General features: G+C 35.7%; 2 protein-coding genes across 2 annotated transcripts; one reads left to right on the top strand and one right to left on the bottom strand.

Moving 5' to 3' along the window:
- Nucleotides 1–763: 763 nt before the first annotated feature.
- Nucleotides 764–1987, bottom strand: LOC139556850 (nerve growth factor-like). The gene has a single exon (XM_071370957.1). The coding sequence runs from the start codon at nt 1978–1980 to the stop codon at nt 1081–1083; it is 900 nt and encodes a 299-aa protein (XP_071227058.1). The 5' UTR covers nt 1981–1987; the 3' UTR covers nt 764–1080.
- Nucleotides 1988–54673: 52686 nt separating this feature from the next.
- On the top strand, nt 54674–119526 carry LOC139556899 (enolase-phosphatase E1-like). The gene is made up of 3 exons (XM_071370995.1): nt 54674–54694; nt 117207–118141; nt 119511–119526. Exons 1-3 carry the CDS (start codon nt 54674–54676, stop codon nt 119524–119526), a joined length of 972 nt encoding a protein of 323 aa, XP_071227096.1.
- Nucleotides 119527–144179: the final 24653 nt, after the last annotated feature.

The following is a 144179-nucleotide window of genomic DNA, read 5'->3' as shown; positions in this document are numbered from 1 at the left end:
GGAACGTCCCTCCAGTGATAGCTCTAACATCACATAGTTCTCAACACCATCGGCCTTGTTTACACCAGCACTCCAAGGTGACAGGAGTACCAACGTTCCAGGATCAGGTTGGTCCCAGACAGTGTGTGTATTCTTGTACTCTGCCTGGTGAACCAGTGAGGGCCAACACGGCCAGGGTGAGGTTCTCCGACACGTCCACAGGCACCATGCAAACGCACACCGGCATACACACACATACACACACGTTCGTTATACTATCCTTGTGGGGACCAAAACAATTTATTCCCATTCAAATCCTATTTTCCCTAAACCGTTAAACCTGACCCTAAACTTAACCCTTAAACCTAACCCTCATTTGAACCCTAAACTTAACCCTTACGCCTAAAATAGCCTTTTTCCTCGTAGGTGAAATGTCCCCACTTGTTTGAATTGTCCTTGTGAGGACTTCTGGTACCCATAAGGAGAGTGAAACCAAACACACACACACCATGTCTCTCTGCATGGTGTAAAACAGAGAACGCATCTCTGAAAACCTCCAACAGCGATGTGGCAGAGAGAAAGGAACCAGGCATATACTGAAGAGTTTAATAAATAACAGCATCAATAACAACACAATAATGAAAGCTTGATTTCATGATGTGTGTGTATATATATACACTTATTTAATATATAGATTCATATTTGACTGTTTAAAATATAAATATGACTTACAGTCCTCATAACTTAGAAGAACCAGGACTCTGACTGAGGTAGGGGGGGGGGGGGGTGATTCAAGGGTGTGTGTGTGAGACCCACCAGGAGAACAATCATACTCGACCCCTAGTGATGACCGATGATGGTGTGTGCACTGTGTGTGGTTCAGGGTTCATGGTCCATATTCCCAGGGGTTAAAGGTCAGTGATGATGGTGTGTGCACTGTGTGTGGTTCAGGGTTCATGGTCCATATTCCCAGGGGTTAAAGGTCAGTGATGATGGCGTGTGCACTGTGTGTGGTTCAGGGTTCATGGTCCATATTCCCAGGGGTTAGAGGTCATTGATGATAATGTGTGGTTAAGGGTCCATAGTCCCAGGGGTTAAAGGTCAGTGCCTCCATGACTTGCGGCTGAGGACACACACACATGCTGCGTTGATGCGTATCAGCCTCCACGCCATCTGCTCCTTGGACTTGGTGAGCGCCAGCACGTACGTGTGTGAGTTGGTGCAGTACGAGTTCCAGTGACGGCCGTCGATGCCGCGACACCCTGATTTGGCCCCCGCCTTGGGCCCGCCTCCCATAACTCCTCCCCCAGCTCCGCCCCCCGGGGGTGTGGCCACGCGGCAGGTGGTCTCGTAGAAGAACTGTTTCTTGCGGACGTTGTCTATCTTCACCTCTGGTAGAACCTCCACCTCGTTGCCGGCGATGTCCGTGGCCTTGGTCAGGTTCCCCAACCACACGCTGACGCTGTCGCACACCGAGTATTCCCCCCGGTGCATGGGCTGCCCCCCCGCTCTCCGCCTCACCCTCACTCCCCCACCCATCACCCTCCCCACTTCCTCCTCTCCCTCCACTTCCCTCGTCTCCCCCCCCAGGCCGTGGTGAGACGGGGGTACGTCACTGAAGACGACGCGCGGTGAGGAGTGGTAGCGTCGCTTGCTGAACAGTTTGGGGTCCACCTCCGGGATGGAGGGTGTAGAGGGGGAGCCTATCTCAGAGTGGCCCAGGGAAGAGCTCCTGTCCTGGGGTAGAGAGGCTGGCCTGTGGGCCTGTCTGGTCCGGCTGGGTCTCTGCTGAGTCTGCTGCTCCTGCTGAGGTGACACTGAGAGGCGAGCCGCCCGCTGCTGTTCTGCTCTGCCATTGGCTACTGTGTGGTGTTCTGCTCTGCCATTGGCTACTGTGTGGTGTTCTGCGCTGTGGTTGGCTGCCACCGGGCCTAGGACACCTCCCATGTTCAGTACAGCCTGGACGCCAATCAGCAGAAGCAGCAACAGCAACGACCTCATGGGCACACGTCCTGTCAACAACAACAACAACATCAACACACGTCCTGTCAACAACAACAACACATTGCATGTCAACAACAACAACAACAACAACACACGTCCTGTCAACAACAACAACATCAACACACGTCCTGTCAACAACAACAACAACATCAACACACGTCCTGTCAACAACAACAACATCAACACACGTCCTGTCAACAACAACAACATCAACACACGCCCTGTCAACAACAACAACACATTGCATGTCAACAACAACAACAACAACAACACACGTCCTGTCAACAACAACAACAACAACAACACACGTCCTGTCAACAACAACAACACATTGCATGTCAACAACAACAACAACAACAACACACGTCCTGTCAACAACAACAACAACATCAACACACGTCCTGTCAACAACAACAACATCAACACACGCCCTGTCAACAACAACAACACATTGCATGTCAACAACAACAACAACAACAACAACACACGTCCTGTCAACAACAACAACAACAACAACACACGTCCTGTCAACAACAACAACAATATCAACACACGTCCTGTCAACAACAACAACATCAACACACGTCCTGTCAACAACAACAACATCAACACACGCCCTGTCAACAACAACAACACATTGCATGTCAACAACAACAACAACAACAACACACGTCCTGTCAACAACAACAACAACAACAACACACGTCCTGTCAACAACAACAACACATTGCATGTCAACAACAACAACAACAACAACACACGTCCTGTCAACAACAACAACAACAACAACACACGTCCTGTCAACAACAACAACAACATCAACACACGTCCTGTCAACAACAACAACATCAACACACGCCCTGTCAACAACAACAACAACATCAACACACGTCCTGTCAACAACAACAACAACAACAACACACGTCCTGTCAACAACAACAACAACATCAACACACGTCCTGTCAACAACAACAACATCAACACACGCCCTGTCAACAACAACAACAACATCAACACACGTCCTGTCAACAACAACAACAACATCAACACATGTCCTGTCAACAACAACAACAACACATTGCATGTCAACAACAACAACAACAACATCATGCCATAGCCACGTGGACCTCATGGACACACGCCCTGAAACACAGACAGTTACTACGGATACCCTACAGAGATAAAGATGACCTGTTTTGGCATGGACACATTGAGGACTTAGGGAACTGGGTGGGACTTCCTGTGGGTTAAAGAAGAATCAAACAATTCCATCCAGGTTATCAGGAAGAATCAGCCAATGAATTATCCTCGTGAGCAAACATTCCATAACTGTAGATGACAGTAAATCACCAGTAAAACCCTCTAGGTGGCAGTACGCACACTACTCATAGAAGCAGTGGAAGAAATGGACTACTTAAATATGGAAATGGCCTTAGTGGCGCTGCCCATGTGTCATAATGGGACAGATACAACAATGTGTCTTCTAGCAAAGTCTATGGGATAAGTTTAACATCCGGTGTGTGTGTGTGTGTGTGTGTGTGTGTGTGTGTGTGTGTGTGTGTGTGTGTGTGTGTGTGTGTGTGTGTGCGTTCGTGCGTGCGTGCGTGCGTGTGTGCACTGGACTGAAAGAAGAACCCACCAACCCTCCAACCCTCCATCCCTCCATCCCTCCAACCCTCCAACCCTCCAACCCTCTATCCCTCCATCCCTCCTTCCCTCCATCCCTCCATCCCTCCAACCCTCCATCCCTCCATCCCTCCATCCCTCCAACCCTCCATCCCTCCAACCCTCCAACCCTCCATCCCTCCAACCCTCCAACCCTCCATCCCTCCATCCCTCCAACCCTCCATCCCTCCATCCCTCCAACCCTCCAACCCTCCATCCTTCCATCCCTCCATCCCTCCATCCCTCCAACCCTTAATCTCTCCAACCCTTTGTGCGCTCCTGTGTGTGTTAAGGCCTACCTGTGGAAGGTGTCCAGGTAAAGTGTTCTGTGACGCACACTAAAGCCAGACTCCCCTACAGACTCCCCTCACACCTGCCATCGGGACCACCCTGAACCAGCTCTCTCTCTGAAACGCACAGTGAGATATCACACACACACACACACACACACACACACACACACACACACACACACACACACACACACACACACACACACACACACACACACACACACACACACACACACACACACACACACACACACACACACACACACACACACACACACACACACACACACACACACACACACTATGATAGGTGTTGTTTTACAGGGTCAGTCATAGTAGTATAATAGGTGTTGTTGTACAGGGTCAGTCATAGTAGTATGATAGGTGTTGTTTTACAGGGTCAGTCATAGTAGTATGATAGGTGTTGTTTTACAGGGTCAGGCATAGTAGTATGATAGGTGTCGTTATACAGGGTCAGCCATAGTAGTATGATAGGTGTTGTTTTACAGGGTCAGTCATAGTAGTATGATAGGTGTTGTTTTACAGGGTCAGTCATAGTAGTATGATAGGTGTTGTTTTACAGGGTCAGTCATAGTAGTATGATAGGTGTTGTTGTACAGGGTCAGTCATAGTAGTATGATAGGTGTTGTTTTACAGGGTCAGCCATAGTAGTATGATAGGTGTTGTTTTACAGGGTCAGTCATAGTAGTATGATAGGTGTTGTTTTACAGGGTCAGTCATAGTAGTATGATAGGTGTTGTTTTACAGGGTCAGTCATAGTAGTATGATAGGTGTTGTTTTACAGGGTCAGTCATAGTAGTATGATAGGTGTTGTTTTACAGGGTCAGTCATAGTAGTATGATAGGTGTCGTTATACAGGGTCAGCCATAGTAGTATGATAGGTGTCGTTATACAGGGTCAGTCATAGTAGTATGATAGGTGTTGTTTTACAGGGTCAGTCATAGTAGTATGACAACAATAGAGGTACAAGTGCCTCAAGGACACATCGACTGATACATTTTTTATTTGTAAGGCCTACTTATATTAATTTACTATTACTTAATATAAGTAGTTTTGTATTAATTAGTTAATTCATTAGTATAATTAATTGTTATTTAGTTACTTATATACATTGTTTGAAGAACAATAGACCAACATAGCTACTGTAGTAGGTCAAAGCTGTGTGCTGTAAAACCTTGGTGGATCATGGGTGGAATAGAAATTGTGGTGCTGTAAAACCTTGGTAGAGCATGGGTGGAGTAGGCATTGTGGTGCTGTAAAACCTTGGTAGAGCATGGGTGGAGTAGGCATTGTGGTGCTGTAAAACCTTGGTAGAGCATGGGTGGAGTAGGCATTGTGGTGCTGTAAAACCTTGGTAGAGCATGGGTGGAGTAGGCATTGTGGTGCTGTAAAACCTTGGTAGAGCATGGGTGGAGTAGGCATTGTGGTAATGTAAAACCTTGGTAGAGCATGGGTGGAGTAGGCATTGTGGTAATGTAAAACCTTGGTAGAGCATGGGTGGAGTAGGCATTGTGGTGCTGTAAAACCTTGGTAGAGCATGGGTGGAGTAGGCATTGTGGTGCGCATGTGAATTTCCTTTCTTTTTCAGCTTCAGACCAATACCTACTTCTTAATTAAAACATAGTTTTTTTGTTTTTAATTTCCATGGTTTTTACACCGGAAGGTGACTGTACCAAATGATACAACATTTCCACATGTAAAAGGTGTCTTTCGAAAATGTAATCTATTTTTTTTGGTCTCACATAATATATTGTCCAGAACCGTTTCCCCAAAACATCCAAAAGGCTAAGATCATGGTTAGAATCTCCATAGGCACATCATTAAATCTCTGAGCAGTTTCCAAAAATTATAGTTACTAAAGTTGCTCTTGAAAACGTTCATTATTTAGCGACTTCCTCAAACCACTAAATGGGTTGTTAGATGCTTTATTGCCTGAGCACTTTATACACCGAAAAATCATGGTAATAAAATCAATAAAATGGTAATAAAATCATAAAATCAAGCTGTCTCTCTGTGACCATCCGATAACTTCAGTACGAAGTCGACTACAATATAAAGTCGCCAATGTCTTATAAACAAGAAAAGGGTAAAAAGATACTTCGAATGAAACCGGAGATAACTGCATCAAAAGATAAATACAGTTGGCTACATAGGCCTATACCTATACATCATATTGAAATCATTTTCATGTTCAATCAATTTGTTCTATTTTACTCGTTCTAGGGTAATGTCTGTACATTTTGCCTTAATTTCATGATGTGTAGGTCTAACAACATGTGCGCAATGATGTGCCAAATATTCAATTTACTGCATATCCTAAGCAGTAGAATAAGCCGACTCAATATTTGCAGCAATAGGTGATCATTTATTTCTAGGACCTGATCCTTCGTCAGTATCTAAGCTTAATAAGACAAAATTTGAATGGAGAACGCTCATCCGAGAGCAGATTTGAACGGAGAACGCTCATCCGAGAGCAGATTTGAACGGAGAACGCTCATTCGAGAGCAGATTTGAACGGAGAACGCTCATCCGAGAGCAGATTTGAACGGAGAACGCTCATCCGAGAGCAGATTTGAACGGAGAACGCTCATCCGAGAGCAGATTTGAACGGAGAACGCTCATCCGAAACCAAGGCTGCCTTTCTTTCGATCCGATTAGTATTGACACATGTTCTAACTGCTGCATCGTTATGGGAAACGCGTGTGTGTTCTTTGGCCGTTATAGAAACTACGCATCGTTAAAACACCCTTAAGCTGAAGTTCCATTGCTATCGGGAAATCATGTCCTGGCTATTACATTTATGCAAAACATATGGTTTCGCCTTTAAAAGAGGGGAGGGGGAGGGGGGGGGGGGGTTAAAAATCAACAGCTGCTTTACATTAAGCACGTACCAGTTCCTGTAAGTGACTGAAAGTACTGAATTAGTTGGCTGAGTGAGCATTTGGAAAAAGACCCCCCCCCCCTAAATCCGGGGGACTTCCCTCAGACCCCCATCCAGTTGTTTACTTGTTGACGTCTACTTCCCACTAAGGGTACCTACGCCAATGTCTTTTGGACGTCTTTTTTTGGTCCTGTTAGAATCAGCCATTTTTATTATTTTATTTGAGATATTTATACATTTTGACCCCCTTTTTTTCTCCCCAATACAATTGCGATCCAATTACGATCGCCTCATTGCTGCAACTCCCCAACGGGCGCGGGAGAGGCGAAGGTCGAGTCATGAGTCCTCCGAAACATGAGCCGCCAAGCCGCGCTTTTTCAACACCCGCTCACTTAACCCGGAAGCCAGCTGCACCAATGTGTCAGAGGAAATACCGTTCATCAAGCCGGTCCGCCACAAGGAGTCACTACAGCGCGCTGAGCCAACTAAAGGCCGCCCCGGCCAAACTTTCCCCTAACCCGGACAACACTGGGCCAATTGTGCACCGCCCTATGGGACTCCCGGTCCAGGCCGGTCCAGGCCGGTCCAGGCCGGATCAAATCCCAGGCTGTACTGATGCCACAACACTGCAATTCAGTACCTTAGAGCGCTGCGCCACTCGGGAGGCCCCCGGCCGTCTTTTGATCCGGCCTTGGTTTCAACATCCACGGACTCCCCAAAAACACAGTGACTTTTCTTAGCAGGTTAGGAGAGAATCTTTGCTAACCCTTTTCCTAACCTTAACCCAATTCTCCTAACCTGGTACGATAATTCTCCTAACCTGGTACGTTAATTCTCCTAACCTGGTACGTTAATTCTCCTAACCTGGTACGTTAATTCTCCTAACCTGGTACGTTAATTATCCTAACCTGGTATGTTAATTCTCCTAACCTGGTATGTTAATTCTCCTAACCTGGTACGTTAATTCTCCTAACCTGGTATGTTAATTCTCCTAATCTGGTATGTTAATTCTCCTAACCTGGTATGTTAATTCTCCTAACCTGGTACGTTAATTCTCCTAACCTGGTATGTTAATTCTCCTAATCTGCTGCGTAAGTTCTAACCTGCTACAAAAAAGTTGTAGCTGTATCGAAGTGTGATATTTTTGGTCTGTTCCGGACCAAATCTGAACTAATCATAGCAAAATACACCTAGGTATACTCCAAATATACTCATCTGACTGGTGCTAGCTGCTGCTGCTAGCCTGCTGCTGCTGCTAGCCTGCTGCTGCTGCTAGCCTGCTGCTGCTAGCCTGCTGCTGCTGCTGCTAGCCTGCTGCTGCTAGCCTGCTGCTCTGCTGCTAGCCTGCTGCTCTGCTGCTAGCCTGCTGCTGCTGCTAGCCTGCTGCTGCTGCTAGCCTGCTGCTGCTGCTAGCCTGCTGCTGCTGCTAGCTGGACGGCTCATGATGAGAGGCGGTTAGTGTGTTGTGTACCTCCAAGTTGATTTGTGATTTTTTTTAATCAACATTGGTGTCATATTGGTTTACATATGATGGTAGGGAGATTTTAATTTAACACTGAGCTTCAAACAATACGTACTATAGGCTGACCGGCGCAGCTAAAATATTTTGACTTTCTCTCTGTGGACAATTTTTCCTTTTGATTAGTGGTACGAAGACTACAGATACACATAATTGGTCAGATCTTATTTCATCTTCAAGGCTGGATTAATTCGATTTCTTGCTGGATTGTGGGACTGAACTGAATAGAACATTTACTTTAATTGGAGGAAAGGACATTGAAGAAAAGGACTATGGTGGACTGTAAACTATGTTCAGGACTGTTGATGCCACCATGGACTGTAAACTAGGTTCAGGACTGTTGATGCCACCATGGACTGTAAACTAGGTTCAGGACTGTTGATGCCACCATGGACTGTAAACTAGGTTCAGGACTGTTGATGCCACCATGGACTGTAAACTAGGTTCAGGACTGTTGATGCCACCATGGACTGTAAACTAGGTTCAGGACTGTTGATGCCACCATGGACTGTAAACTAGGTTCAGGACTGTTACTGCCACCATGGACTGTAAACTAGGTTCAGGACTGTTACTGCCACCATGGACTGTAAACTAGGTTCAGGACTGTTGATGCCACCATGGACTGTAAACTAGGTTCAGGACTGTTACTGCCACCATGGACTGTAAACTAGGTTCAGGACTGTTACTGCCACCATGGACTGTAAACTAGGTTCAGGACTGTTGATGCCACCATGGACTGTAAACTAGGTTCAGGACTGTTGATACCACCATGGACTGTAAACTAGGTTCAGGGCTGTTACTGCCACCATGGACTGTAAACTAGGTTCAGGACTGTTACTGCCACCATGGACTGTAAACTAGGTTCAGGACTGTTGCTGCCACCATGGACTGAAAGCTAGGTTCAGGACTGTTACTGCCACCATGGACTGTAAACTAGGTTCAGGACTGTTACTGCCACCATGGACTGTAAACTAGTTTCAGGACTGTTACTGCCACCATGGACTGTAAACTAGGTTCAGGACTGTTGATGCCACCATGGACTGTAAACTAGGTTCAGGACTGTTGATGCCACCGTGGACTGTAAACTAGGTTCAGGACTGTTACTGCCACCATGGACTGTAAACTAGGTTCAGGGCTGTTGATGCCACCATGGACTGTAAACTAGGTTCAGGGCTGTTGATGCCACCATGGACTGTAAACTAGGTTCAGGACTGTTGATGCCACCATGGACTGTAAACTAGGTTCAGGACTGTTGATGCCACCATGGACTGTAAACTAGGTTCAGGACTGTTACTGCCACCATGGACTGTAAACTAGGTTCAGGACTGTTGATGCCACCATGGACTGTAAACTAGGTTCAGGACTGTTGATGCCACCATGGACTGTAAACTAGGTTCAGGACTGTTACTGCCACCATGGACTGTAAACTAGGTTCAGGACTGTTGATGCCACCATGGACTGTAAACTAGGTTCAGGACTGTTGATGCCACCATGGACTGTAAACTAGGTTCAGGACTGTTACTGCCACCATGGACTGTAAACTAGGTTCAGGACTGTTACTGCCACCATGGACTGTAAACTAGGTTCAGGACTGTTACTGCCACCATGGACTGTTAACTAGGTTCAGGACTGTTACTGCCACCATGGACTGTTAACAAGGTTCAGGACTGTTACTGCCACCATGGACTGTAAACTTTGTTCAGGACTGTTACTGCCACCATGGACTGTAAACTAGGTTCAGGACTGTTGATGCCACCATGGACTGTAAACTATGTTCAGGACTGTTGCTGCCACCATGGACTGTAAACTAGGTTCAGGACTGTTGATGCCACCATGGACTGTAAACTAGGTTCAGGACTGTTGATGCCACCATGGACTGTAAACTTTGTTCAGGACTGTTACTGCCACCATGGACTGTAAACTAGGTTCAGGACTGTTGATGCCACCATGGACTGTAAACTAGGTTCAGGACTGTTGATGCCACCATGGACTGTAAACTAGGTTCAGGACTGTTGATGCCACCATGGACTGTAAACTAGGTTCAGGACTGTTGATGCCACCATGGACTGTAAACTAGGTTCAGGACTGTTGATGCCACCATGGACTGTAAACTAGGTTCAGGACTGTTGATGCCACCATGGACTGTAAACTAGGTTCAGGACTGTTGATGCCACCATGGACTGTAAACTAGGTTCAGGACTGTTGATGCCACCATGGACTGTAAACTAGGTTCAGGACTGTTGATGCCACCATGGACTGTAAACTAGGTTCAGGACTGTTGATGCCACCATGGACTGTAAACTAGGTTCAGGACTGTTACTGCCACCATGGACTGTAAACTAGGTTCAGGACTGTTACTGCCACCATGGACTGTAAACTAGGTTCAGGACTGTTGATGCCACCATGGACTGTAAACTAGGTTCAGGACTGTTACTGCCACCATGGACTGTAAACTAGGTTCAGGACTGTTACTGCCACCATGGACTGTAAACTAGGTTCAGGACTGTTGATGCCACCATGGACTGTAAACTAGGTTCAGGACTGTTGATACCACCATGGACTGTAAACTAGGTTCAGGGCTGTTACTGCCACCATGGACTGTAAACTAGGTTCAGGACTGTTACTGCCACCATGGACTGTAAACTAGGTTCAGGACTGTTGCTGCCACCATGGACTGAAAGCTAGGTTCAGGACTGTTACTGCCACCATGGACTGTAAACTAGGTTCAGGACTGTTACTGCCACCATGGACTGTAAACTAGTTTCAGGACTGTTACTGCCACCATGGACTGTAAACTAGGTTCAGGACTGTTGATGCCACCATGGACTGTAAACTAGGTTCAGGACTGTTGATGCCACCGTGGACTGTAAACTAGGTTCAGGACTGTTACTGCCACCATGGACTGTAAACTAGGTTCAGGGCTGTTGATGCCACCATGGACTGTAAACTAGGTTCAGGGCTGTTGATGCCACCATGGACTGTAAACTAGGTTCAGGACTGTTGATGCCACCATGGACTGTAAACTAGGTTCAGGACTGTTGATGCCACCATGGACTGTAAACTAGGTTCAGGACTGTTACTGCCACCATGGACTGTAAACTAGGTTCAGGACTGTTGATGCCACCATGGACTGTAAACTAGGTTCAGGACTGTTGATGCCACCATGGACTGTAAACTAGGTTCAGGACTGTTACTGCCACCATGGACTGTAAACTAGGTTCAGGACTGTTGATGCCACCATGGACTGTAAACTAGGTTCAGGACTGTTGATGCCACCATGGACTGTAAACTAGGTTCAGGACTGTTACTGCCACCATGGACTGTAAACTAGGTTCAGGACTGTTACTGCCACCATGGACTGTAAACTAGGTTCAGGACTGTTACTGCCACCATGGACTGTTAACTAGGTTCAGGACTGTTACTGCCACCATGGACTGTTAACAAGGTTCAGGACTGTTACTGCCACCATGGACTGTAAACTTTGTTCAGGACTGTTACTGCCACCATGGACTGTAAACTAGGTTCAGGACTGTTGATGCCACCATGGACTGTAAACTATGTTCAGGACTGTTGCTGCCACCATGGACTGTAAACTAGGTTCAGGACTGTTGATGCCACCATGGACTGTAAACTAGGTTCAGGACTGTTGATGCCACCATGGACTGTAAACTTTGTTCAGGACTGTTACTGCCACCATGGACTGTAAACTAGGTTCAGGACTGTTGATGCCACCGTGGGCTGTAAACTATGTTCAGGACTGTTACTGCCACCATGGACTGTAAACTAGGTTCAGGACTGTTGATGCCACCATGGACTGTAAACTAGGTTCAGGACTGTTACTGCCACCATGGACTGTAAACTAGGTTCAGGACTGTTACTGCCACCATGGACTGTAAACTAGGTTCAGGACTGTTGCTGCCACCATGGACTGTAAACTAGGTTCAGGACTGTTACTGTCACCATGGACTGTAATGGAGGTTCAGGACTGTTACTGCCACCATGGACTGTAAACTAGGTTCAGGACTGTTGCTGCCACCATGGACTGTAAACTAGGTTCAGGACTGTTGCTGCCACCATGGACTGTAAACTAGGTTCAGGACTGTTACTGCCACCATGGACTGTAAACTAGGTTCAGGACTGTTGCTGCCACCATGGACTGTAAACTAGGTTCAGGACTGTTACTGCCACCATGGACTGTAAACTATGTTCAGGACTGTTACTTCCACCATGGACTGTAAACTAGGTTCAGGACTGTTACTGCCACCATGGGCTGTAAACTAGGTTCAGGACTGTTGCTGCCACCATGGGCTGTAAACTAGGCTCAGGACTGTTGCTGCCACCATGGACTGTAAACTAGGTTCAGGACTGTTACTGCCACCATGGACTGTAAACTAGGTTCAGGACTGTTACTGCCACCATGGACTGTAAACTAGGTTCAGGACTGTTGATGCCACCGTGGACTGTAAGCTAGGTTCAGGACTGTTGATGCCACCATGGACTGTAAACTAGGTTCAGGACTGTTGATGCCACCATGGACTGTAAACTAGGTTCAGGACTGTTACTGCCACCATGGACTGTAAACTAGGTTCAGGACTGTTGATGCCACCATGGACTGTAAACTAGGTTCAGGACTGTTACTGCCACCATGAACTGTAAACTAGGTTCAGGACTGTTACTGCCACCATGGACTGTAAACTTTGTTCAGGACTGTTACTGCCACCATGGACTGTAAACTAGGTTCAGGACTGTTGATGCCACCATGGACTGTAAACTATGTTCAGGACTGTTGCTGCCACCATGGACTGTAAACTAGGTTCAGGACTGTTGATGCCACCATGGACTGTAAACTAGGTTCAGGACTGTTGATGCCACCATGGACTGTAAACTAGGTTCAGGACTGTTGATGCCACCGTGGACTGTAAACTAGGTTCAGGACTGTTACTGCCACCATGGACTGTAAACTAGGTTCAGGGCTGTTGATGCCACCATGGACTGTAAACTAGGTTCAGGACTGTTGATGCCACCATGGACTGTAAACTAGGTTCAGGACTGTTGATGCCACCATGGACTGTAAACTAGGTTCAGGACTGTTACTGCCACCATGGACTGTAAACTAGGTTCAGGACTGTTGATGCCACCATGGACTGTAAACTAGGTTCAGGACTGTTGCTGCCACCATGGACTGTAAACTAGGTTCAGGACTGTTGATGCCACCATGGACTGTAAACTAGGTTCAGGACTGTTGATGCCACCATGGACTGTAAACTAGGTTCAGGACTGTTGATGCCACCATGGACTGTAAACTAGGTTCAGGACTGTTGATGCCACCATGGACTGTAAACTAGGTTCAGGACTGTTACTGCCACCATGGACTGTAAACTAGGTTCAGGACTGTTACTGCCACCATGGACTGTAAACTAGGTTCAGGACTGTTGATGCCACCATGGACTGTAAACTAGGTTCAGGACTGTTACTGCCACCATGGACTGTAAACTAGGTTCAGGACTGTTACTGCCACCATGGACTGTAAACTAGGTTCAGGACTGTTGATGCCACCATGGACTGTAAACTAGGTTCAGGACTGTTGATACCACCATGGACTGTAAACTAGGTTCAGGGCTGTTACTGCCACCATGGACTGTAAACTAGGTTCAGGACTGTTACTGCCACCATGGACTGTAAACTAGGTTCAGGACTGTTGCTGCCACCATGGACTGAAAGCTAGGTTCAGGACTGTTACTGCCACCATGGACTGTAAACTAGGTTCAGGACTGTTACTGCCACCATGGACTGTAAACTAGTTTCAGGAATTTTACTGCCACCATGGACTGTAAACTAGGTTCAGGACTGTTGATGCCACCATGGACTGTAAACTAGATTCAGGACTGTTGATGCCACCGTGGACTGTAAACTAGGTTCAGGACTGTTACTGCCACCATGGACTGTAAACTAGGTTCAGGGCTGTTGATGCCACCATGGACTGTAAACTAGGTTCAGGGCTGTTGATGCCACCATGGACTGTAAACTAGGTTCAGGACTGTTGATGCCACCATGGACTGTAAACTAGGTTCAGGACTGTTGATGCCACCATGGACTGTAAACTAGGTTCAGGACTGTTACTGCCACCATGGACTGTAAACTAGGTTCAGGACTGTTGATGCCACCATGGACTGTAAACTAGGTTCAGGACTGTTGATGCCACCATGGACTGTAAACTAGGTTCAGGACTGTTACTGCCACCATGGACTGTAAACTAGGTTCAGGACTGTTGATGCCACCATGGACTGTAAACTAGGTTCAGGACTGTTGATGCCACCATGGACTGTAAACTAGGTTCAGGACTGTTACTGCCACCATGGACTGTAAACTAGGTTCAGGACTGTTACTGCCACCATGGACTGTAAACTAGTTTCAGGACTATTACTGCCACCATGGACTGTTAACTAGGTTCAGGACTGTTACTGCCACCATGGACTGTTAACAAGGTTCAGGACTGTTGATGCCACCATGGACTGTAAACTATGTTCAGGACTGTTGCTGCCACCATGGACTGTAAACTAGGTTCAGGACTGTTGATGCCACCATGGACTGTAAACTAGGTTCAGGACTGTTGATGCCACCATGGACTGTAAACTTTGTTCAGGACTGTTACTGCCACCATGGACTGTAAACTAGGTTCAGGACTGTTGATGCCACCGTGGGCTGTAAACTATGTTCAGGACTGTTACTGCCACCATGGACTGTAAACTAGGTTCAGGACTGTTGATGCCACCATGGACTGTAAACTAGGTTCAGGACTGTTACTGCCACCATGGACTGTAAACTAGGTTCAGGACTGTTACTGCCACCATGGACTGTAAACTAGGTTCAGGACTGTTGCTGCCACCATGGACTGTAAACTAGGTTCAGGACTGTTACTGTCACCATGGACTGTAATGGAGGTTCAGGACTGTTACTGCCACCATGGACTGTAAACTAGGTTCAGGACTGTTGCTGCCACCATGGACTGTAAACTAGGTTCAGGACTGTTACTGCCACCATGGACTGTAAACTAGGTTCAGGACTGTTGCTGCCACCATGGACTGTAAACTAGGTTCAGGACTGTTACTGCCACCATGGACTGTAAACTATGTTCAGGACTGTTACTTCCACCATGGACTGTAAACTAGGTTCAGGACTGTTACTGCCACCATGGGCTGTAAACTAGGTTCAGGACTGTTGCTGCCACCATGGGCTGTAAACTAGGCTCAGGACTGTTGCTGCCACCATGGACTGTAAACTAGGTTCAGGACTGTTACTGCCACCATGGACTGTAAACTAGGTTCAGGACTGTTACTGCCACCATGGACTGTAAACTAGGTTCAGGACTGTTGATGCCACCGTGGACTGTAAGCTAGGTTCAGGACTGTTGATGCCACCATGGACTGTAAACTAGGTTCAGGACTGTTGATGCCACCATGGACTGTAAACTAGGTTCAGGACTGTTACTGCCACCATGGACTGTAAACTAGGTTCAGGACTGTTGATGCCACCATGGACTGTAAACTAGGTTCAGGACTGTTACTGCCACCATGAACTGTAAACTAGGTTCAGGACTGTTACTGCCACCATGGACTGTAAACTTTGTTCAGGACTGTTACTGCCACCATGGACTGTAAACTAGGTTCAGGACTGTTGATGCCACCATGGACTGTAAACTATGTTCAGGACTGTTGCTGCCACCATGGACTGTAAACTAGGTTCAGGACTGTTGATGCCACCATGGACTGTAAACTAGGTTCAGGACTGTTGATGCCACCATGGACTGTAAACTAGGTTCAGGACTGTTGATGCCACCGTGGACTGTAAACTAGGTTCAGGACTGTTACTGCCACCATGGACTGTAAACTAGGTTCAGGGCTGTTGATGCCACCATGGACTGTAAACTAGGTTCAGGACTGTTGATGCCACCATGGACTGTAAACTAGGTTCAGGACTGTTGATGCCACCATGGACTGTAAACTAGGTTCAGGACTGTTACTGCCACCATGGACTGTAAACTAGGTTCAGGACTGTTGATGCCACCATGGACTGTAAACTAGGTTCAGGACTGTTGCTGCCACCATGGACTGTAAACTAGGTTCAGGACTGTTGATGCCACCATGGACTGTAAACTAGGTTCAGGACTGTTGATGCCACCGTGGACTGTAAACTAGGTTCAGGACTGTTACTGCCACCATGGACTGTAAACTAGGTTCAGGACTGTTGATGCCACCATGGACTGTAAACTAGGTTCAGGACTGTTACTGCCACCATGGACTGTAAACTAGGTTCAGGACTGTTACTGCCACCATGGACTGTAAACTAGGTTCAGGACTGTTACTGCCACCATGGACTGTTAACTAGGTTCAGGACTGTTACTGCCACCATGGACTGTTAACAAGGTTCAGGACTGTTACTGCCACCATGGACTGTAAACTTTGTTCAGGACTGTTACTGCCACCATGGACTGTAAACTAGGTTCAGGACTGTTGATGCCACCATGGACTGTAAACTATGTTCAGGACTGTTGCTGCCACCATGGACTGTAAACTAGGTTCAGGACTGTTGATGCCACCATGGACTGTAAACTAGGTTCAGGACTGTTGATGCCACCATGGACTGTAAACTTTGTTCAGGACTGTTACTGCCACCATGGACTGTAAACTAGGTTCAGGACTGTTGATGCCACCGTGGGCTGTAAACTATGTTCAGGACTGTTACTGCCACCATGGACTGTAAACTAGGTTCAGGACTGTTGATGCCACCATGGACTGTAAACTAGGTTCAGGACTGTTACTGCCACCATGGACTGTAAACTAGGTTCAGGACTGTTACTGCCACCATGGACTGTAAACTAGGTTCAGGACTGTTGCTGCCACCATGGACTGTAAACTAGGTTCAGGACTGTTACTGTCACCATGGACTGTAATGGAGGTTCAGGACTGTTACTGCCACCATGGACTGTAAACTAGGTTCAGGACTGTTGCTGCCACCATGGACTGTAAACTAGGTTCAGGACTGTTACTGCCACCATGGACTGTAAACTAGGTTCAGGACTGTTGCTGCCACCATGGACTGTAAACTAGGTTCAGGACTGTTACTGCCACCATGGACTGTAAACTATGTTCAGGACTGTTACTTCCACCATGGACTGTAAACTAGGTTCAGGACTGTTACTGCCACCATGGGCTGTAAACTAGGTTCAGGACTGTTGCTGCCACCATGGGCTGTAAACTAGGGTCAGGACTGTTGCTGCCACCATGGACTGTAAACTAGGTTCAGGACTGTTACTGCCACCATGGACTGTAAACTAGGTTCAGGACTGTTACTGCCACCATGGACTGTAAACTAGGTTCAGGACTGTTGATGCCACCGTGGACTGTAAGCTAGGTTCAGGACTGTTGATGCCACCATGGACTGTAAACTAGGTTCAGGACTGTTGATGCCACCATGGACTGTAAACTAGGTTCAGGACTGTTACTGCCACCATGGACTGTAAACTAGGTTCAGGACTGTTGATGCCACCATGGACTGTAAACTAGGTTCAGGACTGTTACTGCCACCATGAACTGTAAACTAGGTTCAGGACTGTTACTGCCACCATGGACTGTAAACTTTGTTCAGGACTGTTACTGCCACCATGGACTGTAAACTAGGTTCAGGACTGTTGATGCCACCATGGACTGTAAACTATGTTCAGGACTGTTGCTGCCACCATGGACTGTAAACTAGGTTCAGGACTGTTGATGCCACCATGGACTGTAAACTAGGTTCAGGACTGTTGATGCCACCATGGACTGTAAACTAGGTTCAGGACTGTTGATGCCACCGTGGACTGTAAACTAGGTTCAGGACTGTTACTGCCACCATGGACTGTAAACTAGGTTCAGGGCTGTTGATGCCACCATGGACTGTAAACTAGGTTCAGGACTGTTGATGCCACCATGGACTGTAAACTAGGTTCAGGACTGTTGATGCCACCATGGACTGTAAACTAGGTTCAGGACTGTTACTGCCACCATGGACTGTAAACTAGGTTCAGGACTGTTGATGCCACCATGGACTGTAAACTAGGTTCAGGACTGTTGCTGCCACCATGGACTGTAAACTAGGTTCAGGACTGTTGATGCCACCATGGACTGTAAACTAGGTTCAGGACTGTTGATGCCACCATGGACTGTAAACTAGGTTCAGGACTGTTGATGCCATCGTGGACTGTAAACTAGGTTCAGGACTGTTACTGCCACCATGGACTGTAAACTAGGTTCAGGGCTGTTGATGCCACCATGGACTGTAAACTAGGTTCAGGACTGTTGATGCCACCATGGACTGTAAACTAGGTTCAGGACTGTTGATGCCACCATGGACTGTAAACTAGGTTCAGGACTGTTACTGCCACCATGGACTGTAAACTAGGTTCAGGACTGTTGATGCCACCATGGACTGTAAACTAGGTTCAGGACTGTTAATGCCACCATGGACTGTAAACTAGGTTCAGGACTGTTACTGCCACCATGGACTGTAAACTAGGTTCAGCACTGTTGATGCCACCATGGACTGTAAACTAGGTTCAGGACTGTTACTGCCACCATGGACTGTTAACTAGGTTCAGGACTGTTACTGCCACCATGGACTGTAAACTAGGTTCAGGACTGTTGATGCCACCATGGACTGTAAACTAGGTTCAGGACTGTTGATGCCACCATGGACTGTAAACTAGGTTCAGGACTGTTACTGCCACCATGGACTGTAAACTAGGTTCAGCACTGTTGATGCCACCATGGACTGTAAACTAGGTTCAGGACTGTTACTGCCACCATGGACTGTAAACTTTGTTCAGGACTGTTACTGCCACCATGGACTGTAAACTAGGTTCAGGACTGTTGATGCCACCATGGACTGTAAACTAGGTTCAGGACTGTTGATGCCACCATGGACTGTAAACTAGGTTCAGGACTGTTACTGCCACCATGGACTGTAAACTAGGTTCAGCACTGTTGATGCCACCATGGACTGTAAACTAGGTTCAGGACTGTTACTGCCACCATGGACTGTAAACTTTGTTCAGGACTGTTACTGCCACCATGGACTGTAAACTAGGTTCAGGACTGTTGATGCCACCATGGACTGTAAACTATGTTCAGGACTGTTGCTGCCACCATGGACTGTAAACTAGGTTCAGGACTGTTGATGCCACCATGGACTGTAAACTAGGTTCAGGACTGTTGATGCCACCATGGACTGTAAACTTTTTTCAGGACTGTTACTGCCACCATGGACTGTAAACTAGGTTCAGGACTGTTGATGCCACCGTGGGCTGTAAACTATGTTCAGGACTGTTACTGCCACCATGGACTGTAAACTAAGTTCAGGACTGTTGATGCCACCATGGACTGTAAACTAGGTTCAGGACTGTTACTGCCACCATGGACTGTAAACTAGGTTCAGGACTGTTACTGCCACCATGGACTGTAAACTAGGTTCAGGACTGTTGCTGCCACCATGGACTGTAAACTAGGTTCAGGACTGTTACTGTCACCATGGACTGTAATGGAGGTTCAGGACTGTTACTGCCACCATGGACTGTAAACTAGGTTCAGGACTGTTGCTGCCACCATGGACTGTAAACTAGGTTCAGGACTGTTACTGCCACCATGGACTGTAAACTAGGTTCAGGACTGTTGCTGCCACCATGGACTGTAAACTAGGTTCAGGACTGTTACTAACACCATGGACTGTAAACTAGGTTCAGGACTGTTACTGCCACCATGGACTGTAAACTAGGTTCAGGACTGTTACTGCCACCATGGGCTGTAAACTAGGTTCAGGACTGTTGATGCCACCATGGACTGTAAACTAGGTTCAGGACTGTTGATGCCACCGTGGACTGTAAACTAGGTTCAGGACTGTTACTGCCACCATGGACTGTAAACTAGGTTCAGGGCTGTTGATGCCACCATGGACTGTAAACTAGGTTCAGAACTGTTGATGCCACCATGGACTGTAAACTAGGTTCAGGACTGTTGATGCCACCATGGACTGTAAACTAGGTTCAGGACTGTTACTGCCACCATGGACTGTAATCTAGGTTCAGGACTGTTGATGCCACCATGGACTGTAAACTAGGTTCAGGACTGTTGATGCCACCATGGACTGTAAACTAGGTTCAGGACTGTTACTGCCTACATGGACTGTAAACTAGGTTCAGGACTGTTGATGCCACCATGGACTGTAAACTAGGTTCAGGACTGTTACTGCCACCATGGACTGTTAACTAGGTTCAGGACTGTTACTGCCACCATGGACTGTTAACTAGGTTCAGGACTGTTACTGCCACCATGGACTGTAAACTTTGTTCAGGACTGTTACTGCCACCATGGACTGTAAACTAGGTTCAGGTCTGTTGATGCCACCATGGACTGTAAACTATGTTCAGGACTGTTGCTGCCACCATGGACTGTAAACTAGGTTCAGGACTGTTGATGCCACCATGGACTGTAAACTAGGTTCAGGACTGTTGATGCCACCATGGACTGTAAACTTTGTTCAGGACTGTTACTGCCACCATGGACTGTAAACTAGGTTCAGGACTGTTGATGCCACCGTGGGCTGTAAACTATGTTCAGGACTGTTACTGCCACCATGGACTGTAAACTAGGTTCTTGACTGTTGATGCCACCATGGACTGTAAACTAGGTTCAGGACTGTTACTGCCACCATGGACTGTAAACTAGGTTCAGGACTGTTGCTGCCACCATGGACTGTCAACTAGGTTCAGGACTGTTACTGTCACCATGGACTGTAATGGAGGTTCAGGACTGTTACTGCCACCATGGACTGTAGACTAGGTTCAGGACTGTTGCTGCCACCATGGACTGTAAACTAGGTTCAGGACTGTTACTGCCACCATGGACTGTAAACTAGGTTCAGGACTGTTGCTGCCACCATGGACTGTAAACTAGGTTCAGGACTGTTACTGCCACCATGGACTGTAAACTATGTTCAGGACTGTTACTGCCACCATGGACTGTAAACTAGGTTCAGGACTGTTACTGCCACCATGGGCTGTAAACTAGGTTCAGGACTGTTGCTGCCACCATGGGCTGTAAACTAGGCTCAGGACTGTTGCTGCCACCATGGACTGTAAACTAGGTTCAGGACTGTTACTGCCACCATGGACTGTAAACTAGGTTCAGGACTGAACCTGCCACCATGGACTGTAAACTAGGTTCAGGACTGTTGATGCCACCGTGGACTGTAAGCTAGGTTCAGGACTGTTGATGCCACCATGGACTGTAAACTAGGTTCAGGACCGTTGATGCCACCATGGACTGTAAACTAGGTTCAGGACTGTTACTGCCACCATGGACTGTAAACTAGGTTCAGGACTGTTGATGCCACCATGGACTGTAAACTAGGTTCAGGACTGTTACTGCCACCATGGACTGTAAACTAGGTTCAGGACTGTTACTGCCACCATGGACTGTAAACTAGGTTCAGGACTGTTACTGCCACCATGGACTGTAAACTAGGTTCAGGACTGTTACTGCCACCATGGACTGTTAACTAGGTTCAGGACTGTTACTGCCACCATGGACTGTAAACTTTGTTCAGGACTGTTACTGCCACCATGGACTGTAAACTAGGTTCAGGACTGTTGACGCCACCATGGACTGTAAACTATGTTCAGGACTGTTGCTGCCACCATGGACTGTAAACTAGGTTCAGGACTGTTGATGCCACCATGGACTGTAAACTAGGTTCAGGACTGTTGATGCCACCATGGACTGTAAACTACGTTCAGGACTGTTGATGCCACCGTGGACTGTAAACTAGGTTCAGGACTGTTACTGCCACCATGGACTGTAAACTAGGTTCAGGGCTGTTGATGCCACCATGGACTGTAAACTAGGTTCAGGACTGTTGATGCCACCATGGACTGTAAACTAGGTTCAGGACTGTTGATGCCACCATGGACTGTAAACTAGGTTCAGGACTGTTACTGCCACCATGGACTGTAAACTAGGTTCAGGACTGTTGATGCCACCATGGACTGTAAACTAGGTTCAGGACTGTTGATGCCACCATGGACTGTAAACTAGGTTCAGGACTGTTACTGCCACCATGGACTGTAAACTAGGTTCAGGACTGTTGATGCCACCATGGACTGTAAACTAGGTTCAGGACTGTTGATGCCACCATGGACTGTAAACTATGTTCAGGACTGTTGCTGCCACCATGGGCTGTAAACTAGGTTCAGGACTGTTGATGCCACCATGGACTGTAAACTAGGTTCAGGACTGTTGATGCCACCATGGACTGTAAACTTTGTTCAGGACTGTTACTGCCACCATGGACTGTAAACTAGGTTCAGGACTGTTGATGCCATCGTGGGCTGTAAACTATGTTCAGGACTGTTACTGCCACCATGGACTGTAAACTAGGTTCAGGACTGTTGATGCCACCATGGACTGTAAACTAGGTTCATGACTGTTACTGCCACCATGGACTGTAAACTAGGTTCAGGACTGTTACTGTCACCATGGACTGTAATGGAGGTTCAGGACTGTTACTGCCACCATGGACTGTAAACTAGGTTCAGGACTGTTGCTGCCACCATGGACTGTAAACTAGGTTCAGGACTGTTACTGCCACCATGGACTGTAAACTAGGTTCAGGACTGTTGCTGCCACCATGGGCTGTAAACTAGGTTCAGGACTGTTACTGCCACCATGGACTGTAAACTAGGTTCAGGACTGTTGCTGCCACCATGGACTGTAAACTAGGTTCAGGACTGTTACTGCCACCATGGACTGTAAACTAGGTTCAGGACTGTTGCTGCCACCATGGGCTGTAAACTAGGTTCAGGACTGTTACTGCCACCATGGACTGTAAACTAGGTTCAGGACTGTTACTGCCACCGTGGACTGTAAGCTAGGTTCAGGACTGTTGATGCCACCATGGACTGTAAACTAGGTTCAGGACTGTTGATGCCACCATGGACTGTAAACTAGGTTCAGGACTGTTACTGCCACCATGGACTGTAAACTAGGTTCAGGACTGTTGATGCCACCATGGACTGTAAACTAGGTTCAGGACTGTTACTGCCACCATGGACTGTAAACTAGGTTCAGGACTGCTACTGCCACCATGGACTGTAAACTAGGTTCAGGACTGTTACTGCCACCATGGACTGTTAACTAGGTTCAGGACTGTTACTGCCACCATGGACTGTTAACTAGGTTCAGGACTGTTACTGCCACCATGGACTGTAAACTTTGTTCAGGACTGTTACTGCCACCATGGACTGTAAACTAGGTTCAGGACTGTTGATGCCACCATGGACTGTAAACTATGTTCAGGACTGTTGCTGCCACCATGGACTGTAAACTAGGTTCAGGACTGTTGATGCCACCATGGACTGTAAACTAGGTTCAGGACTGTTGATGCCACCGTGGGCTGTAAACTATGTTCAGGACTGTTACTGCCACCATGGACTGTAAACTAGGTTCAGGACTGTTGATGCCACCATGGACTGTAAACTAGGTTCAGGACTGTTACTGCCACCATGGACTGTAAACTAGGTTCAGGACTGTTACTGCCACCATGGACTGTAAACTAGGTTCAGGACTGTTGCTGCCACCATGGACTGTAAACTAGGTTCAGGACTGTTACTGTCACCATGGACTGTAATGGAGGTTCAGGACTGTTACTGCCACCATGGACTGTAAACTAGGTTCAGGACTGTTGCTGCCACCATGGACTGTAAACTAGGTTCAGGACTGTTACTGCCACCATGGACTGTAAACTAGGTTCAGGACTGTTGCTGCCACCATGGACTGTAAACTAGGTTCAGGACTGTTACTGCCACCATGGACTGTAAACTAGGTTCAGGACTGTTACTGCCACCATGGGCTGTAAACTAGGTTCAGGACTGTTGCTGCCACCATGGGCTGTAAACTAGGCTCAGGACTGTTGCTGCCACCATGGGCTGTAAACTAGGTTCAGGACTGTTACTGCCACCATGGACTGTAAACTAGGTTCAGGACTGTTACTGCCACCGTGGACTGTAAACTATGTTCAGGACTGTTACTGCCACCATGGACTGTAAACTAGGTTCAGGACTGTTGATGCCACCATGGACTGTAAACTAGGTTCAGGACTGTTACTGCCACCATGGACTGTAAACTAGGTTCAGGACTGTTACTGCCACCATGGATTGTAAACTAGGTTCAGGACTGTTGCTGCCACCATGGACTGTAAACTAGGTTCAGGACTGTTACTGTCACCATGGACTGTAATGGAGGTTCAGGACTGTTACTGCCACCATGGACTGTAAACTAGGTTCAGGACTGTTGCTGCCACCATGGACTGTAAACTAGGTTCAGGACTGTTACTGCCACCATGGACTGTAAACTAGGTTCAGGACTGTTGCTGCCACCATGGACTGTAAACTAGGTTCAGGACTGTTACTGCCACCATGGACTGTAAACTAGGTTCAGGACTGTTACTGCCACCATGGGCTGTAAACTAGGTTCAGGACTGTTGCTGCCACCATGGGCTGTAAACTAGGCTCAGGACTGTTGCTGCCACCATGGGCTGTAAACTAGGTTCAGGACTGTTACTGCCACCATGGACTGTAAACTAGGTTCAGGACTGTTACTGCCACCGTGGGCTGTAAACTATGTTCAGGACTGTTACTGCCACCATGGACTGTAAACTAGGTTCAGGACTGTTGATGCCACCATGGACTGTAAACTAGGTTCAGGACTGTTACTGCCACCATGGACTGTAAACTAGGTTCAGGACTGTTACTGCCACCATGGATTGTAAACTAGGTTCAGGACTGTTGCTGCCACCATGGACTGTAAACTAGGTTCAGGACTGTTACTGTCACCATGGACTGTAATGGAGGTTCGGGACTGTTACTGCCACCATGGACTGTAAACTAGGTTCAGGACTGTTGCTGCCACCATGGACTGTAAACTAGGTTCAGGACTGTTACTGCCACCATGGACTGTAAACTAGGTTCAGGACTGTTGCTGCCACCATGGACTGTAAACTAGGTTCAGGACTGTTACTGCCACCATGGACTGTAAACTATGTTCAGGACTGTTACTGCCACCATGGACTGTAAACTAGGTTCAGGACTGTTACTGCCACCGTGGGCTGTAAACTATGTTCAGGACTGTTACTGCCACCATGGACTGTAAACTAGGTTCAGGACTGTTGATGCCACCATGGACTGTAAACTAGGTTCAGGACTGTTACTGCCACCATGGACTGTAAACTAGGTTCAGGACTGTTACTGCCACCATGGATTGTAAACTAGGTTCAGGACTGTTGCTGCCACCATGGACTGTAAACTAGGTTCAGGACTGTTACTGTCACCATGGACTGTAATGGAGGTTCGGGACTGTTACTGCCACCATGGACTGTAAACTAGGTTCAGGACTGTTGCTGCCACCATGGACTGTAAACTAGGTTCAGGACTGTTACTGCCACCATGGACTGTAAACTAGGTTCAGGACTGTTGCTGCCACCATGGACTGTAAACTAGGTTCAGGACTGTTACTGCCACCATGGGCTGTAAACTAGGTTCAGGACTGTTGCTGCCACCATGGGCTGTAAACTAGGCTCAGGACTGTTGCTGCCACCATGGACTGTAAACTAGGTTCAGGACTGTTACTGCCACCATGGACTGTAAACTAGGTTCAGGACTGTTACTGCCACCATGGACTGTAAACTAGGTTCAGGACTGTTGATGCCACCGTGGACTGTAAGCTAGGTTCAGGACTGTTGATGCCACCATGGACTGTAAACTAGGTTCAGGACTGTTGATGCCACCATGGACTGTAAACTAGGTTCAGGACTGTTACTGCCACCATGGACTGTAAACTAGGTTCAGGACTGTTGATGCCACCATGGACTGTAAACTAGTTTCAGGACTGTTACTGCCACCATGGACTGTAAACTAGGTTCAGGACTGTTACTGCCACCATGGACTGTAAACTTTGTTCAGGACTGTTACTGCCACCATGGACTGTAAACTAGGTTCAGGACTGTTGATGCCACCATGGACTGTAAACTATGTTCAGGACTGTTGCTGCCACCATGGACTGTAAACTAGGTTCAGGACGGTTGATGCCACCATGGACTGTAAACTAGGTTCAGGACTGTTGATGCCACCATGGACTGTAAACTAGGTTCAGGACTGTTGATGCCACCGTGGACTGTAAACTAGGTTCAGGACTGTTACTGCCACCATGGACTGTAAACTAGGTTCAGGGCTGTTGATGCCACCATGGACTGTAAACTAGGTTCAGGACTGTTGATGCCACCATGGACTGTAAACTAGGTTCAGGACTGTTGATGCCACCATGGACTGTAAACTAGGTTCAGGACTGTTACTGCCACCATGGACTGTAAACTAGGTTCAGGACTGTTGATGCCACCATGGACTGTAAACTAGGTTCAGGACTGTTGCTGCCACCATGGACTGTTAACTAGGTTCAGGACTGTTACTGCCACCATGGACTGTTAACTAGGTTCAGGACTGTTACTGCCACCATGGACTGTAAACTTTGTTCAGGACTGTTACTGCCACCATGGACTGTAAACTAGGTTCAGGACTGTTGATGCCACCATGGACTGTAAACTAGGTTCAGGACTGTTGATGCCACCATGGATTGTAAACTTTGTTCAGGACTGTTACTGCCACCATGGACTGTAAACTAGGTTCAGGACTGTTGATGCCACCGTGGGCTGTAAACTATGTTCAGGACTGTTACTGCCACCATGGACTGTAAACTAGGTTCAGGACTGTTGATGCCACCATGGACTGTAAACTAGGTTCAGGACTGTTTCTGCCACCATGGACTCTAAACTAGGTTCAGGACTGTTACTGCCACCATGGACTGTAAACTAGGTTCAGGACTGTTGCTGCCACCATGGACTTTAAACTAGGTTCAGGACTGTTACTGTCACCATGGACTGTAATGGAGGTTCAGGACTGTTACTGCCACCATGGACTGTAAACTAGGTTCAGGACTGTTGCTGCCACCATGGACTGTAAACTAGGTTCAGGACTGTTACTGCCACCATGGACTGTAAACTAGGTTCAGGACTGTTGATGCCACCATGGACTGTAAACTAGGTTCAGGACTGTTGATGCCACCATGGACTGTAAACTTTGTTCAGGACTGTTACTGCCACCATGGACTGTAAACTAGGTTCTTGACTGTTGATGCCACCATGGACTGTAAACTAGGTTCAGGACTGTTACTGCCACCATGGACTGTAAACTAGGTTCAGGACTGTTGCTGCCACCATGGACTGTAAACTAGGTTCAGGACTGTTACTGTCACCATGGACTGTAATGGAGGTTCAGGACTGTTACTGCCACCATGGACTGTAAACTAGGTTCAGGACTGTTGCTGCCACCATGGACTGTAAACTAGGTTCAGGACTGTTACTGCCACCATGGACTGTAAACTAGGTTCAGGACTGTTGCTGCCACCATGGACTGTAAACTAGGTTCAGGACTGTTACTGCCACCATGGACTGTAAACTATGTTCAGGACTGTTACTGCCACCATGGACTGTAAACTAGGTTCAGGACTGTTACTGCCACCATGGGCTGTAAACTAGGTTCAGGACTGTTGCTGCCACCATGGGCTGTAAACTAGGCTCAGGACTGTTGCTGCCACCATGGACTGTAAACTAGGTTCAGGACTGTTACTGCCACCATGGACTGTAAACTAGGTTCAGGACTGAACCTGCCACCATGGACTGTAAACTAGGTTCAGGACTGTTGATGCCACCGTGGACTGTAAGCTAGGTTCAGGACTGTTGATGCCACCATGGACTGTAAACTAGGTTCAGGACCGTTGATGCCACCATGGACTGTAAACTAGGTTCAGGACTGTTACTGCCACCATGGACTGTAAACTAGGTTCAGGACTGTTGATGCCACCATGGACTGTAAACTAGGTTCAGGACTGTTACTGCCACCATGGACTGTAAACTAGGTTCAGGACTGTTACTGCCACCATGGACTGTAAACTAGGTTCAGGACTGTTACTGCCACCATGGACTGTAAACTAGGTTCAGGACTGTTACTGCCACCATGGACTGTTAACTAGGTTCAGGACTGTTACTGCCACCATGGACTGTAAACTTTGTTCAGGACTGTTACTGCCACCATGGACTGTAAACTAGGTTCAGGACTGTTGACGCCACCATGGACTGTAAACTATGTTCAGGACTGTTGCTGCCACCATGGACTGTAAACTAGGTTCAGGACTGTTGATGCCACCATGGACTGTAAACTAGGTTCAGGACTGTTGATGCCACCATGGACTGTAAACTACGTTCAGGACTGTTTATGCCACCGTGGACTGTAAACTAGGTTCAGGACTGTTACTGCCACCATGGACTGTAAACTAGGTTCAGGGCTGTTGATGCCACCATGGACTGTAAACTAGGTTCAGGACTGTTGATGCCACCATGGACTGTAAACTAGGTTCAGGACTGTTGATGCCACCATGGACTGTAAACTAGGTTCAGGACTGTTACTGCCACCATGGACTGTAAACTAGGTTCAGGACTGTTGATGCCACCATGGACTGTAAACTAGGTTCAGGACTGTTGATGCCACCATGGACTGTAAACTAGGTTCAGGACTGTTACTGCCACCATGGACTGTAAACTAGGTTCAGGACTGTTGATGCCACCATGGACTGTAAACTAGGTTCTGGACTGTTGATGCCACCATGGACTGTAAACTATGTTCAGGACTGTTGCTGCCACCATGGGCTGTAAACTAGGTTCAGGACTGTTGATGCCACCATGGACTGTAAACTAGGTTCAGGACTGTTGATGCCACCATGGACTGTAAACTTTGTTCAGGACTGTTACTGCCACCATGGACTGTAAACTAGGTTCAGGACTGTTGATGCCATCGTGGGCTGTAAACTATGTTCAGGACTGTTACTGCCACCATGGACTGTAAACTAGGTTCAGGACTGTTGATGCCACCATGGACTGTAAACTAGGTTCAGGACTGTTACTGCCACCATGGACTGTAAACTAGGTTCAGGACTGTTACTGTCACCATGGACTGTAATGGAGGTTCAGGACTGTTACTGCCACCATGGACTGTAAACTAGGTTCAGGACTGTTGCTGCCACCATGGACTGTAAACTAGGTTCAGGACTGTTACTGCCACCATGGACTGTAAACTAGGTTCAGGACTGTTGCTGCCACCATGGGCTGTAAACTAGGTTCAGGACTGTTACTGCCACCATGGACTGTAAACTAGGTTCAGGACTGTTACTGCCACCGTGGACTGTAAGCTAGGTTCAGGACTGTTGATGCCACCATGGACTGTAAACTAGGTTCAGGACTGTTGATGCCACCATGGACTGTAAACTAGGTTCAGGACTGTTACTGCCACCATGGACTGTAAACTAGGTTCAGGACTGTTGATGCCACCATGGACTGTAAACTAGGTTCAGGACTGTTACTGCCACCATGGACTGTAAACTAGGTTCAGGACTGCTACTGCCACCATGGACTGTAAACTAGGTTCAGGACTGTTACTGCCACCATGGACTGTTAACTAGGTTCAGGACTGTTACTGCCACCATGGACTGTTAACTAGGTTCAGGACTGTTACTGCCACCATGGACTGTAAACTTTGTTCAGGACTGTTACTGCCACCATGGACTGTAAACTAGGTTCAGGACTGTTGATGCCACCATGGACTGTAAACTATGTTCAGGACTGTTGCTGCCACCATGGACTGTAAACTAGGTTCAGGACTGTTGATGCCACCATGGACTGTAAACTAGGTTCAGGACTGTTGATGCCACCGTGGGCTGTAAACTATGTTCAGGACTGTTACTGCCACCATGGACTGTAAACTAGGTTCAGGACTGTTGATGCCACCATGGACTGTAAACTAGGTTCAGGACTGTTACTGCCACCATGGACTGTAAACTAGGTTCAGGACTGTTACTGCCACCATGGACTGTAAACTAGGTTCAGGACTGTTGCTGCCACCATGGACTGTAAACTAGGTTCAGGACTGTTACTGTCACCATGGACTGTAATGGAGGTTCAGGACTGTTACTGCCACCATGGACTGTAAACTAGGTTCAGGACTGTTGCTGCCACCATGGACTGTAAACTAGGTTCAGGACTGTTACTGCCACCATGGACTGTAAACTAGGTTCAGGACTGTTGCTGCCACCATGGACTGTAAACTAGGTTCAGGACTGTTACTGCCACCATGGACTGTAAACTAGGTTCAGGACTGTTACTGCCACCATGGGCTGTAAACTAGGTTCAGGACTGTTTCTGCCACCATGGGCTGTAAACTAGGCTCAGGACTGTTGCTGCCACCATGGGCTGTAAACTAGGTTCAGGACTGTTACTGCCACCATGGACTGTAAACTAGGTTCAGCACTGTTGATGCCACCATGGACTGTAAACTAGGTTCAGGACTGTTACTGCCACCATGGACTGTAAACTTTGTTCAGGACTGTTACTGCCACCATGGACTGTAAACTAGGTTCAGGACTGTTGATGCCACCATGGACTGTAAACTATGTTCAGGACTGTTGCTGCCACCATGGACTGTACACTAGGTTCAGGACTGTTGATGCCACCATGGACTGTAAACTAGGTTCAGGACTGTTGATGCCACCATGGACTGTAAACTTTTTTCAGGACTGTTACTGCCACCATGGACTGTAAACTAGGTTCAGGACTGTTGATGCCACCGTGGGCTGTAAACTATGTTCAGGACTGTTACTGCCACCATGGACTGTAAACTAAGTTCAGGACTGTTGATGCCACCATGGACTGTAAACTAGGTTCAGGACTGTTACTGCCACCATGGACTGTAAACTAGGTTCAGGACTGTTACTGCCACCATGGACTGTAAACTAGGTTCAGGACTGTTGCTGCCACCATGGACTGTAAACTAGGTTCAGGACTGTTACTGTCACCATGGACTGTAATGGAGGTTCAGGACTGTTACTGCCACCATGGACTGTAAACTAGGTTCAGGACTGTTGCTGCCACCATGGACTGTAAACTAGGTTCAGGACTGTTACTGCCACCATGGACTGTAAACTAGGTTCAGGACTGTTGCTGCCACCATGGACTGTAAACTAGGTTCAGGACTGTTACTAACACCATGGACTGTAAACTAGGTTCAGGACTGTTACTGCCACCATGGACTGTAAACTAGGTTCAGGACTGTTACTGCCACCATGGGCTGTAAACTAGGTTCAGGACTGTTGATGCCACCATGGACTGTAAACTAGGTTCAGGACTGTTGATGCCACCGTGGACTGTAAACTAGGTTCAGGACTGTTACTGCCACCATGGACTGTAAACTAGGTTCAGGGCTGTTGATGCCACCATGGACTGTAAACTAGGTTCAGAACTGTTGATGCCACCATGGACTGTAAACTAGGTTCAGGACTGTTGATGCCACCATGGACTGTAAACTAGGTTCAGGACTGTTACTGCCACCATGGACTGTAATCTAGGTTCAGGACTGTTGATGCCACCATGGACTGTAAACTAGGTTCAGGACTGTTGATGCCACCATGGACTGTAAACTAGGTTCAGGACTGTTACTGCCTACATGGACTGTAAACTAGGTTCAGGACTGTTGATGCCACCATGGACTGTAAACTAGGTTCAGGACTGTTACTGCCACCATGGACTGTTAACTAGGTTCAGGACTGTTACTGCCACCATGGACTGTTAACTAGGTTCAGGACTGTTACTGCCACCATGGACTGTAAACTTTGTTCAGGACTGTTACTGCCACCATGGACTGTAAACTAGGTTCAGGTCTGTTGATGCCACCATGGACTGTAAACTATGTTCAGGACTGTTGCTGCCACCATGGACTGTAAACTAGGTTCAGGACTGTTGATGCCACCATGGACTGTAAACTAGGTTCAGGACTGTTGATGCCACCATGGACTGTAAACTTTGTTCAGGACTGTTACTGCCACCATGGACTGTAAACTAGGTTCAGGACTGTTGATGCCACCGTGGGCTGTAAACTATGTTCAGGACTGTTACTGCCACCATGGACTGTAAACTAGGTTCTTGACTGTTGATGCCACCATGGACTGTAAACTAGGTTCAGGACTGTTACTGCCACCATGGACTGTAAACTAGGTTCAGGACTGTTGCTGCCACCATGGACTGTCAACTAGGTTCAGGACTGTTACTGTCACCATGGACTGTAATGGAGGTTCAGGACTGTTACTGCCACCATGGACTGTAAACTAGGTTCAGGACTGTTGCTGCCACCATGGACTGTAAACTAGGTTCAGGACTGTTACTGCCACCATGGACTGTAAACTAGGTTCAGGACTGTTGCTGCCACCATGGACTGTAAACTAGGTTCAGGACTGTTACTGCCACCATGGACTGTAAACTATGTTCAGGACTGTTACTGCCACCATGGACTGTAAACTAGGTTCAGGACTGTTACTGCCACCATGGGCTGTAAACTAGGTTCAGGACTGTTGCTGCCACCATGGGCTGTAAACTAGGCTCAGGACTGTTGCTGCCACCATGGACTGTAAACTAGGTTCAGGACTGTTACTGCCACCATGGACTGTAAACTAGGTTCAGGACTGAACCTGCCACCATGGACTGTAAACTAGGTTCAGGACTGTTGATGCCACCGTGGACTGTAAGCTAGGTTCAGGACTGTTGATGCCACCATGGACTGTAAACTAGGTTCAGGACCGTTGATGCCACCATGGACTGTAAACTAGGTTCAGGACTGTTACTGCCACCATGGACTGTAAACTAGGTTCAGGACTGTTGATGCCACCATGGACTGTAAACTAGGTTCAGGACTGTTACTGCCACCATGGACTGTAAACTAGGTTCAGGACTGTTACTGCCACCATGGACTGTAAACTAGGTTCAGGACTGTTACTGCCACCATGGACTGTAAACTAGGTTCAGGACTGTTACTGCCACCATGGACTGTTAACTAGGTTCAGGACTGTTACTGCCACCATGGACTGTAAACTTTGTTCAGGACTGTTACTGCCACCATGGACTGTAAACTAGGTTCAGGACTGTTGACGCCACCATGGACTGTAAACTATGTTCAGGACTGTTGCTGCCACCATGGACTGTAAACTAGGTTCAGGACTGTTGATGCCACCATGGACTGTAAACTAGGTTCAGGACTGTTGATGCCACCATGGACTGTAAACTACGTTCAGGACTGTTGATGCCACCGTGGACTGTAAACTAGGTTCAGGACTGTTACTGCCACCATGGACTGTAAACTAGGTTCAGGGCTGTTGATGCCACCATGGACTGTAAACTAGGTTCAGGACTGTTGATGCCACCATGGACTGTAAACTAGGTTCAGGACTGTTGATGCCACCATGGACTGTAAACTAGGTTCAGGACTGTTACTGCCACCATGGACTGTAAACTAGGTTCAGGACTGTTGATGCCACCATGGACTGTAAACTAGGTTCAGGACTGTTGATGCCACCATGGACTGTAAACTAGGTTCAGGACTGTTACTGCCACCATGGACTGTAAACTAGGTTCAGGACTGTTGATGCCACCATGGACTGTAAACTAGGTTCAGGACTGTTGATGCCACCGTGGACTGTAAACTATGTTCAGGACTGTTGCTGCCACCATGGGCTGTAAACTAGGTTCAGGACTGTTGATGCCACCATGGACTGTAAACTAGGTTCAGGACTGTTGATGCCACCATGGACTGTAAACTTTGTTCAGGACTGTTACTGCCACCATGGACTGTAAACTAGGTTCAGGACTGTTGATGCCATCGTGGGCTGTAAACTATGTTCAGGACTGTTACTGCCACCATGGACTGTAAACTAGGTTCAGGACTGTTGATGCCACCATGGACTGTAAACTAGGTTCATGACTGTTACTGCCACCATGGACTGTAAACTAGGTTCAGGACTGTTACTGTCACCATGGACTGTAATGGAGGTTCAGGACTGTTACTGCCACCATGGACTGTAAACTAGGTTCAGGACTGTTGCTGCCACCATGGACTGTAAACTAGGTTCAGGACTGTTACTGCCACCATGGACTGTAAACTAGGTTCAGGACTGTTGCTGCCACCATGGGCTGTAAACTAGGTTCAGGACTGTTACTGCCACCATGGACTGTAAACTAGGTTCAGGACTGTTACTGCCACCGTGGACTGTAAGCTAGGTTCAGGACTGTTGATGCCACCATGGACTGTAAACTAGGTTCAGGACTGTTGATGCCACCATGGACTGTAAACTAGGTTCAGGACTGTTACTGCCACCATGGACTGTAAACTAGGTTCAGGACTGTTGATGCCACCATGGACTGTAAACTAGGTTCAGGACTGTTACTGCCACCATGGACTGTAAACTAGGTTCAGGACTGCTACTGCCACCATGGACTGTAAACTAGGTTCAGGACTGTTACTGCCACCATGGACTGTTAACTAGGTTCAGGACTGTTACTGCCACCATGGACTGTTAACTAGGTTCAGGACTGTTACTGCCACCATGGACTGTAAACTTTGTTCAGGACTGTTACTGCCACCATGGACTGTAAACTAGGTTCAGGACTGTTGATGCCACCATGGACTGTAAACTATGTTCAGGACTGTTGCTGCCACCATGGACTGTAAACTAGGTTCAGGACTGTTGATGCCACCATGGACTGTAAACTAGGTTCAGGACTGTTGATGCCACCGTGGGCTGTAAACTATGTTCAGGACTGTTACTGCCACCATGGACTGTAAACTAGGTTCAGGACTGTTGATGCCACCATGGACTGTAAACTAGGTTCAGGACTGTTACTGCCACCATGGACTGTAAACTAGGTTCAGGACTGTTACTGCCACCATGGACTGTAAACTAGGTTCAGGACTGTTGCTGCCACCATGGACTGTAAACTAGGTTCAGGACTGTTACTGTCACCATGGACTGTAATGGAGGTTCAGGACTGTTACTGCCACCATGGACTGTAAACTAGGTTCAGGACTGTTGCTGCCACCATGGACTGTAAACTAGGTTCAGGACTGTTACTGCCACCATGGACTGTAAACTAGGTTCAGGACTGTTGCTGCCACCATGGACTGTAAACTAGGTTCAGGACTGTTACTGCCACCATGGACTGTAAACTAGGTTCAGGACTGTTACTGCCACCATGGGCTGTAAACTAGGTTCAGGACTGTTGCTGCCACCATGGGCTGTAAACTAGGCTCAGGACTGTTGCTGCCACCATGGGCTTTAAACTAGGTTCAGGACTGTTACTGCCACCATGGACTGTAAACTAGGTTCAGGACTGTTACTGCCACCGTGGGCTGTAAACTATGTTCAGGACTGTTACTGCCACCATGGACTGTAAACTAGGTTCAGGACTGTTGATGCCACCATGGACTGTAAACTAGGTTCAGGACTGTTACTGCCACCATGGACTGTAAACTAGGTTCAGGACTGTTACTGCCACCATGGATTGTAAACTAGGTTCAGGACTGTTGCTGCCACCATGGACTGTAAACTAGGTTCAGGACTGTTACTGTCACCATGGACTGTAATGGAGGTTCGGGACTGTTACTGCCACCATGGACTGTAAACTAGGTTCAGGACTGTTGCTGCCACCATGGACTGTAAACTAGGTTCAGGACTGTTACTGCCACCATGGACTGTAAACTAGGTTCAGGACTGTTGCTGCCACCATGGACTGTAAACTAGGTTCAGGACTGTTACTGCCACCATGGACTGTAAACTATGTTCAGGACTGTTACTGCCACCATGGACTGTAAACTAGGTTCAGGACTGTTACTGCCACCATGGGCTGTAAACTAGGTTCAGGACTGTTGCTGCCACCATGGGCTGTAAACTAGGCTCAGGACTGTTGCTGCCACCATGGACTGTAAACTAGGTTCAGGACTGTTACTGCCACCATGGACTGTAAACTAGGTTCAGGACTGTTACTGCCACCATGGACTGTAAACTAGGTTCAGGACTGTTGATGCCACCGTGGACTGTAAGCTAGGTTCAGGACTGTTGATGCCACCATGGACTGTAAACTAGGTTCAGGACTGTTGATGCCACCATGGACTGTAAACTAGGTTCAGGACTGTTACTGCCACCATGGACTGTAAACTAGGTTCAGGACTGTTGATGCCACCATGGACTGTAAACTAGTTTCAGGACTGTTACTGCCACCATGGACTGTAAACTAGGTTCAGGACTGTTACTGCCACCATGGACTGTAAACTTTGTTCAGGACTGTTACTGCCACCATGGACTGTAAACTAGGTTCAGGACTGTTGATGCCACCATGGACTGTAAACTATGTTCAGGACTGTTGCTGCCACCATGGACTGTAAACTAGGTTCAGGACGGTTGATGCCACCATGGACTGTAAACTAGGTTCAGGACTGTTGATGCCACCATGGACTGTAAACTAGGTTCAGGACTGTTGATGCCACCGTGGACTGTAAACTAGGTTCAGGACTGTTACTGCCACCATGGACTGTAAACTAGGTTCAGGGCTGTTGATGCCACCATGGACTGTAAACTAGGTTCAGGACTGTTGATGCCACCATGGACTGTAAACTAGGTTCAGGACTGTTGATGCCACCATGGACTGTAAACTAGGTTCAGGACTGTTACTGCCACCATGGACTGTAAACTAGGTTCAGGACTGTTGATGCCACCATGGACTGTAAACTAGGTTCAGGACTGTTGCTGCCACCATGGACTGTTAACTAGGTTCAGGACTGTTACTGCCACCATGGACTGTTAACTAGGTTCAGGACTGTTACTGCCACCATGGACTGTAAACTTTGTTCAGGACTGTTACTGCCACCATGGACTGTAAACTAGGTTCAGGACTGTTGATGCCACCATGGACTGTAAACTATGTTCAGGACTGTTGCTGCCACCATGGACTGTAAACTAGGTTCAGGACTGTTGATGCCACCATGGACTGTAAACTAGGTTCAGGACTGTTGATGCCACCGTGGGCTGTAAACTATGTTCAGGACTGTTGCTGCCACCATGGACTGTTAACTAGGTTCAGGACTGTTACTGCCACCATGGACTGTTAACTAGGTTCAGGACTGTTACTGCCACCATGGACTGTAAACTTTGTTCAGGACTGTTACTGCCACCATGGACTGTAAACTAGGTTCAGGACTGTTGATGCCACCATGGACTGTAAACTATGTTCAGGACTGTTGCTGCCACCATGGACTGTAAACTAGGTTCAGGACTGTTGATGCCACCATGGACTGTAAACTAGGTTCAGGACTGTTGATGCCACCGTGGGCTGTAAACTATGTTCAGGACTGTTACTGCCACCATGGACTGTAAACTAGGTTCAGGACTGTTGATGCCACCATGGACTGTAAACTAGGTTCAGGACTGTTACTGCCACCATGGACTGTAAACTAGGTTCAGGACTGTTACTGCCACCATGGACTGTAAACTAGGTTCAGGACTGTTGCTGCCACCATGGACTGTAAACTAGGTTCAGGACTGTTACTGTCACCATGGACTGTAATGGAGGTTCAGGACTGTTACTGCCACCATGGACTGTAAACTAGGTTCAGGACTGTTGCTGCCACCATGGACTGTAAACTAGGTTCAGGACTGTTACTGCCACCATGGACTGTAAACTAGGTTCAGGACTGTTGCTGCCACCATGGACTGTAAACTAGGTTCAGGACTGTTACTGCCACCATGGACTGTAAACTAGGTTCAGGACTGTTACTGCCACCATGGGCTGTAAACTAGGTTCAGGACTGTTGCTGCCACCATGGGCTGTAAACTAGGCTCAGGACTGTTGCTGCCACCATGGGCTGTAAACTAGGTTCAGGACTGTTACTGCCACCATGGACTGTAAACTAGGTTCAGGACTGTTACTGCCACCGTGGGCTGTAAACTATGTTCAGGACTGTTGCTGCCACCATGGACTGTAAACTAGGTTCAGGACTGTTACTGTCACCATGGACTGTAATGGAGGTTCGGGACTGTTACTGCCACCATGGACTGTAAACTAGGTTCAGGACTGTTGCTGCCACCATGGACTGTAAACTAGGTTCAGGACTGTTACTGCCACCATGGACTGTAAACTAGGTTCAGGACTGTTGCTGCCACCATGGACTGTAAACTAGGTTCAGGACTGTTACTGCCACCATGGGCTGTAAACTAGGTTCAGGACTGTTGCTGCCACCATGGGCTGTAAACTAGGCTCAGGACTGTTGCTGCCACCATGGACTGTAAACTAGGTTCAGGACTGTTACTGCCACCATGGACTGTAAACTAGGTTCAGGACTGTTACTGCCACCATGGACTGTAAACTAGGTTCAGGACTGTTGATGCCACCGTGGACTGTAAGCTAGGTTCAGGACTGTTGATGCCACCATCGACTGTAAACTAGGTTCAGGACTGTTGATGCCACCATGGACTGTAAACTAGGTTCAGGACTGTTACTGCCACCATGGACTGTAAACTAGGTTCAGGACTGTTGATGCCACCATGGACTGTAAACTAGTTTCAGGACTGTTACTGCCACCATGGACTGTAAACTAGGTTCAGGACTGTTACTGCCACCATGGACTGTAAACTTTGTTCAGGACTGTTACTGCCACCATGGACTGTAAACTAGGTTCAGGACTGTTGATGCCACCATGGACTGTAAACTATGTTCAGGACTGTTGCTGCCACCATGGACTGTAAACTAGGTTCAGGACGGTTGATGCCACCATGGACTGTAAACTAGGTTCAGGACTGTTGATGCCACCATGGACTGTAAACTAGGTTCAGGACTGTTGATGCCACCGTGGACTGTAAACTAGGTTCAGGACTGTTACTGCCACCATGGACTGTAAACTAGGTTCAGGGCTGTTGATGCCACCATGGACTGTAAACTAGGTTCAGGACTGTTGATGCCACCATGGACTGTAAACTAGGTTCAGGACTGTTGATGCCACCATGGACTGTAAACTAGGTTCAGGACTGTTACTGCCACCATGGACTGTAAACTAGGTTCAGGACTGTTGATGCCACCATGGACTGTAAACTAGGTTCAGGACTGTTGCTGCCACCATGGACTGTTAACTAGGTTCAGGACTGTTACTGCCACCATGGACTGTTAACTAGGTTCAGGACTGTTACTGCCACCATGGACTGTAAACTTTGTTCAGGACTGTTACTGCCACCATGGACTGTAAACTAGGTTCAGGACTGTTGATGCCACCATGGACTGTAAACTAGGTTCAGGACTGTTGATGCCACCATGGATTGTAAACTTTGTTCAGGACTGTTACTGCCACCATGGACTGTAAACTAGGTTCAGGACTGTTGATGCCACCGTGGGCTGTAAACTATGTTCAGGACTGTTACTGCCACCATGGACTGTAAACTAGGTTCAGGACTGTTGATGCCACCATGGACTGTAAACTAGGTTCAGGACTGTTTCTGCCACCATGGACTCTAAACTAGGTTCAGGACTGTTACTGCCACCATGGACTGTAAACTAGGTTCAGGACTGTTGCTGCCACCATGGACTTTAAACTAGGTTCAGGACTGTTACTGTCACCATGGACTGTAATGGAGGTTCAGGACTGTTACTGCCACCATGGACTGTAAACTAGGTTCAGGACTGTTGCTGCCACCATGGACTGTAAACTAGGTTCAGGACTGTTACTGCCACCATGGACTGTAAACTAGGTTCAGGACTGTTGATGCCACCATGGACTGTAAACTAGGTTCAGGACTGTTGATGCCACCATGGACTGTAAACTTTGTTCAGGACTGTTACTGCCACCATGGACTGTAAACTAGGTTCTTGACTGTTGATGCCACCATGGACTGTAAACTAGGTTCAGGACTGTTACTGCCACCATGGACTGTAAACTAGGTTCAGGACTGTTGCTGCCACCATGGACTGTAAACTAGGTTCAGGACTGTTACTGTCACCATGGACTGTAATGGAGGTTCAGGACTGTTACTGCCACCATGGACTGTAAACTAGGTTCAGGACTGTTGCTGCCACCATGGACTGTAAACTAGGTTCAGGACTGTTACTGCCACCATGGACTGTAAACTAGGTTCAGGACTGTTGCTGCCACCATGGACTGTAAACTAGGTTCAGGACTGTTACTGCCACCATGGACTGTAAACTATGTTCAGGACTGTTACTGCCACCATGGACTGTAAACTAGGTTCAGGACTGTTACTGCCACCATGGGCTGTAAACTAGGTTCAGGACTGTTGCTGCCACCATGGGCTGTAAACTAGGCTCAGGACTGTTGCTGCCACCATGGACTGTAAACTAGGTTCAGGACTGTTACTGCCACCATGGACTGTAAACTAGGTTCAGGACTGAACCTGCCACCATGGACTGTAAACTAGGTTCAGGACTGTTGATGCCACCGTGGACTGTAAGCTAGGTTCAGGACTGTTGATGCCACCATGGACTGTAAACTAGGTTCAGGACCGTTGATGCCACCATGGACTGTAAACTAGGTTCAGGACTGTTACTGCCACCATGGACTGTAAACTAGGTTCAGGACTGTTGATGCCACCATGGACTGTAAACTAGGTTCAGGACTGTTACTGCCACCATGGACTGTAAACTAGGTTCAGGACTGTTACTGCCACCATGGACTGTAAACTAGGTTCAGGACTGTTACTGCCACCATGGACTGTAAACTAGGTTCAGGACTGTTACTGCCACCATGGACTGTTAACTAGGTTCAGGACTGTTACTGCCACCATGGACTGTAAACTTTGTTCAGGACTGTTACTGCCACCATGGACTGTAAACTAGGTTCAGGACTGTTGACGCCACCATGGACTGTAAACTATGTTCAGGACTGTTGCTGCCACCATGGACTGTAAACTAGGTTCAGGACTGTTGATGCCACCATGGACTGTAAACTAGGTTCAGGACTGTTGATGCCACCATGGACTGTAAACTACGTTCAGGACTGTTTATGCCACCGTGGACTGTAAACTAGGTTCAGGACTGTTACTGCCACCATGGACTGTAAACTAGGTTCAGGGCTGTTGATGCCACCATGGACTGTAAACTAGGTTCAGGACTGTTGATGCCACCATGGACTGTAAACTAGGTTCAGGACTGTTGATGCCACCATGGACTGTAAACTAGGTTCAGGACTGTTACTGCCACCATGGACTGTAAACTAGGTTCAGGACTGTTGATGCCACCATGGACTGTAAACTAGGTTCAGGACTGTTGATGCCACCATGGACTGTAAACTAGGTTCAGGACTGTTACTGCCACCATGGACTGTAAACTAGGTTCAGGACTGTTGATGCCACCATGGACTGTAAACTAGGTTCTGGACTGTTGATGCCACCATGGACTGTAAACTATGTTCAGGACTGTTGCTGCCACCATGGGCTGTAAACTAGGTTCAGGACTGTTGATGCCACCATGGACTGTAAACTAGGTTCAGGACTGTTGATGCCACCATGGACTGTAAACTTTGTTCAGGACTGTTACTGCCACCATGGACTGTAAACTAGGTTCAGGACTGTTGATGCCATCGTGGGCTGTAAACTATGTTCAGGACTGTTACTGCCACCATGGACTGTAAACTAGGTTCAGGACTGTTGATGCCACCATGGACTGTAAACTAGGTTCAGGACTGTTACTGCCACCATGGACTGTAAACTAGGTTCAGGACTGTTACTGTCACCATGGACTGTAATGGAGGTTCAGGACTGTTACTGCCACCATGGACTGTAAACTAGGTTCAGGACTGTTGCTGCCACCATGGACTGTAAACTAGGTTCAGGACTGTTACTGCCACCATGGACTGTAAACTAGGTTCAGGACTGTTGCTGCCACCATGGGCTGTAAACTAGGTTCAGGACTGTTACTGCCACCATGGACTGTAAACTAGGTTCAGGACTGTTACTGCCACCGTGGACTGTAAGCTAGGTTCAGGACTGTTGATGCCACCATGGACTGTAAACTAGGTTCAGGACTGTTGATGCCACCATGGACTGTAAACTAGGTTCAGGACTGTTACTGCCACCATGGACTGTAAACTAGGTTCAGGACTGTTGATGCCACCATGGACTGTAAACTAGGTTCAGGACTGTTACTGCCACCATGGACTGTAAACTAGGTTCAGGACTGCTACTGCCACCATGGACTGTAAACTAGGTTCAGGACTGTTACTGCCACCATGGACTGTTAACTAGGTTCAGGACTGTTACTGCCACCATGGACTGTTAACTAGGTTCAGGACTGTTACTGCCACCATGGACTGTAAACTTTGTTCAGGACTGTTACTGTCACCATGGACTGTAAACTAGGTTCAGGACTGTTGATGCCACCATGGACTGTAAACTATGTTCAGGACTGTTGCTGCCACCATGGACTGTAAACTAGGTTCAGGACTGTTGATGCCACCATGGACTGTAAACTAGGTTCAGGACTGTTGATGCCACCGTGGGCTGTAAACTATGTTCAGGACTGTTACTGCCACCATGGACTGTAAACTAGGTTCAGGACTGTTGATGCCACCATGGACTGTAAACTAGGTTCAGGACTGTTACTGCCACCATGGACTGTAAACTAGGTTCAGGACTGTTACTGCCACCATGGACTGTAAACTAGGTTCAGGACTGTTGCTGCCACCATGGACTGTAAACTAGGTTCAGGACTGTTACTGTCACCATGGACTGTAATGGAGGTTCAGGACTGTTACTGCCACCATGGACTGTAAACTAGGTTCAGGACTGTTGCTGCCACCATGGACTGTAAACTAGGTTCAGGACTGTTACTGCCACCATGGACTGTAAACTAGGTTCAGGACTGTTGCTGCCACCATGGACTGTAAACTAGGTTCAGGACTGTTACTGCCACCATGGACTGTAAACTAGGTTCAGGACTGTTACTGCCACCATGGGCTGTAAACTAGGTTCAGGACTGTTTCTGCCACCATGGGCTGTAAACTAGGCTCAGGACTGTTGCTGCCACCATGGGCTGTAAACTAGGTTCAGGACTGTTACTGCCACCATGGACTGTAAACTAGGTTCAGGACTGTTACTGCCACCGTGGGCTGTAAACTATGTTCAGGACTGTTACTGCCACCATGGACTGTAAACTAGGTTCAGGACTGTTGATGCCACCATGGACTGTAAACTAGGTTCAGGACTGTTACTGCCACCATGGACTGTAAACTAGGTTCAGGACTGTTACTGCCACCATGGACTGTAAACTAGGTTCAGGACTGTTGCTGCCACCATGGACTGTAAACTAGGTTCAGGACTGTTACTGTCACCATGGACTGTAATGGAGGTTCGGGACTGTTACTGCCACCATGGACTGTAAACTAGGTTCAGGACTGTTGCTGCCACCATGGACTGTAAACTAGGTTCAGGACTGTTACTGCCACCATGGACTGTAAACTAGGTTCAGGACTGTTGCTGCCACCATGGACTGTAAACTAGGTTCAGGACTGTTACTGCCACCATGGACTGTAAACTAGGTTCAGGACTGTTACTGCCACCATGGGTTGTAAACTAGGTTCAGGACTGTTGCTGCCACCATGGGCTGTAAACTAGGCTCAGGACTGTTGCTGCCACCATGGACTGTAAACTAGGTTCAGGACTGTTACTGCCACCATGGACTGTAAACTAGGTTCAGGACTGTTACTGCCACCATGGACTGTAAACTAGGTTCAGGACTGTTGATGCCACCGTGGACTGTAAGCTAGGTTCAGGACTGTTGATGCCACCATGGACTGTAAACTAGGTTCAGGACTGTTGATGCCACCATGGACTGTAAACTAGGTTCAGGACTGTTACTGCCACCATGGACTGTAAACTAGGTTCAGGACTGTTGATGCCACCATGGACTGTAAACTAGTTTCAGGACTGTTACTGCCACCATGGACTGTAAACTAGGTTCAGGACTGTTACTGCCACCATGGACTGTAAACTTTGTTCAGGACTGTTACTGCCACCATGGACTGTAAACTAGGTTCAGGACTGTTGATGCCACCATGGACTGTAAACTATGTTCAGGACTGTTGCTGCCACCATGGACTGTAAACTAGGTTCAGGAATGTTGATGCCACCATGGACTGTAAACTAGGTTCAGGACTGTTGATGCCAACATGGACTGTAAACTAGGTTCAGGACTGTTGATGCCACCGTGGACTGTAAACTAGGTTCAGGACTGTTACTGCCACCATGGACTGTAAACTAGGTTCAGGGCTGTTGATGCCACCATGGACTGTAAACTAGGTTCAGGACTGTTGATGCCACCATGGACTGTAAACTAGGTTCAGGACTGTTGATGCCACCATGGACTGTAAACTAGGTTCAGGACTGTTACTGCCACCATGGACTGTAAACTAGGTTCAGGACTGTTGATGCCACCATGGACTGTAAACTAGGTTCAGGACTGTTGCTGCCACCATGGACTGTTAACTAGGTTCAGGACTGTTACTGCCACCATGGACTGTTAACTAGGTTCAGGACTGTTACTGCCACCATGGACTGTAAACTTTGTTCAGGACTGTTACTGCCACCATGGACTGTAAACTAGGTTCAGGACTGTTGATGCCACCATGGACTGTAAACTAGGTTCAGGACTGTTGATGCCACCATGGATTGTAAACTTTGTTCAGGACTGTTACTGCCACCATGGACTGTAAACTAGGTTCAGGACTGTTGATGCCACCGTGGGCTGTAAACTATGTTCAGGACTGTTACTGCCACCATGGACTGTAAACTAGGTTCAGGACTGTTGATGCCACCATGGACTGTAAACTAGGTTCAGGACTGTTTCTGCCACCATGGACTGTAAACTAGGTTCAGGACTGTTACTGCCACCATGGACTGTAAACTAGGTTCAGGACTGTTGCTGCCACCATGGACTTTAAACTAGGTTCAGGACTGTTACTGTCACCATGGACTGTAATGGAGGTTCAGGACTGTTACTGCCACCATGGACTGTAAACTAGGTTCAGGACTGTTGCTGCCACCATGGACTGTAAACTAGGTTCAGGACTGTTACTGCCACCATGGACTGTAAACTAGGTTCAGGAGTGTTACGGCCACCATGGACTGTAAACTAGGTTCAGGACTGTTGATGCCACCATGGACTGTAAACTAGGTTCAGGACTGTTACTGCCACCATGGACTGTTAACTAGGTTCAGGACTGTTACTGCCACCATGGACTGTTAACTAGGTTCAGGACTGTTACTGCCACCATGGACTGTAAACTTTGTTCAGGACTGTTACTGCCACCATGGACTGTAAACTAGGTTCAGGACTGTTGATGCCACCATGGACTGTAAACTATGTTCAGGACTGTTGCTGCCACCATGGACTGTAAACTAGGTTCAGGACTGCTACTGCCACCATGGACTGTAAACTAGGTTCAGGACTGTTGATGCCACCATGGACTGTAAACTTTGTTCAGGACTGTTACTGCCACCATGGACTGTAAACTAGGTTCAGGACTGTTGATGCCACCGTGGGCTGTAAACTATGTTCAGGACTGTTACTGCCACCATGGACTGTAAACTAGGTTCTTGACTGTTGATGCCACCATGGACTGTAAACTAGGTTCAGGACTGTTACTGCCACCATGGACTGTAAACTAGGTTCAGGACTGTTACTGCCACCATGGACTGTAAACTAGGTTCAGGACTGTTGCTGCCACCATGGACTGTAAACTAGGTTCAGGACTGTTACTGTCACCATGGACTGTAATGGAGGTTCAGGACTGTTACTGCCACCATGGACTGTAAACTAGGTTCAGGACTGTTGCTGCCACCATGGACTGTAAACTAGGTTCAGGACTGTTACTGCCACCATGGACTGTTAACTAGGTTCAGGACTGTTACTGCCACCATGGACTGTAAACTTTGTTCAGGACTGTTACTGCCACCATGGACTGTAAACTAGGTTCAGGACTGTTGATGCCACCATGGACTGTAAACTATGTTCAGGACTGTTGCTGCCACCATGGACTGTAAACTAGGTTCAGGACTGCTACTGCCACCATGGACTGTAAACTAGGTTCAGGACTGTTGATGCCACCATGGACTGTAAACTTTGTTCAGGACTGTTACTGCCACCATGGACTGTAAACTAGGTTCAGGACTGTTGATGCCACCGTGGGCTGTAAACTATGTTCAGGACTGTTGCTGCCACCATGGACTGTAAACTAGGTTCTTGACTGTTGATGCCACCATGGACTGTAAACTAAGTTCAGGACTGTTACTGCCACCATGGACTGTAAACTAGGTTCAGGACTGTTACTGCCACCATGGACTGTAAACTAGGTTCAGGACTGTTGCTGCCACCATGGACTGTAAACTAGGTTCAGGACTGTTACTGTCACCATGGACTGTAATGGAGGTTCAGGACTGTTACTGCCACCATGGACTGTAAACTAGGTTCAGGACTGTTGCTGCCACCATGGACTGTAAACTAGGTTCAGGACTGTTACTGCCACCATGGACTGTAAACTAGGTTCAGGACTGTTGCTGCCACCATGGACTGTAAACTAGGTTCAGGACTGTTACTGCCACCATGGACTGTAAACTATGTTCAGGACTGTTACTGCCACCATGGACTGTAAACTAGGTTCAGGACTGTTACTGCCACCATGGGCTGTAAACTAGGTTCAGGACTGTTGCTGCCACCATGGGCTGTACACTAGGCTCAGGACTGTTGCTGCCACCATGGACTGTAAACTAGGTTCAGGACTGTTACTGCCACCATGGACTGTAAACTAGGTTCAGGACTGTTACTGCCACCATGGACTGTAAACTAGGTTCAGGACTGTTGATGCCACCGTGGACTGTAAGCTAGGTTCAGGACTGTTGATGCCACCATGGACTGTAAACTAGGTTCAGGACTGTTGATGCCACCATGGACTGTAAACTAGGTTCAGGACTGTTACTGCCACCATGGACTGTAAACTAGGTTCAGGACTGTTGATGCCACCATGGACTGTAAACTAGGTTCAGGACTGTTACTGCCACCATGGACTGTAAACTAGGTTCAGGACTGTTACTGCCACCACGGACTGTAAACTAGGTTCAGGACTGTTACTGCCACCATGGACTGTAAACTAGGTTCAGGACTGTTACTGCCACCATGGACTGTTAACTAGGTTCAGGACTGTTGACGCCACCATGGACTGTAAACTATGTTCAGGACTGTTGCTGCCACCATGGACTGTAAACTAGGTTCAGGACTATTGATGCCACCATGGACTGTAAACTAGGTTCAGGACTGTTGATGCCACCATGGACTGTAAACTAGGTTCAGGACTGTTGATGCCACCGTGGACTGTAAACTAGGTTCAGGACTGTTACTGCCACCATGGACTGTAAACTAGGTTCAGGGCTGTTGATGCCACCATGGACTGTAAACTAGGTTCAGGACTGTTGATGCCACCATGGACTGTAAACTAGGTTCAGGACTGTTGATGCCACCATGGACTGTAAACTAGGTTCAGGACTGTTACTGCCACCATGGACTGTAAACTAGGTTCAGGACTGTTGATGCCACCATGGACTGTAAACTAGGTTCAGGACTGTTGATGCCACCATGGACTGTAAACTAGGTTCAGGACTGTTACTGCCACCATGGACTGTAAACTAGGTTCAGGACTGTTGATGCCACCATGGACTGTAAACTAGGTTCAGGACTGTTGATGCCACCATGGACTGTAAACTATGTTCAGGACTGTTGCTGCCACCATGGGCTGTAAACTAGGTTCAGGACTGTTGATGCCACCATGGACTGTAAACTAGGTTCAGGACAGTTGATGCCACCATGGACTGTAAACTTTGTTCAGGACTGTTACTGCCACCATGGACTGTAAACTAGGTTCAGGACTGTTGATGCCATCGTGGGCTGTAAACTATGTTCAGGACTGTTACTGCCACCATGGACTGTAAACTAGGTTCAGGACTGTTGATGCCACCATGGACTGTAAACTAGGTTCAGGACTGTTACTGCCACCATGGACTGTAAACTAGGTTCAGGACTGTTACTGCCACCATGAACTGTAAACTAGGTTCAGGACTGTTGCTGCCACCATGGACTGTAAACTAGGTTCAGGACTGTTACTGTCACCATGGACTGTAATGGAGGTTCAGGACTGTTACTGCCACCATGGACTGTAAACTAGGTTCAGGACTGTTGCTGCCACCATGGACTGTAAACTAGGTTCAGGACTGTTACTGCCACCATGGACTGTAAACTAGGTTCAGGACTGTTACTGCCACCGTGGACTGTAAACTAGGTTCAGGACTGTTACTGCCACCGTGGACTGTAAGCTAGGTTCAGGACTGTTGATGCCACCATGGACTGTAAACTAGGTTCAGGACTGTTACTGCCACCATGGACTGTAAACTAGGTTCAGGACTGTTGATGCCACCATGGACTGTAAACTAGGTTCAGGACTGTTACTGCCACCATGGACTGTAAACTAGGTTCAGGACTGTTGATGCCACCATGGACTGTAAACTAGGTTCAGGACTGTTACTGCCACCATGGACTGTAAACTAGGTTCAGGACTGTTACTGCCACCATGGACTGTAAACTAGGTTCAGGACTGTTGCTGCCACCATGGACTGTAAACTAGGTTCAGGACTGTTACTGTCACCATGGACTGTAATGGAGGTTCAGGACTGTTACTGCCACCATGGACTGTAAACTAGGTTCAGGACTGTTGCTGCCACCATGGACTGTAAACTAGGTTCAGGACTGTTACTGCCACCATGGACTGTAAACTAGGTTCAGGACTGTTACTGCCACCATGGACTGTAAACTAGGTTCAGGACTGCTACTGCCACCATGGACTGTAAACTAGGTTCAGGACTGTTACTGCAACCATGGACTGTTAACTAGGTTCAGGACTGTTACTGCCACCATGGACTGTTAACTAGGTTCAGGACTGTTGATGCCACCATGGACTGTAAACTTTGTTCAGGACTGTTACTGCCACCATGGACTGTAAACTAGGTTCAGGACTGTTGATGCCATCGTGGGCTGTAAACTATGTTCAGGACTGTTACTGCCACCATGGACTGTAAACTAGGTTCAGGACTGTTGATGCCACCATGGACTGTAAACTAGGTTCAGGACTGTTACTGCCACCATGGACTGTAAACTAGGTTCAGGACTGTTACTGCCACCATGAACTGTAAACTAGGTTCAGGACTGTTGCTGCCACCATGGACTGTAAACTAGGTTCAGGACTGTTACTGTCACCATGGACTGTAATGGAGGTTCAGGACTGTTACTGCCACCATGGACTGTAAACTAGGTTCAGGACTGTTGCTGCCACCATGGACTGTAAACTAGGTTCAGGACTGTTACTGCCACCATGGACTGTAAACTAGGTTCAGGACTGTTACTGCCACCGTGGACTGTAAACTAGGTTCAGGACTGTTACTGCCACCGTGGACTGTAAGCTAGGTTCAGGACTGTTGATGCCACCATGGACTGTAAACTAGGTTCAGGACTGTTACTGCCACCATGGACTGTAAACTAGGTTCAGGACTGTTGATGCCACCATGGACTGTAAACTAGGTTCAGGACTGTTACTGCCACCATGGACTGTAAACTAGGTTCAGGACTGTTGATGCCACCATGGACTGTAAACTAGGTTCAGGACTGTTACTGCCACCATGGACTGTAAACTAGGTTCAGGACTGTTACTGCCACCATGGACTGTAAACTAGGTTCAGGACTGTTGCTGCCACCATGGACTGTAAACTAGGTTCAGGACTGTTACTGTCACCATGGACTGTAATGGAGGTTCAGGACTGTTACTGCCACCATGGACTGTAAACTAGGTTCAGGACTGTTGCTGCCACCATGGACTGTAAACTAGGTTCAGGACTGTTACTGCCACCATGGACTGTAAACTAGGTTCAGGACTGTTACTGCCACCATGGACTGTAAACTAGGTTCAGGACTGCTACTGCCACCATGGACTGTAAACTAGGTTCAGGACTGTTACTGCAACCATGGACTGTTAACTAGGTTCAGGACTGTTACTGCCACCATGGACTGTTAACTAGGTTCAGGACTGTTACTGCCACCATGGACTGTAAACTTTGTTCAGGACTGTTACTGCCACCATGGACTGTAAACTAGGTTCAGGACTGTTGATGCCACCATGGACTGTAAACTATGTTCAGGACTGTTGCTGCCACCATGGACTGTAAACTAGGTTCAGGACTGTTGATGCCACCATGGACTGTAAACTAGGTTCAGGACTGTTGATGCCACCGTGGGCTGTAAACTATGTTCAGGACTGTTACTGCCACCATGGACTGTAAACTAGGTTCAGGACTGTTGATGCCACCATGGACTGTAAACTAGGTTCAGGACTGTTACTGCCACCATGGACTGTAAACTAGGTTCAGGACTGTTACTGCCACCATGGACTGTAAACTAGGTTCAGGACTGTTGCTGCCACCATGGACTGTAAACTAGGTTCAGGACTGTTACTGTCACCATGGACTGTAATGGAGGTTCAGGACTGTTACTGCCACCATGGACTGTAAACTAGGTTCAGGACTGTTGCTGCCACCATGGACTGTAAACTAGGTTCAGGACTGTTACTGCCACCATGGACTGTAAACTAGGTTCAGGACTGTTGCTGCCACCATGGACTGTAAACTAGGTTCAGGACTGTTACTGCCACCATGGACTGTAAACTATGTTCAGGACTGTTACTGCCACCATGGACTGTAAACTAGGTTCAGGACTGTTACTGCCACCATGGGCTGTAAACTAGGTTCAGGACTGTTGCTGCCACCATGGGCTGTAAACTAGGCTCAGGACTGTTGCTGCCACCATGGACTGTAAACTAGGTTCAGGACTGTTACTGCCACCATGTACTGTAAACTAGGTTCAGGACTGTTGCTGCCACCATAACTTCGAAAAACAAAATTAAACCATAATTTGATGTCTGGACTGACCGAGAATGGCTCCTCAATTTCAGGATGCGAAGAGGCACCTTCCTACACCTGTGTGATGTTCTTCGGCCCAATCTGACTGTAAACTAGGTTCAGGACTGTTGATGCCACCATGGATTGTAAACTAGGTTCAGGGCTGTTGCTGCCACCATGGACTGTAAGCTAGGTTCAGGGCTGTTGCTGCCACCATGGACTGTAAACTAGGTTCAGGACTGTTGCTGCCACCATGGACTGTAAACTGACACATCGGTCAGAATGCAATTGAGGATCTGGAGCAGGAATCCAGGTTTAGGGGGAGTTATTACACACAGACACACAGACACACACAGCCATTGGGCGGTTGCGGAGTGGGGAGACGAGAGAACAGCGATTGGGCGACAGGGGAGTGAGGAGACGAGAGAACAGCCATTGAGCGGCAGGGGAGTGAGGAGACGAGAGAACAGCCATTGGGCGACAGCAGAGTGAGGAGACGAGAGAACAGCCATTGGGCGGCAGGGGAGTGGGGAGACGAGAGAACAGCCATTGGGCGGCAGGGGAGTGGGGAGACGAGGGAACAGCCATTGGGCGGCAGGGGAGTGGGGAGACGAGGGAACAGCCATTGGGCGGCAGCGGAGGGAGGAGACGAGAGAACAGCCATTGGGCGGCAGCAGAGTGGGGAGACGAGGGAACAGCCATTGGGCGGCAGGGAAGTGAAGAGACGAGAGAACAGCCATTGGGTGGCAGCGGAGTGAGGAGACGAGAGAACAGCCATTGGGCGGCAGGGAAGAGAGGAGACGAGAGAACAGCCATTGGGCGGCAGCAGAGTGGGGAGACGAGGGAACAGCCATTGGGCGGCAGCGGAGTGAGGAGACGAGAGAACAGCCATTGGGCGGCAGGGAAGTGAGGAGACGAGCGAACAGCCATTGGGCGGCAGCGGAGTGAGGAGACGAGAGAACAGCCATTGGGCGGCAGGGAAGTGAGGAGACGAGCGAACAGCCATTGGCCGGCAGGGAAGTGAGGAGACGAGAGAACAGCCATTGGGCGGCAGGGAAGTGAGGAGACGAGAGAACAGCCATTGGGCGGCAGGGAAGTGAGGAGACGAGGAAACAGCTATTGGGCGGCAGCGGAGTGAGGAGCCGAGAGAACAGCCATTGGGCGGCAGCGGAGGGAGGAGACGAGGGAACAGCCATTGGGCGGCAGGGAAGTGAGGAGACGAGAGAACAGCCATTGGGCGGCAGGGAAGTGAGGAGACGAGCGAACAGCCATTGGGCGGCAGCGGAGTGAGGAGACGAGAGAACAGCCATTGGGCGGCAGGGAAGTGAGGAGACGAGGAAACAGCTATTGGGCGGCAGCAGAGTGGGGAGACGAGAGAACAGCCATTGGGCGGCAGCGGAGTGAGGAGACGAGGGAACAGCCATTGGGCGGCAGGGGAGTGAGGAGACGAGGGAACAGCCATTGGGCGGCAGCGGAGTGAGGAGACGAGAGAACAGCCATTGGGCGGCAGGGAAGTGGGGAGACGAGAGAACAGCCATTGGGCGGCAGCGGAGTGAGGAGACGAGAGAACAGCCATTGGGTGACAGCAGAGTGAGGAGACGAGAGAACAGCCATTGGGCGGCAGGGAAGTGAGGAGACGAGAGAACAGCCATTGGGCGGCAGGTAAGTGAGGAGACGAGCGAACAGCCATTGGGCGGCAGGGGAGTAGGGAGACGAGGGAACAGCCATTGGGCGGCAGCGGAGTGAGGAGACGAGAGAACAGCCATTGGGCGGCAGGGGAGTGGGGAGACGAAGGAACAGCCTAGAGAGGAATCACACCTCGATCGATCAACTGAATCAGGAACACATTAGAATAAAGTAGGCTAATGCAGTTGAAGGCATGATTCAATCTGTTGTAGTCATGTCTAACTGGTGTACTCATGTAAAGCATTAAGTCATGTCTAACTGGTGTACTCATGTAAAGCATTAAGTCATGTCTAACTGGTGTACTCATGTAAAGCATTAAGTCATGTCTAACTGGTGTACTCATGTAAAGCATTAAGTCATGTCTAACTGGTGTACTCATGTAAAGCATTAAGTCATGTCTAACTGGTGTACTCCTGTAAAGCATTAAGTCATGTCTAACTGGTGTACTCATGTAAAGCATTAAGTCATGTCTAACTGGTGTACTCCTGTAAAGCATTAAGTCATGTCTAACTGGTGTACTCATGTAAAGCATTAAGTCATGTCTAACTGGTGTACTCATGTAAAGCATTAAGTCATGTCTAACTGGTGTACTCATGTAAAGCATTAAGTCATGTCTAACTGGTATACTCATGTAAAGCAATAAGTCATGTCTAACTGGTGTACTCATGTAAAGCATTAAGTCATGTCTAACTGGTGTACGCATGTAAAGCATTAAGTCATGTCTAACTGGTGTACTCATGTAAAGCATTAAGTCATGTCTAACTGGTGTACTCATGTAAAGCATTAAGTCATGTCTAACTGGTATACTCATGTAAAGCATTAAGTCATGTCTAACTGGTGTACTCATGTAAAGCATTAAGTCATGTCTAACTGGTGTACTCATGTAAAGCATTAAGTCATGTCTAACTGGTATACTCATGTAAAGCATTAAGTCATGTCTAACTGGTGTACTCATGTAAAGCATTAAGTCATGTCTAACTGGTGTACTCATGTAAAGCATTAAGTCATGTCTAACTGGTGTACTCATGTAAAGCATTAAGTCATGTCTAACTGGTGTACTCATGTAAAGCATTAAGTCATGTCTAACTGGTGTACTCATGTAAAGCATTAAGTCATGTCTAACTGGTGTACTCATGTAAAGCATTAAGTCATGTCTAACTGGTGTACTCATGTAAAGCATTAAGTCATGTCTAACTGGTGTACTCATGTAAAGCATTAAGTCATGTCTAACTGGTGTACTCATGTAAATCATTAAGTCATGTCTAACTGGTGTACTCATGTAAAGCATTAAGTCATGTCTAACTGGTGAACTCATGTAAAGCATTAAGTCATGTCTAACTGGTGTACTCATGTAAAGCATTAAGTCATGTCTAACTGGTGTACTCATGTAAAGCATTAAGTCATGTCTAACTGGTGTACTCATGTAAAGCATTAAGTCATGTCTAACTGGTGTACTCATGTAAAGCATTAAGTCATGTCTAACTGGTGTACTCATGTAAAGCATTAAGTCATGTCTAACTGGTGTACTCACGTAAAGCATTAAGTCATGTCTAACTGGTGTACTCACGTAAAGCATTAAGTCATGTCTAACTGGTGTACTCACGTAAAGCATTAAGTCATGTCTAACTGGTGTACTCATGTAAATCATTAAGTCATGTCTAACTGGTGTACTCATGTAAATCAATAAGTCATGTCTAACTGGTGTACTCATGTAAAGCATTAAGTCATGTCTAACTGGTGTACTCATGTAAAGCATTAAGTCATGTCTAACTGGTGTACTCATGTAAAGCATTAAGTCATGTCTAACTGGTGTACTCATGTAAAGCATTAAGTCATGTCTAACTGGTGTACTCATGTAAAGCATTAAGTCATGTCTAACTGGTGTACTCATGTAAAGCATTAAGTCATGTCTAACTGGTGTACTCATGTAAAGCATTAAGTCATGTCTAACTGGTGTACTCACGTAAAGCATTAAGTCATGTCTAACTGGTGTACTCACGTAAAGCATTAAGTCATGTCTAACTGGTGTACTCACGTAAAGCATTAAGTCATGTCTAACTGGTGTACTCATGTAAAGCATTAAGTCATGTCTAACTGATGTACTCATGTAAAGCATTAAGTCATGTCTAACTGGTGTACTCATGTAAAGCATTAAGTCATGTCTAACTGGTGTACTCATGTAAAGCATTAAGTCATGTCTAACTGGTGTACTCATGTAAAGCATTAAGTCATGTCTAACTGGTGTACTCATGTAAAGCATTAAGTCATGTCTAACTGGTGTACTCATGTAAAGCATTAAGTCATGTCTAACTGGTGTACTCATGTAAAGTCATGTGGTCACCTAGATGATCATTTCAGCACCGTTTTGATTGCATCATCACACTGTTTATTGGTAGTTTTCACACAGCAGCCCAGCCTGTTATAATCACACAGCAGCCCAGCCTGTTATAATCACACAGCAGCCCAGCCTGTTATAATCACACCCAGCCTGTTATAATCACACAGCAGCCAAGTCTGTTATAATCACACAGCAGCTCAGCCTGTTATAATCACACAGCAGCCCAGCCTGTTATAATCACACAGCAGCCCAGCCTGTTATAATCACACAGCAGCCCAGCCTGTTATAATCACACAGCAGCCAAGCCTGTTATAATCACACAGCAGCCCAGCCTGTTATAATCACACAGCAGCCCAGCCTGTTATAATCACACAGCAGCCCAGCCTGTTATAATCACACAGCAGCCCAGCCTGTTATAATCACACAGCAGCCCAGCCTGTTATAATCACACAGCAGCCCAGTCTGTTATAATCACACAGCAGCTCAGCCTGTTATAATCACACAGCAGCCCAGCCTGTTATAATCACACAGCAGCTCAGCCTGTTATAATCACACAGCAGCCCAGCCTGTTATAATCACACAGCAGCTCAGCCTGTTATAATCACACAGCAGCCCAGCCTGTTATAATCACACAGCAGCCCAGCCTGTTATAATCACACCCAGTCTGTTATAATCACACAGCAGCCCAGCCTGTTATAATCACACAGCAGCCCAGCCTGTTATAATCACACAGCAGCCCAGCCTGTTATAATCACACAGCAACCCGGCCTGTTATAACCACACAGCAGCCCAGCCTGTTATAATCACACAGCAGCCCAGCCTGTTATAATCACACAGTAGCCCAGCCTGTTATAATCACACAGCAGCCCAGCCTGTTATAATCACACAGCAGCTCAGTCTGTTATAATCACACAGCAGCCCGGCCTGTTATAATCACACAGCAGCCCAGCCTGTTATAATCACACAGCAGCCCAGCCTGTTATAATCACACAGCAGCCCAGCCTGTTATAATCACACAGCAGCCCAGCCTGTTATAATCACACAGCAGCCCAGCCTGTTTAATAACACAGCAGCCCAGCCTGTTATAAGCACACAGCAGCCCAGCCTGTTATAATCACACAGCAGCCCAGCCTGTTATAATCACACAGCAGCCCAGCCTGTTATAATCACACAGCAGCCCAGTCTGTTATAATCACACAGCAGCTCAGCCTGTTATAATCACACAGCAGCCCAGCCTGTTATAATCACACAGCAGCCCAGCCTGTTATAATCACACAGCAGCCCAGCCTGTTATAATCACACAGCAGCCCAGCCTGTTTAATAACACAGCAGCCCAGCCTGTTATAATCACACAGCAGCCCAGCCTGTTATAATCACACAGCAGCCCAGCCTGTTATAATCACACAGCAGCCCAGCCTGTTATAATCACACAGCAGCCCAGTCTGTTATAATCACACAGCAGCCCAGCCTGTTATAATCACACAGCAGCCCAGCCTGTTATAATCACACAGCAGCCCAGCCTGTTATAATCACACAGCAGCCCGGCCTGTTATAATCACACAGCAGCCCAGCCTGTTATAATCACACCCAGTCTGTTATAATCACACAGCAGCCCAGCCTGTTATAATCACACAGCAGCCCAGCCTGTTATAATCACACAGCAGCCCAGCCTGTTATAATCACACAGCAGCTCTACCTGTTATAATCACACAGCAGCCCAGCCTGTTATAATCACACAGCAGCCCAGCCTGTTATAATCACACAGCAGCCCGGCCTGTTATAATCACACAGCAGCCCAGCCTGTTATAATCACACCCAGTCTGTTATAATCACACAGCAGCCCAGCCTGTTATAATCACACAGCAGCCAAGCCTGTTATAATCACACAGCAGCCCAGCCTGTTATAATAATAGGCTAATTTGCTATTGATTATTATGTCTTATGACATTCGAAAAACAAAATTAAACCATAATTTGACATCTGGACTGACCGAGAATGGCTCCTCAATTTCAGGATGCGAAGAGGCACCTTCCTACACCTGTGTGGGGTTCTTCGGCCCAATCTGACTCACCAGAACTGCAGACAGACAGTCCCTGTAGAGCTACATGTGGCTGGAATCCCCTTCTCTTAACCTAAAAACTAAACCTAACCTAAACTAAAAACTAAACCTAACCTAAACACTAAACCTAACCGAAACTAAAAACTAAACTAAACCTAACCTAACCTAAAAACTAAACCTAACCTAACCTAAAAACTAAACCTAACCTAACCTAAAAACTAAACCTAACCTATACTAAAAACTAAACCTAACCTGAACTAAAAACTAAACCTAACCTAACCTAAAAACAAAACCTAACCTATACTAAAAACTAAACCTAACCTGAACTAAAAACTAAACTAAACATTAATATGTTCTCTAGCTGCTCTTGCCATAGTTTACCTCGTTTAATGTAATAATGTAGCTTAAAACCCAGAGTATGATGTATCTATTGAGTCACGTAGTTGCTTTATATATCCTTATATTTTATATATCCTTATATATATCCTTATATTTTATATATCCTTATATATATCCTTATATTTTATATATCCTTATATATATCCTTATATTTTATATATCCTTATATATATCCTTATATTTTATATATCCTTATATATATCCTTATATTTTATATATCCTTATATATATCCTTATATTTTATATATCCTTATATTTTATATATCCTTATATATATCCTTATATTTTATATATCCTTATATTTTATATATCCTTATATATTATATATCCTTTATATATCCTTATATTTTATATATCCTTATATATATCCTTATATTTTATATATCCTTATATATATCCTTATATTTTATATATCCTTATATTTTAAATATCCTTATATATTATATATCCTTTATATATCCTTATATTTTATATATCCTTTATATATCCTTATATTTTATATATCCTTTATATATATCCTTATATTTTATATATCCTTTATATATCCTTATATTTTATATATCCTTATATATATCCTTATATTTTATATATCCTTATATTTTATATATCCTTATATATATCCTTATATTTTATATATCCTTATATTTTATATATCCTTATATATATCCTTATATTTTATATATCCTTATATACATCCTTATATTTTATACATCCTTATATTTTATATATCCTTATATTTTATATATCCTTATATTTTATATATCCTTATATATATCCTTATATTTTATATATCCTTATATATATCCTTATATATATCCTTATATTTTATATATCCTTATATATATCATTATATTTTATATATCCTTATATATATCCTTATATTTTATATATCCTTATATATATCCTTATATTTTATATATCCTTATATATATCCTTATATTTTATATATCCTTATATATATCCTTATATTTTATATATCCTTATATATATCCTTATATTTTATATATCCTTATATATATCCTTATATATATCCTTATATTTTATATATCCTTATATTTTATATATCCTTATATATATCCTTATATTTTATATATCCTTATATATATCCTTATATTTTATATATCCTTATATATATCCTTATATTTTATATATCCTTATATTTTATATATCCTTATATTTTATATATCCTTATATTTTATATATCCTTATATATATCCTTATATATTATATATCCTTATATTTTATATATCCTTATATATATCCTTATATTTTATATATCCTTATATTTATCCTTATATTTTATATATCCTTATATATATCCTTATATTTTATATATCCTTATATTTTATATATCCTTATATATATCCTTATATTTTATATATCCTTATATATATCCTTATATTTTATATATCCTTATATATTATATATCCTTATATTTTATATATCCTTATATATATCCTTATATTTTATATATCCTTATATACATCCTTATATTTTATATATCCTTATATTTTATATATCCTTATATATATCCTTATATTTTATATATCCTTATATATATCCTTATATTTTATATATCCTTATATATATCCTTATATTTTATATATCCTTATATACATCCTTATATTTTATATATCCTTATATTTTATATATCCTTATATATATCCTTATATTTTATATATCCTTATATATATCCTTATATATATCCTTATATTTTATATATCCTTATATATATCCTTATATATATCCTTATATTTTATATATCCTTATATATATCCTTATATATATCCTTATATTTTATATATCCTTATATATATCCTTATATTTTATATATCCTTATATATTATATATCCTTATATTTTATATATCCTTATATATTATATATCCTTATATTTTATATATCCTTATATATTATATATCCTTATATTTTATACATCCTTATATATATCCTTATATATTATATATCCTTATATTTTATATATCCTTATATTTTATATATCCTTATATATATCCTTATATTTTATATATCCTTATATATATCCTTATATATATCCTTATATTTTATATATCCTTATATATATCCTTATATTTTATATATCCTTATATATTATATATCCTTATATTTTATACATCCTTATATTTTATATATCCTTATATATATCCTTATATTTTATATATCCTTATATTTTATATATCCTTATATATATCCTTATATTTTATATATCCTTATATTTTATATATCCTTATATATATGCTTATATTTTATATATCCTTATATACATCCTTATATTTTATATATCCTTATATATATCCTTATATTTTATATATCCTTATATACATCCTTATATATTATATATCCTTATATATATCCTTATATTTTATATATCCTTATATATATCCTTATATTTTATATATCCTTATATATATCCTTATATATATCCTTATATTTTATATATCCTTATATACATCCTTATATTTTATATATCCTTTATATATCCTTATATTTTATATATCCTTATATACATCCTTATATATTATATATCCTTATATATATCCTTATATTTTATATATCCTTATATATATCCTTATATATATCCTTATATTTTATATATCCTTATATACATCCTTATATTTTATATATCCTTTATATATCCTTATATACATCCTTATATTTTATATATCCTTATATACATCCTTATATTTTATATATCCTTTATATATCCTTATATTTTATATATCCTTATATACATCCTTATATATTATATATCCTTATATATATCCTTATATTTTATATATCCTTATATATATCCTTATATATATCCTTATATTTTATATATCCTTATATACATCCTTATATTTTATATATCCTTTATATATCCTTATATACATCCTTATATTTTATATATCCTTATATACATCCTTATATATTATATATCCTTATATATATCCTTATATTTTATATATCCTTATATATATCCTTATATATTATATATCCTTATATATATCCGTATATTTTATATATCCTTATATTTTATATATCCTTATATACATCCTTATATTTTATATATCCTTTATATATCCTTATATTTTATATATCCTTATATTTTATATATCCTTATATACATCCTTATATTTTATATATCCTTTATATATCCTTATATTTTATATATCCTTATATTTTATATATCCTTATATATATCCTTATATTTTATATATCCTTATATATATCCTTATATTTTATATATCCTTATATATATCCTTATATTTTATATATCCTTATATATATCCTTATATTTTATATATCCTTATATACATCCTTATATTTTATATATCCTTATATATATCCTTATATTTTATATATCCTTATATATATCCTTATATATATCCTTATATTTTATATATCCTTATATTTTATATATCCTTTATATATATCCTTATATTTTATATATCCTTATATATATCCTTATATTTTATATATCCTTATATATATCCTTATATTTTATATATCCTTATATATATCCTTATATTTTATATATCCTTATATTTTATATATCCTTTATATACATCCTTATATTTTATATATCCTTTATATACATCCTTATATTTTATATATCCTTTATATACATCCTTATATTTTATATATCCTTATATATATCCTTATATTTTATATATCCTTATATATATCCTTATATTTTATATATCCTTATATTTTATATATCCTTTATATATATCCTTATATTTTATATATCCTTTATATACATCCTTATATTTTATATATCCTTATATATATCCTTATATTTTATATATCCTTATATATATCCTTATATTTTATATATCCTTATATACATCCTTATATTTTATATATCTTTATATATATCCTTATATTTTATATATCCTTATATTTTATATATCCTTATATTTTATATATCCTTATATATATCCTTATATATATCCTTATATTTTATATATCCTTATATATATCCTTATATATATCCTTATATTTTATATATCCTTATATATATCCTTATATTTTATATATCCTTATATATATCCTTATATTTTATATATCCTTATATATATCCTTATATATTATATATCCTTATATTTTATATATCCTTATATATATCCTTATATTTTATATATCCTTATATATATCCTTATATTTTATATATCCTTATATATATCCTTATATTTTATATATCCTTATATATATCCTTATATTTTATATATCCTTATATATATCCTTATATATTATATATCCTTATATTTTATATATCCTTATATATATCCTTATATTTTATATATCCTTATATATATCCTTATATTTTATATATCCTTATATATATCCTTATATTTTATATATCCTTATATATATCCTTATATATTATATATCCTTATATTTTATATATCCTTATATATATCCTTATATTTTATATATCCTTATATATATCCTTATATATTATATATCCTTATATTTTATATATCCTTATATATATCCTTATATTTTATATATCCTTATATATATCCTTATATTTTACATATCCTTATATATATCCTTATATTTTATATATCCTTATATATATCCTTATATATTATATATCCTTATATTTTATATATCCTTATATTTTATATATCCTTATATATATCCTTATATTTTATATATCCTTATATATATCCTTATATTTTATATATCCTTATATATATCCTTATATATTATATATCCTTATATACATCCTTATATTTTATATATCCTTATATATATCCATATATATATCCTTATATTTTATATATCCTTATATTTTATATATCCTTATATTTTATATATCCTTATATATATCCTTATATTTTATATATCCTTATATATATCCTTATATTTTATATATGCTTATATATATCCTTATATATATCCTTATATTTTATATATCCTTATATACATCCTTATATTTTATACATCCTTATATATATCCTTATATTTTAAATATCCTTATATTTTATATATCCTTATATTTTATATATCCTTATATATATCCTTATATTTTATATATCTTTATATATATCCTTATATTTTATATATCCTTATATTTTATATATCCTTATATTTTATATATCCTTATATATATCCTTATATTTTATATATTCTTATATTTTATATATCCTTATATATATCCTTATATTTTATATATCCTTATATACATCCTTATATTTTATATATCCTTATATATATCCTTATATTTTATATATCCTTATATTTTATATATCCTTTATATATATCCTTATATTTTATATATCCTTATATATATCCTTATATTTTATATATCCTTATATTTTATATATCCTTATATACATCCTTATATATTATATATCCTTTATATATCCTTATATTTTATATATCCTTATATATATCCTTATATATATCCTTATATTTTATATATCCTTATATATATCCTTATATATATCCTTATATTTTATATATCCTTATATTTTATATATCCTTATATATATCCTTATATATATCCTTATATTTTATATATCCTTATAAATATCCTTATATTTTATATATCCTTATATTTTATATATCCTTATATATATCCTTATATATATCCTTATATTTTATATATCCTTATATATATCCTTATATTTTATATATCCTTATATTTTATATATCCTTATATATATCCTTTATATATCCTTATATTTTATATATCCTTATATATATCCTTATATATATCCTTATATATATCCTTATATTTTATATATCCTTATATATATCCTTATATATATCCTTATATTTTATATATCCTTATATATATCCTTATATATATCCTTATATATATCCTTATATTTTATATATCCTTATATATATCCTTATATTTTATATATCCTTATATATATCCTTATATTTTATATATCCTTATATTTTATATATCCTTATATTTTATATATCCTTATATATATCCTTATATATATCCTTATATTTTATATATCCTTATATATATCCTTATATTTTATATATCCTTATATATATCCTTATATTTTATATATCCTTATATATATCCTTATATTTTATATATCCTTATATATATCCTTATATATTATATATCCTTATATTTTATATATCCTTATATATATCCTTATATTTTATATATCCTTATATATATCCTTATATTTTATATATCCTTATATATATCCTTATATATTATATATCCTTATATTTTATATATCCTTATATATATCCTTATATTTTATATATCCTTATATATATCCTTATATATTATATATCCTTATATTTTATATATCCTTATATATATCCTTATATTTTATATATCCTTATATATATCCTTATATTTTACATATCCTTATATATATCCTTATATTTTATATATCCTTATATATATCCTTATATATTATATATCCTTATATTTTATATATCCTTATATTTTATATATCCTTATATATATCCTTATATTTTATATATCCTTATATATATCCTTATATTTTATATATCCTTATATATATCCTTATATATTATATATCCTTATATACATCCTTATATTTTATATATCCTTATATATATCCTTATATATATCCTTATATTTTATATACCCTTATATTTTATATATCCTTATATTTTATATATCCTTATATATATCCTTATATTTTATATATCCTTATATATATCCTTATATTTTATATATGCTTATATATATCCTTATATATATCCTTATATTTTATATATCCTTATATACATCCTTATATTTTATACATCCTTATATATATCCTTATATTTTATATATCCTTATATTTTATATATCCTTATATATATCCTTATATATATCCTTATATTTTATACATCCTTATATATATCCTTATATTTTATATATCCTTATATATATCCTTATATATTATATATCCTTATATTTTATATATCCTTATATTTTATATATCCTTATATATATCCTTATATTTTATATATCCTTATATATATCCTTATATTTTATACATCCTTATATATATCCTTATATTTTATATATCCTTATATACATCCTTATATTTTATATATCCTTATATATTATATATCCTTATATTTTATACATCCTTATATTTTATATATCCTTATATATATCCTTATATTTTATATATCCTTATATATATCCTTATATTTTATATATCCTTATATATATCCTTATATATTATATATCCTTATATTTTATATATCCTTATATATATCCTTATATTTTATATATCCTTATATATATCCTTATATTTTATATATCCTTATATATATCCTTATATTTTATATATCCTTATATTTTATATATCCTTATATTTTATATATCCTTATATATATCCTTATATATATCCTTATATTTTATATATCCTTATATATATCCTTATATTTTATATATCCTTATATTTTATATATCCTTATATATATCCTTATATTTTATATATCCTTATATATATCCTTATATATTATATATCCTTATATTTTATATATCCTTATATATATCCTTATATTTTATATATCCTTATATATATCCTTATATTTTATATATCCTTATATATATCCTTATATTTTATATATCCTTATATATATCCTTATATTTTATATATCCTTATATATATCCTTATATATTATATATCCTTATATTTTATATATCCTTATATATATCCTTATATTTTATATATCCTTATATATATCCTTATATTTTATATATCCTTATATATATCCTTATATTTTATATATCCTTATATATATCCTTATATATTATATATCCTTATATTTTATATATCCTTATATATATCCTTATATTTTATATATCCTTATATATATCCTTATATATTATATATCCTTATATTTTATATATCCTTATATATATCCTTATATTTTATATATCCTTATATATATCCTTATATTTTACATATCCTTATATATATCCTTATATTTTATATATCCTTATATATATCCTTATATATTATATATCCTTATATTTTATATATCCTTATATTTTATATATCCTTATATATATCCTTATATTTTATATATCCTTATATATATCCTTATATTTTATATATCCTTATAAATATCCTTATATATTATATATCCTTATATACATCCTTATATTTTATATATCCTTATATATATCCTTATATATATCCTTATATTTTATATACCCTTATATTTTATATATCCTTATATTTTATATATCCTTATATATATCCTTATATTTTATATATCCTTATATATATCCTTATATTTTATATATGCTTATATATATCCTTATATATATCCTTATATTTTATATATCCTTATATACATCCTTATATTTTATACATCCTTATATATATCCTTATATTTTATATATCCTTATATTTTATATATCCTTATATATATCCTTATATATATCCTTATATTTTATACATCCTTATATATATCCTTATATTTTATATATCCTTATATATATCCTTATATATTATATATCCTTATATTTTATATATCCTTATATTTTATATATCCTTATATATATCCTTATATTTTATATATCCTTATATATATCCTTATATTTTATATATCCTTATATATATCCTTATATATTATATATCCTTATATACATCCTTATATTTTATATATCCTTATATATATCCTTATATATATCCTTATATTTTATATATCCTTATATTTTATATATCCTTATATTTTATATATCCTTATATATATCCTTATATTTTATATATCCTTATATATATCCTTATATTTTATATATGCTTATATATATCCTTATATATATCCTTATATTTTATATATCCTTATATACATCCTTATATTTTATACATCCTTATATATATCCTTATATTTTATATATCCTTATATATTATATATCCTTATATTTTATACATCCTTATATTTTATATATCCTTATATATATCCTTATATTTTATATATCCTTATATATATCCTTATATTTTATATATCCTTATATATATCCTTATATATTATATATCCTTATATTTTATATATCCTTATATATATCCTTATATTTTATATATCCTTATATATATCCTTATATTTTATATATCCTTATATATATCCTTATATTTTATATATCCTTATATATATATCCTTATATTTTATATATCCTTATATATATCCTTATATATTATATATCCTTATATTTTATATATCCTTATATATATCCTTATATTTTATATATCCTTATATATATCCTTATATTTTATATATCCTTATATATATCCTTATATTTTATATATCCTTATATATATCCTTATATATTATATATCCTTATATTTTATATATCCTTATATATATCCTTATATTTTATATATCCTTATATATATCCTTATATATTATATATCCTTATATTTTATATATCCTTATATATATCCTTATATTTTATATATCCTTATATATATCCTTATATTTTACATATCCTTATATATATCCTTATATTTTATATATCCTTATATATATCCTTATATATTATATATCCTTATATTTTATATATCCTTATATATATCCTTATATTTTATATATCCTTATATTTATCCTTATATTTTATATATCCTTATATATATCCTTATATTTTATATATCCTTATATTTTATATATCCTTATATATATCCTTATATTTTATATATCCTTATATATATCCTTATATTTTATATATCCTTATATATTATATATCCTTATATTTTATATATCCTTATATATATCCTTATATTTTATATATCCTTATATACATCCTTATATTTTATATATCCTTATATTTTATATATCCTTATATATATCCTTATATTTTATATATCCTTATATATATCCTTATATTTTATATATCCTTATATACATCCTTATATTTTATATATCCTTATATTTTATATATCCTTATATATATCCTTATATTTTATATATCCTTATATATATCCTTATATATATCCTTATATTTTATATATCCTTATATATATCCTTATATATATCCTTATATTTTATATATCCTTATATATTATATATCCTTATATTTTATATATCCTTATATATTATATATCCTTATATTTTATATATCCTTATATATTATATATCCTTATATTTTATACATCCTTATATATATCCTTATATATTATATATCCTTATATTTTATATATCCTTATATTTTATATATCCTTATATATATCCTTATATTTTATATATCCTTATATATATCCTTATATATATCCTTATATTTTATATATCCTTATATATATCCTTATATTTTATATATCCTTATATATTATATATCCTTATATTTTATACATCCTTATATTTTATATATCCTTATATATATCCTTATATTTTATATATCCTTATATTTTATATATCCTTATATATATCCTTATATTTTATATATCCTTATATATATCCTTATATTTTATATATCCTTATATATATCCTTATATTTTATATATCCTTATATTTTATATATCCTTATATATATGCTTATATTTTATATATCCTTATATACATCCTTATATTTTATATATCCTTATATATATCCTTATATTTTATATATCCTTATATACATCCTTATATATTATATATCCTTATATATATCCTTATATTTTATATATCCTTATATATATCCTTATATTTTATATATCCTTATATATATCCTTATATATATCCTTATATTTTATATATCCTTATATACATCCTTATATTTTATATATCCTTTATATATCCTTATATTTTATATATCCTTATATACATCCTTATATATTATATATCCTTATATATATCCTTATATTTTATATATCCTTATATATATCCTTATATATATCCTTATATTTTATATATCCTTATATACATCCTTATATTTTATATATCCTTTATATATCCTTATATACATCCTTATATTTTATATATCCTTATATACATCCTTATATTTTATATATCCTTTATATATCCTTATATTTTATATATCCTTATATACATCCTTATATTTTATATATCCTTATATATATCCTTATATTTTATATATCCTTATATTTTATATATCCTTATATATATGCTTATATTTTATATATCCTTATATACATCCTTATATTTTATATATCCTTATATATATCCTTATATTTTATATATCCTTATATACATCCTTATATATTATATATCCTTATATATATCCTTATATTTTATATATCCTTATATATATCCTTATATTTTATATATCCTTATATATATCCTTATATATATCCTTATATTTTATATATCCTTATATACATCCTTATATTTTATATATCCTTTATATATCCTTATATTTTATATATCCTTATATACATCCTTATATATTATATATCCTTATATATATCCTTATATTTTATATATCCTTATATATATCCTTATATATATCCTTATATTTTATATATCCTTATATACATCCTTATATTTTATATATCCTTTATATATCCTTATATACATCCTTATATTTTATATATCCTTATATACATCCTTATATTTTATATATCCTTTATATATCCTTATATTTTATATATCCTTATATACATCCTTATATATTATATATCCTTATATATATCCTTATATTTTATATATCCTTATATATATCCTTATATATATCCTTATATTTTATATATCCTTATATACATCCTTATATTTTATATATCCTTTATATATCCTTATATACATCCTTATATTTTATATATCCTTTATATATCCTTATATTTTATATATCCTTATATTTTATATATCCTTATATACATCCTTATATTTTATATATCCTTTATATATCCTTATATTTTATATATCCTTATATTTTATATATCCTTATATATATCCTTATATTTTATATATCCTTATATATATCCTTATATTTTATATATCCTTATATATATCCTTATATTTTATATATCCTTATATATATCCTTATATTTTATATATCCTTATATACATCCTTATATTTTATATATCCTTATATATATCCTTATATTTTATATATCCTTATATATATCCTTATATATATCCTTATATTTTATATATCCTTATATTTTATATATCCTTTATATATATCCTTATATTTTATATATCCTTATATATATCCTTATATTTTATATATCCTTATATATATCCTTATATTTTATATATCCTTATATATATCCTTATATTTTATATATCCTTATATTTTATATATCCTTTATATACATCCTTATATTTTATATATCCTTTATATACATCCTTATATTTTATATATCCTTTATATACATCCTTATATTTTATATATCCTTATATATATCCTTATATTTTATATATCCTTATATATATCCTTATATTTTATATATCCTTATATTTTATATATCCTTTATATATATCCTTATATTTTATATATCCTTTATATACATCCTTATATTTTATATATCCTTATATATATCCTTATATTTTATATATCCTTATATATATCCTTATATTTTATATATCCTTATATACATCCTTATATTTTATATATCTTTATATATATCCTTATATTTTATATATCCTTATATTTTATATATCCTTATATTTTATATATCCTTATATATATCCTTATATATATCCTTATATTTTATATATCCTTATATATATCCTTATATATATCCTTATATTTTATATATCCTTATATATATCCTTATATTTTATATATCCTTATATATATCCTTATATTTTATATATCCTTATATATATCCTTATATATTATATATCCTTATATTTTATATATCCTTATATATATCCTTATATTTTATATATCCTTATATATATCCTTATATTTTATATATCCTTATATATATCCTTATATTTTATATATCCTTATATATATCCTTATATATTATATATCCTTATATTTTATATATCCTTATATATATCCTTATATTTTATATATCCTTATATATATCCTTATATTTTATATATCCTTATATATATCCTTATATTTTATATATCCTTATATATATCCTTATATATTATATATCCTTATATTTTATATATCCTTATATATATCCTTATATTTTATATATCCTTATATATATCCTTATATATTATATATCCTTATATTTTATATATCCTTATATATATCCTTATATTTTATATATCCTTATATATATCCTTATATTTTACATATCCTTATATATATCCTTATATTTTATATATCCTTATATATATCCTTATATATTATATATCCTTATATTTTATATATCCTTATATTTTATATATCCTTATATACATCCTTATATTTTATATATCCTTTATATATCCTTATATTTTATATATCCTTATATACATCCTTATATATTATATATCCTTATATATATCCTTATATTTTATATATCCTTATATATATCCTTATATATATCCTTATATTTTATATATCCTTATATACATCCTTATATTTTATATATCCTTTATATATCCTTATATACATCCTTATATTTTATATATCCTTATATACATCCTTATATTTTATATATCCTTTATATATCCTTATATTTTATATATCCTTATATACATCCTTATATATTATATATCCTTATATATATCCTTATATTTTATATATCCTTATATATATCCTTATATATATCCTTATATTTTATATATCCTTATATACATCCTTATATTTTATATATCCTTTATATATCCTTATATACATCCTTATATTTTATATATCCTTATATACATCCTTATATATTATATATCCTTATATATATCCTTATATTTTATATATCCTTATATATATCCTTATATATTATATATCCTTATATATATCCTTATATTTTATATATCCTTATATTTTATATATCCTTATATACATCCTTATATTTTATATATCCTTTATATATCCTTATATTTTATATATCCTTATATTTTATATATCCTTATATACATCCTTATATTTTATATATCCTTTATATATCCTTATATTTTATATATCCTTATATATATCCTTATATTTTATATATCGTTATATATATCCTTATATTTTATATATCCTTATATATATCCTTATATTTTATATATCCTTATATATATCCTTATATTTTATATATCCTTATATACATCCTTATATTTTATATATCCTTATATATATCCTTATATTTTATATATCCTTATATATATCCTTATATATATCCTTATATTTTATATATCCTTATATTTTATATATCCTTTATATATATCCTTATATTTTATATATCCTTATATATATCCTTATATTTTATATATCCTTATATATATCCTTATATTTTATATATCCTTATATATATCCTTATATTTTATATATCCTTATATTTTATATATCCTTTATATACATCCTTATATTTTATATATCCTTTATATACATCCTTATATTTTATATATCCTTTATATACATCCTTATATTTTATATATCCTTATATATATCCTTATATTTTATATATCCTTATATTTTATATATCCTTTATATATATCCTTATATTTTATATATCCTTTATATACATCCTTATATTTTATATATCCTTATATATATCCTTATATTTTATATATCCATATATATCCTTATATTTTATATATCCTTATATACATCCTTATATTTTATATATCTTTATATATATCCTTATATTTTATATATCCTTATATTTTATATATCCTTATATTTTATATATCCTTATATATATCCTTATATATATCCTTATATTTTATATATCCTTATATATATCCTTATATATATCCTTATATTTTATATATCCTTATATATATCCTTATATTTTATATATCCTTATATATATCCTTATATTTTATATATCCTTATATATATCCTTATATATTATATATCCTTATATTTTATATATCCTTATATATATCCTTATATTTTATATATCCTTATATATATCCTTATATTTTATATATCCTTATATATATCCTTATATTTTATATATCCTTATATATATCCTTATATTTTATATATCCTTATATATATCCTTATATATTATATATCCTTATATTTTATATATCCTTATATATATCCTTATATGTTATATATCCTTATATATATCCTTATATTTTATATATCCTTATATATATCCTTATATTTTATATATCCTTATATATATCCTTATATATTATATATCCTTATATTTTATATATCCTTATATATATCCTTATATTTTATATATCCTTATATATATCCTTATATATTATATATCCTTATATTTTATATATCCTTATATATATCCTTATATTTTATATATCCTTATATATATCCTTATATTTTATATATCCTTATATATATCCTTATATTTTATATATCCTTATATATATCCTTATATATTATATATCCTTATATTTTATATATCCTTATATTTTATATATCCTTATATATATCCTTATATTTTATATATCCTTATATATATCCTTATATTTTATATATCCTTATATATATCCTTATATATTATATATCCTTATATACATCCTTATATTTTATATATCCTTATATATATCCTTATATATATCCTTATATTTTATATATCCTTATATTTTATATATCCTTATATTTTATATATCCTTATATATATCCTTATATTTTATATATCCTTATATATATCCTTATATTTTATATATGCTTATATATATCCTTATATATATCCTTATATTTTATATATCCTTATATACATCCTTATATTTTATACATCCTTATATATATCCTTATATTTTATATATCCTTATATTTTATATATCCTTATATTTTATATATCCTTATATATATCCTTATATTTTATATATCTTTATATATATCCTTATATTTTATATATCCTTATATTTTATATATCCTTATATTTTATATATCCTTATATATATCCTTATATTTTATATATTCTTATATTTTATATATCCTTATATATATCCTTATATTTTATATATCCTTATATACATCCTTATATTTTATATATCCTTATATATATCCTTATATTTTATATATCCTTATATTTTATATATCCTTTATATATATCCTTATATTTTATATATCCTTATATATATCCTTATATTTTATATATCCTTATATTTTATATATCCTTATATACATCCTTATATATTATATATCCTTTATATATCCTTATATTTTATATATCCTTATATATATCCTTATATATATCCTTATATTTTATATATCCTTATATATATCCTTATATATATCCTTATATTTTATATATCCTTATATTTTATATATCCTTATATATATCCTTATATATATCCTTATATTTTATATATCCTTATAAATATCCTTATATTTTATATATCCTTATATTTTATATATCCTTATATATATCCTTATATATATCCTTATATTTTATATATCCTTATATATATCCTTATATTTTATATATCCTTATATTTTATATATCCTTATATATATCCTTTATATATCCTTATATTTTATATATCCTTATATATATCCTTATATATATCCTTATATATATCCTTATATTTTATATATCCTTATATATATCCTTATATATATCCTTATATTTTATATATCCTTATATATATCCTTATATATATCCTTATATATATCCTTATATATATCCTTATATTTTATATATCCTTATATATATCCTTATATTTTATATATCCTTATATATATCCTTATATTTTATATATCCTTATATTTTATATATCCTTATTTTTTATATATCCTTATATATATCCTTATATATATCCTTATATTTTATATATCCTTATATATATCCTTATATTTTATATATCCTTATATATATCCTTATATTTTATATATCCTTATATTTTATATATCCTTTATATACATCCTTATATTTTATATATCCTTTATATACATCCTTATATTTTATATATCCTTTATATACATCCTTATATTTTATATATCCTTATATATATCCTTATATTTTATATATCCTTATATATATCCTTATATTTTATATATCCTTATATTTTATATATCCTTTATATATATCCTTATATTTTATATATCCTTTATATACATCCTTATATTTTATATATCCTTATATATATCCTTATATTTTATATATCCTTATATATATCCTTATATTTTATATATCCTTATATACATCCTTATATTTTATATATCTTTATATATATCCTTATATTTTATATATCCTTATATTTTATATATCCTTATATTTTATATATCCTTATATATATCCTTATATATATCCTTATATTTTATATATCCTTATATATATCCTTATATATATCCTTATATTTTATATATCCTTATAAATATCCTTATATTTTATATATCCTTATATTTTATATATCCTTATATATATCCTTATATATATCCTTATATTTTATATATCCTTATATATATCCTTATATTTTATATATCCTTATATATATCCTTATATATATCCTTATATTTTATATATCCTTATATATATCCTTATATATATCCTTATATTTTATATATCCTTATAAATATCCTTATATTTTATATATCCTTATATTTTATATATCCTTATATACATCCTTATATTTTATATATCCTTTATATATCCTTATATTTTATATATCCTTATATTTTATATATCCTTATATACATCCTTATATTTTATATATCCTTTATATATCCTTATATTTTATATATCCTTATATATATCCTTATATTTTATATATCCTTATATATATCCTTATATTTTATATATCCTTATATATATCCTTATATTTTATATATCCTTATATATATCCTTATATTTTATATATCCTTATATACATCCTTATATTTTATATATCCTTATATATATCCTTATATTTTATATATCCTTATATATATCCTTATATATATCCTTATATTTTATATATCCTTATATTTTATATATCCTTTATATATATCCTTATATTTTATATATCCTTATATATATCCTTATATTTTATATATCCTTATATATATCCTTATATTTTATATATCCTTATATATATCCTTATATTTTATATATCCTTATATTTTATATATCCTTTATATACATCCTTATATTTTATATATCCTTTATATACATCCTTATATTTTATATATCCTTTATATACATCCTTATATTTTATATATCCTTATATATATCCTTATATTTTATATATCCTTATATTTTATATATCCTTTATATATATCCTTATATTTTATATATCCTTTATATACATCCTTATATTTTATATATCCTTATATATATCCTTATATTTTATATATCCTTATATATATCCTTATATTTTATATATCCTTATATACATCCTTATATTTTATATATCTTTATATATATCCTTATATTTTATATATCCTTATATTTTATATATCCTTATATTTTATATATCCTTATATATATCCTTATATATATCCTTATATTTTATATATCCTTATATATATCCTTATATATATCCTTATATTTTATATATCCTTATATATATCCTTATATTTTATATATCCTTATATATATCCTTATATTTTATATATCCTTATATATATCCTTATATATTATATATCCTTATATTTTATATATCCTTATATATATCCTTATATTTTATATATCCTTATATATATCCTTATATTTTATATATCCTTATATATATCCTTATATTTTATATATCCTTATATATATCCTTATATTTTATATATCCTTATATATATCCTTATATATTATATATCCTTATATTTTATATATCCTTATATATATCCTTATATTTTATATATCCTTATATATATCCTTATATTTTATATATCCTTATATATATCCTTATATTTTATATATCCTTATATATATCCTTATATATTATATATCCTTATATTTTATATATCCTTATATATATCCTTATATTTTATATATCCTTATATATATCCTTATATATTATATATCCTTATATTTTATATATCCTTATATATATCCTTATATTTTATATATCCTTATATATATCCTTATATTTTATATATCCTTATATATATCCTTATATTTTATATATCCTTATATATATCCTTATATATTATATATCCTTATATTTTATATATCCTTATATTTTATATATCCTTATATATATCCTTATATTTTATATATCCTTATATATATCCTTATATTTTATATATCCTTATATATATCCTTATATATTATATATCCTTATATACATCCTTATATTTTATATATCCTTATATATATCCTTATATATATCCTTATATTTTATATATCCTTATATTTTATATATCCTTATATTTTATATATCCTTATATATATCCTTATATTTTATATATCCTTATATATATCCTTATATTTTATATATGCTTATATATATCCTTATATATATCCTTATATTTTATATATCCTTATATACATCCTTATATTTTATACATCCTTATATATATCCTTATATTTTATATATCCTTATATTTTATATATCCTTATATTTTATATATCCTTATATATATCCTTATATTTTATATATCTTTATATATATCCTTATATTTTATATATCCTTATATTTTATATATCCTTATATTTTATATATCCTTATATATATCCTTATATTTTATATATTCTTATATTTTATATATCCTTATATATATCCTTATATTTTATATATCCTTATATACATCCTTATATTTTATATATCCTTATATATATCCTTATATTTTATATATCCTTATATTTTATATATCCTTTATATATATCCTTATATTTTATATATCCTTATATATATCCTTATATTTTATATATCCTTATATTTTATATATCCTTATATACATCCTTATATATTATATATCCTTTATATATCCTTATATTTTATATATCCTTATATATATCCTTATATATATCCTTATATTTTATATATCCTTATATATATCCTTATATATATCCTTATATTTTATATATCCTTATATTTTATATATCCTTATATATATCCTTATATATATCCTTATATTTTATATATCCTTATAAATATCCTTATATTTTATATATCCTTATATTTTATATATCCTTATATATATCCTTATATATATCCTTATATTTTATATATCCTTATATATATCCTTATATTTTATATATCCTTATATTTTATATATCCTTATATATATCCTTTATATATCCTTATATTTTATATATCCTTATATATATCCTTATATATATCCTTATATATATCCTTATATTTTATATATCCTTATATATATCCTTATATATATCCTTATATTTTATATATCCTTATATATATCCTTATATATATCCTTATATATATCCTTATATATATCCTTATATATATCCTTATATTTTATATATCCTTATATATATCCTTATATTTTATATATCCTTATATATATCCTTATATTTTATATATCCTTATATTTTATATATCCTTATATTTTATATATCCTTATATATATCCTTATATATATCCTTATATTTTATATATCCTTATATATATCCTTATATTTTATATATCCTTATATATATCCTTATATTTTATATATCCTTATATTTTATATATCCTTTATATACATCCTTATATTTTATATATCCTTTATATACATCCTTATATTTTATATATCCTTTATATACATCCTTATATTTTATATATCCTTATATATATCCTTATATTTTATATATCCTTATATATATCCTTATATTTTATATATCCTTATATTTTATATATCCTTTATATATATCCTTATATTTTATATATCCTTTATATACATCCTTATATTTTATATATCCTTATATATATCCTTATATTTTATATATCCTTATATATATCCTTATATTTTATATATCCTTATATACATCCTTATATTTTATATATCTTTATATATATCCTTATATTTTATATATCCTTATATTTTATATATCCTTATATTTTATATATCCTTATATATATCCTTATATATATCCTTATATTTTATATATCCTTATATATATCCTTATATATATCCTTATATTTTATATATCCTTATAAATATCCTTATATTTTATATATCCTTATATTTTATATATCCTTATATATATCCTTATATATATCCTTATATTTTATATATCCTTATATATATCCTTATATTTTATATATCCTTATATTTTATATATCCTTATATATATCCTTTATATATCCTTATATTTTATATATCCTTATATATATCCTTATATATATCCTTATATATATCCTTATATTTTATATATCCTTATATATATCCTTATATATATCCTTATATTTTATATATCCTTATATATATCCTTATATATATCCTTATATATATCCTTATATATATCCTTATATTTTATATATCCTTATATATATCCTTATATTTTATATATCCTTATATATATCCTTATATTTTATATATCCTTATATTTTATATATCCTTATATTTTATATATCCTTATATATATCCTTATATATATCCTTATATTTTATATATCCTTATATATATCCTTATATTTTATATATCCTTATATATATCCTTATATTTTATATATCCTTATATTTTATATATCCTTTATATACATCCTTATATTTTATATATCCTTTATATACATCCTTATATTTTATATATCCTTTATATACATCCTTATATTTTATATATCCTTATATATATCCTTATATTTTATATATCCTTATATATATCCTTATATTTTATATATCCTTATATTTTATATATCCTTTATATATATCCTTATATTTTATATATCCTTTATATACATCCTTATATTTTATATATCCTTATATATATCCTTATATTTTATATATCCTTATATATATCCTTATATTTTATATATCCTTATATACATCCTTATATTTTATATATCTTTATATATATCCTTATATTTTATATATCCTTATATTTTATATATCCTTATATTTTATATATCCTTATATATATCCTTATATATATCCTTATATTTTATATATCCTTATATATATCCTTATATATATCCTTATATTTTATATATCCTTATATATATCCTTATATTTTATATATCCTTATATATATCCTTATATTTTATATATCCTTATATATATCCTTATATATTATATATCCTTATATTTTATATATCCTTATATATATCCTTATATTTTATATATCCTTATATATATCCTTATATTTTATATATCCTTATATATATCCTTATATTTTATATATCCTTATATATATCCTTATATTTTATATATCCTTATATATATCCTTATATATTATATATCCTTATATTTTATATATCCTTATATATATCCTTATATTTTATATATCCTTATATATATCCTTATGTTTTATATATCCTTATATATATCCTTATATTTTATATATCCTTATATATATCCTTATATATTATATATCCTTATATTTTATATATCCTTATATATATCCTTATATTTTATATATCCTTATATATATCCTTATATATTATATATCCTTATATTTTATATATCCTTATATATATCCTTATATTTTATATATCCTTATATATATCCTTATATTTTACATATCCTTATATATATCCTTATATTTTATATATCCTTATATATATCCTTATATATTATATATCCTTATATTTTATATATCCTTATATTTTATATATCCTTATATATATCCTTATATTTTATATATCCTTATATATATCCTTATATTTTATATATCCTTATATATATCCTTATATATTATATATCCTTATATACATCCTTATATTTTATATATCCTTATATATATCCTTATATATATCCTTATATTTTATATATCCTTATATTTTATATATCCTTATATTTTATATATCCTTATATATATCCTTATATTTTATATATCCTTATATATATCCTTATATTTTATATATGCTTATATATATCCTTATATATATCCTTATATTTTATATATCCTTATATACATCCTTATATTTTATACATCCTTATATATATCCTTATATTTTATATATCCTTATATTTTATATATCCTTATATTTTATATATCCTTATATATATCCTTATATTTTATATATCTTTATATATATCCTTATATTTTATATATCCTTATATTTTATATATCCTTATATTTGATATATCCTTATATATATCCTTATATTTTATATATTCTTATATTTTATATATCCTTATATATATCCTTATATTTTATATATCCTTATATACATCCTTATATTTTATATATCCTTATATATATCCTTATATTTTATATATCCTTATATTTTATATATCCTTTATATATATCCTTATATTTTATATATCCTTATATATATCCTTATATTTTATATATCCTTATATTTTATATATCCTTATATACATCCTTATATATTATATATCCTTTATATATCCTTATATTTTATATATCCTTATATATATCCTTATATATATCCTTATATTTTATATATCCTTATATATATCCTTATATATATCCTTATATTTTATATATCCTTATATTTTATATATCCTTATATATATCCTTATATATATCCTTATATTTTATATATCCTTATAAATATCCTTATATTTTATATATCCTTATATTTTATATATCCTTATATATATCCTTATATATATCCTTATATTTTATATATCCTTATATATATCCTTATATTTTATATATCCTTATATTTTATATATCCTTATATATATCCTTTATATATCCTTATATTTTATATATCCTTATATATATCCTTATATATATCCTTATATATATCCTTATATTTTATATATCCTTATATATATCCTTATATATATCCTTATATTTTATATATCCTTATATATATCCTTATATATATCCTTATATATATCCTTATATTTTATATATCCTTATATATATCCTTATATTTTATATATCCTTATATATATCCTTATATTTTATATATCCTTATATTTTATATATCCTTATATTTTATATATCCTTATATATATCCTTATATATATCCTTATATTTTATATATCCTTATATATATCCTTATATTTTATATATCCTTATATATATCCTTATATTTTATATATCCTTATATTTTATATATCCTTTATATACATCCTTATATTTTATATATCCTTTATATACATCCTTATATTTTATATATCCTTTATATACATCCTTATATTTTATATATCCTTATATATATCCTTATATTTTATATATCCTTATATATATCCTTATATTTTATATATCCTTATATTTTATATATCCTTTATATATATCCTTATATTTTATATATCCTTTATATACATCCTTATATTTTATATATCCTTATATATATCCTTATATTTTATATATCCTTATATATATCCTTATATTTTATATATCCTTATATACATCCTTATATTTTATATATCTTTATATATATCCTTATATTTTATATATCCTTATATTTTATATATCCTTATATTTTATATATCCTTATATATATCCTTATATATATCCTTATATTTTATATATCCTTATATATATCCTTATATATATCCTTATATTTTATATATCCTTATATATATCCTTATATTTTATATATCCTTATATATATCCTTATATTTTATATATCCTTATATATATCCTTATATATTATATATCCTTATATTTTATATATCCTTATATATATCCTTATATTTTATATATCCTTATATATATCCTTATATTTTATATATCCTTATATATATCCTTATATTTTATATATCCTTATATATATCCTTATATTTTATATATCCTTATATATATCCTTATATATTATATATCCTTATATTTTATATATCCTTATATATATCCTTATATTTTATATATCCTTATATATATCCTTATATTTTATATATCCTTATATATATCCTTATATTTTATATATCCTTATATATATCCTTATATATTATATATCCTTATATTTTATATATCCTTATATATATCCTTATATTTTATATATCCTTATATATATCCTTATATATTATATATCCTTATATTTTATATATCCTTATATATATCCTTATATTTTATATATCCTTATATATATCCTTATATTTTACATATCCTTATATATATCCTTATATTTTATATATCCTTATATATATCCTTATATATTATATATCCTTATATTTTATATATCCTTATATTTTATATATCCTTATATACATCCTTATATTTTATATATCCTTTATATATCCTTATATTTTATATATCCTTATATACATCCTTATATATTATATATCCTTATATATATCCTTATATTTTATATATCCTTATATATATCCTTATATATATCCTTATATTTTATATATCCTTATATACATCCTTATATTTTATATATCCTTTATATATCCTTATATACATCCTTATATTTTATATATCCTTATATACATCCTTATATTTTATATATCCTTTATATATCCTTATATTTTATATATCCTTATATACATCCTTATATATTATATATCCTTATATATATCCTTATATTTTATATATCCTTATATATATCCTTATATTTTATATATCCTTATATATATCCTTATATATATCCTTATATTTTATATATCCTTATATTTTATATATCCTTTATATATATCCTTATATTTTATATATCCTTATATATATCCTTATATTTTATATATCCTTATATATATCCTTATATTTTATATATCCTTATATATATCCTTATATTTTATATATCCTTATATTTTATATATCCTTTATATACATCCTTATATTTTATATATCCTTTATATACATCCTTATATTTTATATATCCTTTATATACATCCTTATATTTTATATATCCTTATATATATCCTTATATTTTATATATCCTTATATATATCCTTATATTTTATATATCCTTATATTTTATATATCCTTTATATATATCCTTATATTTTATATATCCTTTATATACATCCTTATATTTTATATATCCTTATATATATCCTTATATTTTATATATCCTTATATATATCCTTATATTTTATATATCCTTATATATATCCTTATATTTTATATATCCTTATATATATCCTTATATATTATATATCCTTATATTTTATATATCCTTATATATATCCTTATATTTTATATATCCTTATATATATCCTTATATTTTATATATCCTTATATATATCCTTATATTTTATATATCCTTATATATATCCTTATATATTATATATCCTTATATTTTATATATCCTTATATATATCCTTATATTTTATATATCCTTATATATATCCTTATATATTATATATCCTTATATTTTATATATCCTTATATATATCCTTATATTTTATATATCCTTATATATATCCTTATATTTTATATATCCTTATATATATCCTTATATTTTATATATCCTTATATATATCCTTATATATTATATATCCTTATATTTTATATATCCTTATATATATCCTTATATTTTATATATCCTTATATATATCCTTATATATTATATATCCTTATATTTTATATATCCTTATATATATCCTTATATTTTATATATCCTTATATATATCCTTATATTTTACATATCCTTATATATATCCTTATATTTTATATATCCTTATATATATCCTTATATATTATATATCCTTATATTTTATATATCCTTATATTTTATATATCCTTATATACATCCTTATATTTTATATATCCTTTATATATCCTTATATTTTATATATCCTTATATACATCCTTATATATTATATATCCTTATATATATCCTTATATTTTATATATCCTTATATATATCCTTATATATATCCTTATATTTTATATATCCTTATATACATCCTTATATTTTATATATCCTTTATATATCCTTATATACATCCTTATATTTTATATATCCTTATATACATCCTTATATTTTATATATCCTTTATATATCCTTATATTTTATATATCCTTATATACATCCTTATATATTATATATCCTTATATATATCCTTATATTTTATATATCCTTATATATATCCTTATATTTTATATATCCTTATATATATCCTTATATATATCCTTATATTTTATATATCCTTATATTTTATATATCCTTTATATATATCCTTATATTTTATATATCCTTATATATATCCTTATATTTTATATATCCTTATATATATCCTTATATTTTATATATCCTTATATATATCCTTATATTTTATATATCCTTATATTTTATATATCCTTTATATACATCCTTATATTTTATATATCCTTTATATACATCCTTATATTTTATATATCCTTTATATACATCCTTATATTTTATATATCCTTATATATATCCTTATATTTTATATATCCTTATATATATCCTTATATTTTATATATCCTTATATTTTATATATCCTTTATATATATCCTTATATTTTATATATCCTTTATATACATCCTTATATTTTATATATCCTTATATATATCCTTATATTTTATATATCCTTATATATATCCTTATATTTTATATATCCTTATATACATCCTTATATTTTATATATCTTTATATATATCCTTATATTTTATATATCCTTATATTTTATATATCCTTATATTTTATATATCCTTATATATATCCTTATATATATCCTTATATTTTATATATCCTTATATATATCCTTATATATATCCTTATATTTTATATATCCTTATATATATCCTTATATTTTATATATCCTTATATATATCCTTATATTTTATATATCCTTATATATATCCTTATATATTATATATCCTTATATTTTATATATCCTTATATATATCCTTATATTTTATATATCCTTATATATATCCTTATATTTTATATATCCTTATATATATCCTTATATTTTATATATCCTTATATATATCCTTATATTTTATATATCCTTATATATATCCTTATATATTATATATCCTTATATTTTATATATCCTTATATATATCCTTATATTTTATATATCCTTATATATATCCTTATATTTTATATATCCTTATATATATCCTTATATTTTATATATCCTTATATATATCCTTATATATTATATATCCTTATATTTTATATATCCTTATATATATCCTTATATTTTATATATCCTTATATATATCCTTATATATTATATATCCTTATATTTTATATATCCTTATATATATCCTTATATTTTATATATCCTTATATATATCCTTATATTTTACATATCCTTATATATATCCTTATATTTTATATATCCTTATATATATCCTTATATATTATATATCCTTATATTTTATATATCCTTATATTTTATATATCCTTATATACATCCTTATATTTTATATATCCTTTATATATCCTTATATTTTATATATCCTTATATACATCCTTATATATTATATATCCTTATATATATCCTTATATTTTATATATCCTTATATATATCCTTATATATATCCTTATATTTTATATATCCTTATATACATCCTTATATTTTATATATCCTTTATATATCCTTATATACATCCTTATATTTTATATATCCTTATATACATCCTTATATTTTATATATCCTTTATATATCCTTATATTTTATATATCCTTATATACATCCTTATATATTATATATCCTTATATATATCCTTATATTTTATATATCCTTATATATATCCTTATATATATCCTTATATTTTATATATCCTTATATACATCCTTATATTTTATATATCCTTTATATATCCTTATATACATCCTTATATTTTATATATCCTTATATACATCCTTATATATTATATATCCTTATATATATCCTTATATTTTATATATCCTTATATATATCCTTATATATTATATATCCTTATATATATCCTTATATTTTATATATCCTTATATTTTATATATCCTTATATACATCCTTATATTTTATATATCCTTTATATATCCTTATATTTTATATATCCTTATATTTTATATATCCTTATATACATCCTTATATTTTATATATCCTTTATATATCCTTATATTTTATATATCCTTATATTTTATATATCCTTATATATATCCTTATATTTTATATATCCTTATATATATCCTTATATTTTATATATCCTTATATATATCCTTATATTTTATATATCCTTATATATATCCTTATATTTTATATATCCTTATATACATCCTTATATTTTATATATCCTTATATATATCCTTATATTTTATATATCCTTATATATATCCTTATATATATCCTTATATTTTATATATCCTTATATTTTATATATCCTTTATATATATCCTTATATTTTATATATCCTTATATATATCCTTATATTTTATATATCCTTATATATATCCTTATATTTTATATATCCTTATATATATCCTTATATTTTATATATCCTTATATTTTATATATCCTTTATATACATCCTTATATTTTATATATCCTTTATATACATCCTTATATTTTATATATCCTTTATATACATCCTTATATTTTATATATCCTTATATATATCCTTATATTTTATATATCCTTATATATATCCTTATATTTTATATATCCTTATATTTTATATATCCTTTATATATATCCTTATATTTTATATATCCTTTATATACATCCTTATATTTTATATATCCTTATATATATCCTTATATTTTATATATCCTTATATATATCCTTATATTTTATATATCCTTATATACATCCTTATATTTTATATATCTTTATATATATCCTTATATTTTATATATCCTTATATTTTATATATCCTTATATTTTATATATCCTTATATATATCCTTATATATATCCTTATATTTTATATATCCTTATATATATCCTTATATATATCCTTATATTTTATATATCCTTATATATATCCTTATATTTTATATATCCTTATATATATCCTTATATTTTATATATCCTTATATATATCCTTATATATTATATATCCTTATATTTTATATATCCTTATATATATCCTTATATTTTATATATCCTTATATATATCCTTATATTTTATATATCCTTATATATATCCTTATATTTTATATATCCTTATATATATCCTTATATTTTATATATCCTTATATATATCCTTATATATTATATATCCTTATATTTTATATATCCTTATATATATCCTTATATTTTATATATCCTTATATATATCCTTATATTTTATATATCCTTATATATATCCTTATATTTTATATATCCTTATATATATCCTTATATATTATATATCCTTATATTTTATATATCCTTATATATATCCTTATATTTTATATATCCTTATATATATCCTTATATATTATATATCCTTATATTTTATATATCCTTATATATATCCTTATATTTTATATATCCTTATATATATCCTTATATTTTACATATCCTTATATATATCCTTATATTTTATATATCCTTATATATATCCTTATATATTATATATCCTTATATTTTATATTTTATATATCCTTATATTTTATATATCCTTATATATATCCTTATATTTTATATATCCTTATATATATCCTTATATTTTATATATCCTTATATATATCCTTATATATTATATATCCTTATATACATCCTTATATTTTATGTATCCTTATATATATCCTTATATATATCCTTATATTTTATATATCCTTATATTTTATATATCCTTATATTTTATATATCCTTATATATATCCTTATATTTTATATATCCTTATATATATCCTTATATTTTATATATGCTTATATATATCCTTATATATATCCTTATATTTTATATATCCTTATATACATCCTTATATTTTATACATCCTTATATATATCCTTATATTTTATATATCCTTATATTTTATATATCCTTATATTTTATATATCCTTATATATATCCTTATATTTTATATATCTTTATATATATCCTTATATTTTATATATCCTTATATTTTATATATCCTTATATTTTATATATCCTTATATATATCCTTATATTTTATATATTCTTATATTTTATATATCCTTATATATATCCTTATATTTTATATATCCTTATATACATCCTTATATTTTATATATCCTTATATATATCCTTATATTTTATATATCCTTATATTTTATATATCCTTTATATATATCCTTATATTTTATATATCCTTATATATATCCTTATATTTTATATATCCTTATATTTTATATATCCTTATATACATCCTTATATATTATATATCCTTTATATATCCTTATATTTTATATATCCTTATATATATCCTTATATATATCCTTATATTTTATATATCCTTATATATATCCTTATATATATCCTTATATTTTATATATCCTTATATTTTATATATCCTTATATATATCCTTATATATATCCTTATAAATTATATATCCTTATAAATATCCTTATATTTTATATATCCTTATATTTTATATATCCTTATATATATCCTTATATATATCCTTATATTTTATATATCCTTATATATATCCTTATATTTTATATATCCTTATATTTTATATATCCTTATATATATCCTTTATATATCCTTATATTTTATATATCCTTATATATATCCTTATATATATCCTTATATATATCCTTATATTTTATATATCCTTATATATATCCTTATATATATCCTTATATTTTATATATCCTTATATATATCCTTATATATATCCTTATATATATCCTTATATATATCCTTATATTTTATATATCCTTATATATATCCTTATATTTTATATATCCTTATATATATCCTTATATTTTATATATCCTTATATATATCCTTATATATTATATATCCTTATATTTTATATATCCTTATATATATCCTTATATTTTATATATCCTTATATATATCCTTATATTTTATATATCCTTATATATATCCTTATATTTTATATATCCTTATATATATCCTTATATATTATATATCCTTATATTTTATATATCCTTATATATATCCTTATATTTTATATATCCTTATATATATCCTTATATATTATATATCCTTATATTTTATATATCCTTATATATATCCTTATATTTTATATATCCTTATATATATCCTTATATTTTACATATCCTTATATATATCCTTATATTTTATATATCCTTATATATATCCTTATATATTATATATCCTTATATTTTATATATCCTTATATTTTATATATCCTTATATATATCCTTATATTTTATATATCCTTATATATATCCTTATATTTTATATATCCTTATATATATCCTTATATATTATATATCCTTATATACATCCTTATATTTTATATATCCTTATATATATCCTTATATATATCCTTATATTTTATATACCCTTATATTTTATATATCCTTATATTTTATATATCCTTATATATATCCTTATATTTTATATATCCTTATATATATCCTTATATTTTATATATGCTTATATATATCCTTATATATATCCTTATATTTTATATATCCTTATATACATCCTTATATTTTATACATCCTTATATATATCCTTATATTTTATATATCCTTATATTTTATATATCCTTATATATATCCTTATATATATCCTTATATTTTATACATCCTTATATATATCCTTATATTTTATATATCCTTATATATATCCTTATATATTATATATCCTTATATTTTATATATCCTTATATTTTATATATCCTTATATATATCCTTATATTTTATATATCCTTATATATATCCTTATATTTTATATATCCTTATATATATCCTTATATATTATATATCCTTATATACATCCTTATATTTTATATATCCTTATATATATCCTTATATATATCCTTATATTTTATATATCCTTATATTTTATATATCCTTATATTTTATATATCCTTATATATATCCTTATATTTTATATATCCTTATATATATCCTTATATTTTATATATGCTTATATATATCCTTATATATATCCTTATATTTTATATATCCTTATATACATCCTTATATTTTATACATCCTTATATATATCCTTATATTTTATATATCCTTATATTTTATATATCCTTATATATATCCTTATATATATCCTTATATTTTATACATCCTTATATATATCCTTATATTTTATATATCCTTATATACATCCTTATATTTTATATATCCTTATATATTATATATCCTTATATTTTATACATCCTTATATTTTATATATCCTTATATATATCCTTATATTTTATATATCCTTATATATATCCTTATATTTTATATATCCTTATATATATCCTTATATATTATATATCCTTATATTTTATATATCCTTATATATATCCTTATATTTTATATATCCTTATATATATCCTTATATTTTATATATCCTTATATATATCCTTATATTTTATATATCCTTATATTTTATATATCCTTATATATATCCTTATATATATCCTTATATTTTATATATCCTTATATATATCCTTATATTTTATATATCCTTATATATATCCTTATATTTTATATATCCTTATATATATCCTTATATTTTATATATCCTTATATATATCCTTATATATTATATATCCTTATATTTTATATATCCTTATATATATCCTTATATTTTATATATCCTTATATATATCCTTATATTTTATATATCCTTATATATATCCTTATATTTTATATATCCTTATATATATCCTTATATTTTATATATCCTTATATATATCCTTATATATTATATATCCTTATATTTTATATATCCTTATATATATCCTTATATTTTATATATCCTTATATATATCCTTATATTTTATATATCCTTATATATATCCTTATATTTTATATATCCTTATATATATCCTTATATATTATATATCCTTATATTTTATATATCCTTATATATATCCTTATATTTTATATATCCTTATATATATCCTTATATATTATATATCCTTATATTTTATATATCCTTATATATATCCTTATATTTTATATATCCTTATATATATCCTTATATTTTATATATCCTTATATATATCCTTATATTTTATATATCCTTATATTTTATATATCCTTATATATATCCTTATATATTATATATCCTTATATTTTATATATCCTTATATTTTATATATCCTTATATATATCCTTATATTTTATATATCCTTATATATATCCTTATATTTTATATATCCTTATATATATCCTTATATATTATATATCCTTATATACATCCTTATATTTTATATATCCTTATATATATCCTTATATATATCCTTATATTTTATATACCCTTATATTTTATATATCCTTATATTTTATATATCCTTATATATATCCTTATATTTTATATATCCTTATATATATCCTTATATTTTATATATGCTTATATATATCCTTATATATATCCTTATATTTTATATATCCTTATATACATCCTTATATTTTATACATCCTTATATATATCCTTATATTTTATATATCCTTATATTTTATATATCCTTATATATATCCTTATATATATCCTTATATTTTATACATCCTTATATATATCCTTATATTTTATATATCCTTATATATATCCTTATATATTATATATCCTTATATTTTATATATCCTTATATATATCCTTATATTTTATATATCCTTATATATATCCTTATATTTTATATATCCTTATATATATCCTTATATATTATATATCCTTATATACATCCTTATATTTTATATATCCTTATATATATCCTTATATATATCCTTATATTTTATATATCCTTATATTTTATATATCCTTATATTTTATATATCCTTATATATATCCTTATATTTTATATATCCTTATATATATCCTTATATTTTATATATGCTTATATATATCCTTATATATATCCTTATATTTTATATATCCTTATATACATCCTTATATTTTATACATCCTTATATATATCCTTATATTTTATATATCCTTATATTTTATATATCCTTATATATATCCTTATATATATCCTTATATTTTATACATCCTTATATATATCCTTATATTTTATATATCCTTATATACATCCTTATATTTTATATATCCTTATATATTATATATCCTTATATTTTATACATCCTTATATTTTATATATCCTTATATATATCCTTATATTTTATATATCCTTATATATATCCTTATATTTTATATATCCTTATATATATCCTTATATATTATATATCCTTATATTTTATATATCCTTATATATATCCTTATATTTTATATATCCTTATATATATCCTTATATTTTATATATCCTTATATATATCCTTATATTTTATATATCCTTATATATATCCTTATATTTTATATATCCTTATATATATCCTTATTTATTATATATCCTTATATTTTATATATCCTTATATATATCCTTATATTTTATATATCCTTATATATATCCTTATATTTTATATATCCTTATATATATCCTTATATTTTATATATCCTTATATATATCCTTATATATTATATATCCTTATATTTTATATATCCTTATATATATCCTTATATTTTATATATCCTTATATATATCCTTATATATTATATATCCTTATATTTTATATATCCTTATATATATCCTTATATTTTATATATCCTTATATATATCCTTATATTTTACATATCCTTATATATATCCTTATATTTTATATATCCTTATATATATCCTTATATATTATATATCCTTATATTTTATATATCCTTATATTTTATATATCCTTATATATATCCTTATATTTTATATATCCTTATATATATCCTTATATTTTATATATCCTTATATATATCCTTATATATAATATATCCTTATATACATCCTTATATTTTATATATCCTTATATATATCCTTATATATATCCTTATATTTTATATATCCTTATATATATCCTTATATTTTATATATCCTTATATATATCCTTATATTTTATATATCCTTATATATATCCTTATATTTTATATATGCTTATATATATCCTTATATCCTTATATTTTATATATCCTTATATACATCCTTATATTTTATACATCCTTATATATATCCTTATATTTTATATATCCTTATATTTTATATATCCTTATATACATCCTTATATTTTATACATCCTTATATATATCCTTATATTTTATATATCCTTATATTTTATATATCCTTATATATATCCTTATATATATCCTTATATATATCCTTATATTTTATATATCCTTATATACATCCTTATATTTTATATATCCTTATATATTATATATCCTTATATTTTATACATCCTTATATTTTATATATCCTTATATATATCCTTATATTTTATATATCCTTATATATATCCTTATATTTTATATATCCTTATATTTTATATATCCTTATATTTTATATATCCTTATATATATCCTTATATTTTATATATCCTTATATATATCCTTATATTTTATATATCCTTATATATATCCTTATATTTTATATATCCTTATATATATCCTTATATTTTATATATCCTTATATATATCCTTATATTTTATATATCCTTATATATATCCTTATATTTTATATATCCTTATATATATCCTTATATTTTATATATCCTTATATATATCCTTATATTTTATATATCCTTATATATATCCTTATATTTTATATATCCTTATATATATCCTTATATTTTATATATCTTTATATTTTATATATCCTTATATTTTATATATCCTTATATATATCCTTATATTTTATATATCCTTATATATATCCTTATATTTTATATATCCTTATATATATCCTTATATTTTATATATCCTTATATTTTATATATCCTTATATATTATATATCCTTATATTTTATATATCCTTATATTTTATATATCCTTATATATATCCTTATATTTTATATATCCTTATATTTTATATATCCTTATATATATCCTTATATTTTATATATCCTTATATATATCCTTATATTTTATATATCCTTATATATATCCTTATATTTTATACATCCTTATATATTATATATCCTTATATTTTATATATCCTTATATATATCCTTATATTTTATATATCCTTATATATATCCTTATATTTTATATATCCTTATATATATCCTTATATATATCCTTATATTTTATATATCCTTATATACATCCTTATATTTTATATATCCTTTATATATCCTTATATTTTATATATCCTTATATACATCCTTATATATTATATATCCTTATATATATCCTTATATTTTATATATCCTTATATATATCCTTATATATATCCTTATATTTTATATATCCTTATATACATCCTTATATTTTATATATCCTTTATATATCCTTATATACATCCTTATATTTTATATATCCTTATATACATCCTTATATTTTATATATCCTTTATATATCCTTATATTTTATATATCCTTATATACATCCTTATATATTATATATCCTTATATATATCCTTATATTTTATATATCCTTATATATATCCTTATATATATCCTTATATTTTATATATCCTTATATACATCCTTATATTTTATATATCCTTTATATATCCTTATATACATCCTTATATTTTATATATCCTTATATACATCCTTATATATTATATATCCTTATATATATCCTTATATTTTATATATCCTTATATATATCCTTATATATTATATATCCTTATATATATCCTTATATATTATATATCCTTATATATATCCTTATATTTTATATATCCTTATATTTTATATATCCTTATATACATCCTTATATTTTATATATCCTTTATATATCCTTATATTTTATATATCCTTATATTTTATATATCCTTATATACATCCTTATATTTTATATATCCTTTATATATCCTTATATTTTATATATCCTTATATTTTATATATCCTTATATATATCCTTATATTTTATATATCCTTATATATATCCTTATATTTTATATATCCTTATATATATCCTTATATTTTATATATCCTTATATATATCCTTATATTTTATATATCCTTATATACATCCTTATATTTTATATATCCTTATATATATCCTTATATTTTATATATCCTTATATATATCCTTATATATATCCTTATATTTTATATATCCTTATATTTTATATATCCTTTATATATATCCTTATATTTTATATATCCTTATATATATCCTTATATTTTATATATCCTTATATATATCCTTATATTTTATATATCCTTATATATATCCTTATATTTTATATATCCTTATATTTTATATATCCTTTATATACATCCTTATATTTTATATATCCTTTATATACATCCTTATATTTTATATATCCTTTATATACATCCTTATATTTTATATATCCTTATATATATCCTTATATTTTATATATCCTTATATATATCCTTATATTTTATATATCCTTATATTTTATATATCCTTTATATATATCCTTATATTTTATATATCCTTTATATACATCCTTATATTTTATATATCCTTATATATATCCTTATATTTTATATATCCTTATATATATCCTTATATTTTATATATCCTTATATACATCCTTATATTTTATATATCTTTATATATATCCTTATATTTTATATATCCTTATATTTTATATATCCTTATATTTTATATATCCTTATATATATCCTTATATATATCCTTATATTTTATATATCCTTATATATATCCTTATATATATCCTTATATTTTATATATCCTTATATATATCCTTATATTTTATATATCCTTATATATATCCTTATATTTTATATATCCTTATATATATCCTTATATATTATATATCCTTATATTTTATATATCCTTATATATATCCTTATATTTTATATATCCTTATATATATCCTTATATTTTATATATCCTTATATATATCCTTATATTTTATATATCCTTATATATATCCTTATATTTTATATATCCTTATATATATCCTTATATATTATATATCCTTATATTTTATATATCCTTATATATATCCTTATATTTTATATATCCTTATATATATCCTTATATTTTATATATCCTTATATATATCCTTATATTTTATATATCCTTATATATATCCTTATATATTATATATCCTTATATTTTATATATCCTTATATATATCCTTATATTTTATATATCCTTATATATATCCTTATATATTATATATCCTTATATTTTATATATCCTTATATATATCCTTATATTTTATATATCCTTATATATATCCTTATATTTTACATATCCTTATATATATCCTTATATTTTATATATCCTTATATATATCCTTATATATTATATATCCTTATATTTTATATATCCTTATATTTTATATATCCTTATATATATCCTTATATTTTATATATCCTTATATATATCCTTATATTTTATATATCCTTATATATATCCTTATATATTATATATCCTTATATACATCCTTATATTTTATATATCCTTATATATATCCTTATATATATCCTTATATTTTATATATCCTTATATTTTATATATCCTTATATTTTATATATCCTTATATATATCCTTATATTTTATATATCCTTATATATATCCTTATATTTTATATATGCTTATATATATCCTTATATATATCCTTATATTTTATATATCCTTATATACATCCTTATATTTTATACATCCTTATATATATCCTTATATTTTATATATCCTTATATTTTATATATCCTTATATTTTATATATCCTTATATATATCCTTATATTTTATATATCTTTATATATATCCTTATATTTTATATATCCTTATATTTTATATATCCTTATATTTTATATATCCTTATATTTTATATATCCTTATATATATCCTTATATTTTATATATTCTTATATTTTATATATCCTTATATATATCCTTATATTTTATATATCCTTATATACATCCTTATATTTTATATATCCTTATATATATCCTTATATTTTATATATCCTTATATTTTATATATCCTTTATATATATCCTTATATTTTATATATCCTTATATATATCCTTATATTTTATATATCCTTATATTTTATATATCCTTATATACATCCTTATATATTATATATCCTTTATATATCCTTATATTTTATATATCCTTATATATATCCTTATATATATCCTTATATTTTATATATCCTTATATATATCCTTATATATATCCTTATATTTTATATATCCTTATATTTTATATATCCTTATATATATCCTTATATATATCCTTATATTTTATATATCCTTATAAATATCCTTATATTTTATATATCCTTATATTTTATATATCCTTATATATATCCTTATATATATCCTTATATTTTATATATCCTTATATATATCCTTATATTTTATATATCCTTATATTTTATATATCCTTATATATATCCTTTATATATCCTTATATTTTATATATCCTTATATATATCCTTATATATATCCTTATATATATCCTTATATTTTATATATCCTTATATATATCCTTATATATATCCTTATATTTTATATATCCTTATATATATCCTTATATATATCCTTATATATATCCTTATATATATCCTTATATTTTATATATCCTTATATATATCCTTATATTTTATATATCCTTATATATATCCTTATATTTTATATATCCTTATATTTTATATATCCTTATATTTTATATATCCTTATATATATCCTTATATATATCCTTATATTTTATATATCCTTATATATATCCTTATATTTTATATATCCTTATATATATCCTTATATTTTATATATCCTTATATATATCCTTATATTTTATATATCCTTATATATATCCTTATATATTATATATCCTTATATTTTATATATCCTTAAATATATCCTTATATTTTATATATCCTTATATATATCCTTATATTTTATATATCCTTATATATATCCTTATATTTTATATATCCTTATATATATCCTTATATTTTATATATCCTTATATATATCCTTATATATTATATATCCTTATATTTTATATATCCTTATATATATCCTTATATTTTATATATCCTTATATATATCCTTATATTTTATATATCCTTATATATATCCTTATATTTTATATATCCTTATATATATCCTTATATATTATATATCCTTATATTTTATATATCCTTATATATATCCTTATATTTTATATATCCTTATATATATCCTTATATATTATATATCCTTATATTTTATATATCCTTATATATATCCTTATATTTTATATATCCTTATATATATCCTTATATTTTACATATCCTTATATATATCCTTATATTTTATATATCCTTATATATATCCTTATATATTATATATCCTTATATTTTATATATCCTTATATTTTATATATCCTTATATATATCCTTATATTTTATATATCCTTATATATATCCTTATATTTTATATATCCTTATATTTTATATATCCTTATATATATCCTTATATATTATATATCCTTATATACATCCTTATATTTTATATATCCTTATATATATCCTTATATATATCCTTATATTTTATATACCCTTATATTTTATATATCCTTATATTTTATATATCCTTATATATATCCTTATATTTTATATATCCTTATATATATCCTTATATTTTATATATGCTTATATATATCCTTATATATATCCTTATATTTTATATATCCTTATATACATCCTTATATTTTATACATCCTTATATATATCCTTATATTTTATATATCCTTATATTTTATATATCCTTATATATATCCTTATATATATCCTTATATTTTATACATCCTTATATATATCCTTATATTTTATATATCCTTATATATATCCTTATATATTATATATCCTTATATTTTATATATCCTTATATTTTATATATCCTTATATATATCCTTATATTTTATATATCCTTATATATATCCTTATATTTTATATATCCTTATATATATCCTTATATATTATATATCCTTATATACATCCTTATATTTTATATATCCTTATATATATCCTTATATATATCCTTATATTTTATATATCCTTATATTTTATATATCCTTATATTTTATATATCCTTATATATATCCTTATATTTTATATATCCTTATATATATCCTTATATTTTATATATGCTTATATATATCCTTATATATATCCTTATATTTTATATATCCTTATATACATCCTTATATTTTATACATCCTTATATATATCCTTATATTTTATATATCCTTATATTTTATATATCCTTATATATATCCTTATATATATCCTTATATTTTATACATCCTTATATATATCCTTATATTTTATATATCCTTATATACATCCTTATATTTTATATATCCTTATATATTATATATCCTTATATTTTATACATCCTTATATTTTATATATCCTTATATATATCCTTATATTTTATATATCCTTATATATATCCTTATATATATCCTTATATTTTATATATCCTTATATATATCCTTATATATTATATATCCTTATATTTTATATATCCTTATATATATCCTTATATTTTATATATCCTTATATATATCCTTATATTTTATATATCCTTATATATATCCTTATATTTTATATATCCTTATATTTTATATATCCTTATATATATCCTTATATATATCCTTATATTTTATATATCCTTATATATATCCTTATATTTTATATATCCTTATATATATCCTTATATTTTATATATCCTTATATATATCCTTATATTTTATATATCCTTATATATATCCTTATATATTATATATCCTTATATTTTATATATCCTTATATATATCCTTATATTTTATATATCCTTATATATATCCTTATATTTTATATATCCTTATATATATCCTTATATTTTATATATCCTTATATATATCCTTATATTTTATATATCCTTATATATATCCTTATATATTATATATCCTTATATTTTATATATCCTTATATATATCCTTATATTTTATATATCCTTATATATATCCTTATATTTTATATATCCTTATATATATCCTTATATTTTATATATCCTTATATATATCCTTATATATTATATATCCTTATATTTTATATATCCTTATATATATCCTTATATTTTATATATCCTTATATATATCCTTATATATTATATATCTTTTATATTTTATATATCCTTATATATATCCTTATATTTTATATATCCTTATATATATCCTTATATTTTATATATCCTTATATATATCCTTATATTTTATATATCCTTATATTTTATATATCCTTATATATATCCTTATATATTATATATCCTTATATTTTATATATCCTTATATTTTATATATCCTTATATATATCCTTATATTTTATATATCCTTATATATATCCTTATATTTTATATATCCTTATATATATCCTTATATATTATATATCCTTATATACATCCTTATATTTTATATATCCTTATATATATCCTTATATATATCCTTATATTTTATATACCCTTATATTTTATATATCCTTATATTTTATATATCCTTATATATATCCTTATATTTTATATATCCTTATATATATCCTTATATTTTATATATGCTTATATATATCCTTATATATATCCTTATATTTTATATATCCTTATATACATCCTTATATTTTATACATCCTTATATATATCCTTATATTTTATATATCCTTATATTTTATATATCCTTATATATATCCTTATATATATCCTTATATTTTATACATCCTTATATATATCCTTATATTTTATATATCCTTATATATATCCTTATATATTATATATCCTTATATTTTATATATCCTTATATTTTATATATCCTTATATATATCCTTATATTTTATATATCCTTATATATATCCTTATATTTTATATATCCTTATATATATCCTTATATATTATATATCCTTATATACATCCTTATATTTTATATATCCTTATATATATCCTTATATATATCCTTATATTTTATATATCCTTATATTTTATATATCCTTATATTTTATATATCCTTATATATATCCTTATATTTTATATATCCTTATATACATCCTTATATTTTATACATCCTTATATATATCCTTATATTTTATATATCCTTATATTTTATATATCCTTATATATATCCTTATATATATCCTTATATTTTATACATCCTTATATATATCCTTATATTTTATATATCCTTATATACATCCTTATATTTTATATATCCTTATATATTATATATCCTTATATTTTATACATCCTTATATTTTATATATCCTTATATATATCCTTATATTTTATATATCCTTATATATATCCTTATATTTTATATATCCTTATATATATCCTTATATATTATATATCCTTATATTTTATATATCCTTATATATATCCTTATATTTTATATATCCTTATATATATCCTTATATTTTATATATCCTTATATATATCCTTATATTTTATATATCCTTATATATATCCTTATTTATTATATATCCTTATATTTTATATATCCTTATATATATCCTTATATTTTATATATCCTTATATATATCCTTATATTTTATATATCCTTATATATATCCTTATATTTTATATATCCTTATATATATCCTTATATATTATATATCCTTATATTTTATATATCCTTATATATATCCTTATATTTTATATATCCTTATATATATCCTTATATATTATATATCCTTATATTTTATATATCCTTATATATATCCTTATATTTTATATATCCTTATATATATCCTTATATTTTACATATCCTTATATATATCCTTATATTTTATATATCCTTATATATATCCTTATATATTATATATCCTTATATTTTATATATCCTTATATTTTATATATCCTTATATATATCCTTATATTTTATATATCCTTATATATATCCTTATATTTTATATATCCTTATATATATCCTTATATATAATATATCCTTATATACATCCTTATATTTTATATATCCTTATATATATCCTTATATATATCCTTATATTTTATATATCCTTATATATATCCTTATATTTTATATATCCTTATATATATCCTTATATTTTATATATCCTTATATATATCCTTATATTTTATATATGCTTATATATATCCTTATATATATCCTTATATTTTATATATCCTTATATACATCCTTATATTTTATACATCCTTATATATATCCTTATATTTTATATATCCTTATATTTTATATATCCTTATATACATCCTTATATTTTATACATCCTTATATATATCCTTATATTTTATATATCCTTATATTTTATATATCCTTATATATATCCTTATATATATCCTTATATTTTATACATCCTTATATATATCCTTATATTTTATATATCCTTATATACATCCTTATATTTTATATATCCTTATATATTATATATCCTTATATTTTATACATCCTTATATTTTATATATCCTTATATATATCCTTATATTTTATATATCCTTATATATATCCTTATATTTTATATATCCTTATATTTTATATATCCTTATATTTTATATATCCTTATATATATCCTTATATTTTATATATCCTTATATATATCCTTATATTTTATATATCCTTATATATATCCTTATATTTTATATATCCTTATATATATCCTTATATTTTATATATCCTTATATTTTATATATCCTTATATTTTATATATCCTTATATATATCCTTATATTTTATATATCCTTATATATATCCTTATATTTTATATATCCTTATATATATCCTTATATTTTATATATCCTTATATTTTATATATCCTTATATTTTATATATCCTTATATATATCCTTATATTTTATATATCCTTATATTTTATATATCCTTATATTTTATATATCCTTATATATATCCTTATATTTTATATATCCTTATATTTTATATATCCTTATATATTATATATCCTTATATTTTATATATCCTTATATTTTATATATCCTTATATATATCCTTATATTTTATATATCCTTATATTTTATATATCCTTATATATATCCTTATATTTTATATATCCTTATATATATCCTTATATTTTATATATCCTTATATATATCCTTATATTTTATACATCCTTATATATTATATATCCTTATATTTTATATATCCTTATATATATCCTTATATTTTATATATCCTTATATTTTATATATCCTTATATTTTATATATCCTTATATATATCCTTATATTTTATATATCCTTATATATATCCTTATATTTTATACATCCTTATATATTATATATCCTTATATTTTATATATCCTTATATATATCCTTATATTTTATATATCCCTATATTTTATATATCCTTATATATTATATATCCTTATATATTATATATCCTTATATATATCCTTATATTTTATATATCCTTATATATATCCTTATATTTTATATATCCTTATATATATCCTTATATTTTATATATCCTTAAATATTATATATCCTTATATTTTATATATCCTTATATTTTATATATCCTTATATTTTATATATCCTTATATTTTATATATCCTTATATATATCCTTATATTTTATATATCCTTATATATATCCTTATATACATCCTTATATTTTATATATCCTTATATTTTATATATCCTTATATATATCCTTATATACATCCTTATATTTTATATATCCTTATATTTTATATATCCTTATATTTTATATATCCTTATATATATCCTTATATTTTATATATCCTTATATATTATATATCCTTATATTTTATATATCCTTATATTTTATATATCCTTATATTTTATATATCCTTATATATATCCTTATATTTTATATATCCTTATATATATCCTTATATTTTATATATCCTTATATATATCCTTATATTTTATATATCCTTATATTTTATATATCCTTATATATATCCTTATATTTTATATATCCTTATATTTTATATATCCTTATATTTTATATATCCTTATATATATCCTTATATTTTATATATCCTTATATATATCCTTATATTTTATATATCCTTATATATATCCTTATATTTTATATATCCTTATATATATCCTTATATTTTATATATCCTTATATTTTATATATCCTTATATATATCCTTATATTTTATATATCCTTATATATATCCTTATATTTTATATATCCTTATATATATCCTTATATACATCCTTATATTCTATATATCCTTATATTTTATATATCCTTATATTTTATATATCCTTATATACAGTGGGGAGAACAAGTATTTGATACGCTGATGATTTTGCAGGTTTTCCTACTTACAAAGCATGTAGAGGTCTGTAATTTTTTATCATAGGTACACTTCAACTGTGAGAGACGGAATCTAAAACAAAAATCCAGAAAATCACATTGTATGATTTTTAAGTAATTAATTTGCATTTTATTGCATGACATAAGTATTTGATCACCTACCAATCAGTAAGAATTCCGGCTCTCACAGACCTGTTAGTTTTTCTTTAAGAAGCCCTCCTGTTCTCCACTCATTACCTGTATTAACTGCACCTGTTTGAACTCGTTACCTGTATAAAAGACACCTGTCCACACACTCAATCAAACAGACTCCAACCTCTCCACAATGGCCAAGACCAGAGAGCTGTGTAAGGACATCAGGGATAAAATTGTAGACCTGCACAAGGCTGGGATGGGCTACAGGACAATAGGCAAGCAGCTTGGTGAGAAGGCAACAACTGTTGGCGCAATTATTAGAAAATGGAAGAAGTTCAAGATGACGGTCAATCACCCTCGGTCTGGGGCTCCATGCAAGAGCTCACCTCGTGGGGCATCAATGATCATGAGGAAGGTGAGGGATCAGCCCAGAACTACACGGCAGGACCTGGTCAATGACCTGAAGAGAGCTGGGACCACAGTCTCAAAGAAAACCATTAGTAACACACTACGCCGTCATGGATTAAAATCCTGCAGCGCACGCAAGGTCCCCCTGCTCAAGCCAGCGCATGTCCAGGCCCGTCTGAAGTTTGCCAATGACCATCTGGATGATCCAGAGGAGGAATGGGAGAAGGTCATGTGGTCTGATGAGAGAAAAATAGAGCTTTTTGGTCTAAACTCCACTCGCCGTGTTTGGAGGAAGAAGAAGGATGAGTACAACCCCAAGAACACCATCCCAACCGTGAAGCATGGAGGTGGAAACATCATTCTTTGGGGATGCTTTTCTGCAAAGAGGACAGGACGACTGCACCGTATTGAGGGGAGGATGGATGGGGCCATGTATCGCGAGATCTTGGCCAACAACCTCCTTCCCTCAGTAAGAGCATTGAAGATGGGTCGTGGCTGGGTCTTCCAGCATGACAACGACCCGAAACACACAGCCAGGGCAACTAAGGAGTGGCTCCGTAAGAAGCATCTCAAGGTCCTGGAGTGGCTTAGCCAGTCTCCAGACCTGAACCCAATAGAAAATCTTTGGAGGGAGCTGAAAGTCCGCATTGCCCAGCGACAGCCCTGAAACCTGAAGGATCTGGAGAAGGTCTGTATGGAGGAGTGGGCCAAAATCACTGCTGCAGTGTGTGCAAACCTGGTCAAGAACTACAGGAAACATATGATCTCTGTAATTGCAAACAAAGGTTTCTGTACCAAATATTAAGTTCTGCTTTTCTGATGTATCAAATACTTATGTCATGCAATAAAATGCTAATTAATTACTTAAAAATCATACAATGTGATTTTCTGGATTTTTGTTTTAGATTCCGTCTCTCACAGTTGAAGTGTACCTATGATAAAAATGACAGACCTCTACATGCTTTGTAAGTAGGAAAACCTGCAAAATCGGCAGTGTATCAAATACTTGTTCTCCCCACTGTATATCCTTATATTTTATATATCCTTATATTTTATATATCCTTATATTTTATATATCCTTATATATATCCTTATATTTTATATATCCTTATATTTTATATATCCTTATATTTTATATATCCTTATATTTTATATATCCTTATATATATCCTTATATATATCCTTATATTTTATATATCCTTATATTTTATATATCCTTATATTTTATATATCCTTATATATATCCTTATATTTTATATATCCTTATATATATCCTTATATTTTATATATCCTTATATTTTATATATCCTTATATATATCCTTATATTTTATATATCCTTATATATTATATATCCTTATATATATCCTTATATTTTATATATCCTTATATTTTATATATCCTTATATTTTATATATCCTTATATATATCCTTATATATATCCTTATATTTTATATATCCTTATATTTTATATATCCTTATATATATCCTTATATTTTATATATCCTTATATTTTATATATCCTTATATTTTATATATCCTTATATATATCCTTATATTTTATATATCCTTATATATATCCTTATATTTTATATATCCTTATATATTATATATCCTTATATATATCCTTATATTTTATATATCCTTATATATATCCTTATATTTTATATATCCTTATATATATCCTTATATATATCCTTATATATATCCTTATATTTTATATATCCTTATATTTTATATATCCTTATATATATCCTTATATTTTATATATCCTTATATATATCCTTATATTTTATATATCCTTATATATATCCTTATATATATCCTTATATTTTATATATCCTTATATTTTATATATCCTTATATATATCCTTATATTTTATATATCCTTATATATATCCTTATATATATCCTTATATTTTATATATCCTTATATTTTATATTTCCTTATATTTTATATATCCTTATATATATCCTTATATTTTATATATCCTTATATATATCCTTATATTTTATATATCCTTATATTTTATATATCCTTATATTTTATATATCCTTATATATATCCTTATATTTTATATATCCTTATATATATCCTTATATTTTATATATCCTTATATATATCCTTATATTTTATATATCCTTATATTTTATATATCCTTATATATATCCTTATATTTTATATATCCTTATATATATCCTTATATTTTATATATCCTTATATATATCCTTATATTTTATATATCCTTATATTTTATATATCCTTATATATATCCTTATATTTTATATATCCTTATATATATCCTTATATTTTATATATCCTTATATATATCCTTATATTTTATATATCCATATATTTTATATATCCTTATATTTTATATATCCTTATATATATCCTTATATTTTATATATCCTTATATTTTATATATCCTTATATTTTATATATCCTTATATATATCCTTATATTTTATATATCCTTATATTTTATATATCCTTATATTTTATATATCCTTATATTTTATATATCCTTATATATATCCTTATATTTTATATATCCTTATATTTTATATATCCTTATATTTTATATATCCTTATATATATCCTTTATATATCCTTATATTTTATATATCCTTATATATATCCTTTATATATCCTTATATATTATATATCCTTATATATATCCTTTATATATCCTTATATTTTATATATCCTTATATATATCCTTTATATATCCTTATATTTTATATATCCTTATATACATCCTTATATACACTGCTCAAAAAAATAAAGGGAACACTTAAACAACACAATGTAACTCCATGTCAATCACTCTTCTGTGAAATCAAACTGTCCACTTAGGAAGCAACACTGATTGACAATAAATGTCACATGCTGTTGTGCAAATGGAATAGACAAAAGATGGAAATTATAGGCAATTAGCAAGACACCCCCAATAAAGGAGTGGTTCTGCAGGTGGTGACCACAGACCACTTCTCAGTTCCTATGCTTCCTGGCTGATGTTTTGGTCACTTTTGAATGCTGGCGGTGCTTTCACTCTAGTGGTAGCATGAGACGGAGTCTACAACCCACACAAGTGGCTCAGGTAGTGCAGCTCATCCAGGATGGCACATCAATGCGAGCTGTGGCAAGAAGGTTTGCTGTGTCTGTCAGCGTAGTGTCCAGAGCATGGAGGCGCTACCAGGAGACAGGCCAGTACATCAGGAGACGTGGAGGAGGCCGTAGGAGGGCAAAAACCCAGCAGCAGGACCGCTACCTCCGCCTTTGTGCAAGGAGGAGCACTGCCAGAGCCCTGCAAAATGACCTCCAGCAGGCCACAAATATTCACACAGGACAGGAGAAATACTCCAGATATAACAGACTGACCCTAGCCCCCCGACTCATAAACTACTGCAGCATAAATACTGGAGGCTGAGACAGGAGGGGTCGGGAGACACTGTGGCCCCATCCGATGACAGCCCCGGACAGGGTCAACCAGGCAGGGTATAACCCCACCCACTTTGCCAAAGCACAGCCCTCACACCACTAGAGGGATATCAACAGACCCCTAACTTACTACCCTGAGACAAGGCTGAGTATAGTCCCCACACCACTAGAGGGATATCAACAGACCCCTAATTTACTACCCTGAGACAAGGCTGAGTATAGTCCCCACACCACTAGAGGGATATCAACAGACCCCTAATTTACTACCCTGAGACAAGGCTGAGTATAGTCCCCACACCACTAGAGGGATATCAACAGACCCCTAATTTACTACCCTGAGACAAGGCTGAGTATAGTCCCCACACCACTAGAGGGATATCAACAGACCACTAACTTACCATCCTGAGACAAGGCTGAGTATAGTCCCCACACCACTAGAGGGATATCAACAGACCACCAACTTACCATCCTGAGACAAGGCTGAGTATAGTCCCCACACCACTAGAGGGATATCAACAGACCACTAACTTACCATCCTGAGACAAGGCTGAGTATAGTCCCCACACCACTAGAGGGATGTCAACAGACCCCTAACTTACTACCCTGAGACAAGGCTGAGTATAGTCCCCACACCACTAGAGGGATATCAACAGACCCCTAACTTACTACCCTGAGACAAGGCAGAGTATAGTCCCCACACCACTAGAGGGATATCAACAGACCCCTAACTTACTACCCTGAGACAAGGCTGAGTATAGTCCCCACACCACTAGAGGGATATCAACAGACCACCAACTTACCATCCTGAGACAAGGCTGAGTATAGTCCCCACACCACTAGAGGGATATCAACAGACCACCAACTTACCATCCTGAGACAAGGCTGAGTATAGTCCCCACACCACTAGAGGGATATCAACAGACCACTAACTTACTACCCTGAGACAAGGCTGAGTATAGTCCCCACACCACTAGAGGGATATCAACAGACCACCAACTTACCATCCTGAGACAAGGCTGAGTATAGTCCACGAAGATCTCCCCAGAACCCCAGGTGAATGTAGATCGTATGAAGAAGGAAGAGTGTTTTGTTCGATACATTTCAACGCCTCCCTTGTACTGTTATTTTCAAGCATGTTGTCTATTTGCAGTCATCAATCCAGTTTGTTCTTGTTAATCTGTTGTTTAAATGTCTCTTTGTATGGAACTCATCAGAATTGTGTCCTTCAAACACTGCTGTTTGCGTTTGGTCATGTAACGGTTTTAGTTGCAGGGTCTCTCTCTCTCTCTCTCTCTCTCTCTCTCTCTCTCTCTCTCTCTCTCTCTCTCTCTCTCTCTCTCTCTCTCTCTCTCTCTCTCTCTCTCTCTCTCTCTCTCTCTCTCTCTCTCTCTCTCTCTCTCTCTCTCTCTCTCTCTCATAACAATCCTCAGTACACACGACAACACCCAACTAAATTACACTATCTCTCTCTCTACATGTAATTGACCTCCTGATAATGAACAGTTTTCAGCCTACGACCCTAATCTAGCACGAGGTACATCCTGATTAGTGCATCTCAAATAGCGAGGTGGTAATTGTCAGCTGCGCATGAGTTTTAATATATATATTTTAAATTTAACCTTTATTCAACTAGGCAAGTCAGTTAACAACAAATTCTTATTTACAATGACGGCCTACCCGGGCCAAACACGGATGACGCTGGGCCAATTGTGCGCCGCCCTACGGGACTCCCAATCACGGCCGGTTGTGATACAGCCTGGTAGCTTTGTAGCCATGAGGTTATACTAGGTGAGAGCAAAATGGATTTATAATCTGAGTCCCCAAGAGGTGCTTTATAGCCATGCGACATACAGATATCTAGTGATTTTTTGATATTGAGTGTGGCAGGTTACATATTGTTCATCATTTGGGAGGCGTTTCACCCATTAAAATCACAGCGGACGAGTTTTGATGCCTTTGGCTCGACATTCTCCCGATGAGATTATGGATTATGTCAGCAGCCTTGTTATAGTTGGCTTCGGGGTGTATATATACCAGACACACAAATATTTGTTCAAACTCCCTCGGCAGGTAGACAATCTGAAGAGACAAAGACACGACTTCCACACTGCAAAAGGCCTTACAGTAAAATCCTTACACCATTAGTCATTAATATGTACAGTGGGGCAAAAAAGTATTTAGTCAGCCACCAATTGTGCAAGTTCTCCCACTTAAAAAGATGAGAGAGGCCTGTAATTTTCATCATAGGTACACTTCAACTATGACAGACAAAATTAGAATTTTTTTCTCTCCAGAAAATCACATTGTAGGATTTTTAATGAATTTATTTGCAAATTATGGTGGAAAATAAAAACGAAATACTTTTTTGCCCCACTGTATATGCAAACGGCCTCCCTTTAGTGACTTTTGGGGGATTACGGGATCTCTAGCTCTTCTACCTGGGGTTCCAAAGCCTTCTATTCTAAGTTCATCGCTATCATGAATGTCTTTTAGCTAGGTTTTAGTGACCCATAGCAGACAGCTCTCTCTGTATTCATTGAGGTATCTGACACTGAGAGCACAGTGATGCTTTGACAGGGAATATACTGTATGTGCACAATTCTTCTGCCCCATTTTGTGGATTATAAATTGTACGGAGGTGTTCACCTGCATGTTTAGAAACATCCGGAATATTCCTTTTCCTTACCAAATGCTCTGGAGCTCCCTGCTGTGCTATAACAGGGACAAGCATAACACGGCAATTAAACTGCATCTGGTCTCGACAGGGATTCCCCTGAGGGACAGTGGCTAGCGCGAGGTCTGAGGGGGTAAAATAACTTGTTTGGACTGCAGCACTGGTTTTCTACGTTTCATCTATAGAGACCTGTGAAAGACCTGCTAAGCCCTGTCTGAGGATTAAGGTCGCAAAGCAGCGGAGTAATTCTACGTAAAAAAAAAAAGCAAAAGAAAGAGGATTTTGACACCTAATATCGGAACATTTTCTAAAATAATTTCTGTACTTAGAAACAGATATAAGATCATCATTCATGAAACGTTATTTTGTTGAAATATAATTTGATCTTTGAGAAATTAAACTTCAATAAATATATTACCTGACATCTATTGAGCTCGGCATGGAGTATTGCTTCTTCTTCCTTTCTGTTCAGAGAAATTAGTCCTTGAATTCGCATTATTTACCATGAAATAGTGTGGCAGTACCAAGTTTTGGCCACAAGATGCCACTGTTCCTGCTACTGCCACCTCACCCATTTGTCAATGGTGCTGGTCTATTGTGTTTATTAAATGGATTATAACATTTTCTTAGCAACATTGGTTAGAAATCCATGTGGATTTCACCACTATACTACACTAACACACCACTATACTACACTAACACACCACTATACTAACACCACTATACTACACTACCACACCACTATACTACACTAACACACCACTATACTACACTAACACACCACTATACTACACTACACACCACTATACTACACTAACCCACCACTATACTACACCAACACACCACTACACTACACTAACACACCACTATACTAACACACCACTATACTACACTACCACACCACTATACTACACTACCACACCGCTACACTAACACACCACTATACTACACTACCACACCACTATACTAACACACCACTATACTACACTACCACACCACTATACTAACACACCACTATACTACACTACCACACCACTATACTAACACACCACTATACTACACTAACACACCACTATACTACACTAACACACCACTATACTACACTACACACCACTATACTACACTAACCCACCACTATACTACACTAACACACCACTACTCTACACTAACACACCACTATACTAACACACCACTATACTACACTAACACACCCCTATACTACACTAACACACCACTATACTACACTACCACACCACTATACTACACTAACACACCACTATACTATACTAACACACCACTATACTACACTAACACACCACTATACTACACTAACACACCACTATACTATACTAACACACCACTATACTATACTAACACACCACTATACTACACTAACACACCACTATACTACACTAACACACCACTATACTACACTAACACACCACTACACTACACTAACACACCACTATACTACACTAACCCACCACTATACTACACTAACACACCCCTATACTACACTAACACACCACTATACTACACTAACACACCACTATACTAACACACCACGATACTAGACTAACACACCACTATACTACACTAACACACCACTATACTACACTAACACACCACTATACTACACTAACCCACCACTATACTACACTAAAACACCCCTATAATACACTAACACACCACTATACTACACTAACACACCACTATACTAACATACCACGATACTACACTAACACACCCCTATACTACACTAACACACCACTATACTACACTAACACACCACTATACTACACTAACACACCACACCACTACACTACACTAACACACCAATATACTACACTAACACACAACTATACTACACTAACACACCACTATACTACACTAACACACCACTATACTACACTAACACACCACTATACTACACTAACACACCACTATACTACACTAACACACCACTATACTACACTAACCCACCAAAATACTACACCAACACACCACCATACTACACTAACCCACCACTATACTACACTAACACACCACTATACTACACTAACACACCACTATACTACACTAACACACCACTACACTACACTAACACACCACTACACTACACTAACACACCACTATACTACACTACACTAACACACAACTATACTACACTACACACCACTAACACACCACTATACTACACAAACACACCACTATACTACACAAACACACCACTATACTACACTAACACACCAATATACTAACATACCACGATACTACACTAACACACCCCTATACTACCCTAACACACCCCTATACTACACTAACACACCACTATACTACACTAACACACCACTATACTACACTACCACACCACTACACGACACTAACACACCACTATACTACACTACCACACCACTATACTACGCTAACACACCACTATACTACACTAACACCACTATACTACACTAACACACCACTATACTACACTAACACACCACTATACTACACTACCACACCACGACACTAACACACCACTATACTACACTACCATACCACTATACTACACTAACCCACCAATATACTACACTAACACACCCCTATACTACACTAACACACCACTATACTACACTAACACACCACTATACTACACTAACACACCACTACACTACACTAACACACCACTATACTACACTAACCCACCACTATACTACACTAACACACCCCTATACTACACTAACACACCACTATACTACACTAACACACCACTATACTAACATACCACGATACTACACTAACACACCACTATACTACACTAACACACCACTATACTACACTAACACACCCCTATACTACACTAACCCACCACTATACTACACTAAAACACCCCTATACTACACTAACACACCACTATACTACACTAACACACCACTATACTAACATACCACGATACTACACTAACACACCACGATACTACACTAACACACCACTATACTACACTAACACACCACTATACTACACTAACACACCACTATACTACACTAACACACCACTATACTACACTAACACACCACTATACTACACTAACACACCACTATACTACACTAACACACCACTATACTACACTAACACACCACTATACTACACTAACACACCACTATACTACACTAACACACCACTATACTACACTAACACACCACTATACTACACTAACACACCACTATACTACACTAACCCACCAATATACTACACCAACACACCACCATACTACACTAACCCACCACTATACTACACTAACACACCACTATACTACACTAACACACCACTATACTACACTAACACACCACTATACTACACTAACACACCACTATACTACACTAACCCACCACTATACTAACACACCCCTATACTACACTAACACACCACTATACTACGCTAACACACCACTATACTACACTAACACACCCCTATACTACATTAACACACCCCTATACTACACTAACACACCACTACACTAACACACCACTACACTAACACACCACTATACCACACTAACACACCACGATACTACACTAACACACCACTATACTACACTAACACACCACTATACCACACTAACACACCACTATACTACACTAACACACCACTATACTACACTAACACACCCCTATACCACACTAACACACCCCTATACCACACTAACACACCCCTATACTACACTAACCCACCCCTATACTACACTAACACACCCCTATACCACACTAACACACCACTATACTAACACACCACTATACTACACTACCACACCACTATACTACACTAATCCACCCCTATACTACACTAACACACCACTATACTAACACACCACGATACTACGCTAACACACCACGATACTACGCTAACACACCACTATACTACGCTAACACACCACTATACTACACTAACACACCACTATACTAACACACCACTACACTAACACACCACTACACTACAATAACACACCACTATACTACACTAACACACCACTATACTACACTAACCCACCCCTATACCACACTAACACACCACTATACTAACACACCACTATACTACACTACCACACCACTATACTACACTACCACACCACTATACTACACTAGCACACCACTATACTACACTAACACACCACTATACTACACTAACACACCACTATACTACACTAACACACCACTATACTAACACACCACTATACTACACTACCACACCACTATACTACACTAACCCACCACTATACTACACTAACCCACCACTATACTACACTAACACACCACTATACTACACTAACACACCACTATACTACACTAACACACCACTATACTACACTAACACACCACTATACTAACACACCACTATACTACACTACCACACCACTATACTACACTAACACACCACTACACTGCACTAACCCACCACTATACTACACTAACACACCACTATACTACACTAACACACCACTATACTACACTAACACACCACTATACTACGCTAACACACCACTATACTACACTAACACACCACTATACTACACTAACACACCACTATACTACACTAACCCACCACTATACTACACTAACACACCACTATACAACACTAACACACCACTATACCACACTAACACACCACTATACTACACTAACACACCACTATACTACACTAACCCACCACTATATTACACCACAACACCACTATACTACACTAACACACCACTATACTACACTGACACACCACTATACTACATTGACACACCACTATACTACACTAACCCACCAATATACTACACTAACCCACCACTATACTACACTAACCCACCACTATACTACACTAACACACCACTATACCACACTAACCCACCACTATACTACACTAACCCACCACTATACTACACTAACACACCACTATACCACACTAACACACCACTATACTACACTAACCCACCACTATACTACACTAACCCACCACTATACTACACTAACACACCACTATACCACACTAACACACCACTATACCACACTAACACACCACTATACCACACTAACACACCACTATACTACACTAACACACCACTATACTACACTAACACACCACTATACTACACTAACACACCACTATACCACACTAACCCACCACTATACTACACTAAAACACCACTATACCACAACAAAGTCGCCTCGTCACTGTTGATGTTTTGTGGGTACTATTTAATGAAGCTGCCAGTTGAGGACTTGTGAGGCGTCTGTTTCTCAAACTAGACACTCTAATGTACTTGTCCTCTTGCTCAGTTGTTCACCGGGGCCTCCCACTCCTCTTTTTATTCTGGTTAGAGACAGTTTGCGTTGTTCTGTGTTTCTTTCCAAAACACTTGAGTGTGCTGGTACTGACTAACTCTCTCACTTTCTCTCTCAGAAGACAGACACAGAGCTAGAGACGGAGACGAGGAAGACAGATACAGAGCCAGAGACGAGGAAGACAGACACAGAGCTGGAGACAGAGACGAGGAAGACAGACACAGAGCTGGAGACAGAGATGAGGAAGACAGATACAGAGCCAGAGACGAGGAAGACAGACACAGAGCTGGAGACAGAGACGAGGAAGACAGATACAGAGCTGGAGACAGAGACGAGGAAGACAGACACAGAGCTGGAGACAGAGACGAGGAAGACAGACACAGAGCTGGAGACAGAGACGAGGAAGACAGACACAGAGCTGGAGACAGAGACGAGGAAGACAGACACAGAGCTGGAGACAGAGACGAGGAAGACAGATACAGAGCCAGAGACGAGGAAGACAGACACAGAGCTGGAGACAGAGACGAAGAAGACAGACACAAAGCTGGAGACAGAGACGAGGAAGACAGACACAGAGCTGGAGACAGAGACGAGGAAGACAGACACAGAGCTGGAGACAGAGACGAGGAAGACAGACACAGAGCTGGAGACAGAGACGAGGAAGACAGACACAGAGCTGGAGACAGAGACGAGGAAGACAGACACAAAGCTGGAGCTGGAGACGAGGAAGACAGATACAGAGCTGGAGACAGAGACGAGGAAGACAGACACAGAGCTGGAGACAGAGACGAGGAAGACAGATACAGAGACAGAGACGAGGAAGACAGACACAGAGCTGGAGACAGAGACGAGGAAGACAGATACAGAGCCAGAGACGAGGAAGACAGACACAGAGCTGGAGACAGAGACGAAGAAGACAGATACAGAGCCAGAGACGAGGAAGACAGACACAGAGCTGGAGACAGAGACGAAGAAGACAGATACAGAGCTGGAGACAGAGACGAGGAAGACAGACACAGAGCTGGAGACAGAGACGAGGAAGACAGACACAGAGCTGGAGACAGAGACGAGGAAGACAGACACAGAGCTGGAGACAGAGACGAGGAAGACAGACACAGAGCTGGAGACAGAGACGAGGAAGACAGACACAGAGCTGGAGACAGAGACGAGGAAGACAGATACAGAGCCAGAGACGAGGAAGACAGACACAGAGCCGGAGACGAGGAAGACAGACACAGAGCTGGAGACAGAGACGAGGAAGACAGACACAAAGCTGGAGACAGAGACGATGGAAGACAGATACAGAGCCTGGGACGAGGAAGACAGACACAGAGCTGGAGACAGAGACGAGGAAGACAGATACAGAGCCAGAGACGAGGAAGACAGACACAGAGCTGGAGACAGAGACGAAGAAGACAGACACAGAGCTGGAGACAGAGACAAGGAAGACAGACACAGAGCTGGAGACAGAGACGAGGAAGACAGACACAGAGCTGGAGACAGAGACGAGGAAGACAGACACAGAGCTGGAGACAGAGACGAGGAAGACAGACACAAAGCTGGAGCTGGAGACGAGGAAGACAGATAGAGCTGGAGACAGAGACGAGGAAGACAGACACAGAGCTGGAGACAGAGACGAGGAAGACAGACACAGAGCTGGAGACAGAGACGAGGAAGACAGACACAGAGCTGGAGACAGAGACGAGGAAGACAGATAGAGCTGGAGACAGAGACGAGGAAGACAGATAGAGCTGGAGACAGAGACGAGGAAGACAGACACAGAGCTGGAGACAGAGACGAGGAAGACAGATACAGAGACAGAGACGAAGAAGACAGACACAGAGCTGGAGACAGAGACGAGGAAGACAGACACAAATACCGAGAGAAGGGAGGGGACATTCAACTTGATGGATAGATGGAGAGAGAAAAAGAAGGGAGATAACAGGAGAGAGACAAAACACTAACACAGCTCTCTGTTGACCTGTTAAAGAGGCTGCCTTCCAACATGATGACAAATTATGCAAAACAGAACATCTCAGCTGACAAGTTGAGAGAACGTATTCCATTTCAACTTTAAACGGACAATAAAGATTTGATATTTATGTCTGACCTAGATAGACTTCCGTCCTGTCAAGGAGTGTACTGTTCATCACGCTGCCTCACGCTACAGAAACAGGAGATAGACTCCTGTCCTATGGACTGTTCTGGTTTGGACAAGGCTTAGGTAGAGCAGACCCTGAGAATCAGAGTAATGCACTGCTTTATATCACAATGGAAGTCCTGATGTCAAACACACTTTCTCCTTTACTTCTCTGTCTATTTTTCTGTCTCTCTTTTTCCTCCTTTGTCGAAGTGTCTGACGCTGTCGTCTGATTCGCTATCCTATCTCGTGAGCTATTCACCGGTGTGCTCCCCCTCATAGATTCCAAGAGATATAGAGTAAACAAGTGCACACTTCTGAGTGAATGGTAGAGAATAGGGAACACGACACAGATTGTCCTGGCACCATTGTAACAGGTTGTAATCAAGCGCTGGTCTCCTGCATGGGAACAGAGGAGGAACACCTGGTGAGGTAGTCTCAGGTTGAAACTAGTCCAAATCATCTTGGTTCTGACACACACACACACACACACACACACACACACACACACACACACACACACACACACACACACACACACACACACACACACACACACACACACACACACACACACACACACACACACACACACACACACACTCTGCAGGTCCATCAACCTATTTAAATACCTCTTACACCCACCTGTGGATCATCAGAGAACCTTCATAAATCATCAGAACGTTAATAACCTATTAATTGACACATTATGTCACGTCCTGTAATACTTAGTCTGAAGTGAGACACCTTCGGTCATTCATAACACATCCATAAAGACTAGACATTATAGGACGCTGCACTTTATTTAAAGTTAGATCCCTTTGGTCAGTCATAACACAGACGTAAAGGCCTTAAATCATATGTCGATATACAGTGGGGAGAACAGGTATTGGATACACTGCCGATTTTGCAGGTTTTCCTACTTACAAAGCATGTAGAGGTCTGTAATTTTTATCATAGGTACACTTCAACTGTGAGAGATGGAATCTAAAACAAAAATCCAGAAAATCACATTATATGATTTTTAAGTGATTAATTTGCATTTTAATTAGCATTTTATTGCATGACATACACAAGCCCTGCATGACACATAGATAGGGCTTATATAGAACACAGACATAGGGCTGGTATAGAACACAAGACTGGTATAGAATACAGACATAGGGCTGGTATAGAACACAGAACTGGTATAGAATACAGACATAGGGCTGGTATAGAACACAGGACTGGTATAGAATACAGACATAGGGCTGGTATAGACTATAGGGCCAGGATAGAATACAGACATTGGGCTGGTATAGACCATAGGGCCGGTGTAGAACATAGATCTGTATAGAACACATGCATAGGGCTTATATAGAACACAGACACAGGGCTGATTTAGAATACAAGGCTGGTATAGAACACAGGGCTGGTATAGAACACAGGGCTGGTATAGACCACAGGGCTGGAATAGACCACAGGACTGGAATAGACACAGGGCTGGAATAGAACACAGGGCTGGTATAGACACAGGGCTGGTATAGACCACAGGACTGGAATAGACACAGGGCTGGTATAGAACATAGGGCTGGTATAGAACACAGGGCTGGTATAGACCACAGGGCTGGAATAGACCACAGGGCTGGTATAGAACACAGGGCTGGTATAGACCACAGGGCTGGTATAGACACAGGGCTGGTATAGAACACAGGGCTGGAATAGACCACAGGGCTGGTATAGAACACAGGGTTGGTATAGACCACAGGGCTGGTATAGACACAGGGCTGGTATAGAACACAGGGCTGGAATAGACCACAGGGCTGGTATAGAACACAGGGCTGAAATAGACCACAGGGCTGGTATAGAACACAGGGCTGGAATAGACACAGGGCTGGTATAGAACACAGGGCTGGAATAGACCACAGGGCTGGTATAGAACACAGGGCTGGTATAGAACACAGGGCTGGTGTAGACCACAGGGCTGGTATAGAACACAGGGCTGGTATAGAACACAGGGCTGGTATAGAACACAGGGCTGGTATAGAACACAGGGCTGGAATGGACACCGGGCTGGTATAGAACACAGGGCTGGTATAGAACACAGACACAGGGCTGGTATAGAACACAGGGCTGGAATAGACCACAGGGCTGGTATAGAACACAGGGCTGGAATAGACCACAGGGCTGGTATAGAACACAGGGCTGGAATAGACACAGGGCTGGTGTAGACCACAGGGCTGGTATAGACACAGGGCTGGAATATACACAGGGCTGGTATAGACCACAGGGCTGGTATAGAACACAGGGCTGGTATAGAACAGAGGGCTGGAATGGACACTGGGCTGGTATAGAACACAGGGCTGGTATAGAACACAGCCATAGGGCTGGTACAGATCACAGGGCTGGTATAGACCACGATGCTGGTATAGAACACAGACACGGGGCTGGTATAGAACACAGGGCTGGTATAGAACACAGACACGGGGCTGGTATAGAACACAGGGCTGGTATAGAACACAGACACAGGGCTGGTATAGAACTCAGACACAGGGATGGTACAGAACACAGGGCTGGTATAGAACACGGGGCTGGTATAGAACACAGACATAGGGCTGGTATAGAACACAGAGCTGGTATAGAACAGACACAGGGCTGGTATAGGACACAGACACAGGGCTGGTATAGGACAGAGACACAGGGCTGGTATAGAACACAGGGCTTGTGTAGAACACAGGGCTGGAATAAACACAGGGCTGTTATAGAACACGATGCTGGTATAGAACACAGACACAGGGCTGGTATAGAACACAGGGCTGGTATAGAACATAGGGCTGGTATAGACCACGATGCTGGTATAGAACACAGACACAGGGCTGGTATAGAACACAGGGCTGGTATAGAATATAGGGCTGGTATAGACCACGATGCTGGTATAGAACACAGACACAGGGCTGGTATAGAACACAGGGCTGGTACAGAACATAGGGCTGGTATAGACACAGGGCTGGTATAGAACACAGGGCTGGTATAGAACACAGGGCTGGTATAGAACACAGGGCTGGTATAGAACACAGGGCTGGAATAGACACAGGGCTGGTATAGAACACATGGCTGGAATAGACACAGGGCTGGTATAGAACACAGGGCTGGTATAGAACATAGGGCTGGTATAGAACACAGACACAGGGCTGTTACAGAACACAGGGCTGGAATAGAACACAGGGCTGGTATAGAACACAGGGCTGGTATAGAACACAGGGCTGTTATAGAACACAGGGCTTGTATAGAACATAGGGCTGGTATAGAAGACAGACACAGGGCTGTTACAGAACACAGGGCTGGTATAGAACACAGGGCTGGTATAGAACACAGACACGGGGCTGGTATAGAACACAGGGCTGGTATAGAACACAGACACAGGGCTGGTATAGAACTCAGACACAGGGATGGTACAGAACACAGGGCTGGTATAGAACACGGGGCTGGTATAGAACACAGACATAGGGCTGGTATAGAACACAGAGCTGGTATAGAACAGACACAGGGCTGGTATAGGACACAGACACAGGGCTGGTATAGGACACAGACACAGGGCTGGTATAGAACACAGGGCTTGTGTAGAACACAGGGCTGGAATAAACACAGGGCTGTTATAGAACACGATGCTGGTATAGAACACAGACACAGGGCTGGTATAGAACACAGGGCTGGTATAGAACATAGGGCTGGTATAGACCACGATGCTGGTATAGAACACAGACACAGGGCTGGTATAGAACACAGGGCTGGTATAGAATATAGGGCTGGTATAGACCACGATGCTGGTATAGAACACAGACACAGGGCTGGTATAGAACACAGGGCTGGTACAGAACATAGGGCTGGTATAGACACAGGGCTGGTATAGAACACAGGGCTGGTATAGAACACAGGGCTGGTATAGAACACAGGGCTGGTATAGAACACAGGGCTGGAATAGACACAGGGCTGGTATAGAACACAGGGCTGGAATAGACACAGGGCTGGTATAGAACACAGGGCTGGTATAGAACATAGGGCTGGTATAGAACACAGACACAGGGCTGTTACAGAACACAGGGCTGGGATAGAACACAGGGCTGGTATAGAACACAGGGCTGGTATAGAACACAGGGCTGTTATAGAACACAGGGCTTGTATAGAACATAGGGCTGGTATAGAAGACAGACACAGGGCTGTTACAGAACACAGGGCTGGTATAGAACACAGGGCTGGTACATAACACATGACTGGAATAGAACACAGACAAAGGGCTGGTATAGAACACAGACAAAGGGCTGGTATAGAACACAGACGTACGGCTGGTATAGAACACAGGGCTGGTATAGAACACAGACAAAGGGCTGGTATAGAACACAGACAAAGGGCTGGTATAGAACACAGACAAAGGGCTGGTATAGAACACAAACAAAGGGCTGGTATAGAACACAGGGCTGGTATAGAACAGACACAGGGCTGGTATAGGACACAGACACAGGGCTGGTATAGGACACAGGGCTGGTATAGAACAGACACAGGGCTGGTATAGGACACAGACACAGGGCTGGTATAGGACACAGACACAGGGCTGGTATAGAACACAGGGCTTGTGTAGAACACAGGGCTGGAATAGACACAGGGCCGGTATAGAACATAGGGCTGGTATAGACCACGATGCTGGTATAGAACACAGACACAGGGCTGGTATAGAACACAGGGCTGGTATAGAACATAGGGCTGGTATAGACCACGATGCTGGTATAGAACACAGACACGGGGATGGTATAGAACACAGGGCTGGTACAGAACATAGGGCTGGTATAGACACAGGGCTGGTATAGAACACAGGGCTGGTATAGAACACAGGGCTGGTATAGAACACAGGGCTGGTATAGAACACAGGGCTGGAATAGAAACAGGGCTGGTATAGACACAGGGCTGGTATAGAACACAGGGCTGGAATAGACACAGGGCTGGTATAGAACACAGGGCTGGTATAGAACATAGGGCTGGTATAGAACACAGACACAGGGCTGTTACAGAACACAGGGCTGGGATAGAACACAGGGCTGGTATAGAACACAGGGCTGGTACAGATCACAGGGCTGGTACAGAACATAGGGCTGGTATAGACACAGGGCTGGTATAGAACACAGGGCTGGTATAGAACACAGGGCTGGTATAGAACACAGGGCTGGTATAGAACACAGGGCTGGAATAGACACAGGGCTGGTATAGACACAGGGCTGGTATAGAACACAGGGCTGGAATAGAACACAGGGCTGGAATAGACACAGGGCTGGTATAGAACACAGGGCTGGTATAGAACATAGGGCTGGTATAGAACACAGACACAGGGCTGTTACAGAACACAGGGCTGGGATAGAACACAGGGCGGGTATAGAACACAGGGCTGGTACAGATCACAGGGCTGATATAGAACATAGGGCTGGTATAGAACACAGACACGGGGCTGGTATAGAACACAGGGCTGGTATAGTCACAGACACAGGGCTGGAATAGACACAGGGCTGTTATAGAACACAGGGCTGGTATAGAACATAGGGCTGGTATAGAAGACAGACACAGGGCTGGTATAGAACACAGGGCTGGTACATAACACATGACTGGAATAGAACACAGACAAAGGGCTGGTATAGAACACAGACAAAGGGCTGGTATAGAACACAGACGTACGGCTGGTATAGAACACAGGGCTGGTATAGAACACAGACAAAGGGCTGGTATAGAACACAGACAAAGGGCTGGTATAGAACACAGACAAAGGGCTGGTATAGAACACAGACAAAGGGCTGGTATCGAACACAGGGCTGGTATAGAACACAGACAAAGGGCTGGTATAGAACATAGGGCTGGTATAGAACACAGACACGGGGCTGGTATAGAACACAGGGCTGGTATAGTCACAGACACAGGGCTGGAATAGACACAGGGCTGTTATAGAACACAGGGCTGGTATAGAACATAGGGCTGGTATAGAACACAGACAAAGGGCTGGTATAGAACACAGACGTACGGCTGGTATAGAACACAGGGCTGGTATAGAACACAGACAAAGGGCTGGTATAGAACACAGACAAAGGGCTGGTATAGAACACAGACAAAGGGCTGGTATAGAACACAGACAAAGGGCTGGTATCGAACACAGGGCTGGTATAGAACACAGACAAAGGGCTGGTATAGAACACAGACCTACGGCTGGTATAGAACACAGACAAAGGGCTGGTATAGAACACAGACAAAGGGCTGGTATAGAACACAGACGTACGGCTGGTATAGAACACAGGGCTGGTATAGAACATAGACACAGGGCTGGTATAGAACACAGGGATGGTATAGAACACAGACAAAGGACTGGTATAGAACACAGACAAAGGGCTGGTATAAAACACAGACAAAGGGCTGGTATAGAACACAGGGCTGGTATAGAACACAGACAAAGGGCTGGTATAGAACACAGACGTACGGCTGGTATAGAACACAGGGCTGGTATAGAACATAGACACAGGGCTGGTATAGAACACAGACATACGGCTGGTATAGAACACATGGCTGGTATAGAACACAGGGCTGGTATAGAACACAGGGCTGGTATAGAACACAGGGCTGGTATAGAACACAGGGCTGGTTTAGAACACAGGGCTGGTATAGAACACAGGGCTGGTATAGAACACAGACGAAGGGCTTGTATAGAACACAGACGTACGGCTGGTATAGAACACAGGGCTGGTATAGAACACAGGGCTGGTATAAAACACAGGGCTGGTATAGAACACGATGCTGGTATAGAACACAGACACGGGGCTGGTATAGAACACAGGGCTGGTACAGAACATAGGGCTGGTATAGACACAGGGCTGGTATAGAACACAGGGCTGGTATAAAACACAGGGCTGGTATAGAACACAGGGCTGGTATAGAACACAGGGCTGGAATAGAAACAGGGCTGGTATAGACACAGGGCTGGTATAGAACACAGGGCTGGAATAGACACAGGGCTGGTATAGAACACAGGGCTGGTATAGAACATAGGGCTGGTATAGAACACAGACACAGGGCTGTTACAGAACACAGGGCTGGGATAGAACACAGGGCTGGTATAGAACACAGGGCTGGTACAGATCACAGGGCTGGTACAGAACATAGGGCTGGTATAGACACAGGGCTGGTATAGAACACAGGGCTGGTATAGAACACAGGGCTGGTATAGAACACATGGCTGGTATAGAACACAGGGCTGGTATAGAACACAGGGCTGGTATAGAACACAGGGCTGGTATAGAACACAGGGCTGGTATAGAACACAGGGCTGGTTTAGAACACAGGGCTGGTATAGAACACAGGGCTGGTATAGAACACAGACGAAGGGCTTGTATAGAACACAGACGTACGGCTGGTATTGAACACAGGGCTGGTATAGAACACAGGGCTGGTATAGAACACAGGGCTGGTATAGAACACATGGCTGGTATAGAACACAGACATAGCGCTGGTATGGAACACAGGTTTGGTATAGAACACAGACAAAGGGCTGGTATAGAACACAGGGCTGGTATAGAACACAGGGCTGGTATAGAACACAGACATAGCGCTGGTATGGAACACAGGGTTGGTATAGAACACAGACAAAGGGCTGGTATAGAACACAGGGTTGGTATAGAACAGGGCTGGTATAGAACACATGGCTGGTATAGAACACAGACATAGCGCTGGTATGGAACACAGGGTTGGTATAGAACACAGACGTACGGCTGGTATAGAACACAGACGTAGGGCTGGTATAGAACACAGACGTACGGCTGGTATAGAACACATGGCTGGTATAGAACACAGACGTACGGCTGGTATAAAACAAGGGCTGGTATAGAACACAGACGTACGGCTGGTATAAAACACAGGACTGGTATAGAACACATGGCTGGTATAGAACACAGACGTACGGCTGGTATAGAACACAGGGCTTGTATAGAACACAGACGTACGGCTGGTATAAAACACAGGGCTGGTATAGAACACAGACGTACAGCTGGTATAGAACACAGGGCTGGTATAGAACACAGACGAAGGGCTGGTATAAAACACAGGGCTGGTATAGAACACATGGCTGGTATAGAACACAGACATAGCGCTGGTATGGAACACAGGGCTGGTATAGGACACAGGGCTGGTATAGAACACAGGGCTGGTATAGAACACTGGGCTGGTGAAGAACACAGACACAGGGCTGGTATACAACACAGGGCTGGTATAGAACACAGGGCAAGTATAGAACACAGGGCTGGTATAGAACACAGACACAGGGCTGTTATACAACACAGGGCTGGTATAGAACACAAGGATGGTATAGAACACAGGGCTGGTATAGAACACGGGGCTGGTATAGAACACAGGGCTGGTATAGAACACAGGGCTGGTATAGAACACAGACACAGGGCTGGTATACAACACAGGGCTGGTATAGAACACAGGGATGGTATAGAACACGGGGCTGGTATAGAACACAGGGCTGGTATAGAACACAGACACAGGGCTGGTATACAACACAGGGCTGGTATAGAACACAGGGCTGGTATGGAACACAGACACAGAGCTGGTATAGAACACAGGGCTGGTATAGAACGGAGACGTACGGCTGGTATAGAACACAGGGCTTGTATAGAACACAGACGTACGGCTGGTATAGACACAGGGCTTGTATAGAACACAGACGTACGGCTGGTATAAAACACAGGGCTGGTATAAAACACAGGGCTGGTATAGAACACAGGGCTGGTATGGAACACAGACACGGAGCTGGTATAGAACACAGGGCTTGTATAGAACAGAGACGTACGGCTGGTATAGAACACAGAGCTTGTATAGAACAGAGGGCTGGTATAGAACACAGACACAGGGCTGGTATACAACACAGGGCTGGTATAGAACACAGGGATGGTATAGAACACAGGGCTGGTATGGAACACAGACACGGAGCTGGTATAGAACACAGGGCTGGTATAGAACAGAGACGTACGGCTGGTATAGAACACAGGGCTGGTATAGAACACAGGGCTGGTATAGAATACAGGGCTGGTATCGAACACAGGGCTGGTATAGAACACATGGCTGGTATAGAACACAGACATAGCGCTGGTATGGAACACAGGTTTGGTATAGAACACAGACAAAGGGCTGGTATAGATCACAGGGCTGGTATAGAACACAGACATAGCGCTGGTATGGAACACAGGGTTGGTATAGAACACAGACAAAGGGCTGGTATAGAACACAGGGTTGGTATAGAACAGGGCTGGTATAGAACACATGGCTGGTATAGAACACAGACATAGCGCTGGTATGGAACACAGGGTTGGTATAGAACACAGACGTACGGCTGGTATAGAACACAGACGTAGGGCTGGTATAGAACACAGACGTACGGCTGGTATAGAACACATGGCTGGTATAGAACACAGACGTACGGCTGGTATAAAACAAGGGCTGGTATAGAACACAGACGTACGGCTGGTATAAAACACAGGGCTGGTATAGAACACATGGCTGGTATAGAACACAGACGTACGGCTGGTATAGAACACAGGGCTTGTATAGAACACAGACGTACGGCTGGTATAAAACACAGGGCTGGTATAGAACACAGACGTACGGCTGGTATAGAACACAGGGCTGGTATAGAACACAGACGAAGGGCTGGTATAAAACACAGGGCTGGTATAGAACACATGGCTGGTATAGAACACAGACATAGCGCTGGTATGGAACACAGGGCTGGTATAGGACACAGGGCTGGTATAGAACACAGGGCTGGTATAGAACACTGGGCTGGTGAAGAACACAGACACAGGGCTGGTATACAACACAGGGCTGGTATAGAACACAGGGCAAGTATAGAACACAGGGCTGGTATAGAACACAGACACAGGGCTGTTATACAACACAGGGCTGGTATAGAACACAAGGATGGTATAGAACACAGGGCTGGTATAGAACACGGGGCTGGTATAGAACACAGGGCTGGTATAGAACACAGGGCTGGTATAGAACACAGACACAGGGCTGGTATACAACACAGGGCTGGTATAGAACACAGGGATGGTATAGAACACGGGGCTGGTATAGAACACAGACACAGGGCTGGTATACAACACAGGGCTGGTATACAACACAGGGCTGGTATAGAACACAGGGATGGTATAGAACACGGGGCTGGTATAGAACACAGGGCTGGTATAAAACACAGACACAGGGCTGGTATACAACACAGGGCTGGTAAAGAACACAGGGCTGGTATGGAACACAGACACAGAGCTGGTATAGAACACAGGGCTGGTATAGAACGGAGACGTACGGCTGGTATAGAACACAGGGCTTGTATAGAACACAGACGTACGGCTGGTATAGACACAGGGCTTGTATAGAACACAGACGTACGGCTGGTATAAAACACAGGGCTGGTATAAAACACAGGGCTGGTATAGAACACAGGGCTGGTATGGAACACAGACACGGAGCTGGTATAGAACACAGGGCTTGTATAGAACAGAGACGTACGGCTGGTATAGAACACAGAGCTTGTATAGAACAGAGGGCTGGTATAGAACACAGACAAAGGGCTGGTATACAACACAGGGCTGGTATAGAACACAGGGATGGTATAGAACAAAGGGCTGGTATGGAACACAGACACGGAGCTGGTATAGAACACAGGGCTGGTATAGAACAGAGACGTACGGCTGGTATAGAACACAGGGCTGGTATAGAACACAGGGCTGGTATAGAACACAGGGCTTGAATAGAACACAGGGCTGGTATAGACCACAGGGCTGGTATAGAACACAGGGCTGGTATAGAACACAGGGCTGGTATAGAACACAGGGCTGGTATCGAACACAGGGCTGGTATAGAACACAGGGCTGGTACAGAACAAAGACATATGGCTGGTATAGAACACAGACACAGGGCTGGTATAGAACACAGACACAGGGCTGGTATAGAACACAGGGCTGGTATAGAACACAGGGATGGTATAGAACACAGGGCTGGTATAGACCACAGGACTGGAATAGACACAGGTGTAACCTGATGTCTCTAGTGTAACCTGATGTAACTTGATCTCTCTAGAGTAACCTGATGTCTCCAGAGTAACCTGATGTCTCTAGAGTAACCTGATGTAACCTGATGTCTCTAGAGTAACCTGATGTCTCAAGAGTAACCTGATGTAACCTGATGTCTCTAGAGTAACCTGATGTCTCTAGAGTAACCTGATGTCTCTAGAGTAACCTGATGTCTCTAGAGTAACCTGAATTAACCTGATGTCTCTAGTAGTTTAACCTGATGTAACCTGATGTCTCTAGAATAACCTGATGTAACCTGATGTCTCTAGTGTAACCTGATGTCTATAGAGTAACCTGAATTAACCTGATGTCTCTAGTAGTTTAACCTGATGTAACCTGATGTCTCTAGAATAACCTGATGTAACCTGATGTCTCTAGAGTAACCTGATATAACCTGATGTCTGTAGTGTAACCTGATGTCTCTAGAATAACCTGATGTCTCTAGTGTATCCTGATGTCTCTAGAGTAACCTGATGTAACCTGATGTCTCTAGAGTAACCTGATGTCTCTAGAGTAACCTGATGTAACCTGATGTCTCTAGAGTAACCTGATGTCTCTAGAGTAACCTGATGTAACCTGATGTCTCTAGAGTAACCTGATGTCTCTAGAGTAACCTGATGTCTCTAGAGTAACCTGATGTCTCTAGAGTAACCTGAATTAACCTGATGTCTCTAGTAGTTTAACCTGATGTAACCTGATGTCTCTAGAATAACCTGATGTAACCTGATGTCTCTAGTGTAACCTGATGTCTATAGAGTAACCTGAATTAACCTGATGTCTCTAGTAGTTTAACCTGATGTAACCTGATGTCTCTAGAATAACCTGATGTAACCTGATGTCTCTAGTGTAACCTGATGTCTATAGAGTAACCTGAATTAACCTGATGTCTCTAGTAGTTTAACCTGATATAACCTGACGTCTCTAGAATAACCTGATGTCTCTAGAATAACCTGATGTCTCTAGAATAACCTGATGTCTCTAGAGTAACCTGATGTAACCTGACGTCTCTAGAATAACCTGACGTCTCTAGAATAACCTGATGTCTCTAGAGTAACCTGATGTCTCTAGAGTAACCTGAATGAACCTGATGTCTCTAGTGTATCCTGATGTCTCTAGAGTAACCTGATGTAACCTGACGTCTCTAGAATAACCTGATGTCTCTAGAATAACCTGATGTCTCTAGTGTATCCTGATGTCTCTAGAATAACCTGATGTAACCTGATGTCTGTAGTGTAACCTGATGTAACCTGACGTCTGTAGTGTATCCTGATGTCTCTAGAATAACCTGATGTCTCTAGAATAACCTGATGTCTCTAGAATAACCTGATGTAACCTGATGTCTGTAGTGTAACCTGATATAACCTGATGTCTGTAGTGTATCCTGATGTCTCTAGAATAACCTGATGTAACCTGACGTCTGTAGTGTAACCTGATGTCTCTAGAATAACCTGATGTAACCTGATGTCTGTAGTGTAACCTGATATAACCTGATGTCTGTAGTGTATCCTGATGTCTCTAGAATAACCTGATGTAACCTGATGTCTGTAGTGTAACCTGATGTCTCTAGAATAACCTGATGTAACCTGTTGTCTCTAGAGTAACCTGATGTAACCTGACGTCTCTAGAATAACCTGACGTCTCTAGAATAACCTGACGTCTCTAGAATAACCTGATGTCTCTAGAGTAACCTGATGTCTCTAGAGTAACCTGATATAACCTGATGTCTGTAGTGTAACCTGATGTCTCTAGAATAACCTGAATGAACCTGATGTCTCTAGTGTATCCTGATGTCTCTAGAGTAACCTGATGTAACCTGACGTCTCTAGAATAACCTGATGTCTCTAGAATAACCTGATGTCTCTAGAGTAACCTGATATAACCTGATGTCTGTAGTGTAACCTGATGTCTCTAGAATAACCTGATGTAACCTGATGTCTCTAGTGTATCCTGATGTCTCTAGAATAACCTGATGTAACCTGATGTCTCTAGAGTAACCTGATATAACCTGATGTCTGTAGTGTAACCTGATGTCTCTAGAATAACCTGATGTCTCTAGTGTATCCTGATGTCTCTAGAATAACCTGATGTAACCTGATGTCTGTAGTGTAACCTGATATAACCTGATGTCTCTAGTGTATCCTGATGTCTCTAGAATAACCTGATGTAACCTGACGTCTGTAGTGTATCCTGATGTCTCTAGAATAACCTGATGTCTCTAGAATAACCTGATGTCTCTAGAATAACCTGATGTAACCTGTTGTCTCTAGAGTAACTTGATGTAACCTTATGTCTCTAGAATAACCTGATGTCTCTAGTGTATCCTGATGTCTCTAGAATAACCTGATGTAACCTGATGTCTGTAGTGTAACCTGATATAACCTGATGTCTCTAGTGTATCCTGATGTCTCTAGAATAACCTGATATAACCTGATGTCTGTAGTGTAACCTGATGTCTCTAGAATAACCTGATGTCTCTAGAATAACCTGATGTCTCTAGTGTGACCTGATGTAACCTGACGTCTGTAGTGTAACCTGATGTCTCTAGAATAACCTGATGTAACCTGATGTCTCTAGTGTGACCTGATATAACCTGATGTCTGTAGTGTAACCTGATGTCTCTAGAATAACCTGATGTAACCTGTTGTCTGTAGTGTAACCTGATGTAACCTTATGTCTCTAGAATAACCTGATGTCTCTAGTGTAACCTGATGTAACCTGATGTCTCTAGAATAACCTGATATAACCTGATGTCTCTAGAATAACCTGATGTAACCTGATGTCTCTAGAGTAACTTGATGTAACCTGATGTCTCTAGAATAACCTGATGTCTCTTGAATAACCTGATATAACCTGATGTCTCTAGTGTGACCTGATATAACCTGATGTCTGTAGTGTAACCTGATGTCTCTAGAATAACCTGATGTAACCTGATGTCTCTAGAATAACCTGATATAACCTGATGTCTCTAGAATAACCTGATGTAACCTGATGTCTCTAGAGTAACCTGATGTAACCTGATGTCTCTAGTGTGACCTGATATAACCTGATGTCTGTAGTGTAACCTGATGTCTCTAGAATAACCTGATGTAACCTGATGTCTGTAGTGTAACCTGATGTAACCTGATGTCTCTAGAATAACCTGATGTCTCTAGAATAACCTGATGTAACCTGATGTCTCTAGAGTAACCTGATATAACCTGATGTCTGTAGTGTATCCTGATGTCTCTAGAGTAACCTGATATAACCTGATGTCTCTAGTGTGACCTGATATAACCTGATGTCTGTAGTGTAACCTGATGTCTCTAGAATAACCTGATGTAACCTGATGTCTGTAGTGTAACCTGATGTAACCTGATGTCTCTAGAATAACCTGATGTCTCTAGAATAACCTGATGTAACCTGATGTCTGTAGTGTAACCTGATGTAACCTGATGTCTCTAGAATAACCTGATGTCTCTAGAATAACCTGATGTAACCTGATGTCTCTAGAATAACCTGATATAACCTGATGTCTCTAGAATAACCTGATGTAACCTGATGTCTCTAGAGTAACTTGATGTAACCTTATGTCTCTAGAATAACCTGATGTCTCTTGAATAACCTGATATAACCTGATGTCTCTAGTGTGACCTGATATAACCTGATGTCTCTAGTGTGACCTGATGTAACCTGATGTCTCTAGAATAACCTGATGTCTCTAGAATAACCTGATGTAACCTGATGTCTCTAGAATAACCTGATATAACCTGATGTCTCTAGAATAACCTGATGTAACCTGATGTCTCTAGAGTAACCTGATGTAACCTGATGTCTCTAGTGTGACCTGATATAACCTGATGTCTCTAGTGTAACCTGATGTCTCTAGAGTAACCTGATGTAACCTGATGTCTCTAGAGTGACCTGATATAACCTGATGTCTCTAGTGTAACCTGATGTAACCTGATGTCTCTAGTGTGACCTGATATAACCTGATGTCTCTAGTGTAACCTGATGTCTCTAGAATAACCTGATGTAACCTGATGTCTCTAGTGTGACCTGATATAACCTGATGTCTCTAGTGTGACCTGATATAACCTGATGTCTCTAGAATAACCTGCTATAACCTGATGCCTCTAGAATAACCTGATATAACCTGATGTCTCTAGTGTGACCTGATATAACCTGATGTCTCTAGTGTGACCTGATATAACCTGATGCCTCTAGAATAACCTGATATAACCTGATGCCTCTAGAATAACCTGATATAACCTGATGTCTCTAGAATAACCTGATATAACCTGATGCCTCTAGAATAACCTGATATAACCTGATGTCTCTAGAATAACCTGATATAACTTGATGCCTCTAGAATAACCTGATATAACCTGATGTCTCTAGAATAACCTGATATAACCTGATGCCTCTAGAATAACCTGATATAACCTGATGTCTCTAGAATAACCTGATGTCTCTAGTGTGACCTGATATAACCTGATGTCTGTAGTGTAAACTGATGTCTCTAGAATAACCTGATGTCTCTAGAATAACCTGATGTAACCTGATGTCTCTAGAATAACCTGATATAACCTGATGTCTCTAGAATAACCTGATGTAACCTGATGTCTCTAGAGTAACCTGATGTAACCTGATGTCTCTAGTGTGACCTGATATAACCTGATGTCTGTAGTGTAACCTGATGTCTCTAGAATAACCTGATGTAACCTGATGTCTCTAGTGTGACCTGATATAACCTGATGTCTGTAGTGTAACCTGATGTCTCTAGAATAACCTGATGTAACCTGATGTCTGTAGTGTAACCTGATGTAACCTGATGTCTCTAGAATAACCTGATGTAACCTGATGTCTCTAGAATAACCTGATATAACCTGATGTCTCTAGAATAACCTGATGTAACCTGATGTCTCTAGAGTAACCTGATGTAACCTGATGTCTCTAGTGTGACCTGATATAACCTGATGTCTGTAGTGTAACCTGATGTCTCTAGAATAACCTGATGTAACTTGATGTCTGTAGTGTAACCTGATGTAACCTGATGTCTCTAGAATAACCTGATGTCTCTAGAATAACCTGATGTAACCTGATGTCTCTAGAGTAACCTGATATAACCTGATGTCTCTAGTGTAACCTGATGTCTCTAGTGTAACCTGATGTCTCTAGAATAACCTGATGTAACCTGATGTCTCTAGTGTGACCTGATATAACCTGATGTCTCTAGTGTGACCTGGTATAACCTGATGTCTCTAGAATAACCTGCTATAACCTGATGCCTCTAGAATAACCTGATATAACCTGATGTCTCTAGTGTGACCTGATATAACCTGATGTCTCTAGTGTGACCTGATATAACCTGATGCCTCTAGAATAACCTGATATAACCTGATGCCTCTAGAATAACCTGATATAACCTGATGTCTCTAGAATAACCTGATATAACCTGATGCCTCTAGAATAACCTGATATAACCTGATGTCTCTAGAATAACCTGATATAACTTGATGCCTCTAGAATAACCTGATATAACCTGATGTCTCTAGAATAACCTGATATAACCTGATGTCTCTAGAATAACCTGATATAACCTGATGTCTCTAGAATAACCTGATGTCTCTAGTGTGACCTGATATAACCTGATGTCTGTAGTGTAAACTGATGTCTCTAGAATAACCTGATGTAACCTGATGTCTGTAGTGTAACCTGATGTAACCTGATGTCTCTAGAATAACCTGATGTCTCTAGAATAACCTGATGTAACCTGATGTCTCTAGAATAACCTGATATAACCTGATGTCTCTAGAATAACCTGATGTACCCTGATGTCTCTAGAGTAACCTGATGTAACCTGATGTCTCTAGTGTGACCTGATATAACCTGATGTCTGTAGTGTAACCTGATGTCTCTAGAATAACCTGATGTAACCTGATGTCTGTAGTGTAACCTGATGTAACCTGATGTCTCTAGTGTGACCTGATATAACCTGATGTCTCTAGTGTGACCTGATATAACCTGATGTCTCTAGAATAACCTGATATAACCTGATGCCTCTAGAATAACCTGATATAACCTGATGTCTCTAGTGTGACCTGATATAACCTGATGTCTCTAGTGTGACCTGATATAACCTGATGTCTGTAGTGTAACCTGATGTCTCTAGAATAACCTGATGTCTCTAGAATAACCTGATGTAACCTGATGTCTCTAGAATAACCTGATATAACCTGATGTCTCTAGAATAACCTGATGTAACCTGATGTCTCTAGTGTGACCTGATATAACCTGATGTCTGTAGTGTAACCTGATGTCTCTAGAATAACCTGATGTAACCTGATGCCTCTAGAATAACCTGATATAACCTGATGTCTCTAGTGTGACCTGATATAACCTGATGTCTCTAGTGTGACCTGATATAACCTGATGCCTCTAGAATAACCTGATATAACCTGATGCCTCTAGAATAACCTGATATAACCTGATGTCTCTAGAATAACCTGATATAACCTGATGCCTCTAGAATAACCTGATATAACCTGATGCCTCTAGAATAACCTGATATAACCTGATGTCTCTAGAATAACCTGATATAACCTGATGTCTCTAGAATAACCTGATGTAACCAGACGACCGAGCGGCGTGTGAACGGCTGATCCACCTGCGACTTGAGACGAGGAACGCGCCGGACCTTGGCCGCAGGGGCGGGGTGGAACGACAGTTCCTTGATGGACCACTATCGTTGTAGCCTCCGGGAGGATGTCTGCAGGGAGCTAGCGTGTCGGGACTCAACCCTCTCCCTCGACGAACTGATCGACATGTCCATTCGACTGGACAACCTGCTGGCTTCCCGCGGGCGTCCAGAACGGGCCCTGTCGATTCCACCTCCAGGCCCTCCTGCTCCAATCCCCATGAAGTTAGGGGGGGGCCGCATCGAGGGGGACCGGGGAGGAGGCTCCTCCTGCACCGGGTGTGGTCGGAGAGGACACACTGCCGATCGGTGCTGGAGTAGCTCGTCTGGGAGTCGGGATGGCAGGCAGAGCACTCCTCGTTCACCCCAGGTGAGTCAGCACCAGACTCACCCAGAGCTTCCTGTCGGCCATATGTTTTTGTTAATTTATTTTCCTGGGTTATCGCATTTCCACCTCTGGGGTGGTGATGGAGTGTGACCGCGTTACAGCCGTGCGTAATTGGACGACTCCAACCACGGTAAAGGAGGTGCAGCGTTTTTTAGGGTTTGCCGATTACTTTTGGTCAGGTGGCTGCTCCCATTACCTCACTGCTGAAGGGAGGGCCGGCGCACTTGCGCTGATCAGCAGAGGCGGGCAGAGCCTAAGGTCGTATGAAGGAGCTGTTCACCGACGCACCCGTGCTGGCGTCATCCGGACCCCTCTTTGGCGTTCATAGTGGAGGTGGACACGTCCGAGGCTAGGGTGGGAGCCGTGCTATCACAGCGCTCGGGCATGCCACCAAAGCTCCATCCCTGCGCTTTTTTTCCGAAGAAGCTCGGTCCGGCGGAGCGGAACTATGACGTGGGGGACCGGGAAATGTTAGCTGTAGTCAAGGCTCTGAAGGTGTGGAGACATTGGCTTGAGGGGGCTAAGCACCCTTTCCTCATCTGGACTGACCATCGTAATCTCGAGTATATCCGGGCAGCGAGGAGATTGAATCCGCGTCAGGCTAGGTGGGCCATGTTCTTTACCCATTTCCGTTTAACGATTTCATATCGGCCAGGCTCCCAAAATACGACGGCCGACGCGCTGTCACGCCTCTATGATACCGAGGAGCAGTCCATCGAGCAGACTCCCATCCTCCCAGCTTCATGTCTGATGGCACCGGTGATATGGGAAGTGGACACGGAGATCGAGAGTGTGTCACGGCTGGAACCTGCACCCCCTCAGTGTCCAGCAGGGGTTCAGTACGTGCCGCTTGGTGTCCGTGATAAGTTGATTCGATGGGCCCATACCCTCCTCGGGTCATCCTGGCATCGAGAGGACAGTGCGGAGTCTTAGGGGGAGGTACAGGTGGCCCACGTTGGCTAAGGATGTAAGGTTTTATGTCTCCTCCTGCTCGGTGTCCGCTCAGAGCAAGGCTCCTCGACACCTGCCTAGAGGGAAGTTACAGCCCCTCCCCGTTCCACAACGGCCGTGGTCGCACTTGTCAGTGGACTTTCTCACGGACCTTCCCCCGTCTCAGGGAAGTACCACAATCCTGGTCGTTGGGGATCGGTTTTCTAAGTCCTGCCGTCTCATCCCGTTGCCTGGTCTCCCTACGGCCCTGCAGACTGCGGAGGCTTTGTTTACCCATGTCTTCCGGCACTACGGGGTGCCTGAGGACATCGTTTCTGATCTGGGTCCCTAGTTCACGTCCAGAGTTTGGAGGGCATTCATGGAACGGCTGGGGGTCTCGGTCAGCCTGACCTCGGGTTTTTACCCCGAGAGTAATGGGCAGGTGGAGAGAGTAAACCAGGATGTGGGTAGGTTTCTGCGGTCGTATTGCCGGAACCGGCCTGGTGAGTGGGCGAGGTACGTCCCATGGGCGGAGCTCGCTCAGAGCTCCCTTCGCCACTCCTCTACTAACATGTCTCCGTTCCAGTGCGTGTTGGGCTACCAGCCGGTCCTGGCTCCATGGCATCAGAGCCAGACTGAGGCTCCTGCGGTGGAGGAATGGGTGCAGCGCTCGAAGGACGCCTGGAGAGCCGTCCAGGAATCTTTAAAACAGGCTAGTGGACGGCAGAAGAAGAGCTCTGACCAGCACCGCAGTGAGGCCCCCGTGTTTGCACCGTGGGACCGGGTCTGGCTCCCGACCCGAAACCTGCCCTCCGCCTGCCCTGCCGGAAGCTGGGGCCGCAGTGTGTAGGGCCATTTAAAGTCCTGAGGAGGATAAACGAGGTGTGTTATAGGTTACAGCTTCCTACTTACTATCACATTAACCCCTCGTTTCATGTGTCTCTCCTCAGGCCGGTGGTGGCTGGTCCCCTGCAAGAAGGTGAGTTGCCTGAGGTCCCTTCGCCCCCTCTGGACATCGAGGGGTCCCCGGCGTACACAGTACATGCTATTCTGGACTCGAGACGCCGGGTGAGGGGCCTACAGTACCTCGTGGACTGGGAGGGGTACTGTCCAGAGGAGAGGTGCTGGGTACCGGTGGGGGACATTTTGGACCCTTCACTTCTGAGGGACTTCCACCGCCTCCACCCGGATCGCCTGGCTCATCGCCCCCCGGCGGCGCGCTGCGGTAGCCGCGCGTCAGGTGGGGGGGGGGGGGGGGTACTGTCACGACTCCCACCGAAGGTGCCTCCCCTGCCTGTTCGGGCGGTGCTCGGCGGTCGTCGTCGCCGGTCTACTAGCCGCCACCGATCCCTTTTTCCTTTTCTGTTAGTTCAGTCTTATTAGTTGCACCTGTTCCTTTTTGGATTCTTGATTTTTGGTCTATTTAAGCCTGTTAGGCCCGCGTAGGTTTGTGCGGGATTATTTGTGTTCTCTGTCGGTTGTGGATGTGTTTTCATTGTTCTCTGAATCGTTTGCCCTGTGTTTGGGCTGGTCAGTGTGTATGCGCCCTGTATTTTGGCGTGACCGTTTTGTGCCGGAGAAATACATCTACAAATCACTGAACCCTCTGCTGTCTGCGCCTGACTCCTACCCACCACTCCTAGTATCCGTGACAGTAACTACCAATTGGATATGACAACATTTTGGGATAAAGAAATAAAAAATAAACCAGTGAAATTTCATTTTTGTCAATGAAAAAGGTGGGAATTTTGTTCCCTTGACAATGAGAAAGGTGGGAATGTTATTCCCTTGACAATGAGAAAGGTGGGAATGTTGTTCCCTTGATAATGAGAAAGATGGGAATGTTATTCCTTGTCATATAATTCCAACATTTACTGTCAATATAGTGTTCAAAACATTTTCCCTAATTCTGATGCGAATATTGGGTCACGACAACATAGAGACCAGGATCACACCATAGAGACCAGGATCACACCATAGCGACCAGGATCACACCATAGAGACCAGGATCAATACAACTAACAGAGGATCACACCATAGAGACCAGGATCAATACAACTAACAGAGGATCACACCATAGAGACCAGGATCAATACCATATAGACCAGGATCACACTATAGAGACCAGCATCACACCACAGAGACCAGGATCACACCATAGAGACCAGGATCACACCATAGAGACCAGGATCACACCATAGCGACCAGGATCACACCATAGAGACCAAGGTCAATACAACTAACAGAGGATCACACCATAGAGACCAGGATCACACCATAGAGACCAGGATCAATACAACTAACACAGGATCACACCATAGAGACCAGAATCAATAGAACTAACAGAGGATCACACCATAGAGACCAGGATCAATACAACTAACACAGAATCACACCATAGAGACCAGGATCAATACCATAGAGATCCGGATCACACCACAGAGACCAGGATCAATACAACTAACACAGGATCACACCACAGAGACCAGGATCAATACAACTAACAGAGGATCACACCATAGAGACCAGGATCAGAGACCAGGATCACACCATAGAGACCAGGATCAATACCGTAGAGACAAGGATCACACCATAGAGACCAGGTTCAATACCATAGAGACCAGGATCAATACAACTAACACAGGATCACACCATAGAGTCCAGGATCAATACCATAGAGACCAGGGTCTCACCATAGAGAACATGATCACACCATAGAGACCAGGATCACACCATAGAGACCAGGATCAATACAACTAACACAGGATCACACCATAGAGACCAGGAACAATACCATAGAGACCAGGATCACACCATAGAGACCAGGATCAATACAATAGAGACCAGGGTCACACCATAGAGACCAGGATCAATACAACTAACACAGGATCACACCATAGAGACCAGGATCAATACAATAGAGACCAGGGTCACACCATAGAGACCAGGATCAATACAACTAACAGAGGATCACACCATAGAGACCAGGATCAATACAACTAACAGAGGATCACACCATAGAGACCAGGATCAATACAACTAACAGAGGATCACACCATAGAGACCAGGATCAGAGACCAGGATCACACCATAGAGACCAGGATAACACCATATAGACCAGGATCAATACAACTAACACAGGATCACACCATAGAGACCAGGATCAATACAACTAACAGAGGATCACACCATAGAGACCAGGATCAATACCATAGAGACCAGGATCACACCATAGAGACCAGGATCAATACCATAGAGACCAGGATCACACCATAGAGACCAGGATCACACCATAGAGACCAGGATCAATACAACTAACACGGGATCACACCATAGAGACCAGGATCAATACCATAGAGACCAGGGTCACACCATAGAGAACATGATCACACCATAGAGACCAGGATCACACCATACAGACCAGGATCAATACAACTAACACAGGATCACACCATAGAGACCAGGATCAATACCATAGAGACCAGGATCACACCATAGAGACCAGGATCACACCATAGAGACCAGGATCAATACAACTAACACAGGATCACACCATAGAGACCAGGATCACACCATAGAGACCAGGATCAATACAATAGAGACCAGGATCACACCATAGAGACCAGGATCACACCATAGAGACCAGGATCAATACAACTAACACAGGATCACGCCATAGAGACCAGGACCAATTCAACTAACACAGGATCACACCATAGAGACCAGGATCAATACCATAGAGACCAGGATCACACCATGGAGACCAGGATCACACCATAGAGACCAGGATCAATACAAATATCACAGGATCAATACCATAGAGACCAGGATCAATACCATAGAAACCAGGATCACACCATAGAGACCAGGATCACACCACAGAGACCAAGATCAATACCATAGAGACCAGGATCACACCATAGAGACAGGAATCAATACCGTAGAGACCAGGATCACACCATAGAGACCAGGATCACACCATAGAGACCAGGATCAATACCATAGAGACCAGGATCACACCATAGAGACCAGGATCAATACCATAGAGACCAGGATCACACCATAAAGACCAGGATCACACCATAGAGACCAGGATCACACCATAGAGACCAGGATCATACCATAGAGACCAGGATCACACCATAGAGACCAGGATCACACCATAGAGACCAGGATCACACCATAGAGACCAGGATCACACCATAGAGACCAGGATCATACCATAGAGACCAGGATCAATACAACTAACACAAGGATCACACCATAGAGACCAGGATCACACCATAGAGACCAGGATCAATACAACTAACACAGGATCACACCATAGAGACCAGGATCACACCATAGAGACCAGGATCACACCATAGAGACCAGGATCAATACCATAGAGACCAGGATCACACCATAGAGACCAGGATCACACCATACAGACCAGGATCACACCATAGAGACCAGGATCAATACCATAGAGACCAGGATCACACCATAGAGACCAGGATCACACCAGGATCAATACCATAGAGACCAGGATCACACCATACAGACCAGGATCACACCATACAGACCAGGATCACACCATAGAGACCAGGATCAATACCATAGAGACCAGGATCACACCATAGAGACCAGGATCACACCAGGATCAATACCATAGAGACCAGGATCAATACCATAGAGACCAGGATCACACCATAGAGACCAGGATCACACAATAGAGACCAGGATCACACCATAGAGACCAGCATCACACCATGGAGACCAGGATCACACCATAGAGACCAGGATCACACACTAGAGACCAGGATCACACCATAGAGACCAGGATCACACAATAGAGACCAGGATCACACCACAGAGACCAGGATCACACCATAGAGACCAGCATCACAACATAGAGACCAGGATCAATACCATAGAGACCAGGATCACACCATAGAGACCAGGATCAATACCATAGAGACCAGGATCACACCATAGAGACCAGGATCACACCATACAGACCAGGATCACACCATAGAGACCAGGATCACACCATAGAGACCAGGATCACACAATAGAGACCAGGATCACACCATAGAGACCAGGATCAATACCATAGAGACCAGGATCACACCATAGAGACCAGGATCACACAATAGACACCAGGATCACACCATAGAGACCAGGATCACACCATGGAGACCAGGATCACACCATAGAGACCAGGATCACACCATAGAGACCAGGATCACATTTAAACATCTTTGTACAACCATTTACCTCAAAAAACTATCTGTCACAATTCACTGTTGAACCTCTTTTCTATAGACAGACAGGCGTACCAGGAAAACACTCGGGTTAGTTAACAGTCACTGCTATGCTGGTTATCATGTCGTTTCTTTACCATGGACTGTCTCTGGGACCTCCTATCCAACTTAGCGGTTTGCTACAAAGGAGGATCTACTTTCACTTAATGACAGGCAGGCACACACACACACACACACACACACACACACACACACACACACACACACACACACACACACACACACACACACACACACACACACACACACACACACACACACACACACACACACCGTGAGTGAACAGCACTGAAAACTTTGCATGTGTTCTTACCTCCGTCTATGCTCTCCCTCTGTTCCTCTGTCCGTCAGTCCCTCTCTTCCTCTCTCCTCCCCCCAGTGAGTGAGACAGATCCCAGTGAAAGGGGGAAATATAGTCCACCTATTGCTCTCCTCTGCTCCCTGTCAGAATTATCCCAAACTCCTAATCTGGCATCCTCTTTTAAAGCCTTAGATGCAGCTCCTGATCCATCCACC

The sequence above is a fragment of the Salvelinus alpinus genome, chromosome 28, assembly GCF_045679555.1.
Source record: "Salvelinus alpinus chromosome 28, SLU_Salpinus.1, whole genome shotgun sequence".
Taxonomy (NCBI): domain Eukaryota; kingdom Metazoa; phylum Chordata; class Actinopteri; order Salmoniformes; family Salmonidae; genus Salvelinus; species Salvelinus alpinus.
The sequence above is the reverse complement of the archived record's forward strand: the minus strand, read 5'-3'. Positions and strand labels throughout refer to the sequence as shown.

Bases quoted from the DNA above. Each gene is read 5' to 3' on its own strand.
- LOC139556850 (XM_071370957.1), bottom strand. From the start codon at position 1,980: ATGAGGTCGTTGCTGTTGCTGCTTCTGCTGATTGGCGTCCAGGCTGTA.
- LOC139556899 (XM_071370995.1), top strand. From the start codon at position 54,674: ATGTCTAACTGGTGTACTCAC. The intron at 54,695-117,206 runs GTAAAGCATTAA...TTTCTCTCTCAG, and splicing joins TGTCTAACTGGTGTACTCAC to AAGACAGACACAGAGCTAGA.